We start from the raw sequence: 137903 nt of genomic DNA on the forward strand, positions 1-137903 counted from the left end.
AATATTTTTTTGTACATGGCCGGCGAGAGGGGAAGCCACACAAACGACCAATTAGGACATCTAAATCAAAAAGGCATAATTTTGATTTTTTAAAAAAAAATATTTATAAAAATGCATAACTTTTAAAATAAATATTACTCACTGTGTAATTTTCTCTTGCTTATACACGGATAAAAAAAATTACAAAATAATCATATTTATTAGTTAATATGACGTTCCTACCTGTTGATCAATTTTAAATAAAATTATAATCTATATTTCTGAAAAGTAAATATAATATTAATTTTAAATAAAATTATTTTGGTACCTCAATCTAATATTTGATTTCAATATAACAATTTTATACTAAATCATAATTTATTTAATTTGAAATATATTAAAATCAAAGTATTTTAATTATATTTAGTTATTCAATTAGTCTTTAAATATATTTTTATGACAATCTTTATTTATTCAATATATATGTTTTCTTAACGCTAGATAATTATGCTATTACAAGGAAGAAAAAAAAAGATAATTATTCTATTACAACTATAAAAAATATTACATATAATTTTATATGTCGTATAAGAATTCACGCCTGACTGCATCACCTAAGCCGCCCTATGGAATCTACGTTTGACGGTACTCTTTGTGCTATGTTGCAGATTTCTTGTAAGATTTTTTTTCCCTTATTCGCTTTCTCCGGAAATTGAAACTCAGACCTACTGGTGTAGAAACATTAATGAAATCTTAGTCAAACCACTAGACCAAAGGAGCTTCCACAATATATATGTATTTTTAGGAAGAAGAAATAAAAACTAAGTGCTAATTTAATTAGATTTGCATTAACCAATATAATCAGTGATATTCTAACAGTCATACACATATTTAAATATTTATAAATAACTAAATTATAATGTTTGACTAATGTTTTGCTTTCACTGATTTATAAAATTTAAAATGATTAGTAATTTATATCATTAAAAATTAAAATAGAACTTTTATTTATATTGTTAACTTATTTTGAAATAAATTTTAGCCTTCTAGGTATAAGAATTTAGAATTTTTTTGATTATTTTCTTTAAAATTAATTAATTGCAAAAAATCAACTACATTGAATTTACTGTTTTTTTTCTTCTAATTATGCTAAAATGTGAATAATTTTGTTAGCTTCATTTAGCTTGTTATACTTTTGTAGGTATTTTATATAATTTTATAGGATTTTTATATGTTATCCGAAATTAAGATTAGAAATAAAAATGAAAAAATAATTCTCCAAATTTAAAATTAAATTTTATTTTGAAAATAGTAAATGTGTTAAGTTCATAAACATTTTGTAAATAAAAATCTCAAATTACTAAAAATAATATACAAAATAAATAATATATTTTATGTATAGCTATTATATACATAGATATATATATAATCGAAAATATTTTAAAAAGTAATTAATTGTTAAACTAATTCTTATTAATCTAGTATATATATATTATTGACTTTTGAAAAATTAATTTAAGAATGGTTCACAAAAACTTTCCAAATAGCTTTAGAAAGATATATAGATATATTCCATTTGTGATATTTTTAGAAAAAAATAAAAAATATTTTTAAAAACTAAAATTTAAATTTGGTTATTGGAAATTATATAATAATTTTAGTTTATTAAAATTATCGTAATAATTGATCATCGTGAGAATTAACGTGATATATATATTACTAATTATTTTAAGTTTATAAATAAAAGGTAGGTCAAGTATGATAAATATTAAAGACTAACTTGTATTTCAGTATTTTTTTTTTTTTGTCAACTGGTATTTCAGTATCTATGATTGCTAGAATATTTAAAACGTTTCTCCATAAAGCCATTTAGCGATATTTCAAGTTATAAGGAACCGTTAAAGACCCATTTAGACTCATCAGGTGGTTCCCGGAAAATCAGTATGATGACTGGTCGAGTGAGGAATATTATTTATGCTGGGTCTCTTTAATATTTGAGTCAAGTTTTATATAATGGGCCAAGATTTACTATATGTGCCAAGCTTTACATATATTGCATACATTTTTGATGTCGACTAACAATTGTTTTTTTTTCTCTTTTCAAAATATATTAAAGTAGGAATTCAAATAATTTTATATTTAACATGCTCTCGTTTTTAAAGAATACTCAATCCGTTTCAAAATAGATGATGTTTAGTAAAATTTTTTATGTTTCAAAATAGATGATATTTTTATATTCAATATAATTTTTAATTTTATCAAAAACTGTATATTTAATCATATTTTGTAGCTTTTATAATTGGTTAAAATAGTTTTAATTTATATTTTAATCATATTTTTTAACTAAAAAGACAAGTTTCTTAATTGTTATGCAATATCCTAAAATTTCAAGTATTTTGAAACGAGAGAGTACAATATTTATGTGCAATTAATTAAATTAAATAACTCATTAGAAAAAGTTGCTAATACTAGTATTATTATTTTTGATATATTTTATTTCTAAATCCTCTACTAAATGTACTACATGTATAATTAAATTCCACCGTTCCAACTAGAAACGCCTAGAGAATGCCAAATCATCCAACGGACCAATTTTTGTTCCGAGGCTTCGAGCTAGCAAAATTAGAATTGAGTTCCTTTTTTCGATTTTTTTTCTAAAAAAAAAAAATTCTCTTGCAAATCATCAACTTTCTAAGAAACTTCCTTCAACTTTTATATTCTACGAAAACAACTTCTTATAGTTTTTTTTTTTTTTTTTTTTTTTTGCTAAAACAACTTCTTATAGTTAAAGAAGAATTGACTATGAATGGTTGGTGAAACACTGTACTAACGTAAGTACGTGGTCTATCTTTTTCATTGATTTACAAGTGTTAATTTGCTTTTAACGAAATGCATGAAATAGCTTTTTGAGTAAATATGTCTATTCAACCAAACTTAAACTGTATATATATCAAAAATAATTTTATGATTATAGTGATGTATGTTAGTAGCGTTATTAGTTAGGTTTAAACTCAAGAGATGTAGGTTTCGAATCTTGGAATAAGCGATTTATTTTTGCGTTTATGACTATTAATTAATGGTAAGAAAACCTTTAAAAAAATCATGGTACAGATAGAACAAAAAATCATATTATTTGACAAAAAGTTGTTACTTTTACAAAACTTGAACAGGAATAAAAACGTTACATATCCATCGGTAAGCAAATTTAATTAAAATTTAGTGTATAATTTACAAACAACCCATAGTTTCGTAGGTAATAGTAACATAATAACATGTGAAAGTAATAGATGTCAAGTTTATAGGATTCCGTTGGCTAGATAATAAAAGCAATCAGAAAGTTTCAACTCATCGAGTGCGGTCGGTTAAAGCGCTTTTTGATTGACCGTTATGAAACGCGCAAAACGAAATCACACCTTGTCACGTGTCCGTTATTTTCTTGGTGAGACGGACACGTTTTCTCCAACGTGTCTTTATTCTGTCGGAATGCACTGAATGATGACATGTCTTTTAATTAACGGTATCGTACATTTGGCGGCAGTTTTCAATAGTTGGAGAAATTAAGTGTTCCTTTTTATTTACTGCTTGATATTTTTTTTGTCAACATTTACTGCTTGATATAAATATAATATGATATTTCAAGCTTGACATTTTTTTGTTAAAAAGGTCTAATTTCAAGCTTGACTTGCAGGCTTGCATTGTATTTGCTATTGAAGCGTACATGGTTAGTTATATATCTATGTTTTTCTCTCCGCCAATCTAGGATTAGTTATATTAAGTATATGATTATATTCAATTAAAGAGATCTTTATCTTATTTTATTTTGTTTAATTAAGAACCTTAAAGTAAGTAGATATTCAATCACATGCATTGATTGTCCAAGACGGTCAGGAAAAAAAATAATTCAAAAGTTAAAATAAGAAGAAGGGATATGGAGGGAGTGGGACAGAAAAAGAAATTGGATTGGAAGAGAGCTATCAAAATGAAAGGAGTGCATGAATCAACGAAAGTGAGGTAGTGAACGTCTCCATCTCTTATTTTACGCACTTTCTTTAATCATAACTTATTTTGTCCTCTCTCTGTGAGAAAAATCGAAACAATGTGGAGGTTATGTTCGTTTGTATTTAATAATAATAAAAATGGCTATATATATTCAAGTAATTAATCAAGTATCCAATAGAAATTGGAGTTTTTAATCTTATGAAAATGTTTCTGAATTCAAAAAGATATGGTAATATGTATTCCACTAACATACAGGTTTCTGTATGTTTATAGATGATTCGTTTCTCTTGTTTAGTGTGGATAGCTTTTTTTAATATACGTGTATACATTTGATTAATTTCGTTGGAATTTGGATAACATATATTATATAATATTAGAGTTCAAATACAGTCTTATATATTACAGAATTATATAATTGCTAACATTAAATGATATTATCATACAACTTGTGTATTTCCTCCGGTTTTTTAAGTATAAGCAATGGACAAACATTGCTCCTGTTGTAGGCTAATACCACTGGTATGTGTAGGTTAGTAATGAATGTGTTTTTAGTTCCAATTCCGGTGGATGAATATTTTTCGTTTGTGTTACAGAAAAAATACTTTTAAGTTGTGTTAATTAGTATTAGCAAAGACGGTTTCCAGACCTAAAGAAGATTAGAGCTTCACTGCTTAAGACCATACGTTTGATTCGCCTTGGCTACCTAGCTCTGCCATTTAGATGAACTAGTTGTGTACTTAGATGCAAAGCCTCATAAAATTATTTTTTTGGCTTAGAAAACTTTAGGGATCTCCACGTATATAAGAAAAAGAGGTAGTTTATCTTGATAAGAACAACATAACTGCTATATAGCAACAAATTAAAACATGGAGCTCAGAACCATAGTCGAAAATTGTTAATGTCTACATCTTTTAAGGAACTTGGCCGTTAGCCCGTTAGGTTAAAAGTGTTTGGAGATATGTAATATAACAATTAAGCCAAAATATCTAACATTAAAAGTATTTGTCACTCAAATAGAAACAACACAAATGTCCTTTGATGCGAATAAAGTAATAAACAAAGGTCTAGATATTTATTCGCTTGTTTGAATACGTTTAAAGATGTGGAGGGGGGGAGGATATTGGAGAAAATAAACAATGCAAGTCAGTGCAATTAGGACCTAAGCTGAACCCACAAAAAAAGGAAGAAAAGAAAGAAAAAAAATAGAAGAAATATCCCAAAATATATTGTTTTGCTGCAAGAACAAACAGAATTTATGTTTAGTTACATATGGATATGGTGTTAATAACCAAATTTATCATTGTAAAATGTAAAAAGTAGATAAGTAACATATGGATTTTTTGTCGCGACGTTTATGTATCCAACTGAATACAAGTATTGATACATAACATACTGTGTTAAAAGCGGATTGACTTTTGAACTTTATCAACGCACAGTCTCCAATTATGTCTAAGATTATTTAGGGCATCTCCAACCCATGACACCATTTTAGTGTCAAAATTACATTATTTTAGTGTAGTTTTAGCACTAAATGTTTTTGTGTCTCCAACCACAACACCAAATGTTACACTAAAAAGGAATATTCTTCATTATTTTATTATTAATCAAATTCTTTTATTTTTAATAATTTTGATAAATATTAATAGTTTTATGACTAAAATATATTAACTAATATTAAAATTGTAACTAAAATAATAATTATATTTAAGTGTATTTACATTATATAATAACATTATTATTAATACATACTGTTATATTAATTAATTAAACACACAAGCAAAAGTTAAATTATAAAATACTAGATCTAAATATTATAATATTCCAACTACAAATGTTTGAATTAAACTTTGTTATGTATTTAAAATTTAATTTTATATTTGTTTTATACACCCTAATATTTATAACAATTAAAATATAACAAAACAATGGTGATATAACTTAAAAAAATTCATTCAATTATAAACTAATCATACAAATCAAATATAATTAAACAATACATAAATAAACAGTTTTAACAAAAAAAATCAAAAAAAAACTTTTGCCGTCTGCTACAGTGTTGCACCAAATATGGTGTGTCACTGTAGCAAAAAGGAAAATGACACTAAAATGCAGTTTGATATACCGTTGGGTTGGAGAGAGGAAACATCAAATCAATGCACTATTTTGCTGTTTTACCGTGTGGTTGGACTTGGCCTTATACGTAGTAGGCTAAGCTTTATCAGCAGAAATATTTTAATTAATTTTCGTAATTAAAATACAATTAAACGGTATCATATTAGAAGCAGTCTTTAATTATTCCAAAAAGTGTGATTAAGTACGCCCAACAACGATCAAAAAGGAAATAAGAAAAGTTTACAAAGATAAGGCTCCTCTGAATACCATATTAGGTCAAACAAAGGGAATGTCACATGCTAACTCCATAAGTCACTCTTTGTTAGGCACGAGTAAACTAGCGACACCTAAGTTCATCCAGAATAAAGATCTTATTTTGGTCACATCTCTTATAAGTTTGTACTCGTATTAACAGAAGCTGAATTATTAAAACCTAATTTTTATAAATTTTTAATAACGGACAATAGGTGAAGACCAACAAAAAGGTTAATTAGGTTCAAAATTAAACATGCAGTGATATATATGTGGTTTGCAGTTTTTGAAAAATGGATATATATCCCAAAAGAAATATCGAGTTTTTTTAAAATAATCCCTTTAAATTCTGTAAAGAAAAACAAGATTCAAACTAATCCTTTAGAACTCGTAGATGGTTATATATATATATATATATATATATATATATATATATATATATATATGTTCTTACATTTTACAGCGTTCATATATATAACCCTATAATATAACTCAAAAAGAGTTAGCAGTAGAACTATATATGTATCTTAATATTAATTAATGTAACTATTATTATAAATTATTGTTTTAGTGACATCTACTAGTAGTGCACAAAACCTTTGTGCCTGGGTCCAAAGCAATGCCCTCGTCGCCCAGCATTACCTGGAAGTATTCTTTTTAAAAACTAGTTAGGTATATAAGTGTTCGCTTGAGTAAAATAACAATCAGGAACTAATAACAAACCCCACTCCAGAAATTAACTAATTTTTATTCAATATTCTAAATATTTATATGATGTTTTGTGGCTCTTGGACGTGAACGCGGTTTCGGGTGCGATAGCTCACCACGCATATTATCTTTGAGCGATAACGATTCGACGGTGAGAATAATTTTTAATTACAGATGATTTAGTGATTTATTATAATGATCAAAACCGATATATGAAAAATATATTATTAAAATTAGCCAATCAGACTAATGATATTCGGTAGCATCTACCGATCGTTTGCCGACATTAGGATTTTGCTTCCAGAAACAAAGGAAAAAATTATGTGTTTTATGTTTCACGGAATCACGTGCTTGTGGTCGTTTAGTTCGTTGGCCGTATTTAATAATTGTCAGCAACGGTAAAAATTGTTAATTATATTTATATGTATTCCTAGTTTCATTCCTAATTTGTACAGTAACAAAAAATGTTTTATTACCTTTATTTTATTTTTTTAGAAAACAATGGTGGAGCAATCACCGGCATTGTTTTTCTACATAATACTGTATGTGCACTATTAATTTAAAAAATATAGATTTCATATTAGCAGAAATATATATATTTTGACAAAAATTAAATTGTATTCTAATTTAATGTTTAATTTAAATTAAAAGGTGAATAAAACTAAACTAAACTGAATTAGCCAAGATCTCCTATTAATCTTGGTCTAAATCTCTTATAGTAAAAATAGTATGGTCCTATCGGTTGATTTCATTTCGAGTATCCAACAAATTATGGAAAAACGAAAATATGTTTGATTATATAAACTTAAATTAATCTACTCAACCATGAAATAAATTTCATACTAATCTTGATCAAATAATAAATAAAATATATGAAAATATATTTTTATTTTATAATAAAACTTTTAAATTTCTTATATAATGAAATGGATGGAATATAATTTTAATGATATTTTTAGTGAAGAAATAAATATCTCTATGTTTTTGAAACAAAAATTTTACAAAAGAAAATGTTATAAAATATCTCATTAGCTACCCCATTTTGCTCCTCAAATAATATAGCTAAATAAAAGTAAAATAACAATGATATATAATATATCAAGATTTTAATATACATAACAAATATCTCATTAGCTAGCTTGGTAAAAATGTGGTGAATTTTTCTTCAAATTTTTTGATTAAGATATGTGTATCTTTATCATTTCAGCGGCACGCCAGCTTTAGTTTAATTTGCATTAATTCACCATATTTTCTTCAAAGGTGATGAATTTTTCTTCAAAAGTTGTTGACAATAAAAAGAAAAGATAACCGAAAAGTAAAAGGAAAAGTTGTTGAAGAGAATGGAAAAAAAAATCTCCAATAGTAGTTTCAGCATTCAAAAATTCCACCCTGTCTTCCAGAGAAAAACACATGCGCACGGTAAATAAGTGGAACCCAGATTGTGGCATTTTCTTTGCAACTCTTATTAGTAGTTACAGAAAGTTGATTTGACACCTGCCAAAGTTTTCCTTGAGTCTGTTCCCTTTGTCTTGTGCACTTCGCTTCAAGTAGGTTTTGGTCAAACTAGCAATGTCGTCATACCCATACATTTTGGCTCCAATTATTTACATTCACACATAAAACATATTGATATATATGAAATATTTTGAGAGCACAGAGAATAGTCTTTGATCCACTTGTTTACAAACTTGCAAACGACAACTATATGACTATATACTTGGTAATCGAGTTTTATTAGATCTTAAAGGGCTGTTTGGTTTTGTTGATAGCGTTCTTGTTCACATGCGTGTAGAAAATCGCTGTGAGATAACAAGATTGGTTGAATGTACACAACTAATATGGAGGCGGGCCAAACAAGATATATAGTTTGAATAATCATGAAAACTATCTATATATTCAAAATCATGTTTTTAATCTATTTAATCTAAATGTGTTTCAAAAAAAAAAATCTATTTAGTTACTAGCTTGCCAAAGAAAAAACAAGGTAACCAGTTTTATATAGACAATCAATTTAAATTCTTTAGTGACGAACTACAATTTAGATAGTTAAATTTGTTTAGCCTGAATTTCTAAAATTATTAGTGATATATTCCTTTGATAAATACACTTCTTAAATGTGGTAACATATTGAAAATAAGCATCTGCTTCATGTTATCAACGAAAAGAAATCCTTACAGAGTACGCAGGTTTCTAAATATAAATTTTTCTACATCATTTCTAAACCAACCTTTCGTTTTGTTTTTTTGGCAAGCACAGAACCATTCATCTAATTAAACATATGATAAACACACATGTAATCTCTATCTAGAAAGAGAGAAGCACATGTATGCGAATTGTATATCTGAAGGCTGATTGGCCGGTCGGCGCAAGGCTAACAAAAAGACAGGGACTCAGTGTCCTAGGGCACTTTGGTTGGGTCCCACACGCAGAAGACCGATGTAGGCCCGTAAATCCACGGTTAATTTTTCTGTGTTAAATTAGAATGGAGGGTCCAATTTCTATCAGGTGTCTTTTTATCTTCATATTGTCCAATAACATGGGAATATCCTCGCCAAAAAGTATATATACACTTAATACATATATAAACTCTTATCCATATAGAATATACCCAACTTTTAGACAACGGATATCCATAAATGTTTATGAATGCACTGTTAACAGTTTTGTATGTAACACATTGAAATAGAGTTTAATTTGTAATCATTAGCTAAAAATTAGATTACCCGAAACATAATCTTTTTTTTTTCTAAATAACTAATGCAAAACATGAAGGCCAGTTTTAACAAAAAAACAATGTAAAAAACATTAATAAATATTGAAAATTAAATATTTCATCAGTCACGGAATCATGAGCAGGTATCAGCTTCCACATACTTTCGCATTTATCTAGGACAATAATTTCTTTAGGACGATAGTACACCCTCTGTTTTTAATTGTATGTAGTTTTAACAAAAAAAAGTTTGTTTCACAATATAAATAGTTTACATATTTTAATGCACATTTTTTATTTATTGGATATTGCGTGACCATTGAAATAATGTTAATTTTTTTATAATTGGTTGAATTTATTGATTAAATGATATTTTTAAAAATAATAACTTTCTTAATATTAATGTTTTCAATTAAAACTACTTATATTTTAAAACAGAGAGAATATTATATATACTACACGTGTTAAAAATGACAGAAAAAAAAACAGCAAAATATTTTGGAGACTAAAATTTCCAACTGTGGTCGTAATTATGTCTGCTATGTGAATACAAACAAATGGTAATACATATATGCGTTGATTGCAATGACGTTAATGCTCGAAAACAAGTCCTTGTTGGATAGTTTGGTCTGTATTGGCCTCGTTATCCTACTAGTTGATTAGTTACAAGGTACATGTTGAAAACTAAAATGAAAAGAAAACTTAAATTGACACTGCGTTGCCTCAAGACATCTCAATGTTACATGGTCTGACATCTGCGTGCGCGACACATGGTGACGAAATCTTTTGTCGGATAGATGACACCCAATTAGAGGTGTACACGTGTCGATAAGAAAATTTCTGAGTGGCAATTGTATTGTTTTGTGAATCGGATTGACGAGCACCGTATCGCTTAAGACACGTTTGTTTTAACAACAATCTGACAACAATTCTATGCTTATTGTTATTTCTTGTTAAAGAACAACAATGCTATATAATATGAAAATATAAAACAGAAATATATCAAATTTATATATATTTTTCTAAGAAGAGTTGTATAAGGGCAGCTTCATCGGTAGTCTCTTAGTGAAGTTTTTATGATTAAATTAAAGTACAAAATTAAAACAGAAGGAAATAATGCGAAGAAAATTTTGGTGCAAAGAAGCTTGAAGATAAGAGTTCAAATACTTTCTCTTTATTCATCTATTCATCCAAATTTTTTATTAAATTTTAAATAATAAAATTAAAACATTTGTGTGAAATCCTCTTTCATGGGCACCTGCCGCTGCTAATGCTGTAAGTGCCACATAGCGTCGGTTAAAAAGTGTTACACAATAGCAATTATACTTGGTCAAAAAAAATACCTGAACTATACACACGATTGTTATATCGGATATAATTGGAGCACACAATTATTAATGTGACATGTGACGTGAACGAGTCGACCTTTGACCCACCAAAAAATAGAAACCATGGAACCACGTCTAATCGATTGGGGTTCTGACAATATTCCATTCGAAGTAGGATAAGATTTCTGTTTTTAATTTCTTTGAATAGTATTATATTACATGAATCAATATTACACCTTGTTTTTTTACACTTCTTGCTTTTAGTATTCAGTTTGTTATTGATCCAAAATCACGCTGCTTTCAATAGGGCCAAAACATAGAGCACATAATGTCCCTATTTTCTCAACCTATTGTACGTTGAAAAGATATCTCGACGTGAATTAAATTTATCCCTCGTTACTAGTATGTATTTTGGGGTTATAGAGGTACTTGGATTTAAATCAACACACAAAATTTGTGCAAGGTTCAAACATTAAGACATTTTTCATAGATTTAATATATAAAGTAAACTAGCCTTCCTTTTTTTGGTTGTACAAAATTATATATAAGCTGCTTAATAATCAATATTTGTAGCATAGGAAGGTTAGTTTGAACAAAAAAACATATGCATATGATAAATTAACAAAGAGAACAAAGAAACATGTATCAGCCCTATTAGATCATGATTAATCAAAAACATGTGTACCAACATAAGTAAAAACAGAAGGTTACAATAAACCCATTTAACAAAAATGTCGACTAGTTATTTCTTTACGAAAACTATTATATAGTATCAGATATTTTGGGATTATGAATAAATTTCTGAAAGAATAGTTTTGTATTTAATTCCCTATGAGACAATAGTTTGAGACTTAAATCCCTTCATTTTTAAAGTTTGAAATCTAAAAAAAACATAAACTATAATTATAACTGGTTTAGTATTCTTATATTAAACTATAAGTCATTTTACATCACTTTTAACTAAAATTAAGAACAAAATTAAATCTATAAAAGCGAGTAAAAATGACCCGAATTAGATTTCTAATTAGATAAAATTTGGGATTTAGTTTGGATAAGTGTCAATTTAAAATAATTTCTAGTTTAATTTTAAAATAATAAACTAACTAATCACTGTTTATGTGTTTTCAGATTTCGAACTTGACATGAAAAATGAAATATATAACTATTGTTTCGGGGACATATAAAACGGGATCACAGTTCAATAAACATTTGATGCTGTATAATAATTTTTGTGGGATAATATTTCATCGACCAAAAGTATATCAGAATAATTTAATATTGTAGTAATAAGAAAATCGTATATATATCATAATATACGATTGTTGATGGGGGTATCTCATGAGCCACGAGTTCGTCCGTTAAACACAAAATCTACGCTATCGTTCCTGAAATCATGGTATGCATAAATACAAATATAGTATACGCATCATGCACAATACATAAATATTTTAGAGAAAAAACCACTCGATTATAAATGAGGTGTCGATAAAACTGACGTGGCGATAACTTATGATATATTTTATGTATCTTTTTCTGTTGATTATAGAACTAAAAAGAACGGATGGTTAAGATCACGAGCATGATTGAAATGGTATATTGTATTAATAAAATCTCATAAGGATGATCGAACCAACCGTTAATCTTATATTATATTTCGTTGTTCCTGTTTTTTAAACTTCCCCTCCACTTTTCATGGGCCTTAATTCAGTCATTGATGACTCTAATCAAATGAGACAAAAAATCCCACTTAGACTCAATTTTTAGCGGGGGCTGTATAAGTAATTTTAAACTATTTTTTTTTCTAACGACATTATGTGGTAGGATTTGGTAATAAATCTTATATGTCGCTCGCAGTGTGAAAACGTTCTAATTATCAAATAATACGGGTACTAATCCGGAAACGTGCGTGTATAAATTATAGTCGATGAAAATTGAAATCTGTAGGTTAGAAAGTCTAGCAAAGTATTAGGATGCGTAGACAATTGTTCTTAGAGAACTTAAGATCGTGTTAAGTCCAAAAGGACTTATCTCATAACCGATTTGTCGAAGAAACGTGTAACATCCATTAGATCGATTTTTAGAATATATATGACTATATGAGTGGTTGCAAGAAAAAAGAATATATAAGTGACCATGAACTAAAATTTTGTACCTAACTTTGACGGTTTAAGATAATAACTAACTAATTAGAAAAATAGTGACATTTCTAAGATTTAAATATGACTAATTAGAAGAGAGAAAAACGACTCGTTACCTTCATCAAGTATTATGTTCATTGTAGCATATTGTTTTAGCCGTGTAAATCGATAAAGTATTAAAAAGGTGCAGCTGCTTTTGTTAAACAGTTAGTTAGGTATTACAGTGAAAAGTAATAAACAGAAAAAATCTTTTGAAAAAAAAGGAAAAAAAAAAAGAAATGAATGAAAAAGACGAAGAAGAAAAGAGAAAAATGCATAAATAAAGCAAGCGTGATGGAGCGAAAAAAAATGAAAAAGACAAGGTCACCACGTGTTATATGGGAGAACTCGGTAATGAGGCAAAGACGCGGGCTAACTCTAAAACGTGTCCTCTTCACTAACGGACGTACCAAACCAATTTGATTTCAGTTCTCTAACCAAAGAAAGAAAGTTAGACGACACAATGGTCCAATCGCAGATTAGTGACACAATATAGACCCAAATGTCCCTTTACTCATCCTTTTACGTGTATTTTCTTCTTATTTTTTATCTATTAACATTTTTTTTTAAATGTCCAAATACACCTGATCTTATAGTGCAAATATTTGTTGCTACTCGAGACCATATCATACAAAGCTGGTTTGGTGTGGAATGATTCCATTCGATTTTTATATGTTTCTCTATTAAACTACTAGGCGGAGTTTCTAGAAAATTTATACGTGAAGTATGTTTCTTCTTTAAATAATATGCGAGGCTTGATTCGTTGATTTATATATGCGTCCACATATATAATACCTAAAGTTCAAGACTCTTCTAACTCTAGTACTTGTTCGCACTTGGCAGAAAATGTTAACCGATTTTTTTTTTTAAAGATATCGTTCCTGTTAAATAGTATACCTCCTTTCTGTGTTCAAAATATATTGTTTATGTCACCATTTAATTGATATACGATATATACGTGGATGGTGCCTCTAAAAGTTTAATAAGCATAATATATTCATGTTTGTATTAGGACCTCGAGTATACGAAATTCTGAGTTACTTGTCTAACGGGAAACTCTATTATATATTTGAACATCAATGTGAGAGATGACAAAAGAACAAAACATAAATGTAAGACTCTCTTTCTGAGTGTTGACCCGATAGAAAAAACAGGAGTGGTCGAACATTTCTAGATCTCGTCAACTAAAATCTAAGTGAAAGAAAAAACAAATTAAAGTTAATATTAGAGAGCAAGTTCTATGATGTAGCATACCTACTTTAAATAAATTGCATGCGTTGACTGTTAGTGTTCAATTCACTATTCTGTTAATTTCTACAAGTTACGATTTATTTGGGTTACTCGTTTCAAGGATTATTCGTTGAAGGTACTAAGTAGTGGTTAGTGGATATATATTTTGTGTTATTCGGGTAAATATATAGAGAGAAAGACAGAAGACACAATGAGTTGTGATGTGTTTCTTTTGCTTTTATGAAGTAATATATTTCGTAAGTCTTACATATGTAGTTAATAAATTAATATAAAAGGATTGAGATAAATCTATTTTCTTAAATCTATTTATCTTCAGTTAGTTTAAAATTATTAAACGTGGTATCATAGCCATCCGATGTTGAGCCACTTATCGATGTTGTTCTCCTACTTTTCCACGTTGAGCGTGAATGAGATTTTAACGAACGAATTAAAGTTTCACGTTAGTACTTGGAGAATTTCATGGTAAATTTGAATTAAACGTTTTTGCTATATTAATTAATTTAGGTCTTCAGCAATTACAAACCGGTTAAGTTACATAATGATATCACAGTTAGAATTTAGATGAGATCATGAGGTTCAATTGCTTGTGTTAACACAATCGAAATTTTACATGATAGTCAAGCCCAAAAGTACTCCAATGCTTGCCTGTATAGTTTTTATTACTCGTCTTTCGATTTAAACACAACTGGACCGTATTATACATAGAAACATATAATGTAATAAAGACGAGAGGTATTTGCATGTGGAGATGAATAGGCCAAGTTGGAGTTCTCAAACAAGAAGCTCTAGAACCACGACATAAGCCAAGTTGGTGATTGTAGTTAAAAACATCATTTTATCAATAAATGCAAATGAAATTTCAGAACTTTAGCAGTTTTGAATTTTATGCACACTAAATGTGTTTATAAGGGAAATGTCGTGTTGTGGAGGATAAATCTCAATAGATTAGAGGTTGTTGCACGATATATGTTATGCTCAAGTTGCCTAAGACTTGTTAATAAACATAGAAACAGAAGAAGACAGAAACAAAGACAAAGGGAGTTAAAGATGGAAGTGGATGCATTTGTCCAAAGTGTGAAAGGTTTCAACTTTGAACCATATTACTCTGTTTATTAAGTTTGTTCCCAAAATACCTTTTCACTTAATACCCCCACTCACACCATTCCTCTCTCTGTCACTGATTCAACACGTGGCCACCCGGATGGGACCCACCATTCCCCTCCCGGTTTATATAAACGCTCAACACTTCATCGCTCTCAAACCAACTCTCTCTTCCCTTCTCCACTTCAACAGCAAAGTAAAAAAAAACAAGAGACTTTACAATTCTCAAAACAGAACGATCACTTTTTAAGCACTAATACTGATCACGCATACTTAAAAAATGGCTTCTTTCACGACGAATACGGCGGTTTCTCGGAGATGGCTCGGTGGTAATCATACTCACCCGTCATTATCATCTTCTCAAACCTCCGACTTGAGTTATTTTTCTTGCTCTTTGCCTATGACAAGTCGTGTCCAACGCAAGCTCAATGTTTCTTCTGCGCTTCACACTCCTCCTGCTCTTCTTTTCCCCAAGCAGTCCTCAACCTCTCCCGCCATTGTTGTTAACCCCAAAGCCAAAGACTCCGTCACTAAACAGATGAACTTGTTCCAAAGAGCAGCGGCGGCAGCCTTGGACGCGGCGGAGGGCTTCCTCGTGAGCCACGAGCGACAACATCCACTCCCTAAAACCGCCGATCCTAGTGTTCAGATCGCCGGAAACTTCGCTCCGGTGAATGAACAGCCCGTCCGGCGTAACCTCCCGGTGGTCGGGACAATACCGGATTCCATCAAAGGAGTGTACGTGCGCAACGGAGCTAACCCGCTTCACGAGCCGGTGACCGGTCACCACTTCTTCGACGGGGACGGGATGGTTCACGCCGTTAAATTCGAAGACGGTTCAGCTAGCTACGCTTGCCGGTTTACTCAAACAAACCGGTTCATCCAGGAGCGTCAGTTGGGTAAACCGGTTTTCCCAAAAGCCATCGGCGAGCTTCACGGCCACACCGGTATCGCTCGTCTCATGCTATTCTACGCCAGAGCTGCAGCCGGTTTAGTCGACCCGGGACATGGAACCGGAGTCGCTAACGCCGGTTTAGTCTATTTCAACAACCGGTTATTAGCCATGTCGGAAGACGATTTACCTTACCAAGTGAGGATCACTCCAAGCGGAGACTTGAAAACCGTTGGCCGTTACGATTTCGACGGGCAGTTAGAATCCACAATGATCGCCCACCCGAAAGTCGACCCGGAATCCGGCGAATTATTCGCTCTAAGCTACGACGTCGTTTCGAAGCCTTACTTAAAGTACTTCAGATTCTCACCGGACGGGACTAAATCGCCGGACGTCGAGATCAACCTCGAGCAGCCGACGATGATGCACGACTTCGCGATCACGGAGAACTTCGTCGTGATCCCGGACCAGCAAGTCGTGTTCAAACTCCCGGAGATGATCCGCGGCGGCTCTCCGGTGGTTTACGACGAGAACAAGGTCGCAAGATTCGGAGTTTTGGATAAATACGCCGGAGACTCGTCCGGGATCAAGTGGATCGAAGCGCCGGGATGCTTCTGCTTCCACCTCTGGAACGCGTGGGAGGAGCCGGAGACAGAGGAAGTCGTCGTGATCGGCTCCTGCATGACTCCGCCGGACTCAATTTTCAACGAGTCCGACGAGAATCTCAAGAGCGTCCTCTCGGAGATTCGCCTCAACCTCAGAACCGGAGAGTCCACTCGCCGTCCGATCATCTCCGACGGGGAGGAGCAAGTGAACCTCGAGGCGGGGATGGTGAACAGAAACATGCTCGGCCGTAGAACAAGATACGCTTACCTCGCTTTGGCCGAGCCGTGGCCTAAAGTCTCCGGCTTTGCTAAAGTCGATCTCTTTACCGGAGAAGTCGAGAAGCATTTATACGGCGATGACCGTTACGGTGGAGAGCCTCTGTTTCTCCCAGGAGAGGGGGGAGGTGAAGACGACGGTTACATCCTCTGTTTCGTTCACGACGAGATGACGTGGAAGTCAGAGTTACAGATAGTTAACGCCGTTAGCTTGGAGGTTGAAGCGACGGTTAAACTTCCGTCAAGGGTTCCGTATGGGTTTCACGGTACATTTATCGGAGCTAGTGACTTGGCGAAGCAGGTGTAAATATAAAACATGGATACATATTAAGTGAGAAGCTTCTAGAAGAAGAAGAGAGAGGGATTTTACCAGTGGGATGCTCTACATATACGTCCCCGGAATCACCTCCTCTTGTGTTTTTTATTTTCTGTTTCTTTTTATTTGGGGTGCGGTTTGTTAGTTCCCTTTTTTAGGGGGTCAATGTAGAAATATGAAAGATTTTGAGGGACCAGCTTGTAGCTTTTGGGCTGTAGGGTAGCCGTTCGAGCTCAGCTGGTTTCTGTTATTCTTTCACTTGTTGTTGTTCATAGTGAGAAGTATATATTATTAGATGTATTAAACAAATAAATTATGTTTATAAATGTATGTTTCTAAGCAAGCAAACAAGTAAACAACATTAGATTCGACTTCAAATACCTGCCCCTTTTTGTCTATGATTTTTATTTTATTTTATTTTAGTTACATCCTTTTACTTATGGAAACGTTTTATGGTTTCTGCCACCATCATCTTTCATCAAGTGATTTTATTTGTAAACATATTATATTATATGATTATATTTAAAATATTTAAAATGGACCAATGGGAGTGAGACAACACTCAGGTAAACTTTTGGACTTGAAAACAAAAGTTAGTAACCAATTCACACTCCGTATAAATCTATAGTTAGTCAATTTTTGGTGTATTTGCATGGAAGAGAATCACCAAAGTCAATTTCCGTCAATTTTCGAAATAGAAACCAACGAGTGAAGTTAACCCACGTCAAAAAAGTAAGTATGTAATTTGAATATGACTTTTTGTAATGAAGATTAAAGGGAGTTTAGTAAGCGGTCGTTGTCATAAACCTATATCAAAAAGCATATTGTTTTTTGGTAAGCAGAACCGTAAACAGCATTGGATATGTAATGTGAGTGGTGGATGGCAACACAGTGGAGAGACCAATCAAAACTAGTGGGATTGTGACGAAATTAACAGCATTATTCTTATACTATAAGTTTATAACGCATATTTAACTTTTTCTTAAATATATTTCAATTATTACTTTTAAAATGTAATACTTAAGTAATCTGATAAGGTGATTCCACGATTGTTTGGAGAAAATAAATGTATAAACAAATAAAGCAAAGTCAACTGTTCGAAAGAGTGTTTGGGTGTGTTGAGATTAAGACATTTCCAAAGTATTTGGTACGCAATATGAGTTACATTTGTTTTCATTTAACAACTTTTGCAAGGGAAGAGCAACATTAGGTTGCTTGCATAGATTTAAAATCTTATAAGATTTACGTACACGTTAGTTACTCATCGTATTGATCTACCTACATTAATTGTTAGTATTTTCTAAATTTGGCGGATGGCGAAAGTGTTAACGACTAAACTTATTTAAGCACAACACCATTATATTGCAACGGTTAAATTATTACTCTAGGTTCTTTTTTTTTTCCTTTTGTTAAAGAACTACAGGTTTATATCGAAAAATAAGGGTTGAAAATTGGAAAAAATCTGGTTAAATACAAAATAATATTTTGTCTACGTATTTGGACATATATATATATTTAAGTATGTGCGTGTGCGCGCATATAGGATGAGGGAAAATAGATAACTGAGAAATGGTGTGCCAAAGAAGCACAAACTGAACATTCCACTAATTAATGGCTTAATGCTATAGGGATCAAAAGCACATAAGTTCACTTTCACATTTACACGAAAATATCTCAAACACCAAAAGTGTCAAGACAGATCATACATGTTGTTGGGAAATGTCAAAAAGAAATATTAATATTTGGCCAACTCGGGGATATCTTAATATGGTGGATTTTTATTTTGATTGTTTGTTCACGTTCTCTTCTAATATATAGAAACCCACTATTAGTATTCCTGTTGGAATATAATCATAGTATATATATATATATATATATATATATATTGTTGTGACGGACCAGAAGTACTTCTTGGACGAGATGCTCTACTAGAGCCATACCAGATGCTCATCTAGATGTCTAGTCTGTGACCAGATATCCAACTCTTCGCTTAGTATGATATTGTCCGTTTTGTGCCTAAGCCTTCACGGATTTATTTTTGGGTCGTTACTCCTAAACGTCCTCATACTAATTGGGATTGGACCAGCTATATATATATTAGACTTTATCATGTCTAATATTCGATGTGGGACTTGAATTGCATTTTTATTTATTCTGACAATCTTTCCCTCAAACCAAGGACCACAGAACCTTGGCTCTGATACCAATCTGTTGTGACGGACCATAAGCACTCTTGGGCCAAATGCTCTACTAGAGCCAAACCGAATGCCCGCGCTGGAGGCCAGACGCTCAACTAGAGCCAAATGTCCGTCACCAGATGTCCAATCTTTCACTTAGTATGATATTGTCTGCTTTGGGCCTAAACTCTCACGGATTTGTTCTTTGGATCGTTACTCCAAAAGGCATCATACTAAATGGGATTGGACCAGCTATATATATTAGACTTTATTATGTCTAATATCCGACGTGGAACTTGGATTACCTTTTTATCTATTCTGACATATATATCCAGCATTTAATTTTCTCAGAGACTACTTTACGAAATAAACTTAATCCGTTTTTTCCAAGTAAGGAAAATTATTAAAAAGTATCATTACATGTGTGTGTCTGTTACTATCTTGGCAATGTAATAGGCTATATATAAAGATATAAATAGGAAATTAATTTTTGGTTTTTAGCGTTCTATTATAACTAAAAACATTATAAAGTAGGATAAAAAATAAAGATCGATTATACATACATACAAATTTCCCGACTAAAAGATTTGTAGCCAGCCTACTGTAAAATAACGACCGAGGATGTTCATGTCGATGCTTAAACATAATTCAGAGATTGGTGTAGGTTTTGAGATTTCTGATGGTAAAAAAATACAATTTATTTCAATTATATGTGATGTATTTTATATATTTTATGGGAATTCAAAGCATCCTTTGTGTTTTTTAACATTCAAACATAAGTTGAGAAAAAAAAATCAAACATAAAGAATGTGTCTTAGTATTTGCAAGTTGGTCTAATCTCTCTTCTCGGCTATCAGGTAAGTCAGGTTTAGTAAAACCAAGGCTTACTCGGGTATGAGTGAAACGACTAAATGCAAAATCGTTTTTAATTAGTTTTATTTTAGTAAACTCGAGGGATATAAATAGCTAAGAGATAGAGTGAGATGATTAAATATTCTTGTTGAAGGACCAAGAGAGAAAAAGAAGAGAGATTAGGGTTATAATCTTGAGTTCGGATTTAGAAATGTTCTAGTGAATTTCTAGAGTCTAGTTCCGGTGAGCATAGCTGTTTTTTGGATTGGAGGAGTGAGATGAACACCGGATAAAAAAAATCTAGAGGTTGATTTATGTTGATCTTTATTGCTTTGTGGTTTGCCCAAACAAGTTAGATCCCAATAGATTCAAGGGGTAAGTCACATAAACACAAGTGTACATATAATATTTATAGAAATGTTCTAGTGAATTTCTAGAGTCTAGTTCTGGTGAGCATAGCTGCTTTTTCGGATTGGAGGAGTGAGATGAACACCGGATAAAAAAATCTTGGGGTTGATTTATGCTTATGTTGATTGCTTTGTGGTTTGTTCAAACAAGTTAGATCCCAATACATTCAAGGCGTAAGTCGCATAAATACAAGTGTACATATGATATTTATAGAGACTCAAGTATCCTCCACGGTGTTTTTTTTTGGATCAAAATCTTTCATGGTGTTGTCAAAGAAAAAAAATCCTCTCTGGTGTTATATTTGAAAGTTTTAACTAGAACTATCTTTCAAAACTGAAATATTAAAAGAGAATAAATGAAGTTCACTGCTTGTCTTGGTCAAAAGTTGTTCACTGGATGCAAAAACTTAATCGGAAAACATCATTGGATGACGAAACGATTGGGGTGGTTCCATCTGAATTATAATACTTAGACAGCTCATTTTGGCCGTTCACGTGTCAGTATTTACGTTTACAATAACAAAAATATACTATGTGAGGGAATATAATGATCCAACTTTATGTTCACTACTTACCCAAAGTAGAAGGTGACTTTTCTCCCAACTAATTGAAGTCTAACCACTTTCCTTTAGTGGAAGGTTGGCACTTTTGTTTTCCATTTATAATGGCAGTTACTACTAACTCTTACCTTATTCAGACCGCGAATCAGGCATTGCGATTCGCGGAACTATATGTTAACATGTGATATTTTTTGCTTATTATAAATAAAATTATTTTATGAATTTATTTTGAAAGGTTCTTGACGAATATAGAAACCGTCATGCATGTGGTTGGTATTGTTAAGTTCCATATAAAATATGTGGCAATGTTTTTATATTATTCCCACAACGGTAGAGTTTGGTGACATGTATGTCGACACTCAGCAAAACTTTGTATCCATTCTAGTATGGCGAAGACTGGCCTTCCCGTAGTGATATGATGGTCCAATCTATTTATTTGAAGAAAAAACTATAGAAATCTTGTTGTTATTGTTATAATACAATAACGAGCGTTGTATATTGAGTAAGTACTGGACATATAATTGTATATCATTCCTTTGGGTAAGTGAACATATCATTTCCAATAACGAGTGTTCCTTTGTATGATTTATTTTTGTTGTTGTTATAAAGCTGAAATAATAGTGGAGTAATTTAACATGATTATGCGCTTGGATGATTGAAATCAAAAATGAAAAGTCAGAAAAACTCATATACCATTCAATCATTTGTACTGATTATCATTACATGTTCATAGTTTTTCATTATTGATAACCTAGCTAGCTAAAAACAATGCTCTAAATCTATATGGAGTAGAGTAAACATGATCTTTTATACATACAAGATACCAAGTTAGAATTCAAGAGAAAGTTTAAGAAATATATAACACTGCTGGGAATAGTTAAGATAAAAAGAGTATACACAGATGACCATAGCTTTTCATTGCTTAGATTATTTGTTCGGGTTTTAACAGATGATATGAACACTATCTCACAGGAAACTCTCACTTATCACTCCCAAAATACAACTTTTCATATTTGGCTGTCAATAACAGTACAACTTCGTATTTTGCTACACGATAAGGGGAGATGAAGCCTTGTAATCAGAGTGCCCTATGTGAATGCAATTAGTCAGGGCTTTTGATTCTTAAATAGAGAGAATATAGGAATAGTAAATAGAATCCTTACATATTGTCGATGAATAACATCTCTATATCAATCTGGAGAGGTTTCCATAAAAGGATGAGCTTGGAGATGATCTTCGCCCTTCCCAACCCAGGAGGTAACGATGGAGGGTTCTGTCGCTGTTGATTTTGAATAACATCTCTATATTCAACATGTAGCAACTGCAGGACTCGGTCACTACAATTGTTGAAAATCACACCTCTCAAGTTCACAACTCTACAGTAATCCTTAGGAAGAGCCGTAAGCAAACCTAAATACCAAACATATGAAGAGAAGAAAGACACATTGGTCCATCTTTTGATTAAATAATGAAGCGAGCAAGAATATGAAACCTATAAGCTTCACAAAAATTGAAAGAAATTCTTAACATCACTAAGATTGTTGGTACGGCCAAACTTGCAACTGAGGTAATCAACGTCACGAAGTCTCTTAGCGTATATATGAGAAAGCTCTTCGTTGCCAACCCAAAACTCTTAAATCAATCACTACAACAGAGGAATCAAAAACAAAGTCGAACATTGGTCAAAATCTGTAAGGAGATTCGGGGAACAACCTGCAAACATTTGTCATATTTAAAACTCGAATATATAAATAACGATACAATACCATCATCTCCATGGAAGAGGTTTCAAAGTATTCAGGTGAGGACGAAGTGGAAGAGCCGGGTGTTGCTTTGAAGTAATCCTCCACAAAGATATGGTATCAATTTATATATAAGGAGAAATAGAGAGAGGCAGAACGAAACAATAAAGAAGAAAGGAGCAAGCAGTAACAGAGTTACAGAGCAATCAGGTGAATACGAAGTGGAAGAGTCGGAAGATGAACTCTCTACGCTTCAGAAGAAATTAGGGATTAGGCTAGTCTGGGCTTGAATTAGGCCAGTTTCGAGCTTCACTTAGACATATGCAAATATGACCTGGCAATTTAAAGCTTCATGGTTGGCTAATTATTTTTGATGACGTGGCGTTCTCAGGATACAGAATATGTCCCTTTTAGTATTGTTAGATATCTCTCTCTCTTTTGTTTTCTGCGTTAATGTTCACTCTTGTGAATTAGCCATTGAGTAATTTGCGGCGCTTAATTTGGCTCTTCGTCGAATATGAGAGACAGAGACCCCAACAAATAATGTTTTTTTATGAACCACCAAATAATGTTTTTTATGAACCAACAAATAATGTTTAATTATGAGTTTTTTTTTTGTTCTTCTCTTACTTATAAAAACTGGAAAATTTGGAATAACGAATTATATAAATAGATGCAAACAAGTGTAAGACAAAAATTAATGTCAGCGAAAATGACGAAACACCAAAGATTTTTTGAGCAATCTTTTACAGAAAAAGGAAACACAGTATAGTTTAAGGTTTTTTTTATTTTTTTATTTTTGAAACACGGTATAAGGTTAACTAATGAACTTAGTAACGATAATGGACTTGAATTTATTCAAGTTTTGTTAGCAAATACTAATGTTGATTGATTTAACTTTGAAGTAAGAAATTTACAATTATGGTCAAATCATCCATAAAGCATCAAATGATTAAGCTCAACCCTCAACGAAATGTCCAAAGGATATTCTCATCGACAATATGTGTCGTATAGTTTGACGTAAATGTCGGTAAAAATAATATTCCATCATATTAAAAAACACATTAAAATTACTATAATAAATATATTATTTTTTGTAATTTTTAATAATTTTTAATCAATAATAATTCAATAAAGTTAATTAATTTTTTCGAAGTTTATAATTTTTTCATAGAAAACACAAAAATACATTTTTGTGAAACAATTTTTTTAAAGAAAATATATCTTAATGGAATAGATGGAATATTTACATTTTCTATGCGAAGAGAACCACGTGGCAGACGACAGCAAATTTTAATTATAATGAGCCATCGAATCAAAACTACTAAATACTAAAGTGAATTGATCTGTCCAATGATTCAAAATATAATACTCCATCTGTTTCAATATACATGATGTTTTAGGTGATTGTTTTTGTTTCACAATAGATGATGTTTTCACATATCTAGATAATTTTAACTTTATCAAAAACTGTGTAACCAATTGTGTTTTTATTATTTTTGTTTATAATTAAATAAATTAGTTTAAAATTATATTTTAATGATTTTATGTTTAGAAAAGATAATTTCTTAATATGTGTGCAAAGTACTAAAACTTCATCTAATATACTAAAGACTGGCAAGAAATGCTCCAGAGGACCCTGGTGCTTCAGCTATTCGAATTTTAATATCAAAGTGCATACAACATTTTAGCTAGCTATTGTTTATTGACTCTTACATTTGTTACTATGGACCTAAATGAAAGTTGTTCTTACAACTGTGAAATAAACGCGCTGCGTTGCGTTCGGTAAACATTCGAACCATGTATCGAAAAGTCAACACAATTAGATGTTCACTCAAAATTTTTACACAATTTTTACATATATGTGTGTGTTTACATTTATAAAGAATTTTAAAACCCGTGTAAATTAAACTAAAGTACATATAAATGCATACATGTATATAATTGGCTAGCTCCATATATATCATAATTAATTATCACCCTAGCTAAACATGCCGATTTTTTTGGAAACAAACATGATGTGCAGAAAATATGTAACCAAATTTTGCGTTGAAATTACACCAAATTTTGTGTTGAAATTAAACCAAATTTAGTGTTTTGGTGTCAAACTTTATTTTATATCTCCAACTATTACACAAATTTTACACCCAAACAATATTTTTATTATTTAATATTACAAACTTTTTCATTTTGATAATTTAATACATTAAGTATTTATGATTAATTATATTGATCACATATAAGTTTATACTTATTTATTAAAATTCAGTAATTTTATTTTTTTGTTTATTTATATATGTTATTTGTATTTTAGTTAGTTTGTATATTTTATTTGTTTTATTAAAATATAGTCTAAAAGAAAATTTTATACATTTAAAATGAAAAGCATTTTTATGTTTGTTACAATTTAATGTAACTGATAACTCATTTAATTATACTATTAATTAAAAAAAATAAATATTATATTATTTTAATGTTTTAGTAGTATGAAAATAAATAATAAAATAATAAATATGATATTCATTTAACCATAACTTAAAACTAATTAATAAAACTAATCTATCTATAATTAACTATAAAGTAATAAAATATATTATTTTAATATTTGGTGTGATTATACCAAATTTGGTGGGACGGTGTAACTTTTAGTGTTTTATTATAGATGATATCACACCAAATTTGGTGTTTTAGTGTCCCATTGGAGTTGGTCTTATGATCTCTATATAAACTACTGATTAATGTAAATATTCTTATCACTACTATCTCAAACAATTTATCAAGAGCATGACTTGTTTCTCTGCTACCACTCGCAAACACAGCTTTTGCGGTTGGTACCGGTTGTTGATATTTTGAAACAATCACAAAAAATACTACAAATCGCTTCAAATCGCTATGAAACTCTTAAAATCAAAAGCTGATTCCAGCTACGTTTGCGGTTGCGGAGAGTAAAATTTCTCCTTAAAAAAATAAAAATAAAAATAAAACTAAAATTATTCCATAAAAATTTAAATTTAAATAATATAAAATGTAAAATGTATAAATATTATATTTTAATTTATATTATAAAACTGTAAAACAAAAATATTTTCTATAATTTTAAAATTTAGTAGTATAATTTTTAATTTTATTATAATATTATGATTTTTAATATTTTTATAATTATATAAAATGTAAACACTATTAATTTATTATTTAACAGTTGTTGCATTTGGTAGTTTATAAATCATAAAAGTTTACGCATCAATTTCTAATTGATATACCAATCATACAAATTTCTAGAAAACGTTTAAAACCGCAACCATCCGTTTTTTGTAAACTTCCGTAACCGCATCTGCAACCACTGCGGTTACATAAGTCAACCCCTAAGACTTAGTCATTTTCTAAATTTGGACTCCTCAAATTCGAAAGTCGAACGAGCGTATGTCAACGTACAAAAACGGGTTATCTATTCATTACCGTTCCAATTCTCATCGACCATAGTAATAAATTTAATAATTTTAAGTAATAATTTAATTTTCATTACTGCTCCCTTTCTCATAGACCAAAGTAATAAATACTCCCTACAGTAAATTATGGCATATCAACAAAACAAAATAATTTAAGCAAAAAAAAAAACAGAGAGTTACTTGATCTTGCATGGGGCACGCGCGTGTTCTATATTTGGTTTTTCTACAGCAAAATATTTAAAGCTACAGCCATTACCAATCGGACCCATTGTGATTGTATGTAGGGCGTTTATCTTTTATGGAGTAGAAGATCTTTGCTGTGGAAAAAAGCGATAAATTAATTATTGCAGCAAACAGAAAATAAAAGAAATCCAAATTAATTGTTTTTTTCTTAATGTGAAAATTGGGTAGAGTGACGAACAAGATGATGTATACCCCTATATTCGTGATACCCCTATATTCGTGCCTCATATATTCTATAAAAGATAAACGCCAATAATGCACGCCACATTACTATACTTCCTAAACTTTAGCATATACTTTATAGTTTATATGCACACACTATCCTAACTAACTAGTAACTACCATATATTAGTGTCATATAAGATCCAATAATATAGATACGAATTTTACTTGGATATCATCAACCTTCTTTATAAATTAATTAAGCGAGTCATTTGAATACGTATTTGATGCTGAATATATACATTTATTTATGCGGAAATACAGTGTAAAGCTCCCTAGAAAGAAACCAACAGCATTAAACAGCTGAGGGATTTTGTGTTGTGTGGAGGTCGACCTTTCAGCGTTAGGATAGGCCAATCATGTTTTTTAATATATTTATGATGTTATTTAATAATATTAGTATATACTATAATACTCATTTTAAAAATTGTTTGATTATATTATATCAACATCTCACTCTTAACATCCATCATACTCTTTCAATGTTCACGTGAATATCACACATACGCTGATTAAGATGTTACCTATTATCCTTTCTTATCAGTTGTTGTTATAATATTCCGATCAATATCAGAATAAACCTTTTTTCTTCTTTTTATAACGTGAAAGTATCTAAATCAAATCCCAACTAAACCTTGACTATTAGTTCGGCTCTAGTTTTTCCTTCTTCTTGCCACAATAGATGTCTCAAGTGACAAGAATATCCAACTTTCTACATAATTCGCATATTAGTCAAGGTTTCGGCCCAAGATCTACACCAGCTACCAAGCTATATATAATAGTATATGAGTGTGATTTAAACTTGGAAAACAGAGGATATATATATATATATATATATATATATATATATATATATATATATATATATATATATATATATGTGCTATTTTTTTGGGTAAAAGTATATATGCTGTTTTTCAAAACGTTATCCACGACGTTTCATATAGGACGATGCTATTACAATTAGATATTATAACAAGTTTCCATATCTTGCGTTATCGCGACAAAAACATATGTCTGGAAGCAAGCCACCATGGACCGCTTAAAATGATATGAAAACTTAGCACATGATTGAAACTTGAAAGCCACAAAATGGATAAACCAGACCAATTCTCTTTCTATATACTTTTGGATTTAACGTACTTAAATCAAATAGCTTTCAATCATAATCGTCATATTCCCGAAAGAGATAAAATGTCACAATCAGCCACGCGCAAGAGCCTCTGGACGTATTAGGGTTTCGAGGGCCGAGAAGGACATAACCACGTGACCGTCAACGTTATAACCACAAACCCAGTCTCATAGGGCACTAACTTATTAAGAAGAAGAACAACATATCTTCTCTCTTCAACATTCTCTCCACATCTCCTTAATGACATGAAAACGACACTTGTCATGACTTACTTCCGAGTTTGAAACTGAAAAACCTGATAAGGTCAAGAGAACAAAGAGAGAAGAGAAAAATGCCGCCAAAATCAATCCGCCGCCACGATGGGACTAATCTACAACTTTTGATCAGTGATCAAAACAATTGTCTGCTACTACTCAATACAATAAGGCTGCCAAAACTCAATATGTACTGCCAAGTGATCATGACGACCGATTCTAGACGTAACCAAGTAAAATATTAGATATTAGTTTTGGTCTGTAAATTTTAATATGTACTATACATAAGTTTTGTATCCTCAAATTATATAAATCTCTTATGTCAAGATTTATAGTAGCAAAATGTTTAAAACTTCTTAAAATTCAAGATCGTTGCATGTGACAAGTAACGCAACCAACAGAGAACATACTACTACTATCTCTCATCCCTTCTTCCGAACAATTCAACATCTAAATACATATATAGTTGCAAACTTCATATATATCTTCTGACGATAAGAAAACACCACATCAAAAGGCTTTCAGATTTTGATATTTACTTTTAAATAAAGCGAGCCTCTGATACAGACCTGCAACAAATCATCGAAACACATTCCACACGCCTAAAACGAATACATCAAAATGTTGAAATCTCGATGAACACCTTGTTGTTTTTGTTTTCCACTCTATAAGAAGACATGCAGCCCTTTCTACACCTTGATGAAACACCTTGTTGCGTGTTAAAGTGATATTAATAACAGCCTCAATACGACGACGTTAGCGTTGTAAACAAACCTGCTGTTTTTGCTATAGCTTGGTGAACAACTTATCGTTTCTTTAGACCATCTATTATTGGGGGGCTCTTTAATAAAGTTGTAGAAGGCTTTTAGTGATACAAGGCCCATTAGAACTTCTCAGGCCCAGGAGCACCTTCTTCTTCTTTCTTCCTCGACGGTTAACAAACTCGGAGCGACGGTGTGGACCGTGATCAAACCCGACGGGAGAGGATGATCGGCCGGCGTGCTGGAACTAATCGGATCGGTATGAGGAGGGACGACTCCTATCTGACTCGGTTCGTTGACTCAGTGTTTTCTCTCTTCCGATTAGCTGAGTTTGAGATCCTGTTCGTGCTGTTCTTCATTATAGCCTACCTCATCTTCAAAGATCTGGTATACTCACTTAACGATCGTAGGTAAATTTTGACTCTGTATCGCGTTTTACTGATTTTGATTTGCGGTTTGTGCAGACGGCGAGGCCGGAGTACAATCGGATTCTGGTCGAGAAGCCCGGTGGATCTGACATCTGGCCGTTCTAAATTGAAAATAATCAAACTCGTGCATGTTTCTGTAGAACGTATGTGCGTGTACACAGCAATGGTGTACTCTTGTGAATGTCACTTTGTTCAATTCTTCAATGTAAGCAATTAGATGCCATTACTATATACACTTGAACATGTACATGTTCATTTAGATCTTTTTGGAATCACAAGAAACTGATATAGATTCATGAGTTTCAGTTGAATTCTAAGCCATTAGGATGTGATGATAGCTAGTTTAATGGTTTTAGTAGTGTATGTGTGTTTAGTTTCATATCTGTTGATTAGATACTTGTCTCTGTTGTTTTAAGAAAGAAGAATGGACTGTAGGTAGAAGAAGCCAAGTAGCATTTTACAGAATCTTTGTATAGGGAGAAACAAGTTTTGAGATAGATAGCAAAGTAGAAAGCCAAGTGACCAATCAGAAGAAATGGACTGTATGTCGAAGAAACCAGTGTTCTGTATTGTTGGTCTCTCTATAACCTGGCCGAAGGGCGTGGAGTGTCCCATTCGGTGGTGATGTGGTTACGGGTGATTTCCTTGAGAGACCTGCACCCACTTAGTGCCATGGTCAGCTCGAACTCATCACGTAGCATTTGAAGCACCTTTCTGACTCCAGCCTCTCCTTCAGCAGCAAGTGAGAACACCACTGGTCTTCCAATCTGATATTGAGAGTGCATACAAATGCTTTATTAACTGTTAATGGTTTCAAGTAGCTTTCTGGTAATTTGGAAATATGATGCTTACAAAGATCCCTGAGGCTCCAAGTGCAAGTGCCTTGAAGACGTCAGTGCCACGACGAACACCACCATCCAAGAAGACAGGGATTCGTCCTTGTGTCGCTTTGACAACCTGAACAGAGAAGAACAATGCTGAAACTGCTGACGGAAAACACTTGTAAGAGAACACCATTTGGTATTTATACCTCTTCAAGGGCTGAGATTGTTGCGGGAACATAGTCAAGCTGGCGAGCTCCATGGTTCGACACAATGATCCCTGCTGCACCAGCTTGAATCGCTATCCTTGCTGCAAGAGGATAAGTATAGTTGAACTGGTTAGGTTTTATTGTGAAACTGAAGTGATAAAAATTTGTTTGTCGGATGGTAACTAACCATCCTCTCCTGTAATAACACCCTTGACAAGAATCGGCATGCTAGTGATTGTCTGGAGCCACTGGACATCCTGTTTGTGTAAATGAAAAGTTAAAGTTGTCCTAGATCAAGTTTCTGTTTGGTGTCTGTATTTTAAACTATTGTACTCTCGCACCTTCCAGCTTAAGGTACGGTCAATTTGGCCAGCAACGTATGAGGCCAAACCAGAGTCATTGGCCTGCAGGTGGAAACAAAAGGAAACCTTTTGAGAATCATATTCAGACTATAATTCTAGATAATATCTGGTGGATGCTTACCTCGTCCATCTTTCCGAGGTCGAGACCTTCAAAGTTCTTCAATGTCAGGTTTGGAGGCAAAGTGAATCTGTAGCAGGAGAACGCACAGCAATTTATTTATACGTTCTGGCTATGTATTTGTATATTAATTTACAGTCAGCTCTTGTCACTTTTGAACTGATTTGGCTTTACCTGTTCTTGATATCAGACTCTCTTCGGCCTAGCCTTGGGGTGTCTACAGTGAGAGCAATGGCTTTGAACCCCGCCCTCTCGGCTCTTCTCACGAGCTGCTCAACCACTTTCCTGTTCTTGTACACCTACTCAGAACAATATCATAACGTGGTGAACCATCAAGTGCGACCAGCTTCACCTGGATTTATCGACAAGCGACTAAGATTACTTACATATAGCTGGAAGAACCTAATCCCTGGTCCTGTGGAAGCAACTTCTTCAACACTGGAAGTAGCCCATGACGACAGTGTCTGAAAGCATCATGGAACAAACCAAATCAGAGACATTGGTATTTATAGATTTTAAGATGAAAGAAGTTTTAAGTATGTAATAACATACCATGATGGTTCCAGCAGCAGATGCAGCTCTAGCCGTAGCATATTCCCCTGTATTAGTTTCCCATCACAGTCGTTAGAGCTAAGCCTTAGTCTTTGTCTATACTAAAACTAGTTTCTCACTCTCTACGTAACTTCTTTCTACAGAATGTTTCAAGAGAGCAGACATCTTTACCTTCCGGGTGAGCCATCTTTTGCATGGCAGTAGGAGCAACCATGATCGGCATGGAGATCTTGAAACCCAAGATGGTTGTTGTCATATCAATCTTGCTCACATCAATCAGAATCCGAGGCCGAAAGCTGTTAAACATTCCACAAGGTATGTATATCAGATTCACATCTGTTGTAAATGAAACTAATAACAAAAAAGTTGCGTCTTATGAAAAAGAAAAACTGACAGGATCCTAGCGAAAGCGTTTCTGTTCTCTTGAAGAGTCCACTGGTCCTCTGCACCAGAGGCATAGTAGTCGTATACCATCTTAGGCAACTTCTCCTTTGCAATCGCTTCATACTCGGTAACGTTTGTAATCTCCATTTTTCCAAACTGAGCCTCACGGGAGAGAGAGATGAAGGTGTTGTGAGTGGCAAAGAAACCTTATATAATTTTCTTTTTAATATATCTCAAAGTTTATATATCTGGTTTAGAGTTAAAGTATTTTGTGTGTTGTGACAGTTGAAAAATTGTTGGCAATGGATGAGGTTCTAAAGGTGAAGAATGGATAAGGAGATACAGACAAAGATGAGACGGGATAGTGTGTGTCTAATTCACAAGCAACTTGTGTGTTCCTTAGTTGTTCTTTCATATTATCGTTCTTAAATAAGTAAATAGTAATTCATCAGCCAATTGTTTTTTTTCTCTCTTTTTTGAAGGACATATAAAGCCAAGAGATGATGAAAGTGGAAGCAATAAGTCTAATGATAACGTTCAAGCCCAATCTTGTTTGGACATTTCTATGGTAGGTAGAGCCCATTAACCTCTCTGGCTCTCTTTAGTCTTTACTATTGTGTTTGACTTTTGATGATGGTTATACTGTGATTTGTGAACCGAATGCTAGTTGTGTCTATTGTATAAGGAAGAAGAATGGGAGTGAAGGTAGAAGTAGGCAAATAGCATTACAGGGAATCTCTAGTCATTGTTTTGTATTTTGGATACAAGGAGAGACAAGTCTTTTGAAATAAATAGCCAAAGTGATCAATCAATAGGTTTAATCCATTGCATAGCTCTGTGTTGTTGCTGTTCTCTGGTTTGTTCTTTTTTTTTTTGTGTTTGCCTCTCTATAACTTGGGCAAATGGCGTGGAGTTTCCCACTCGGTGATAATGTGGTTGCGAGTGATCTCACTGAGAGACCTGCACCCACTTAACGCCATGGTTAGCTCGAACTCGTCACGTAACATTTGAAGCACTTTTCTGACTCCAGCTTCTCCTTCAGCAGCTAGTGAGAACACCACTGGTCTACCAATCTGAGATTCAGAGGGCAATTAGACAAACTGTGGTATAACAGTCAATGGTTTCTAGCACTTTTTCTGGTGAATTGAAAGATAATATGATGCTTACGAATATCCCGGAAGCTCCAAGTGCAAGTGCCTTGAAGACATCAGTTCCACGACGAACACCACCGTCCAAGAAGACAGGAACTCGTCCTTGTGTCGCTTTGACAACCTGAACACAGGAGAAGAGAACTGAAATTGTTGGAAACCACACTTTCATGAGAATACAAAGTGATGTTTTTAGTCGACACTGATCTTACCTCTTCAAGGGCTGAGATAGTGGCTGGGACATAGTCAAGCTGGCGAGCTCCATGGTTTGAAACAATGATCCCTGCTGCTCCAGCTTGAATCGCTATCCTTGCTGCACAAGAATAACAAATAGTTGACCTGGTTAGGTTTTGTTGATGAAAACATTTGTTTGTCGTCAGATTGTAACTAACCATCCTCTCCTGTAAGAACACCCTTGACAAGAATCGGCATGCTGGTGATTGTCTGGAGCCACTGGACGTCCTGTTTGCATGCATGAAAGTTAGTGAAATGTGAATCAAGTTTCTGTTTCCAACTACTCGGTTTTGCTATGATAACTTATGGTTTGTTGTATTCTCTTACCTTCCAGCTCAAAGTACGGTCAATTTGACCAGCAACATATGAAGCCAAGCCAGAGTCATTGGCCTGCAGGTTATAACGTAAGAAGTTAAATAAAGTACTAGGAATAGTGGATCCATTTGCCTGTATTCAGACTATAATACCTCGTCCATCTTTCCGAGGTCAAGACCTTCAAAGTTCTTCAATGTCAAGTTTGGAGGCAGAGTGAATCTGTAGTACAAGAATGCACATTGTTACTCTACAGTTTCAAGCTATCTGTTTGCAAGTTCGAATCCAGTAAACTTATCACTAGGGAAATTTGATTCTTTGGTTTTGGCGGAAAATTTCGATTTTGCAGTTGTCACATTTCAGTTGGCGTGGCTTTACCTGTTCTTGATATCAGTCTCTCTGCGGCCTAGCCTTGGGGTGTCTACAGTGAGAGCAATGGCTTTAAATCCAGCCTTCTCTGCTCTTCTCACTAGCTGCTCAACCACTTTCCTGTTCTTGTATACCTAACTCAGAACAATCATAACGTGTGAATCATCACATATGACCAGGTTTTGTCAGGTTGTGTACAACAAGCTGCCTAGATAACTTACATAGAGCTGGAAGAATCGGATCCCTGGCCCTGTGGAAGCAACTTCTTCAACGCTGGAAGTAGCCCATGAAGAAAGTGTCTACAAAACCATGGAATAAAAGATTCAAAGTCTTGTTTTGGATGAAAAACATTTTGTGACAAATATAATAATATACCATGATGGTTCCAGCAGCAGACGCAGCTCTAGCCGTAGCATATTCCCCTGTATTAATTTTTTCCATTAGTACATCCTTATAGTCTTTGTCTCTACAACAACTCGGTTTCTACAAATGTTTCAGGACATATCAGATGTTTTTTTTTTACCTTCAGGATGAGCCATCTTCTGCATGGCAGTAGGCGCAACCATGATCGGCATGGAGATCTTGAACCCCAAGACGGTTGTTGTCATATCAATCTTGCTCACATCAATCAGAATCCTAGGCCGGAAGCTGTCAAAAACATTCCACAAGGTATCTTATATATCAGATCACACCTCTTGTGAAACCAGTAACAAAAAAAGCAAAATATTATCTTAAAGAAAAGAAAGCTTACAGGATCCTAGCGAAAGCGTTTCTGTTCTCTTGAAGAGTCCACTGATCCTCTGCACCAGACGCATAGTAGTCATATACCATCTTAGGCAACTTCTCCTTTGCGATTGCTTCATACTCGGTAACGTTTGTGATCTCCATTTTCTGTCAAAAAGAGTAAAAAAGACTTGAGTTAGTCACCTTTTGTAGAACTCACACATAGTCACAGCCACGATTATAATCTCAAAATTCAGACACAAGTGTCTCTGTTTGGTCTTAAACATAGAAGCTCACAAACCTTGATAGGAATGGAGAGTTCCCGGAAGAGATGAAGGGTGGCTGTAACGAAGGCTTAAATTATATATCCAATTGTTTTATATTTATTTAAATGTTATATATATTTGTCATGTATTAGTTTGTTACTTTTCTTTTAAATATGGATGAGAAGTTGGAGGTGAAGAATGGTTGAGGAGATACGGACAAAGATGAGATGGGTTGTGTTTGTAATCCACAATAGCAACTTGTGTGATCATCCTTAGCTTTTTCATTCGTAGTATTATCGTTCACGTTCTCGAGGAAAAAGTTATTATTTCCATAAACCAATCATTTTATTTCTTTTCTGAAAGAAGATAAATCCAAGAGTAGATGAATCATTGATGAAAAGTTGAAAACTGAGAGAAAACAAAATGTAAAAGTTATTGTTCAAAAAAAAAAAAATGTAAAAGCGTGCGAGGAAGAACATTCATGGGCCTTAATATGTTTTAAAAGAAGCTTAAAAGTCCAAACGTAATGGGCCTTTATGTGACTAAAAGCCCATAAGAACGCTTAGTCAAAGCGGGACCCACTTAATGAAGTTCCTGTGCTCGCCGTTTTTTCCCTTATACGTAGCCCGTTTGCGAAAATGGAAAATTGAAAAGCTTCAGTGAATGAATGAAGGAGAGAAGACGAAGCAAAGTCTTAATCAGCGATCATCACAGTCGATCGGATTCAATGGCGGCGGATCGGAGCAAAGGCGTTGTGAGAGACGAGTTCGTGACCTATGCTTACATTCTTCTCTACATCGCTCTCTCTAGCGGTCAAATCTTCTTCAATAAGGTTTTAACAGTTTTAACTTCAATCTCAAAACCTGGATCTGTGTTCTCATCATCGTATATAGTTCTTATGCTATTTAGAATCGTGATCTGATCCGCTAGATTAAGCTGCCTGTGTGGAAGCAATGTGTATTGCCATTGTGAAGTCTAGGAAGCTCAAACCAAAGAAAAATTATATATTAATCATATTTTGAGAAGGATTTGTTGATTTAGATATATAAGATTAGTGAATCCTCATACGGCACTCTAGAATATCTCTAATATTTCTCATAGTTGTAATATCATAATTGTCCGGCTTTAGAAAAAAAAAGAAGATTTATATAAGATTTAGATAAGTTTTATTTCTAGTTGAAATAGATCACTAACGGTTTTGAGTCTCTGTGACTGTGCAGTGGGTATTGTCATCTAAAGAAATAAACTTTCCTTATCCGCTTGGATTGACTTTACTCCATATGATCTTCTCCTCTGTCTTGTGCTTCCTTCTCACCAAAGTCCTCAAGGTACTTTCCAGTCTTGCAATCATCTTTCTTTATTTGTTTTACAATAAGTTAGATTGTAAAGATTCTAACTTTTGGTCTTTTTTTTTTTTAATGAAGATCTTCAAGGTTGAGGAAGGAATGACATTAGAAATGTAAGGAAGAATAAGACTTTGTAAGCGTTTTTGATTTTCGAGTAGTTGAAAATACCAATCACGCTACTCATCTTTGGTTTAGTAATAAACATTGTCGCTTTTTATGTACTCAGATATGTTACATCAGTTATTCCAATAGGGGCCATGTTTGCCATGACCCTCTGGTTGGGAAACACTGCCTATCTCTACATATCAGTTTCTTTTGCCCAGATGCTGAAGGCTATAAGTAATAAGATCTGACTCTTCCTGCTGTACTTACATCTTAGTGAGCTGGACTGTTGTGGATACCAATACATTCTTGAATCATATACTTGCAGTGCCTGTTGCTGTGTTTGTTCTTGGGGTAGCTGCTGGGCTTGAGATGATGAGCTGCAGGATGCTTTTGATTATGTCTATCATAAGTTTCGGTGTTTTGGTAGCCTCTTATGGGGAACTGAACATCAACTGGATCGGTGTAGTTTACCAAATGGGTGGAGTCGTTGGAGAAGCACTGCGGCTTATCTTCATGGAGATACTTGTCAAGAGGAAAGGCATTAAGTTAAACCCAATCTCTCTCATGTACTATGTCAGCCCCTGCAGGTAAGAAGAAACACATCTTCAGTTCTCTCTCATTGTGCAAAAGCCTAAGGGTGTTCTTTATCTCTATGTAGTGCTGTTTGCTTGTTTCTACCGTGGATCTTTCTAGAGAAGTCGAAGATGGAGGGAAACAGCACATGGGACTTCCATTTCGTAGTATTGACTCTTAACTCGCTTTGTACATTCGCTCTCAACTTGTCGGTGTTCTTGGTGATCTCTCACACGAGTGCTCTCACTATCCGAGTTGCTGGCGTTGTCAAGGACTGGGTGGTTGTGTTGGTCTCAGCTCTTCTCTTTGCAGACACAAAACTCACTGTCATCAATCTTTTTGGTTACGCCATTGGTAAGTCGTCAAGAAACTCCTCACCATACCAACGAGTTTTTGCTTCTCTTATAACTCTGCTTTGTGTGTTTCACATGCAGCTATTGCCGGTGTAGCGGCTTATAACAATCATAAGCTGAAGAAAGAAGCTTCTCCTCGAGTAACCACCGAAACTCCAGGAGATGATAGTGAATCTATAGCGCTGGTGTCACAGGCTAATACAGAGAGATGATGATGATGATGATGATGTTGTCTCTCATCAGTCTTGAAGGGTAACCTTTGATTGTTTTATGATATGTACCTTCCGAATTCTATAACTCATACGAACTACTCTGTACCTGAAAGGTAAGAAAGATTAATCGATTTTTCCAATTCTCATGACATTTAGTCACAATAATGCATTTTCCATGTAGTTGATATATATGAACGTTGACCCAATATATATCCTTCAACATAAAGCCCGAGAAAGAGTTACCATTTAATAAACGAAAAACTAAATGGAGGAATTGAATAAATAAATAATATGAAATTTTGGTTAATTTATTTTGTAAAAAAAAAATTTTAATGCGAAAAAGAGAAGAATAGTGGGAATTTTTTTTTTTTTTGACATCAAATAGTGGGAATCTATGTTAATAATTTGACAAAACATTAAACTTCATTTATTTAAAATTTTAACCGTTAAAAGTCTTAACACACTCCTAAGTATTCATACTTCATCACAACATATCCCCTTGGTTGTGTGATACAGAGAGAAGGGATAAATATTTTTCCCTGTGAGTGTTGAGTAAATTTTTGGTCTCCTTATTTTTTGTATTGCAAGAAAAAATTGACGTTCTACCTAATCAATGTACAGTCACATTGTAATGGGTCCTGCTAAAAATAGTTAATTAATAGTGTGTTAGGTACATAACTATATAATAATGGAGAAATTTAAAATTATGTAAGTAGCAATGATGTGATTTAGTTAATAAAATAGTGTAAGATTTTGGTATTACAAGATTACGTTTTTCAGGTGGACTGGTAAGAGAAGAAACTTTCAACCTAAAGAGCACTTCCAATGTGGGTTCTTCCCCTACATAGCCTTTCTATACATTGCCTTGAAGAGGCTAGGAAGCTTGAGATGGTTTTGGCGTCTTCTCTCCCACCAATCCCTGGATAAAGCAACAAAGCAGTCAAAGAAGACGAGATGACCAATAGTATAATGCATGCATGCGTATGTATATTTGAGAAAATGAAGGGTTTAATTAGTCAAATGTTCCGGAAACATCTGAAAATGAAACATCGCCATATCAGTTTCTACGTCTACATCCGTCTATTAATTAATTCCACGATCAACACATTTATTTTGGAGTTTCAGTAAGTCAAGGTTTTATTACAAGCTCAAGAGCCAACAAGACAAAGTTAAAATAATAACAAACCACCTCAAGAACAAAATAAACAAGCATATTAAGCTAGCTAGTGATCAAATGATACATATATACATTGCTTTATTTATTTGCAAGGAATCAATCTTATTTAGAGAGAGCAATAAGCCTTGAGAGCAGATAAATCCCTCGTATGGGTATCGGACCTATTGATGATGTTGAACTTGAAGTAAGCGTCAAAATTAAAAGGCTTATAGAGACGAGGATGTTCATCATCGACCATCTCCTCGAGTGCATTTATGAACAGTCCTTCTTTGGGAAGCACGAACAGTCCAGCCACGTGCCGATCTTTCTTTCCGGTTATTACCACACGGTGAAACGGAGGAAACACCCTACCATTCAGTAGTACCTACAAAACCAATATATGATGATGTTGATAGAATAATCAAAAATGATTTTACATTATTGAGACTCATGGAAGCTTAATTTTACATGAAGTGAAGCTCCGGCTATAACGAGGAAAGAAGAGTCTTGAGATGGCTTAGCTTTGATCCACTCTTCACCATCTTTGGCTTTGATCTCCACGCCATCTACTACGTCATTTTGACAAAGTATTGTAAGGAAATGGCTATCGGTATGAGGGTTGAGGCCTGGCTGCTCCTCTGCGTTTTCGTTAAGTCCTCTATATTTGATGAGACGAAAGTGCTTCCTCGCTGAGTTAAGGTGCTCCTCGACGTATTTCTCGAGACCGAAACTCTCCATGATCATCGTCCTCACCTTCACGTCTAATGCTATTAAATTTTCCGCGAATGACTGAACATTCTTGCTGCAAGAAAGAGATACAAAATTTACAGAAGTATTATTTATTTCACCTATTTTTGTATTAGAGTTTATTTATTTCATCTATGTTTTATATTTTTCTGTTGGGCATAAATTAAATTAGGAGTAATTCCACCGGGATATAGCAGGATGCCGATATCATGTTTCCAGGTTTCCAACTTCTGCCTTCTGGATCAGACGTTTCTCTTGTTTCCAAGTTAAAAAGAAAAAAAGAAAATATCCAGATAAACAGATTCTTTTTCACATCTCCAGATATAGTGAATATAACATAAGTCTCACCAAATGATATAAACATGGTTAAAACACTAAGAGAGAAAGCTATTGGATATATACAAAAAGTAGATATTTAAAACTAGGATTTATACTCTAAACATTGTATTCATGTTATTAAAATCAATAAAACACTATTTGATCTTTTTGATTGTTTTATTTCTTGTTTCCGTAGTATTAGAAAGAATCCAATATTATTTTAATTTGACATTTTCAATCCTGATAATTTATATATATATATACTTTCTAACGAGAAATGATATATAACATTGATTGATAATTAAAAACAAGGGCATATAATTAAGATAGAGAACCTGAAGGTGATGTTGCCTTGAGGCCAAAGCTTGTAGGTTAATTCGTCGACACTTTGAGGATTATTTGCACCGTCACAGCCAATAGCCTCGTATAAAGGTAGAGTCGGATGCTGACCAGCGTATCCTTTGTAGATTTTGTCAGACTTTGTTCTCAGTTTGGTTTCAACAGGTAAATCAAAAAATTCCTCCGAGGCCTCGAACAGCGCCTTCCGTAGCTCCACTGAAGCTCCGTTGAACAAGGCCTCGAAACATCCGTACTCTTCTAGGGCTGTTCGGACTTGGGCTCTCACCGACTCCCACTCTGGAGTTGCCGGTTTGAGGTTTGGAATCGAGAAGTCGATGACTGGAAGGGTTAGGTGACATTGGGTTTTCGAACTTATTGTCATTAGTTTTTTATTTTTTAAGAATTAAGAGTGTATTTTACCAAAAAATAAATAAATTAAGAGTGTAGTTTGTATTTGTGAATATTTTGAAGACTCGGTTGGTTATTATATAGCAAGATGAAGTTGATGTACTACCAAATCAATACAGTCACATTATAATTCACATGTCATGAATCACGGGTTGCGCTAAAAGTAGTTAATTAATACTCAATGTGTTAGGTAAATAACTATATAATAATGGAGAAAGTTGAAATTTGCGTAAGTCACTTACGCAATGATGTGATTTAGTTAACAAAACAGTGTAAGATCAAAAAACAGTGAACAACTGAGAAAGAATTGAGATGATTATGCAATATATTGGTCGCCCGTAACTGTCGCCACTGTTAATTAATCCACTTTAGTGGTTGCCGTAAAAAACAGCGGCTTCCATGACTGTCGCTGGCGGCCATTTTTCTGACGTGTCCTTTGATATTAGTCGATCGCTTTCAGCTGACGCTGCGGCTAAGAAACGAACAGGGCCTCATAATATTTTTATTGTCTAATTCTGCATCACTAACGGTCTTTGTGTGTCTCTGACTGTGCAGTGGGCATTGTCATCTACAAAAATAACGGTATTTTTATCCGCTTGGATTGACTTTACTCCATATGATCTTCTCCTCTGTCTTGTGCTTCCTTCTCACCAAAGTCCTTAAGGTGCTTTCCAATCTTGCAATGTATCTTCCTTTCTTTGTTTCATAAGTTAGATGAATGTTAAAGATTCTAACTTTTGGTCTCTCTTCTCCATGAAGATCTTCAAGGTTGAGGAGGGAATGACATTAAAAATGTAAGGACAACAAGGCTTTGTAAGCAATTTTGAATTCTATAACTCTGTACCTGAAAGGTAAGAAAGATTAATCGAGTTTTAGTCATGTACTTAATATATATATATATATAAATATAAATATATATGAACGTTGAGCGAATATATATCATTCAAATAAAGCCAGAATAAAAAGAATAATAGTCTATTTTATTTTATTTTTATTTTTCCTAAAATGTGGAGGTCTATCCATACTTTAGAAGAAAAAAACAAAAAGGCATTTACTAGCTTTAAAGTCCAATGCCTTAATCAGAGATTTACTTGCAAGGGACTTTTCGTTTCACCATATGTCATCTTCATCCAGTCGATCCATCTGTATGATCCATTCAGTTGATCCTTTTTTTTTTTGAATAACTAATAATTTCATTGCAAAGAAAAGGTTACTATAAAAAGTTCTACTTGCATCTCCTTTTCCATCCAGATAATCCATTCATATTTTGTGAGACTGTTTGTTTGTCTATCCATATGACTCAGCTCATCTAAGTCATCCGCATGAATTTGAGTTTGTTTCATTAATTTTATTTTCATCCACATGAGTTCAGTAAATAAATTATTAATATGCCCATGTTTTGATTTAATCATATTTTGATATTAATTTTTACTATATTAACTTTTATTATTTAGTCTAAAATATGTTTACATTGAAATTATTTTAAAATTTAGATTTTCCAGTTTTGGTGGAAAAATGAAAATTTTTGGTTTTGGAAGGAAAATGAGATTTTCGATTTTTGCAGAAAACACAATTTTTATGTTGGCGGGAAAATGAATTTTTAGGTTTTGGCGAAAAAAATAGGATTTTCCAGTTTTGGAGGAAAATAGGATTTTCTGGTTCTAGTGGAAAAATGAGATTTGTTGGTTCATGCGAGGAAACAAGATTTATAGGGTTTTCCAGAAAAACAAGATTTTTTTTTATTTAGTGGAAAACGTGATTTTTTTTTATTTTTTCGGGAAAACAAGAATTTTTTTTTTTGGTTTTTCTGGAATGGAATTTTCAAATTTTGACAGAAAAATGGATTTTTTTTTGGCTTCGACAGGAAAGCGAGAATTTTTGGTTTTAGCGGAAAATCCCAATTTTCGATTTTGGCGGAAAAATGGTTTTTTTTTTGTGGTTTTGCCGGCAAATGAGATTTTTGATTTTTGCGGGAAAACAACATTTTCTGGTTTTAGCGGAAAAACTGAATTTTCTTGTTTTGAAGGGAAAACATAAATTTCTAGTTTTGGAGGAAAAATACGATTTTTCGGTTTTGACAAAAAAACAAGATTTTTTTAGTTTTGGCAGGAAACAAGATTATTGTTTTTGCGGGAAAAAAGATTTTTTAGGTTTTTGCGGGAAAATGAGATGTTTTGGTATTGGCAAAAAAAAATGAGATTTTCAGTTTTGACAAGAAAAACGCTATTTTTTGTTTTGGCGAAAAAATACGTTTATGCGGTTTTGTCTTATTTTGGTGAGTGACAAAATGATTTTAGGTTTAGGTTTGTAATTTGTCAATTATATCAGGGGTATAATAGATATTATACCATTTTTGCAAAACATCCCCATCCAGATGGTTCAATTTGGATCAGCGAGTTGATTTTCGAAATTAAACCTAAATTTTTAAAACTCATCCAAATGAACCATCCAGATGAACCATCCAAATGACTTGTACTTTTAATGCCTAAACGAACAAAACTCTTATCTCCATCCGGAAGAGTCGTCTGGATGGAGAAACGAACAACCTCGAAATCAGAATGTTAATTATCCAAATAGAACATACGACTACAATACAAATTTAATTGAATGTGAGATAGTTTATGTAGAGTAACCGATAGATCAAGTCCAGAACTCACCAAGAGCTCGAGAACCGGTTAATCCAAGCCTAGAGGATGAGCACGAAAGAAAAAGGATCAACCCGAAGAAAAGAAATTCAATGGTGGATGATGATGAACATGATGAATATAGAGAATTAGTGTTTAGAAGATAATATTTGTGTTTGATTGATTCTCTCTTAAATGAGAAAGATTACATATAATGTTTACAACATTGATCTTTAGCCCATAACTTGTCTTGCTGGGAGCTGCTGTATCAAACCAAACCCAAAAGTTTTCTTACACATATCTCCGAGTTGTCTGATGAGTGCAAAATAGTCAAGAAGAAGTCTTGCCTTTGTTATGTTCAAGGATCATCTTTTATCTTCTGGTAATGGGTCCCACACATAAACAATACCAATCAAAATGTAAGGTATTTAAGAGAATTTTTGATGATTCAAAATAGAAGATATTTTTAATATCTAAGTAACTTTTTTATTTTATTATAAAGGTGCAACCAATTATATATTGTGGTGTTTTTTATAATTGGTCAACTTAATTTAAGTTTATATTTTTATTGATGCTTTTTATGGAAAAATGACATTCTTAATACTAGAGTTTTCATCCAAAACATCTTACATTTTTGAATGGAGGGAGTAGATTTTGTCAAACTTCCCATATAAGGATAAATAAACTCAAAACATGATCAAGAACACAAAAGCTACATAAGCAGAGCATATGATTGTTTGACTTTACTTCTCCGCAACTTCAATCCACTTCGATAGAGCTTCCATAGCCATCCTCAAAGACTGAAGCGCAGTCATAAATTCGTTAAAACCCCCCACACAGAGTTATTTAACAAGAGACATGAAGTTCTTCATTTTGTCTCTCTAGTCACTATGTCCATCAAACAACTTATTGGACCAATCCATTCCCATGTAACTTTGTGAAGAGAAAAAAACTCACCAGCTCATCGCCTCATCCTTTTTAGCAATATAAGCTGCATTTCTCTCAAGAACCCGTTTCTTCAATCTCTCACATTCCACTTTTTATTTATGAAGTTGCTTTCTTATCTGGCACACCTCCTCAGTTTTTTTCATCAATCAGAAATTTACTCATTTCTCATCAAAAATTGAAAATTTCCAAGGATTTTAAAATCAACACTTACTTATTACCCTGCTTATGGTTAGCGTACCACATTGCACCGGCTAGTAGTAGGAAAGCCTGGCTTGGTTTCTCCGCGACCTCTTCTACCAACACACGTTAAATGAATTGGCCAATCCTACCCTGCAAATATTAGTCGAACAAAATCAATACAAACCCAAATACGGGAGACGGAAGAATATCGTTTCAATTACATTAGCAACAGAGGATCCTACACTCCTCATCACCATCTTTTGGGTTTCCTTTCGTCCTGCCTAATCTTCATACTAAATCCAGTGATTCAAATAACGTGCCTCCATGAGAAATAGCAATGGTATAAGGCGGTTATCCCAAATTCTTATTTTCGAATTGCTTCTTGAAGACTGAAAATAAATTGACAGTAATATAACGTTCAAAAAAAAACATAACAGTAATACATCGCAGCATAATAAATTAGATTTGGTGAAGAGGACAGATATGTACCGTCTCTTAACTTACCTCAAAAGCCAGAATTTAAGGGTGGGTCTCTAGGTTTTGCTGTTTGGTTCCAAACGTTGGATTTCTTTCATATTCTGCAAAGTTTATGAATTTGCAAATTAAAATAAATTTAAAATGCATAGCTTTATCTATCACTTTATTTTATATATTTCTTTTTATCGTACTATTTAAAGTATTGAAGATTATATTTAGATTAGACCTGATATTTTTTTTTGATTCAGTTCATCTCAATTAGAAAAAACATTAAATATTTTAATTCTATTTGTCTCAAAAACTTCATTTCCATCTTTTTGTTCTGTTTGAATTAAGAAAATGCATCATAATTTGTTGGAAAAATTATTATTTTTAGGCCAAATAATGGAATTATGTCCCATTAGACTAATTTCATATATTTTATGTCCCATTAGGCTAATTATTTTCAAAATAGCAATAATTCCCTTAATTTCAGTTATAAATTAAAATTAACAAAACAATTGTTAAATATTAAAATATAATAAATAATTAAAGTAATTAGAATTAAAAACATTAAAATCATCAAATAAAAAAACTGATTATTTTCTTCCCATATTTTTTTTTTTGAAAAATCGATTTTTCATATATGGAAACTAAATATTTCCAAATAACTTCTTCATATATTTTTTGGAACTGATTATTCTTATTCATAGAATAGTAATGTGTAAATTTCAATTTCTACATGTTTTAGATTTATAGTAATCTGTGGATTTTGATTTCTACAAATTTTAGAACGATAGGTTAAGTGTCGAATGTGTATTCGAAATATTTATAGAGTATTATTATTTACGTAGATCACGTATTCTAAACATAGTAGTTTCAATGTAAAAAAGATTTTATTTTCTACTTCGTAGAATGCCAATTCTACTTTATGTAGAACATAATCTCAAATAATGATTTAGACATTTTTAGAACTGGAAAAATACCACTAAGTTCATATTTCATCAGTAATTACTATTTTTTCAATTTTTTTGGTTTGTAAAACTATTTATTTAATTTATTTTCAAAATTACTAGATGGCATTAGAAACAAATATGATACAAAATATAAATTAGTATAATGGGACATTGTTATCATTTTTGGCCTAAAATACAATTTTCCTAATTTGTTTTGGGCTTTGAAAAACGCTTTAAATTGCTGATCAATAAATTAGATTTAGTTTTGATTCAGTAACTCTGTTAATTTAGGTATGTTTGGATCACATATCAGTAGGAATGTTCAATATGGTAAAACTGAACCGTACCGAACCGAACCGAAATAGACAATATGGTTTGGTTTTGGTATATACCATATAAACCGAATGGATATAATTTTATAAAAACCGTAGGATTTGGATATGGTTTGGTATATAACCGATTAAACTAAATAAACCGAAAAAAACTGATTAAAAGTAGAAACATGTAAATATGTATCTATTTTATAACAATACATGAAAATATATTTGTTATATAAGTTAAATTTGTGTTAATAACTATTACCATAATTTTATAGTAATAAAGAACCTTAATTTGTAAAACACTTGAACTATAATTAAATAATAATACATCGCAATTCAAACATCTTATTTTCTAAGTCTTCTTTTGATTTTTTTGCTTTATTTTAGTATTCACTAAATTAATATGAAGATTATAAATTTGATGGACAATAATTAATAGAAAATTTTAATAACTTTTTTTCTTATCTGTAAACAAACTGAGTTTCGAGTTCAATTGAAAAAACATGACTTTAATTAACACTAATATTGAAGAGTGGAAAAACTTTTCTTTCATGTTTCTGTTTTGTTTCATATTTTTATTTTCAAAATTTTAAGCTTTCATTTTAGTTATAGATTTGATTATTTTATTTGATGGTAGAAGCATTTTTACTTTTATGTTCATTTATTTGAACATGTAATGTATTTTTAATAAATGATTGTGTTGATAATATGACTCTAAAATTCATATAATATGATTTCAAACTAAATAATTATGTTTTTTGGTATAAAATCGAATAAACCGAAAACCGACGGTATATAAACCGAACCGAACCGAAGTAAATATAGATTTAAAATGGTAGTTATATTTTACTAACCGAAATACCAAAAACCAAAAAAAACCAAACTTAAACCGAACCGATATCCGGATTGAACATTCCTACATATCAGTTCAAACGTCTTGTCCAATATAATTGTAGAATATAATCTACAATGCACTAATTCAAATCTCCACGTATATATAGAGTCTGGATGACAACATGCATGGACAACTGCAATGCAATATTAACAATAACAAAAATATATAGATATATAAGTATATGTAGAGATTTTTATTTTTATTAAATGTGGTGCGGTTTATAACATAGCCATAGAACAAAGCTTATATTTAGTTATATTTATGAATCAAATATTAATCTATACAGGTAGACAAGACTACGAAAAATTTGAGGAATTAGTGTTACTAAACACGAGGCTACAAAGTTACTAATTAGGAAAACAAAAAGTCGACCGCATATTCTAATGGCATGACGGAACATTTCAGGTAACATAGTTCGTAGTTGTTAGACGTCGTACCATATATAAAGCATTTTTTTTATATGTTAGCATAGAAGCCACAGATCGAAACAGATTAATGGACTACCTTCATTCTACGGCGGAGAAAAGTAGCTGATCCAATACGGCGTCGCATGGGAGCATTTTACCACTTCAAGCTTCCCGCCACCGTCTCATTGAGATATATATATATAAACAAAAAGTTTATTTTGGTATCTTCCTATATGAACTGAACCCTCTACTGGATTTAGATTGATGTAAGCTCTCTAAATCAGTGGCGAAGCCACAGCAAAGACAATGAGTGCATCCATAATTTTTTCTATTTGCATGACAAAATGAGAGAAAACAACTAGATAAAGTAGAAAATTGTTTTTATTGCACCCATCGATTCATTTGATACGCTTTGTACACCCCTAAGAAATTATATCTATATTCGCCCCTGCTCTACCATTTGCTGACGTTAGTTTACAAACTCTAGAACATGTAAATCTTCTTGTTGAAGAATGCTTTAAAGTATTTATTATACTTATACACGCATGTGATCATAAATATTCCACTTATCCACAAAATGAAATTCTTCTATTGGTTTCTGCGATCATCTACATATATTTCATTGTATTACCTAATAACATATTTCAATAACGTAGTGGAACGAATATAAACTATTCGAAATAAATCGGAAAGTGGATATTTTGAAATTTTGGTCAGCACATCTTGTAGATTATATTCTCTAATTCCAACTTTTAAACTTTATTCTTGATGAATTAGGGTTTTAGTCAAAATTCCCAACCATGCATATGGGAAATGGAATCGAAAATAAAATAATATACAAAATCTGTCGCATTTGTATGCCTATAAATACCAATGCATCTCAACTAGGCTTTACCACAACACATGAGTCAAAGAAAGAGAACACATTTGAAATAAGCAGCTCTAGATCGAGAGACAACGATGGGAGTCTCTGGCTGTATCAGAAGGTCTTGCATGAAGGAATAGAGAGTGGAATTGAGCCAAGGATGACTTGCCGGTTTATATACAATCGGTTCATGAACCATTGTTTTGGTCACATTCTCAGCCCTTTGGTTGTGTCTGGCAAGTTGACCTTGGCTCTGTTTCGTTCTCTATTTCTCCATGTTAGATTCCAGATATACGCATACTCATTTAGTCATATCTATTTTCTAGATTTGGTTATGGATGGGATTAACCGATCGTTTGAAACTGTCACGTCCTATGATACTCAAACCCTCCAAGTGATATACATTATATATTTAGATTTTGATGTTTGCTTCATGGTTAGCAACTCAAATATTAGTTTTCCATACTTCAAATATTCGTCTAGTTACAAACTTACAGTTAACTACTTCTAGGTCTTAAAAAGTTAAATAACTTTATTGATTAGATAAGACAAAACAAAAGGAATATTTCATGGTTAATGCGACGCGTGGTCGATGCTATAAATTTGATGCGATAATTAGTGCTACGAATTCATTACTATTCACATTTCAACTATATTCAGATTCTATTCGATCTGTCTTATAGGCTGGTCAAAATTCGTTTGGTCGCGCCAAGCAATAGATTGAATCATTTAGTGTTATAGTGTTTAGCATATATTTGTTTGATACAACTAGGTAAAGCTGTTAGTGTTTATGGATAGAACTCTCATGTTACGTAAGAATATCTTGCAAATCTGCCATTACTTTTGAAAAATACTCCGTGTGAATGAATTTTGTTAGTTAGAAAAAGAAAATTAACAGTCATATATGTTTGAAAACCGGAAATTTTATGAATGAAGACAACTCAATTTAGTAAACACCCTATATAGCATTTTTATTTATCACTTTAATCTAAACAAATATCAAAAGTCTAGTAATATCTGGTACGCAATTCCAAATTTAGATCAATGAAAGATTAGGGTAAACAAAACAATACAGTCACCTAAACTGAGACTGGGCATCATAATCATAGCTTGAAAATATTGAATGATTGAGCGGTTGTTTTGTCTGTACTATTATGAATTGTGTTAGAACGAACGCAAACCAACTCGAAAAAAAGAAACAAAAATTCGCAAAAGCGTATTGAGTCAAATACCCATTTAGAATTGTATATTATTATGTGAATCAATCAGCTTACAATTCCAGTTATAGTTATCTCGAAACACTATTTATTTTTCCCCTAAAAATACATATTTATCATAGAAAAAGTAATTTCACATTCCTTGTGTCTGTTTTACCCGTCTCTTTCAGTCATCTCTTCCTATAGACTAGCAGATTTGATACATGTAAGCAGTAAAAGAAAAGAACACATATACAGGAAGGCACACTTACAAAAACCTGTTTGATCAAAGGGAAAATGGAATAAAGAGTAACTGATACTAAGCTTTTTCTCGCTAATGTTAATTCCATAGTTTTTTGTTTAACAAATGTGATACAACTTCTAAATTAGAGATATTAGACCGAAGTGGTTAGGAATCAAATGTGAATAAAAGACACTATAATATTCATAACAATTATAACGCTGTTTGTTTCACTATCTGTCATCTCCATTCATTTATATGATTTTGTTAAATTCTTTGTTTGTCCATCCAGATGGTCTATATGAATCATCTAAATGGATTTATGTTTATTTTCATTTTTATTCATATAAATTTAGTAAACAAATTACAAAAATACCATTGTTTAGATTTAATCATATATTATTTTGTTTCACTATATTAATTATTATTAATCATCTAAAATATAATTATTCTAAAATATGGTTTTAGAGGAGAAAAATACATATTCACAATTTTGGTCAGAAATTTGATTTTGCAGTTATAACGAGGAAAAATAATTTTGTGAGTTTGTTAGGAAAAAGTATTTTAGTTTTAGTTTTAGTGTGAAAACATGTTTTTGAGGTTTTGGCGAAAAATATGTTTTGTGATTTTGGCGGAAAAGTGCAATTTTACGTTTTTAGCGGAGAAAATGCGTTTTTGCGGTTTTGCATGAAAAAACGCTTTTGCGGTTTTGGCAGGAAGATACGCTTTTGCGGTTTTGGCAGGAAAATACGCTTTTGCGGTTATGGCGAGAAAATGCGCTTTTGCAATTTTGGCGGAAAATGCGTTTTTGACAGGAAAATACATTTTTGCGTTTTTGATGAAAAAATGTGCTTTTACACTTTTTGCATGAAATACGTTTTTGCGTTTTACGTTTTTTTTTTGCAAAAAAATGTGTTTTCGCGTTTTTGTCAAGAAAATACTATTTTGCGGTTTTGGCGGGAAACTACGATTTTACATTTTTGGCGGCAAAATATGTTTTTGCATTTTGGCAAGAAAATGTGCTTTTGAGTTTTTGTCTGGAAAATGCGTTTTTGGGTTTTGGTGGCAAATGCTCTTTTCCGGTTTTAGGGGGAAAATATGTTTTTTTTTTGTGTTTTTAGGGAAAATGCATTTTTGCATTTTTGGCGAAAAAATGTGTTTTTGCATTTTTGGCGAGAAAATGCATTTTTGCATTTTTGGCGAGAAAATGCATTTTTGCATTTTTTGGCGAGAAAATGTGTTTTTGTGTTTTTGGTGAAAAATGCATTTTTACTTTTTTTGGCGGGAAAATGTGTTTTGCGCTTTGGCAAGATAATGTGATTTTACGTTTTTTCTTTGGAAAATGTGTTTTTGGGTTTTGGCGGAAAATGCCCTTTTGCGGTTTTAGCGGGTAAATGTGTTTCTGTGTTTTTGGCAAAAATGTGTGTTTTTAACATTTTTGGCGGGAAAATGTGTTTTTGCATTTTTGGCGAGAAAATGTGTTTTGGTGAAAAATGTATTTTTACTTTTTTGGCGGAAAAATGTATTTTGCGTTTTAGCCAGAAAAAATGCATTTTCGCATTTTATTGGGAAAATGTGTTTTTGTGGTTTTGTTCGGAAAATGATTTTTTGCGATTTTCTTGGAAAAATGTGTTTTTGCGTTTTTAGCGAAAAATGCGTTTTTGCGTTTTGGAGAGGAAAATGTGTTTTTTGTTTTTGGTGAAATATGTGTTGTGATTTTAGTGGGAAAATATATTTGTATGGTCTTGGTGAGAATATATGTTTTGTGGTTTTAGTAGAAAAATGTATTTTTTTGCGGGTTTATCATTTTTTATTAAGTGATAAAATGTTATTAGGTTTAGGTTTGTAATTTGTGAATTATATCAAAAGTATAATAGAAATTATACCATTTTGATAAAATAATCTCCATTTAAATGGTTCAATTTTGTTTAGATCAATGAACTTTAAAATCAAACTTGGATTTTTAAAATTCATCTAGATGATCTATTCAGATGAATCACAATTTTAATTCTAAACAAACAATACTTTCACATATGGTGAAACAAACATCCCTTTTATATATAGACCCCTTGAAAAAGAAGTTTGGAAGCGAGTTTCTAAATCAAACCACACATAAAGCCCATTTGAAAAAGAAGATTGGAAGCCAGTTTCCAAATCAAACCACACATAAAGCCGATTTACATTACTGAATTAGTCAACCACAAGCGTTGGTTATTTGACTTCTAGAGTGCAATTAGGTTATTGTCATATTGATAAGTACTAACCTTAAATAAGCACTAGATTATGACCCGTGCGTCATGTTTTTTATAACTTTATATTGTTCTTAATATGAATATGTTATTATACTATAGGAATGAAATTTATTTATATTGTTAGTGCGACTATGCATGTTAAGCCCAAACAAATGAAATATTTGACTTAATGAAACGTAAAGTGTAAGGAGATGAGACATGACACGCCTAGAGCTTTCGACTTTCTGACGTGTCCGCCTACGTGGCACGCATAGGAGAGATGAAACTCTATTATATATATAAAGATAACTGACTTAGGGCCTGACTGGTTCAAACGCAGCGGCAGCGGTTGCGAGAGTTTGTGAATGCGGATAGTTGCGGTTTCTATCGGTTTTAAGAGATTTATATGACTGGTTCTGCGGTTATAAATTGGTACAAGATACTTATGACTGGTTAATTACCAAACATATCACAGGTTAAATAATAAATTAACAATATTTAAATTTTATATAATTATGAAAATATCAAAAATCATAATATTATATTAAGCATAAAAATTATAATTAGAAAATTATAGTTTTTTTTTGTCATCAACTTATACAGACTCATACTGACTCTGTGAACCAAACTGGTAGATCTTGATCCATGTGAACGACGAAAGACGGTTGCTTCCTGACACTGCGTGCTAGGCTATCCGCCTTTGAACGACGAAAGACGGTTGCTTCCTAAAACCGGTACAGTTTTAAATTTTAAAAAATTATAGAAAATATTTTTATTTTAAAATTTTGATAATATTAGCTAAAATATAATAGATATAATTTAGTATTTTTATAATTCCAATTTAAAATTTTTGATTAATAGTTTTATTTTTTTGCATTTATATTGTTTTTAAAATAGAAAAATATCATCATTCCGCAACTACCCGCAACCGCAAACGCTAGTTGGAACCACATTTTGAATTTATGAAGTTTAGAGCGGTTTGAAATAGTTCAGAACGATTTGATTGATTGTCGCAAAACGCTAATAACCGCTAGCAACGTAGCGGAGAAACCAGTCATACCCTTAGTTCCAATTAAATTGGTATGTCAAATAATGTTGTAAAGAAATGGAAATTAATAAAAAGATTAACATGTTTCCAATAATTTAGTGATAGTATATATGAAAAGAATATTCTGGTTGATCATATAAGAATATCGACTGGATTTGAAAGATTGATACGCTTGGGTTAATGTGATAGCTTGAAAACAGGGGCTGTTTTGGAGTGATTCAGATTTTTGTGTTATTTGGTGGAGCTAATTTAGTTTTGTGTCTCAAAAACATTTTTTCAATATAATATTTCTATTATAAACGGCAAAAGATCTCCACTAAAGAAAGTTGTAATCAAGTCAAGCTAAATTCCTTAATATTACATATTCTAAGAAAAAAATTGTTTTAAAAAGATCTATTTTTTACATTTTCAAGACATGTTTTATTAACTAATTGCAAATTTCAAAAAACTTAATTATACTTACTGAATTATTATTGGTTTAAAATTATGAAACAAAGATAAACACAAAAATATGCAAATTTAATATATTTTATTAAAATGTGTGAAAAATCTAGAATATGTAACATTAAAAAACAGAGGGAGTAGTATTTTAAAAAAGATTGTGGAGCTAACTAATATTAAGGAAGTGGTTATACAAACCACGGATTGTATCCGGTTTGCTACAGACAATTTTAGTGTTGTAAGGCGGTTTGTTAATGGTGAATTTATTAAAAGGGGATAAATAGATAGGTAAAGCGTTAAACGATTTGTTTTAATCTAATGGCATGGATAAGTAATTGTTGAGGAAAACTCAAGGTTATTTTCTATTTGTACTCCTGTTTTAATAGTTTAGATACTTATAATTTATGGACGTTTCAGGATGTGCGTGTCCCGTCGTGTGTTGGTTATGTGTTGATTATTTTACTTCTAGAGTGCAATTAGGTTACTGTCTTAAACCAAAAAATTAGGTTATTGTCGTCGTGTGTACGTTATTTATATATTTATGTCTCTAGTTAGGTTTTTATTTAGTTATATAACTACTTCTAGCTAAATGTGGACGCAATTGTACACGGTACGTGACTCGGTGAGAAACCTCCTCCACCATAGAATTACTTTCCTCTATGGGGGTGAGATCTTCCAAGAGAGGTATGACGGCTGGTGGAAAGTGGTTCGTTCTCCGATCTCAGAGACGACACGTTGCAAGGTTCATAACACCAGAGTGGTCAGCTGGAGTTTACAGAAACTATTACTCTCTTACAAACAAGATCTACAGAAACTATTACTCTCTAAAACTCTCTTACAAACAAGATCTAAAGTAACTATTACTCTCTAACTAACAAGAGTTTACAGAACTAATACTCAAGATCAATAAAAGAACTATACACTCTTACAATTAAGAGTTTACGAATCCTGAAAACAACAATTAGATAATAATTTAGGTAAGGTTTACTGAGAGGATATATCTAACTTCGTAAATAAAAATAAATAAAAAACTTCGTAAATCAATTGCATTGCACCTTTGCCAATTGCCACTTTGAAAACATCAAAATAATATAAGTTGAATGTAGGGACGTTAAACAAAATGGTTAGTCCAAATAGGTCTAAGACCCATCGTATTAAAAACGAGAGTGCACGTTGTTAAAATTGGGCTTTACTGTTAAGACGATTATATCTCAATGCAATTGACTAGGATCTCAATTATATCCTTCAATTTGTTGGAATGTGGGAATATTGGTTTGGTTATACGAACAACATAATAAAGATTTCTGATTCTGGTTGGGCTTAGAATCTTTTAGACTCACACAAAAACATTTATTGAAGTCTTCATATCTTAACATGTATGATTGATGAGGATTTGAATGTGATGCAAATCTGTTGTGATCCGTAAATTGATACACGAAGTGACGAAGAAACGACTAGAAAAATGAGGAAGAGATCAAGATGGATGATTTTGTTCTACTAGCTGTAAAACGGCAGCAAAAGGTAGAGAAAGGTAAACAGTCACGATCTCGATTACAGATATTGTGTTTTGCATATTTTAGTTATGATAATTAATATGGTTAAAGATAATGTTTTTACCCGAGCTGAAATGTGGATGGACCGACCATAATGTAGAAAATATTATAGTTCATGTTTGTTTTGTTACCGGTTTAAAAATTAACTAGATTTTGATCCGCGTTTTCCAAGCGCGGGGTTGTTGGATTATATTATAATACAAAATTTTATTATATTGAAAAACATAATTTTTAATAACTATATAATCTACAAATTAGTTTATTTGAGATTTTATATGTACATTTTTACGTAAGTTTCTTTTCGACATGAGAATTATATCCGGATAAAAAAAAGAAACCGAACTGACCTAAAATTATAGGTTTAGTTCAGGTCCAGAGAAGATAACCTATTGGGTTTTTTTGACCCGCATGTCTTTGTTTGAGTCCGGGTCCTATCCTAGACCCGATCATAAATATGTGTTTATTAGGTATATATGGATATTTCGAATATGTTTCCGGTATTATGGATATTGTTTTTAAGTTTTTGGTTTACGATTAGAGTTTTGATTTCAGGTAAATTTTTCAAATTAAAAAAAAAAATTGGATATATGGATAAAATTTTGGGTATTTTTCAGTTCATCGTGTCAGATTTTGAATAAGATTTTAAATTTTTAGGTATTTGAATTTTTTTAGTATTTGTTTGGAGTTTCAAATACTTTTCGTGTTTCAGATATTTTTCAGATTTTTATATATTTCGAATTCTTTTAGGATTTTAAATACCCGAACAAATGTGGACCCATTACGTCCATATCAGGTCCAACAACCTTTTGATATATATTTTTAACGTTATTGTACAAAAAAATGGTTGATGAAATATTTTTCTGAGTAAAGGTATCATAAGAAATAATATTAAGATATGTTAAAAATATTTAAAATATTGTATGTTTAGAATGATTAATATATTATCAGAAAAATAATAAATAGTTATATATAACTCCAATAAATTTTTTATATTAGATTTTTTAAAACTATTTTCCTTTTAATAGTATTGATTCGTTTTAAGTGAAAAGTATATAAAAGTATAATATCTAAACAAATTATTCTTAAAATCTTGAATAATCAATACTGATATCGTGAAGTCGGGTTAGCTTTAATAGAACCAATGAATTTCTTCATTTTTGTGAAGGTAACATGAATATTCAGAAAAATTATTTTTAAATATGAAAATATTATCAAACTATAGACAGTTGAAAGTTTAGTATATGATATGAGATTTTAGTAGGAAAATTTATATATGATATGATTACTTTATTATAAACGAAAGAGGAAGTTAGAAGGTACACATATATGTCTTGTAATTTATCTTGTTTTAAATCATATATTATATGATAAAAGTGATAATATAAAACATTAGTTTCAATGCTTTTACGATTAAAAATCAAAATGATAAATATAGTAATAGTAATGATTAGGATTTATGAGTGAGTTTTAAATAAATAAAAGAATTGACTAAATTATTGTTAGAGAAATATATGGTAACATATTGTTAGTATAAATTTAAGGTAAGACCAAAAAATAATAAATTAAATGAAAAGGTCCAAACAACTTTTATAAGAAGATTTTTTCAGACTCCTTCCCTTTTAATAGTACTGATAAACACTTACCAAGTTAACAAACTAAATAAAACTCATTTATAAATATAATTTTGCTAGCTTTTATCTTAACTTAATCATGCTTAAGTTCTTTTCTTGTTTAACTTACTTATATTAACACCAAATTCCATACAATTAATGAAAAGAAGAAGTGTTCATATAAAGTCCATTGAATATACAAAAACTTAAATGGGAATAGATTATTACTCTTCCGGAATTTTCATCATTGAAATTAGGTTGGAATAAAATCGTAAACTCGTCGTATATTTAATTTCTGCCACAAACAAAATTGTTACTAATTGGTTAGACAAATATAAAAGAAGTATGTGTTAAATTTTATCTTTTTAAACTAGGACCAAATTAGTTGTCGGTATTGCTTTCATGGAAAATTGTTGGTTTTGCTCCATATACCCCAATTAACAAAAACAAAATAGGTTGGCACAATCCATAGCAAAACGAATGCAGTTATTGAGATTGAAAAAAAAATATTTTTATATAATTTTGTTTAACAAAATAATTTTTGATCCATTTTGATTCGATCATTTGATATGCTCTTGGAGATAAGTTGAGATTATAAAAAAAGAGAAGCGAACCAAACAAACCTGCTCAAGTGGAGAAGGCAAAATATAAGATTGCCGGTTGCATGTTCCCCGAAACTCAATCTCAATGTTTTGTCTCCTTTCAACAACTCTCCTTTTTTCATGCTCACCTTTCTCCCTTTTATACTCTTTCTTTTAGATTGTGTTGAAGCCTATTAAACAATAATGTCAAGTTACATTAAATAATTTCATTTAGGGGATAACAAATTATTAATCAACAGCTAGCTGTGCTTACTGCGTTTCTTACTGATATCTTGCATATTTGCATTGTTTTATCCATTCATCCATTAGCATTTTCATCATATAGATTAGGATTTAGCCATGTCTAGGTTGCATTTTGCATTCATTGTCCTCATTAGGTGTTGGAGTGCCACATGGAGTTCTTGGGGACATTTGGATGCATTTGGAGCTTAAAGGACGTGAAACAGGTGATCATTGGACGAGCAGAGCATGGGAGCGAGGTTCCGCAGCGACGTCATGAGGTCGCTCCAAAGCACCTCTCAGAGCGACCTAGCTAGAGCGACCCCGTGAAGTCGCTCGCCATATTCATCCCGTAGGAAGCCCAGAGCGACTTGCCCAGAGCGACGCACCGAGGTCGCTCGCATCTCACACCCTTCTCGAAGCGACCTCCCAAAGCGACACCCCGAGGTCGCTCGCGTCTCTATGGCGAGACGACACGAAGCGAAGCCTGGAGCGACCTCTCAGAGCGACCTACCAAGGTCGCTCCCGATCCAGAGCGACCCGTTGGAGCGACACACCAAAGTCGCTCGCGACCTCTCGCCCGGACACACCAAAAATCGGCCCTGGAGCGACTTCCCGGAGCGACACCTGCAAGTCGCTCCGCGTTATTTTGCTGCCGAAAATCATGATTTCTTAAGGACCTTTTTGCAATTTATTTTGGACGTTTTGCACTTGGAAAAACCTATGTTTTAAACATCTTTTGTAGCCACCAGGGCAGATTATCTTTTATCTTTTGATCTATTGAGAAAGACACAAGAACTCTCTTGAGAAGTTCATCTCTTGGATTTTGATTGTTATGTTCTTGTGTTCTTGTTGATTTCTTATCTATTTCTTTACATGATTAATCTGAAATCCAATATGGGTTTAAGAGGAATCATGGAGATTAGTGAGTAATCACCTTTTGAATTCATGGGTTAGGGAGATTAAGGGTGATTAGGTTAGAGCTAGGATGTTTTAGTGTAGATCATTCATATTTCCTTGCTAGTAGAGTAATCATAATGCATCTTCTGAGTTGGCCACTCAGTTGTTGATCCTTAGGCATTTCTCACCCGAAAGGTGTTCGATGAAATGCCCGAGACAACTCTCCTAGGCTTTTAGTATACTTTGCCAAAGACATTTGTTGTTAAAGGTACTAAGATAGCTAATAGACTTGTTAGTAATGATTGCTTTCATATTATTCAACCAAAGACATTTGATGTTTGAGATATGTTAGCAAATGAGCATTCATCTAGACATAGAGCTTGCTTAGAATTGTGTCTAGGCTTAAGGTTGATAGTTTGATTGATCATCTGCCATCCTTAGTTCGATACTTGATCACCCAAGGTCTAATCCCTATACCCATGAGTTCTCTTTTCCTTTAGTCAAGAAAGTATCATTCTGTTATTGCTTTCTAGTTTTAGTCATAGTTTAAAACCCTTCTAAATCATTGGTTGCACTTAGATTAAGTGAGTACTTGCATTCTCAGTGCTTTGATATCCCTCAGAACTGGTTCGACAATCTTCTATACTACAACATTTGTCTTAGGAGCCTTGAAAACTCCTAACATCAAATTGGCGCCGTTGCCAAATTCTGAGTAGATTTGAACATTGAGATTTAGTCACTTGCTTGAGACTAAGTCATTTTTATTTTCTTTTGTTACTGATTCTCTTTCTTCACCTCCCTTTAATCTACAGGTGTATGAACTTGAGGAGCAGGGGTCCATCAAACCTAGTTCCAATAGCTGCAGACATCAGAGCTTTAGAGAGAGAGTGTGCTAGAAATAGAAGAGAAGAAGAGCAACAGGCTCACTTGCAGAGATTGAGTACTGATATGGGAGACATACCTCAAAACCAACAGCGAGCAGCTCGACCCATTGGCACTTACGACCGCCCCAACATTCATGGTCATAGATTGGGAATCCGAGCACCCGCTGTGGCAGCCAACAACTTTGAGATCAAATCAGGACTCCTCAACGTGATCGAGAACAACAAGTATCATGGCTTGGCTCTAGAGGATCCATTTGATCACTTGGACAGGTTCGACAGCTACTGTGGGTTGTCAAAAACCAATGGTGTGTCCGAAGATGCCTTAAAGCTCAAGCTATTCCCTTTCTCTTTGGGGGATAAGGCACGTCAGTGGGAGAAGTCTCTACCCAGTGACTCCATCACTACTTGGGATGACTGCAAGAAAGCATTCTTGGAGAAGTTCTTCTCTACTTCAAGAACTGCTAAGCTGAGAAACGAGATTTCCAGCTTTCAACAGAAGAACTTGGAAGGCTTCAGTGAAGCCTGGGAGAGATTCAAGGGCTACCAAGCTCAATGCCCACACCATGGCTTTTCTAAGGAGAGCTTGCTGAGCACATTCTACCGTGGTGCTCTTCCTAAGTACAGAGCCAGACTGGATACAGCTAGCAATGGGTTCTTCTTGGGGAGAACTGAGGAGGATGCAGAAGAACTGGTTGACAACATGGTAAAGAGTGATGCAGTCTACAGTGGAGACCACGACAGAAGCAGTAGAACTGAGGATAAGCAAACGAGGAAGGAGTTGAAAGCTCTACAGGATAAGATAGACATCCTCCTTGCTGATAAAGCTACCCAAGAGCAGCTGCACTTTGTCGGCAACCCAAGCCAAGAGACACCAGCTATTGTCCATGAAGTTGAGGGTTTGGAAGGTCAGGAAGAGCTGTGTTTCATCAACAACAATGGTAGCTGGTACAAGAAAGAACCCAACTTTCAGTACAACAACTACCAACAGAAGTCCTATTCCAACAACCAGCAGAGTGGCTATCCGCCAAGAAACAACCAGCAAGGCAGCTATCAGCCTCAGCAAAACCCCTCGTCTGGTTCCTCTGCTCCTCAAGAGAGCAGCACTGATACCTTACTGAAGCAAATCTTGGAGTCTCAGACTAGAAGTGAGAAGCAAGTTGGTTATGAGTTGAAGAACCTTCATTCCAAGATTGATGGGAGCTACAATGAGCTCAACAACAAATTCTCACACCTTGCTTCTACAGTCAGGAATTTAGAGAATCAATTTGCTTCCATGAACACTCACCAGAATCGCCAGCAAGGATCTCTACCTGGAAAGTCTGACCAAAATCCCAAGGAGGCCAAAGCTATCACCCTTAGGAGTGGTAAGCAGTTACCTCCTAGAACCCTCACCAAGGATGCTGAGAAATTAGGTGAGGGGGTTGCCATCAACATAGATGATGAAGTGGTGATTGTTGATGAGAAGATCAATGACGAGATCTTGGAGAAGATAGTGGAAGCCAAAGGTAAAGGAAAGGTTGGAGAGGAGAAGAAGACAGTAAAGGATGGTGAAGTTGTTACTCCAGCAAGTGAAAGTTCTTTTGTTCCTCCTCCCTATGAACCCAAACTTCCATTCCCTGGTAGATTCAAGAAGCAGCTGCTAGAGAAATACAAAGCTCTGTTTGAGAAGCAAATGAGTGAAGCTCAGGTTGCAATGCCCATCATCGATGCTTTCATGTTGATTCCTCAATACAACAATTTCCTGAAAGATGTTGTAGCTGCAAAGAAGAAGGAGATGGAAAGCATGATGAATCTTACCCATGAGTGCAATGCCATCATCCAGAGGCTTGATGTTCCAGAGAAATTAGAGGATCCAGGAAGCTTCACACTACCTTGTGCTCTTGGACCTATGGTATTTGAGAAAAGTCTCTGCGATTTGGGAGCTAGTGTCAGCTTGATGCCTTTGTCTGTTGCAAAGAAGCTTGGATTCACTCAGTACAAGAAGTGTAGACTCTCTCTGGTGTTAGCTGATCGTTCAGTGAAGTACCCTGTGGGCATCTTAGAGGACCTCCCTGTGAAGATTGGAAGGTATGAGATACCTACAGATTTTGTGGTGCTTGAGATGGGTGAGGAGGCTCAAGATCCATTGATTCTAGGAAGGCCATTCTTAGCTACAGCAGGAGCTATTGTTAATGTGAAGGAAGGCACGATTGATCTCCATTTGGGTAAAGAGAACATCCTCCACTTTGACATCAAGAGGAAAATGAGGAAACCAACTGTGTTCGGGCAAGCCTTCTACATTGAAGAGATGGACACCCCTGCTGATGAGCACCTTGAAGAGTTACCACCTGAGGACGACGAGGAGGGAGCATCTCCCTCTACTCATTCCCTATAGAAGGTAACCCACCACACTCCCTTGTATATACCATTTCATTTTTGCATATTAGTCTTCTTTTCGGTATCTCTCTCTCTACTTGACGACACAGAGACTGTGTCACTCAAGTTTGGGGGAGGTACCAAGTATTTGATCATGTTTGCTTTGATGTTGTTTCATTGAGTCATGCATGGCATACCTATTTGCATAGATAAAAAAAAAAAAAAAAATCAATCATTTAGTTTGCATCATTTGCATTTTTAGGAGAGTCTAGAGCATATAGGTTGCATTCACTTGCATTGGGAGCAATGATTTGAATGCCTTGTAAAGAACACTACGTTGCACTTGACTAGCTTTTGCACCTCTCAAAAAGACTTGTATGTTTCGAGCCTTGAAAACTCTTCCTGAAACTTGTTGATTGCTGAAACTCAGTCTTTGAAGCCAACTACAACCTTATTAGAAATGAATGAACTTAATGCTTCTTGCTTAGGGTCCCTTGTGTACTGAGTCATGGCTATACACACTGGAGTTGTCACATCTTTTATGCCAATCTTTTTGACAAACTCTAGTGGTAGACCACTCCCAAAACCTTTCCTTCCTTTTAAGCTTTCATTGTTTGATGAGTGAGGCCTTCTTCGGAAAGTCTTACATGCGCATAATGTTGAGAGTATCGGGAACGACAATGCTTGATCTTCATTTTTGCTAGATTGGACACTCTTTTGTCTAGCTATAGGTGGGAGGGTGAGTGTTGTGATCATGATTTGGGAGAAATGAAAAATAAAAAGGATAGACTCTTTGTGCTTAAGTGAATCGATTTTCTGGGATAAGTAGAGAACCTCTAGCTCTAGTTTTGAAAAGTCTTGGCCCCCAACCTAAAAAAAAAAAAAAATATATATAAAAAAAAAAGAAATCGAAAAAAAAAAAAGAAAAAGAAAAGAAAAAGGGGGCTAGCAAAGTTGTTAGGAGCTAAGAAATGTTTTGAGGTTGTGAAAAATCCCTTGTAGATTTCAAAGAGAAGGAGTTAAAGTTCTTAGGATCTTTTGGTGAGAGATGTGAGTAGGGTTTGACATTGGGAAATGATTGTGTGATTTGTATGTTTGGGAAAAGGGTAGAACAATGGAGATTGAGCATTGTATGCATGAGTTGGTCCCTTTCTTAGATATATTATGTGCAATGTCAAGGCTACTTGTTTTGAGAGTAAACCACCTTAAAGATCATATGTTTTGAACCTCTTGAATCACTTGAATAAAAGCCTTCCCTTACCCAACCAAATGACTTGGACCAACTGACCATTTGCAAGAATTCACCTGATGTTTTGTGCTTAATGAATGTGAGAGTTGGTTGATTTGAATGTGTGGATGCTTGATGATGAGTGTAAGAACAAAAAGAGTTAAGATAGGCCTAGAGAAGCTAGAGTGTAATAAGAGAGTGTGCTAGTTGTGTTTCTTTTGGCTATGTGCTCCCACCTTCAACCTCTCTCCCTATGAGTTCTAGAAAGTTCACTTGTGGACAAGTAAAAGAACAAGTTTGGGGGAGTTGATATCTTGCATATTTGCATTGTTTTATCCATTCATCCATTAGCATTTTCATCATATAGATTAGGATTTAGCCATGTCTAGGTTGCATTTTGCATTCATTGTCCTCATTAGGTGTTGGAGTGCCACATGGAGTTCTTGGGGACATTTGGATGCATTTGGAGCTTAAAGGACGTGAAACAGGTGATCATTGGACGAGCAGAGCATGGGAGCGAGGTTCCGCAGCGACGTCATGAGGTCGCTCCAAAGCACCTCTCAGAGCGACCTAGCTAGAGCGACCCCGTGAAGTCGCTCGCCATATTCATCCCGTAGGAAGCCCAGAGCGACTTGCCCAGAGCGACGCACCGAGGTCGCTCGCATCTCACACCCTTCTCGGAGCGACCTCCCAAAGCGACACCCCGAGGTCGCTCGCGTCTCTATGGCGAGACGACACGAAGCGAAGCCTGGAGCGACCTCTCAGAGCGACCTACCAAGGTCGCTCCCGATCCAGAGCGACCCGTTGGAGCGACACACCAAAGTCGCTCGCGACCTCTCGCCCGGACACACCAAAAATCGGCCCTGGAGCGACTTCCCGGAGCGACACCTGCAAGTCGCTCCGCGTTATTTTGCTGCCGAAAATCATGATTTCTTAAGGACCTTTTTGCAATTTATTTTGGACGTTTTGCACTTGGAAAAACCTATGTTTTAAACATCTTTTGTAGCCACCAGGGGCAGATTATCTTTTATCTTTTGATCTATTGAGAAAGACACAAGAACTCTCTTGAGAAGTTCATCTCTTGGATTTTGATTGTTATGTTCTTGTGTTCTTGTTGATTTCTTATCTATTTCTTTACATGATTAATCTGAAATCCAATATGGGTTTAAGAGGAATCATGGAGATTAGTGAGTAATCACCTTTTGAATTCATGGGTTAGGGAGATTAAGGGTGATTAGGTTAGAGCTAGGATGTTTTAGTGTAGATCATTCATATTTCCTTGCTAGTAGAGTAATCATAATGCATCTTCTGAGTTGGCCACTCAGTTGTTGATCCTTAGGCATTTCTCACCCGAAAGGTGTTCGATGAAATGCCCGAGACAACTCTCCTAGGCTTTTAGTATACTTTGCCAAAGACATTTGTTGTTAAAGGTACTAAGATAGCTAATAGACTTGTTAGTAATGATTGCTTTCATATTATTCAACCAAAGACATTTGATGTTTGAGATATGTTAGCAAATGAGCATTCATCTAGACATAGAGCTTGCTTAGAATTGTGTCTAGGCTTAAGGTTGATAGTTTGATTGATCATCTGCCATCCTTAGTTCGATACTTGATCACCCAAGGTCTAATCCCTATACCCATGAGTTCTCTTTTCCTTTAGTCAAGAAAGTATCATTCTGTTATTGCTTTCTAGTTTTAGTCATAGTTTAAAACCCTTCTAAATCATTGGTTGCACTTAGATTAAGTGAGTACTTGCATTCTCAGTGCTTTGATATCCCTCAGAACTGGTTCGACAATCTTCTATACTACAACATTTGTCTTAGGAGCCTTGAAAACTCCTAACATCACTTACATATAAGTTATAACTAAACAATTTTTTAACGGAAGTTTCTACGATATATGTACAAAGTGAAAATGTAGTATTTTAAGAATTTCTTATTTTCCAACCGATAATATAATATACTAGAAATGACAGAATAACAATTTTTATGTTCAAAGTTATGATTTCATGAAAGTATACTCCCTTGGAGAATTCAAAGCGAACCATGCATATTTCAGTGCCAATTAACCAAAAAAAATAAGCCCATATTTTCATCTCCTCTTAATTAACTTTCCTTTTTTCTGCAATACCTTTTTATTTATTTATTTTTCTCTATATAAGGTCTTCAAATCCTTCTCTACTTCATCATAATTTTTTCATCTGCTCTCTCTCTCTCTTCCATCACCCGCAAAGGGTTTTTTTTTGGGCAACCAAAGTCTCAACCCTAAACTAAAAAAAAAAACAAAGTCTCGATCTTTGATCACACTAATATAAAAACCATAGTTATCAACTCATGGCAGAATTCAAGATAAAGTTCAATAAAGGTCATGCCTTTACAAGCAAATGTGTTTCCTTGGTGAAGGAACAACGAGCTCGTCTCTATATTCTCCGCCGTTGCGCCACCATGGTTTGCTGCTGGTACATCCATGGTGATGAATAGAGAGAGAGAGTCATTTGAGTTCTCCTTCAAATTAACATCTACATATAACTAAATATGTATATATATTTTCCTCCTCTCCCATCTCTTTTTCTTGAAGCTCCATTGATGTTGAAGCTCTCTGTATGTGCTGGTGGCTGCATGGCGTCATCCCTCTCCATAGAACTTTTTATTCTCTTTATTCTTTTGGTGCAAGACCCTGTAAAATCTTGTTTTTTAAAACCTAAAATATTTTGGGTTTTTTTGTTTAGTTTTCATGGGTTATTTTGCATCAATTAAAAGAGAGATAGACTTTATCCGCCGATTGTGCTGGCGGAGTTTTTTTTTATTTCTGGAACATATGGAGAAAGAGGCCAATGATGATGATGTTATGTGAGCAAATGAGTTCCTACTATGAAGTCTTGTGGAAGTTTTGGGTTTAGTTTCATTTTTACCAAAAAGTCTGTTTTGGTTTCATATATATCATAAGATCTTCTTCTTTGACTTTTGCCTCAGGTTGTTAAACAATGCGAGAATAAAAAAAAAGAATAAACACAACCTTTTTGATCTTTGTCTATTTAGATTGTTGTATTTGCTCAAGCTCAAAATTAAACAACACATAACTCATCTGATTTTATTTTACTAACAACATTTTGGCCGTGTTCCGGTTCAGCCAGAACTTATTCCATAAACCGAGTTCCGGTTCAGCCAGGACTTATTCCATAAACAGAGCACTCTAACACTCTTCAAATAAGGTACATCTGAATGTCATAATCCGGTCCATCATCTTTTTTTTTTGTCTATTCATCGATTTTTATATTTCTCGCAACTATTATTCCATTTAAAATGGCTAATGCAAGAGAAAAAGAAAAGGTTTAACGTGACAAATTCGGATAAACGAAGGCACGTGTTGGTGTTTAGAAAGTGGGCCTTCGACACAATAACTCAATAAAATTTCGTATGCGTGCGTGTGTAGGTGTTGAGAAAGTGGGCCTCTTGTCCTAAACGACCCAACAATCCTACACGTCTTTTAGTTCCCGCTCTTTCTTACCCATATTTTGCAAATGTTGCATTTCTTTCTCACACCTTACTTCAAAAGTGAAAACCAATGTTTCTAAGTTAAGTTTGTACATAAATATGATTAAAATCGGTTTCTAATAATCCACATAACTCTTGTTGGAGTAAATGTCGAATCTCATAAACCCCTATCATTTGGAAATCTGCGTTTATGTTGTAGTTATTATAGGAATAGGATTATATTGGTTTGGCATGGTAAATGTGAATATATGATAACGATCGTTGTAATATAAACAGGCATGAATTTAAATATACAAGGACTTCATCCTATGTAAGGAGTAAGGACCAGTCGGTTAAAAGCGGCTCTCGCAACTCTCAGTATAGATAGACTAAAAAACACGTTTTATATCATTTAATGCAAGGCTTGTAAGATGGTCTGGTACAAATAATTTTTTGCTCTCTTGACATGCACGCAACACGTCGGTTCTTTCTACTGTCAGTTCTGAATCCTATTTATTCCGAAAGAAAGTATACTCTCCAACACGCAAACCATTTTTTTTCTTGTAATGTGTTTCATTTTTCTCAGAAGAGTAAATAACTAATATGTATTTCTAAATTATAGGTCATCAAAACCAATGCTTTGTTTTTCAGTAAATACTATTTGTAATGTTTCTTTCTATGAGAAATTTCGGTGGACTCTTGTTAACAAGTGGCTTATTTCATATTCCAAGAAATTAGTGATGGAATAACTTAATTTCAATACTTTATTTATTTAAACCAAAAGAAATATATTATTCGGTCACTATATAGCACAAAAACCTATACAAATACAGAGTCATAGACTCCAAAGGAATAACATGATAAAGGGCATAAAATACGTATGAAAAATATATCGACCAAGTTTGTGAACGTTACGAACTTACGAATAATCTATAGAATTGAGAGTCTACATATAAAGGGTTTGTAGTTGGATTATCTATATATTAATTGCCATGTTACTTTAAATTTCATGATTGAAACAATATCTTTAATGTAAACCATTAAAGCATACACCATCCTTTATTCAAGGATATTGGTAAATAGATAAATAAGAAAGCATACACAAAATACACACTAACACGCACCAGGACCATGTTATATTGTTATGGAAGCAAATAGCTATTTTCCAGTGGACCTACCAAAATAACGGTCGTCTAGCTTTTGCAAGAAAATCAACACGTAGTTTGTCGGCAAACAAATAAACGGCACCACATTACGCGTAGTCTAGTCAATTATCGTATCACATGGTCTAGTAGTTCAACGGCTTGATTGATGATTTCTTAAATGCTTGGTTAGGAGCTAATAAATGTAAATTGTTTTGTGTATATATAGATTCGAACTTCTTATTTTTCTTTGTCTAACAACTTTGTATTTATTGAACATGTAGTCCGCGTCAAGTGTCAATAAAAAAATTAAAATATACCTAATACCAACTCCACGATACAATCTTACGAAATTTATAGCTAACGAACTCGAATAATTACCAATGAGACAAACGAAAACGAAACTGTAATAGCAATAAATATTAGCTCGATGAGATTGTTGTTGTCACCGGACGAATATTTGTACTTTTGTAGATAGACGTCAGGCTTCAAAGAAGCTTGTGTTTTGTTTTATCTAATGTTTTCTTAACATCTGTTTTCATTTGATGAATAATTTGATCAAGAAACCAAAATTGCCGGAGAGATACATCATATCTTTCGTTATATAACATATATACCGTCCGCGTCATCCATTCTTGCTGGCACACGCTTGGCTTCGAGCAATTGATCTATTCTACAAATACAATAATGGTAACTGTAAGCATGTTTTTTTTTTGAAACTAACTGAGTAACTGTAAGCATGTTTGTAAATTTAATATTTAGAAACCTTTATCCAATTTATGTAGGAGAGTAAGAAAAATTTATGTTCACGGGATTTCAAGTGTAGGAGTTTTAGCTATCTAAATACCTAATTTACTACTCTATTATTTAGAGTGATTTTTTTTTTTTAAATACATGTCACCATTAGGTTTGTATCAAAATATAGCTTTGCACTACTATTATAAACCAAAATGGTAAAATCCAAGCCCTTTATCATATACTAGGTAATAACCCGCGCCTTGCGCGGAATGTGATTATTAGTTTCGTTATTTTTAATAAAAAAGACAATAAATCTGTTTAATCTGGATATTGGTTAGGTTTTACGTTTTTTTGTTTTTAATCTTCTAAAATATAACTATTATTTTAAATTAATATTTATTTTAGTTTATTCGGTTAAAACATTTGATTTTTTGGTTTTTTCGGATAAAAACCTAAAATTAATATTATATGTTTATTTTCATATTATGAAGTTTAGATAGTTGTCATGTCGAACCAATAGTTTCATATTATAGTTTTTAAACAGATAATAGTTTAAGAAAAAGAAAAGAAAATTATTAAGACAAATCATTTTACTACAATTTGGTCGGTAGTAAAAGAAACATTAAGAAAAAATATTTCAACTTTCAAAAAAATTAGATACTTCAGCTGTGGTGAATACTTAGTTATAAGATGCTCACATCAAGGTGCACATGTATGTTTATGTAAAAAGTATATAAAAATAGTTAAAAAATATATAAAGATATTGTTAATTAATATTAAATGACATTTTTGTTCAGAATAATACATGAAAGATAAAATTAAAATTTATTTAAAATAAAAAAGACCTTGACATTAGTCATTTTTTCATCAAAAGAAAATAAAATTATATTCGTAAATAGGGGTGGACACATATCAAGTATCTGGATATTTGGAAGCATTCTTGTCAATTCGATCTTTAGCCACCTAAATATTCGGTGACTCCGATATCCGAAATGTTTTAGAATTTTAAAGAATATCCGATTTGATTCGTAAATAAAATAAAATTTTAAAAATAATTTAATAATAACATTTTATTACAAAAATAAAACATTATATAACCTTTTAATTTTAGTACCTAATATAATAAATTTATATTGTAAAACTGATATAAAGTATAATATATATAATTCTTTTCATATATGTATATATATGCATATAACATATCGAATTAGATATATGTTCCTAAAAATATTGGTATTAGTGATTTGCTTCTTTTTTGGATATTGTATTTTAGTATTTGATTTGTTTCGTAAAGTTTCAAATATCAAGATTTTTTGGTTCAAATCAAAACGGATAACAAATCGAATCAAAATTTATGAATATTTTGCTCAATTTTATCTGTAAACAATAAAAATAATATATATATATATAGTTTGGCTTTTGATTCGTTATCTATTTTTATTCGAACCGAAAAATCCAGAGTTTTATTGGAACTATGTATGTGAGTTTTATATTAAAAAAATCACAAAGTATATAGTGTGAACACATTTATGACTATAGTGTAAACGCGTTAGCATATTTATTATCAAATCATTGCGAAGCTGCCACGTGTCTATTATAATGTGAATGCATTTATTACAATGCTTCTTTTTTAATATATAAGGGATGTGTTATGTATATTTGTCTCGTGGTGTATTTAAAAACTAATACCACAAACACGTATATTGTTGGCCGGTCAAATATGTAATTTACAAAGAGCGAAGTAAAATCAAGAAAACGAACGTTATACGCGAAGAAGACTTCAACGAAGACATTACTAAGGGGGTGAGAGGTAAACCACGTAGAGTGACCGATTGACACGTTTTTATACCAGATTATTATTTCAGTTTTATTGGGATAATCTAAACTAAATTATTGATTATCCTCTGATGTTACTTTTTGTATGACAACAATTTTAAAATTTACTAAAAATGATTGGCATATATACAAATAATATGAATGACGTTTTTGGATGTTAATCTTAATCATTATAATTATATTTTAAAAAAGTTCATATATGCTACAAGAACCTCGTGAATTTGTTTAAGATGAGTTTATTTAACACAGTGTATACCTATAATTGCGGCATTAATGCATGATTTAACTCATATTCACCCACATGAATTACCTCTTTCACATTTTACTCAGTTTCGTTTTTTAAAATCCCCACTTAGATGTGATCATGTGAAGGGAAAGTAACTAATTCTTCAAAGCAATGATGGAAAGACCAATCATAACCAATCTTCAAAGTAAATCTATACATATATGAAAGCTTCGTTTTACTCGCAGGAAGAAATGTTACAAGCTAGAAAATAAATTAAAATACAAGAAAATACAAATTTTAAAAGCGCGTAGGCCTTATGAAAACTACTTCTAGTTATTATTTTTATTTTTATTTTCCTTTATTTGTGAGAATATGAGACAACTGCATAAAAACCCAAAAATGACAATGCGTCAGAACATAACCATGATCAAATGTTCTAATAAAAAATCTAAACTACTGATAAGTGTATTACTAGTAAAACTAGGTTAAGATCCGCACTTTGCGCGAAATGAATATTATATATATAATTTTTTATTCATTATATGTTTCTAACATATTATGAAAATAAAAATTATATATTGAATAATTAAAATAACGGTAACTATTACTTATATAATTAAATTGGTGAGAACATATAAATAAATTTGATTAATCCAAAAAATATTTTTTCTATTTGATATGGTATATAATTAAATTTAAATGATAGTAACATATATAATATATTTTAATATTTATTAAATGTTAATTTTTGCTCATATTTTTTTTTATCATTTGTATGTGTTATAGCAAAAAAAATTAAATTACTGATAACAAATATTCAGTGTGAGATTAATAGTTTAAGTGATTTATAATATTTTTAAAAATTAAGTTGTCAATATTTTTCAATTTTTTTTATCAAAAACAAATTATTCACAGTAAATTTCAAAATTAAAATATTTATATATTTTTATATGGTCATATAATTTAATTTAAAATGATATATATATATATATATATATATCTTTTACTTTTAATACTTATTAAATGAGAATTTCAACTTATATGATTTTTTTAATTATTTGTATCAATTCATAACAAAAATTGTAAACTATGGATCACAAAATTTGAATGTGAAATTTTTAACAATTTTAGTAATTATAATCGCTTTTAAAAATTCAAAATATAACATACAAAGAAATTTTTTAATTTTTATTATATGGTTACTATGGTTTTTTAATTTATTTTAATAGTTTAAAATTAAACAAATATAATATAAGACACCCTTATTTTTATCAAATCTTTATTATTCAAAATCATTAATTATCATATATACTTTAGCCACATTAGAAAATTTCGTAATTTTATTTAAGGAAATAATTAAGCACATTAATAATGTATTTATGGTTAGTTTAATAAAAAGTTTATTATATATTTAGATGGACCAACCTATTTCTTTAAGAATTCAAAAAATCATTCTAGTGATGACACATGACTACAAAAAAAATGTTGTAATACTTCTCAAATAATATATAGGGGATAAAAAACAAAAAGAAAAGAAAATGCTACGAAGGCTATTCCAATGGCTCTTGGATTCTTACTTGCCAGCTTTACTCGATAGCTTCGTCTTCTGGCTGAAACAACAGTATAAAATCTAAAGCTTAACAATAATAATAATCTATTAATAATAAACATCTCAGAACACAAAAGTCTGAAAACCTACAAATTCAAGTTTTTATTCTGTCTCATCTGGTTCTAGAGAGAGAGAGAGAGGAAGGAGGAGGAAGAAGAAGAAGATGAGTGAGAATCACCGGGTGGGTTTGGCTCTGTTTATGCTCTGCATTGTTGGGTTGAAGCCAAGTTTCATCCTTGCAGCCACTGATGCATCTGACAGTGAGTTTCCTTCTTCTCTGTCTTCTCCTTCAAAAGTCTCGATCTTTCAATGGGTTTTTTAATCCTTCGTTTGTGTAAATTGTATCTATGTTTCTGGGTTTTTTTTCCATTACCAATACTCAAATAAAGTTTATGTTCTTTTCTTCAAAACGGGTTCTTACCAAACCTCAAATCTCGAATCTTTTTCTCCTTTATCCACCCAACTTTCTATTTTGTTTCCTTTCTTGTCATAAAGCATTTCTTCAATTAGACCTGAAACTTTAAGTCTCTAATATTGGATCTAACTTCACGGAACCGACAAAAGAAACAAGATGATTTGAATAGTTCCCTCATGGTTTCTCTATATGTGCAGCTTCGGCGTTAAACTACATGTTCAGCGCCATGAACTCTCCAGGACAGCTGTCACAGTGGACATCATCATCAGGAGGTGATCCTTGTGGACAAAACTGGAAAGGCGTAACATGCTCTGACTCAAGAGTTACTCAAATGTAATCATTATTTAATAGTATATCACTGTGTTAATCTATGCTGAATACATTTGTTTCTTTTTTTTATCTACTTGCAGAAAGTTATCAGGTCTTGGCCTCTCTGGATCACTAGGCTCCGCGCTTGATAAATTAACTTCCGTTACTGAGTTGTAAGACTTCATCTTCTTTTATTACAAAGCTCCAAAGTTTGTATTAATGGCATAGCTTATGGACTGTGTTTGGTGAAACCTGCAGTGACTTAAGCAACAATAACCTTGGAGGGGACTTGCCGTATCAGCTTCCTCCAAATCTGGAGAGATTGTATGTTTAAATGATTCTCTCTGTGTGTTTGACAAGTTTCTTTGTGCGTGTTTTAAGCTGATAAAGTTTCTTAATGTGTGTTAGGAATCTTGCTAGTAACCAGTTCACTGGATCTGCTCCGTATTCTGTTTCTCAAATGACACCTCTCAAGTACCTGTAAGTTCAATTATTTAATCTTCAGACATTATCTTGGAGAAGTTTGGTTGTTTAAAGCTCCAACATTGGTTTTCCTCAGCAATCTTGCTCACAACCAGCTTAAGCAGCTGTCTATTGACTTCACCAAACTCACCTCTCTCTCTATCTTGTAAGATCCTCTTCTTTGACTGAGTTAAACTAGTTAAGTGATTTGATTAGTTAATGAACGAATCCATGTGTGTTTCCAGGGACCTTTCTTCTAATACTCTCACAGGCTCTCTTCCAAACTCAATGAGCTCTCTTACAAGTGCAAAGTCAATGTAAGTAGTCTCCATGTGTTGTAAGAACTTACTTAAAGTGAACCACTTAGTACTAATTGAATGAACTTCCACAGTTATCTTCAGAACAATCAGTTCTCAGGCACCATTGATGTCTTAGCCACCCTTCCTCTCGAAAATTTGTGAGTAACTTAATCTCTAATCCGTTTTTTTAGAAACCCATCATTTTGAATGTTGTTGCTCCCCTCAGGAACATTGCAAACAATCAGTTCACAGGCTGGATCCCTGATTCTTTGAAAGGCATTAACTTGCAGTAAGTTCTTGACTAGTTTCTTCCATTTTCTTGAAACTTTTTTTTCTTTATCTCACTAATTTTGGAAACAGAAAAGATGGCAATCCACTCAGTTCCGGGCCTGCACCTCCACCACCTCCTGGCACACCTCCCATCCATAGATCACCAACTCCTAAATCCGGTAAAGGTGGATCCAGCAGTAACAATGGTGATTCCAGCAGTAGTAGCAGTAATGATTCCAACAAATCAGGGATTGGAGCTGGTGGAATAGCAGGAATAGTCATCTCATTGTTAGTTGTAACAGCAGTGGTAGCTTTCTTCTTGATCAAGAAAACAAGATCAAAGAAGACATCCTCCACAGACATTGAAAGGACTGATAACATTAACCAACCTCCACCCTTCACACTCGCTTCAAACGACCTTCATCAAGGTAATAATAATGTACATATATATATATATATATATTAAGTGTTCTTATGAGTTTCCTTACTATGTATTCATGTGGTTTGCAGAGAGTAAAGCTATACAGAATCCACCATTAGTTGAGACGAAGAAACTAGACACTTCATTGTCGATGAATCTACGCCCTCCACCAGCTGAGAGACACAAGTCTTTTGATGAAGATGATTCAACGCCTAGAAAGCCAATCGTTGTTGCAAAGAAACCTGCTGTTGTCCTTCCTTCAAATGTGAAGGCCTATACGGTTGCAGATCTTCAAATAGCTACCAATAGTTTCAGCGTTGATAACCTTCTCGGTGAAGGGACTTTTGGAAGAGTGTACAGAGCTCAGTTTGATGATGGAAAGGTTATTAAAAAAACTCTTATTACTAATCCTTTTACAATTTTTGTAATGATACTGAGATATTGTTTGTTTTTGATCATCTAATAATAGGTACTTGCTGTGAAGAAGATAGACTCGTCTGCGCTTCCCACTGACACGGCGGCTGATGATTTTACGGAGATAGTATCGAAAATTGCGTGTTTGGATCATGAGAATGTGACAAGGCTTGATGGTTACTGTTCTGAACATGGACAGCACTTGGTGATCTACGAGTTTTATAGAAACGGGTCGTTGCATGACTTCTTGCATCTTTCGGAAGAGGAGAGTAAGCCGTTGATATGGAACCCTCGTGTGAAGATTGCTCTTGGCACTGCACGTGCATTGGAGTAAGTCTTTAAACAGATTAAATCACATTGTTTTGCGCATTACATGGCAAGAGAGTCTGATGGAAAGTGTTGTTGTTGCGGCAGGTACTTGCATGAAGTTTGTTCACCGTCTATAGTACACAAGAACATCAAATCAGCGAATATTTTACTTGACTCAGAGCTGAATCCTCACCTCTCAGACGCTGGTCTCGCTAGCTTCCTCCCTACTGCGAATGAGGTATATACAGAAGTCTCCAGCTAGCATATTATCCGTAACCCAAAAATCCAAACTAAAACTGGACTGAAATTTACAAAAACTTGAACAGTTACTATTTTTCTAAACACCAAAAATTGAAATCAAACCGGAACTGAATTGAGAACCAAACAGATGTCCGAATATTCGAAATATAATAAAAAATACTAATTCTAGTTCTTTTATCTATAATTTATAAATAAAAAAATCTAAAAACCTGAATTATACCCAAATATTTTTTGGGTTTTCTAGGTTTAACTCGGGTTTTGGTGTTTTTCGGTTTTTTGGCTTTAAACCAAACCAAACCCGAACCATTTCTAATGCGGTTCCACTTCGGCTTTTATAAAAAAATAGAAACCCAACCCGAACCGAAACCTGAATGCCTAACACTATCTCCTGTTTCTCCATTACTTATTATTCTGATACATTGTGCAGCTACTGAACCAAAACGATGAAGGATACGGCGCACCAGAAGTTTCAATGTCAGGCCAATACTCTCTGAAGAGCGATGTGTACAGTTTTGGAGTAGTGATGCTTGAGCTTTTAACCGGAAGAAAACCATTCGACAGGTACTGATATATATATCCTTTTGTACTAATTCATTTTCCTAAGAGTGAAATGTGTTAATAAGTCTCTTTGGTTACAGCACAAGGTCAAGATCTGAACAGTCATTGGTGAGATGGGCAACACCTCAGCTTCATGACATTGATGCATTGGGGAAAATGGTTGATCCAGCTCTCAAAGGGCTTTACCCTGTCAAATCTCTATCACGGTTTGCAGATGTTATCGCACTTTGCGTTCAGGTAATGCATATGGTTATCATTGTGTGCTGCACATATAAAGAATGACATCTCAATGGTGTTTTGTGATTTTGTAACAGCCGGAGCCAGAGTTTAGACCACCTATGTCTGAAGTGGTGCAGGCGTTGGTTGTGTTGGTGCAGAGAGCTAACATGAGCAAGAGGACAGTCGGAGTCGGGTCTGGTAGCTCTGGGGCTAATGATTACATGTAAATTATTTACCTGAGAAACCAAAAACAAACAAAAAGCTTGGCTCTTTTTTCCCTCTGGTCTGCTCTGATTCTGTGAGGGAGGAGAACAAAGTGACAGAGGCAGAGAAAATTAACTAAACAAAAGTTTTTTTTTTGTGTGTTCTTCATAAAACTGAGAGAATAACAACATCAACAACCTTTACGCATTGTATAATCCCATGGTCCCTTGTAATATGTAGCCTTTTTTAGATTCCATCAACATGAACAAAACCATTCCTTTTGTGAGTTCCAAGCGAACGCTATCCTTTTTTTTTGTTTCTGAATAATCTTCATGTTAATAAGTCGAATTTTACTTATGTTGCAACCCTAGAAACGGTCGTAACAGAACAGAGATTGTTGTGTAACATCAGCAAATAGCACTACTACATTCACAGTTGCAGAAAAGAGGTACAACACATGAGGCAGCACGTGACACGCAGTCGACAATAGTAATGCACACATATATAATATAATAATAACACGCTTCATCCGAGAAAGCCCAAATATTAATGGCCCATTAAGCCCACAAAACGAACTTGCCATACTGTGTAGGCTTATCCATCAGCTTCTTCCTCTCCACCGTGTCTACTCGACGGACACACACACAGGAAAGAAACTTGTCCGCTGCTACTGTAACTGTTCCGTATAGATATTGTATTCGTAACCTGGTTCGAGTCTCTCCTTCTTCTCACTCCTGTCCTGAATGAATCTCCAATGCCTCCTCTAGGCACGTTCTTGAAAAATCACGACACAAACTGTCTCTCTTCCAAAGCTGCCGATGTTGCCACTCTACAAGGTTATCTTTCCCCGCTAAGGTCTCAGAGTCTCATCCATTTCTTACGAACTCCATTCAGACAACACTCAACTTACACTGTCCTCTCTAAATCCGCCAACCTCGACGAAGCCATCGTCACTCTATCCTCACTCTCCAGCCCCGAGCCTTACACAGACGCTCTCCACGCGTGCATCTCCGCTAAATCCCTCCACCACGGCCAAAAGATCCACTCTTTAATCCTCAACAACCCTAAACTCCGCCGCGACCCCAAGCTAGTAACCAAACTCATCACCCTCTTCTCCGTCTGCCGCCGGCTAGACCTCGCTCGCAAACTCTTCCACGAGGCCAAAGACTCGACCTTTCTCACCGAGGAAGTCTGGGCGGCGATGGCGATCGCCTTTTCAAGAAACGGGTCGCCGAGGGAAGCTCTCGCCGCGTACGTGGACATGCTGTGTAGCTTCGTGACGCCGCCCGGGGATTTCTCGATCTCCGCGGCGTTGAAAGCGTGTGTCGAGGTTAAAGATCTTCGCTTTGGGAGAGGGGTGCATGCCCAGATCGTGAAACGGAGGAGGAAGGTTGATCAGGTGGTGGAGAATGCGCTGTTGAGGCTTTACATGGAGAGGGGATGTTTGGAAGATGCGCGCAAGGTGTTCGATGGAATGTCTGAGAGGAATATTGTTACTTGGAACTCGCTTGTTTCGGTGCTTAGTAAGAAGGTTCGGGTTCATGAGATGTTTAGTCTGTTTAGGAAGATGCAGGAAGAGAGGATTGGGTTTAGTTGGGCGACGCTGACGACGGTGTTGCCAGCTTGTTCGCGTGTGGCTGCTCTTCTTACAGGGAAGGAGATTCATGCGCAGGTTGTGAAGTCTAGTGAGAGACCTGATGTTCCTTTGCTTAACTCGTTGATGGATATGTATGGGAAGTGTGGTGAGGTTGTGTACGCTAGGAGGATCTTTGATGGGATGTTAAATAAGGATCTGACTTCATGGAACATTATGTTAAACTCTTACGCGATCAATGGGAGTATTCAAGAAGAGATTAAACTCTTTGATACGATGATAGAGTCAGGTGTTGCGCCAGATGGGATTACCTTTGTTGCTTTGTTATCTGGGTGTAGTGATACAGGGTTGACAGAGTATGGTCTAAGTTTGTTTGAGCGTATGAAAGGAGAGTTCAGAGTTTCACCAGCCTTGGAGCATTACGCTTGTTTGGTAGACATCTTGGGACGAGCGGGTAGGATCCAAGAAGCAGTCAAGGTGATAGAAAGAATGCCCTTTAAGCCAAGTGGGTCCGTTTGGGGATCGCTTCTCAACTCTTGCAGGCTCCATGGGAATGTTAGGGTAGGAGAGATTGCAGCAAAGGAGCTGTTTGTTCTTGAGCCTCACAATCCAGGGAACTACGTTATGGTTTCAAACCTATACGCCGATGCAAAGATGTGGGACGATGTGGATAAGATCCGAGAGGTGATGAAACAGAGAGGGATCAAAAAGGAAGCTGGTTGCAGTTGGGTTCAGGTTAAAGACAAGATACAAATCTTTGTTGCGGGTGGTGGACACGAGTTTCGTAGCTCGGATGAGTATAAGAAACTATGGTTAGAATTACAAGAAGCTATGGAAAGATTAGGTTATGCTCCTGATACAAGCGTGGAGCTTCGTGATGTTGATGAAGCTACCAAGGTGAATTGGGTTTGTGGACATAGTGAGAGACTTGCTACAAGTTATTCTCTTATTCATACTGGTGAAGGGGTTCCGATTAGGGTTACTAAGAATCTGAGAGTATGTGGAGATTGCCATAAATGGATGAAGATTGTGTCACAAGTAACGGGGAGAGTTATTGTTCTTAGAGATACAAAACGGTTCCACCATTTCGCTGACGGTGTCTGCTCATGTAAAGACTACTGGTGATCATGAAAAAAAGTGCTTGAGCTTGGTGCCCTAAGAGTCATTTGCTGAAGCATCATTGTTTGAGAGGTAGATTGATCATAGCCGAAGCGATGTAACTAATTTAGTACATATGTTAATGGAAACACAAGCATTCTTGTTCGGTATGGACATTGTCGACGCTGGTATGAATAATATTTTTGGGTCAAAGAAAAAGAAAACATATAATGAAGAGAAACAAGTGAGGCAATCAAAGACTGGAGAAAGTTGTTGAGTGTTCACCAAGAAAGGTAACGAAGGAAGATGGTCACATGAGGTGAAGCCAAGTCATGCTTGAGTTTTTTGTAAGCGCGCTTTGCAATTTCAAATTAGGAAATTTCTTGCTTTTTACTATAATTTTGGTTATTCCAGTTAAATATATTTTTTTTTGACTTTTTTTTAAATCGTGATTATTGTGGATATATAAAAAAAATTATTTATATCTAAAGAAAATAACAGAAAATTTGTATGGTGGATCATAATGCATCAATGATTTGGTAGAAGTTAGTTTTTTTCATTACTTGACTTCTCTTTATTATATTAATGATTTTGTAGAATATTTTGAAATCCTATCTTATTGCATCAAACATGTGCTAAAATTATTCAAATTTTAGATTATTGGATTAGTTGTTCATAAAAATATTTAAAATCTAGAGAATTTTTTTGTCATCATCTAGAGATTTTTTTAAATATGTACAAAAAATTGAATAATTTCGATGATTATGGTACCATTTCAAATGACGGTATTTGATAAAAAAAAAAATGGAAGGCAAAAACTAATAAATCACTTTGGATCTTTAATTTACAAATATTACTAAGACTTTTATGTATCCAAATAAATCCAAATCACTAATCCAATAGGACCAATACCCTTAGTAAAATTATTTTAATATAAACCTTTGTATAACTCCGTTTAAGTATGTTCCAAGTGAGAAGACGTGAACTTTGAAGAGATAAAAGAAGATTTTCTTTAGTGTTTTTGAGAGATTAGTCATCATCTTATAAAATATTTTTGAAAAGAACGAAGATCAAGAATGTCTCCTCTTCATGGTTCTTGTGGTTGTGCTTCCGTATTATGTGTGTTATCAGCGCGACAATCCGACTCATCCCCGTCGTAATTTTCATTTGTTAAACAATTTTTTACTTACTACATCGGATTTGAGGGCTGATGTGGTAGACATCTCGATGAAACAAATTGAGAGTTATCTGCTAGATTCACCAAGTAAGAAAAAAACAAGATGTCAAAGGGTTTTTCTAATGCTTTGGATTGGTTTCCCTGTCTTTTGTTTTTTTTTCTTGTTTGTAATTAATTATATCTAAAATAAATTTGAATCTATCACACATGGTTGGGATTCGATTCCAGCCAAGGTTCAGATTTTAGTGAAAAATATAATCTTAGTTTTGAAATAAATATGGGATCAGTTTTTTTTTCTTTTCAAATCCAAAATATTTAAATGATAAGTTGTTTGGTTCCTTTTGATTGGATCAATTAATTAGGATTGAACAAATGTACGATTCTACAATATTGGATATCGAAAATCCAGGCCAGTTTTTGCTAGTAGCAGCTCATCACTTGTCACTTGTCAGGATGCTTCCCATGAATAAAGCTAAAGCTACCGTGAATCCTTGATATTACCAAAAAAGAACCGAAGGCATAAGTGTATAAGTGTTATTTATATCTTGCAAAAATTATTGAATATTGACTATAGTTTGTTATTAGTCAATAGTCAATCGTTTCCAAGTCCAAATGTGAAACTGCATATGCTATCAATGTCGCTATGAATGATTTTATGTACTGAACTATGAAGAGTTTACATCTCCCAACGCTCCTTACTGACAACAATTTAACATGACAAACTGTTTGTACGCCCAGGAACACATGCAAAACGTGTACGCAGACAAAATCTACCAACCAATGTGACCTTACAAAAGAATAATTTACTGACTCGATATGGTTGGCTGTATAATAGTTGCACATGCAATATACATACTCCCTCCATTTAAAAAAAAACGTAGCACTTTTGACATTTTTCGCACAGATAAAAAGTGATTGAAATGTATTTAAATTAATATTAATTACATATATTTAATCAATAATATTAAAAATAAATAAATTATTTATAAAATCAATATTTGCAATTATTTTTTAACTGAAAGTAAGTATAATTTGTATTGAAATTCTAAAGTGATATTTTTGTGTAACAAAAAAATTGTTAGAATAAAACTTATTATGAAATAGAGGGAATATTAATTATGATAATTACGTATGTTATTCTTGTTTGATAATTAATCCAGATAGTATTATATTTTCTTATACAAAGCAATCGAAAATACAACTTGGGCTGTCGCTTTAAAAAAAAAAGGAAACTTAGACACATTTATCATAAAAGTTTGACCTACATCGGATGCCCTGTAAATGGTTGCCGGAAAAGGAGTACGCAAGTTGATTGTTTCTTTTTATCATAACCCACACTATTAGTTATTCTTCTTTCTTTTTCTATTATAATGATTATAAATTGTTGAACGAAGGAAAAAGATAGTGAAATGTTTAATAGTAAATAAGAATTTACATTATTTTAACATAACATTCTTTTACTTAAAAAGAGAATGAAAAGTTACCGAGAGAAAGAAAAACAAAGAAAGACTGTACGTGATTATTGTAATTTACAAAGATACCTGCTTTTCCTTAACGAGTCAACAAACTTTAAAACTAATAAGAGTAGCATTTTATACTATTATGGCCGAGGTAGCTTTCGTAGTTGAATACTCTTTCCCCTACAAAAGTTCTTACCTTACGTTCTGCGGTCTATTAAGTATTATCCCTTACCAAAAGCATATTAAATTAATCATTTACCGATGAAATATGGTCATGTAACTAGATTACAGTGCACATAACTAATATTCTCACCTACGAAATATTTTTTTTGCTATATTGGAGAGAAGATCCTACATCGAAAATATAAAAGGGACTTGAGTAATATATAAAAGACTTGAGCCAATCCACTAATTGCCAATTGGTTTTAAGTTGAAAGCCCATGAATAAACCCGAATCTAACATGGTATCAGAGCGGACCCAATACACTGATCCATTAATCCGATCCGGACAATGGCCCGATCATCCCATTAGCTGATGGCCCATAGAAGGCTCAGTTCCACCGAGATCGCTAAAAAATAAAGCATGATTTCGGAGGGGGTATGATGGATTCTGCGAGATTAATGGTTATACGCACCATTATCTCGAAGGAGGGTATTGGAGAGAAGATTCCACATCGAAAATATAAAAGAGACTTGAGTAATATATAAGAGATTTGACCAATCCACTAATTGCCAATTGGTTTTAAGTTGGAAGCCCATGAAACTTATCATGCTACAACTGTGAATATATCATAAAGGAACGAATGTTGATGTTTTACAAAAGTAGACCTACATAATTGTCACCTTGGCAAAGAGAAGAACATAAATAAGGAAAGAAGATGCTTAGGAAGGGGGATTTCCTTCAGACGAGCCAGAGGCATGTGGTCATTGAACTTGCGTCTGAGTCTTTTAAGACCGTTGCAGGGAAATTAAAAAGTCTGCGAGTTGTGATTATATGAACTGGAAACAATATGATACATTTTAAAAAAATAATATGATACATGAAATACGTGTAAATAAGTGATATAAGTGGCATCGTTGAAACTGTTACATATTTTATTAGTTGTTCTATTCCGGTTTGGTTATCCAGACTAACTCAAGCTTAAGTAATATAATGACCTTTTGACGTCAAAAAAAAAAACCGTTAAAAAGTATATGAATACAAACGGATCATTGTACGTTTGAAACTAGCTAATTATACGATTAGTGAAGTTATATAAATACTTGGCAGATGTGTCATTTATAATATCCTTTTTCTGTCAAGGTTATAATAACCTTTCGAAGCACAAACCACTAGTACATTTCAACCATTCATACATTTTTTTTCTTATAAATTGTTCTTGGAGATGCTTTTAGAACATGCAAGCTCGATCGAGGAATATTGTGAAAAAAAATAGTAGCCAATAACTCAACCGACACTAATGCATATCTAATTTTATAAAACAAAGGTTTCTTCTTATGTATTATAGAAACAAAAAGTTATCGCCAGGAAGCTAGGATTTGCTTTGTACGTATGCCGACAAAACTTGTATTTCAGAATTTACTTTTAAGTCTAATTAGTGGAGTATTTTGTTTTCCAGTTGGTATATGCTATACGGACCCATGACAGGCTTGCACCAGCCTATTACAGTTCTACAGCCATCCGCCTAAATACTTTATATTTATTATTTCATCGCTATGTAGCACTTTTGCTTTCCCTTATTTCCACAAGTCAATAATCCGTACTGTGCGCAGAGTGAAATAATAAATTAAAATTATTTATTTATGTTAGAATAAAAAATTTATCGTATATCTTTTTCAAAGATGATATTTAGATATTCGTTCGGATAAAGATAATTTATTCAGATTTCAAATTTTAGAGTTAGAAATTTAAATATGATTCAGATATTTACAAATTTTGATTTGAATTTGTTTTGGATTTGGTTCGAATCATTGCAAATTTGGTTCAGTTTCGAGTTTGGATACACATTTTAATTATGTAACATTTTAGCAAAAATCCAAATATGCTTAATCCTCAAAATACAAAAATAAAAATAATATAACAAATAAAATTCTGAATAATGTAAAACTAAATACTTAATTTTACATAAAAACTAGTTCAATTTAAATATTTAGATGGAGAAAATAATATATTTTTAGTATTTTGAACATATTTGGTTAATTTATATATTTTCATATTAAAGAATATCTAATAGATATAAAATTTAAAATAACTAATATATTTAAGTATATAATTATGTTTTAGATATTTTTAATATTCCAAATATTTCAGTTCTTGATCGGATTCGGGTCCGGTTATCCAGATATTAAACTTTTAGATCCATTTGAGTACTTAATCAATTTTGGTTTGTTTTTAGTATTACTTTCAAATCAAGTTCGATTCTTCGGATCTAAATATTTTACCCAGACATACTTTTTTCTACTAATATAAATAAAAATAAATAAATAAATGTAAAACTAATATGTTGGGCTTCTTTTTCATACATAATTATTGGACCATACTTTAAAAATACCAATAAAAATGGTTGGGCGTCATGTCATTGGGCATGTTACAAAATTAACGTAGTCTATAACCAATAACGTGTATTTTATTATATAAAATTCTTGGTAAATATAATAAAAATATGTTCCTATTAAGTGAAATAGGTTAGAGTTGCGTCGAAAATAATGTAATCTCTGGTACATACATCATTTAATGTGATCTCAGGTACATACATTGGTAATTCAACATAATTCTCAATATGGTAAATGAATATTATTATTTCAGAAATAAATATTACTACGAAACAGATATTTTTAAATAAAAATATGGAAATATCTAATGCATCAGTTTCCAGAAAAAAAAAGTTATTTCGGTCAATTAGTTAAAGACCTTAAGGTGTATATATAGATTAAACGTTGACAAGAGTGGTGAGTTCATCACTAGTAACTGGTAAGCTTCTTTGTATTTTACTGTAGTTTGCACTAGTGTTGTTAATTTTGAGAATTCAAACTTATGTCTGATTTGTACTAGTATTGCAAATTTGTAAACAACTTGTTCACGGCATCCGAAAGATCGAAATTGTAACTTGGGGGACTACTTCTGAAACCACATTTATTTCCAAAGACATCCGTATATACTCAGTTTATAAACTGTACGATAGTTTATAAACCACATTTATAGTAGTGTAGTCATGCATACGTGTATGTGTGATGTGTCTTACTGACGTCATAATTATTATACTTAGAATATGCAACCTAGGTGAATTCTGTTACTTAGACTATTTTTCTGTATTAAAAACGTCATAATTTTCTTTTAAATAATAGTATCATTTTCACGATTAACAGAAACATATACAAATATCGAAGTTTCAAGGCTATTCACTAAAGAAATATTTCCAATTGAAAAGAAAACTGGTAAGCAAAGCGTAGACTTCTCTTCAGCAAATATCAAACCAAATACAAGGATACAAATTTGGGAACACGACAATAGTACTGTGGAACGGAACTCGAACAATTGGAATAATATTCTCTTTACAAAAAAATCTTATCTTCTATTAACGAGGCGGCTTATAACATGTGGATTTTTCACTAAATGTACACTCAAATAATAGAGTCAAGAAAATTTAGAAGAAAGCGAGAAGATAAGATATTATAAAAATCTTATCTTCTATTAACGGCTTAATAACATGTGTTTTATTTCTACTGAATGTATTTATTTACACTCAAATAATAGAGTCAAGTAAGAAGAAAGAGAAAAGAGCCTATAAAAATAAATATCGTTTCTAATTTTAATTTCATCAATATAAACACCCCACTCTTGAAGAGAACATTCACCACTCTCACTCATTAGTGTCAAACAATGGCATCATCTATCAAAGAAATCTTCTCCAAAGATAATTTCAAAAAAAACAAGAAAACTGTTTTACTATCTGCCGCCGTAGCTTTGCTCCTCGTGGCTGCCGTCATCGGAATCGCCGCCGGAGCTTCAAAAGCCAACGGAAACAGAAAAAAACCTCTATCACCGTCCTCTCATGCCGTGCTAAGATCCGCTTGCAGTTCCACGCTGTACCCTGAGCTCTGCATCTCCGCCGTGGCCACGTCCGGCGGCGTCAAACTGACGTCGCAGAAAGACGTCATTGAGGCATCGCTTAATCTAACAACAATCGCCGTGGAACACAATTACTTCACCGTGAAGAAACTGATCAAGAACAGGAAAGGACTGACTCCACGTGAGAAGACGGCGCTTCATGACTGTTTGGAGACTATTGATGAGACGCTTGATGAGCTTCATGAGACATTAGAAGATCTCCAAATGTACCCTAACAAGAAAACTCTAAGGGAACACGCCGGTGATCTCAAAACCCTAATAAGCTCTGCCATTACCAACCAGGAGACTTGTCTCGATGGATTCTCTCATGATGATGCTGACAAGAAAGTCCGTAAGGTCTTGTTGAAGGGTCAGGTATGTGTAAACATCAGTTCTTTAGCCATTACGGCTCTCATATATAGAATTGGAGAACAACTGAAAAAAAATATAAAATGTGAAATGTATAACATAAGAGTATGGAAAAATGAATTAATTTAAAATTTGCAAATGTCGACTTATAAAATGCATTTTTTTGGTTCACTAAATTTGTGGAATCTGAATTGACTCAACATAACATCACTATTTTGTTATTTCATCGTGGGGTTACGAATTGATGTTTTTGTTTTGTTGGAATGCATGCGATGAAAAAAAATTATAGATAGGGTTACAAGAAAACTAAATAAATCTTACATCACATCACATTACTTTGACAATTCTCTGTTTTTTGGAATTTATTTTCTTATAATGAAATGTTGTTAGCTAGTGTTGGTAGAAATAGTTGCTATCAGTTGTTATTGGAGTGTATTTAATTCTGTAAATTTGTGATAACATGATTGTTCTTAAATACAGTTTAAAACGAGATAAGTAATGTGTAGGTACACGTCGAGCACATGTGCAGCAACGCACTAGCAATGATCAAGAACATGACTGATACCGACATAGCCAATTTCGAGCTAAAAGCTAAATCCTTCTCAAACAACCGTAAACTCAAGGAGGAGGAAACAACGGTGTCCGTAGATATTGCCGGCGCCGGAGAAGTAGATGCAGAGGGGTGGCCTACTTGGTTATCCGCGGGAGATAGGAGGCTTCTTCAAGGGTCTTCAGTGAGAGCTGATGCTACTGTGGCTGCTAACGGTAGCGGTAAATTCAAGACTATTGCGGCTGCGGTTGCAGCTGCCCCGGATAATGGTAAGAGGAGGTATGTGATACATATAAAAGCTGGTGTTTATAGAGAGAATGTGGAAGTGTCGAAGAAGAAAAAGAATATAATGTTTATGGGAGATGGTCGGACAAGAACTATTATTACTGGAAATAGAAACGTCGTGGACGGTAGCACCACCTTTCATTCTGCCACCGTTGGTAAGCAACTTTATTTATTTCTTTTTATTTTTGAAATAATATTTAAAGTAATTTTGCACGATGTGGCCCTTCTTTGTGGTGGAAAACCTTTACTCTTTTCAAGTACATTAATTATTCACATGTAGATTCTTAGTCGCAGTAGCCACTACAACATTTGATTCGCACATGTAGCCTAGTAACGAGATAAAATTAAATTTGAACTTGAATTGCCATAAATGAACAAAACGCTTTGTAAGGTATGAGTCATGTACGAGTCTCGATCCATCATTTTCTTGGCTTTATTCTTATGCTTTTCTAGGTCACTTGTCCTGGATTGGGTTAATGGCTCATCCACTCGTGAGAAGAGCCTTTAACCTTTTGTTTTTTTTGCTTGTTTCATTGTTGTTGACTTTTCTATATCCGATCTTGTCCCTTGTTTACATTTGTTACATAATTTCATTAGATTACACCTTAGTTATCCTCACTTTTTTTACTATACTTTTTCAATTGTTATCATCACATTTCAAGCTGCATTTAACTTCTTTTCCGCTTTTTAAAATATTTTATAAGGAGATAAAATACAAATCCTTTAAACTAAAGTGAATTCCAGCTAAACAAGTCTTATGTTATTGTTATTAGTCCTTTTAGCTAATGATTCCGCTAAACTGATTGATATTTTTTTGTGGGGTCTAGCTGCTGTCGGCGAAAGGTTTCTAGCGCGTGACATCACTTTCCAGAACACAGCAGGTCCGTCGAAGCACCAAGCGGTGGCTCTCCGTGTCGGTTCTGACTTCTCTGCTTTTTACCAATGCGATATGTTAGCTTACCAAGACACTCTCTACGTCCACTCTAACCGTCAGTACTTCGTCAAGTGCCTCATCGCCGGAACGGTCGACTTCATCTTTGGAAACGCCGCCGTCGTTCTCCAAGACTGCGACATCCACGCTCGTCGACCAAACTCCGGCCAGAAAAACATGGTCACGGCCCAAGGAAGGACTGATCCTAACCAAAACACAGGGATCGTTATCCAAAGATGTAGGATCGGTGCCACGTCGGATTTGCAGCCCGTAAAAGGTAGTTTCCCGACGTATCTTGGTCGTCCGTGGAAAGAGTATTCACAAACAGTGATCATGCAGTCGGATATCTCGGACGTGATCCGACCCGAAGGGTGGTCCGAGTGGACTGGGACTTTTGCGTTGAACACTTTGACTTATAGAGAGTATGCGAATAAAGGAGCAGGGGCTGGAACTGCAAGGAGAGTGAAGTGGAGGGGCTTTAAGGTAATCACTGCTGCTTCTGAAGCTCAGAGATATACTGCTGGTCAGTTTATTGGTGGTGGAGGCTGGTTAGGTTCGACCGGTTTTCCTTTCTCTCTCGGTCTTTGAGATATTATTGTTGTGAAGTGTTGTAACCTACATATTGTTTTTTTTTTTTGAAAATTGTAACCTACATATTGTTGGTCGAATAATTATAAATTTTATCAATAAATAAAATGTGTATGTGCTGTGTATTTTCATATCTTTTCTAGATCCTAGTATTGGAGATTAGTTGAGATTGATCACCAATTGATTCTTATACGAATTATTGAGTTTAAAAATTATTTTAGCTTTCTGAATTTTTCGAACCCGTCCATTATCTGAATTTCCCACTGTATTTTTTTTGTCAAGAACATGTTTATTTTAGGTCAAGAACATAATTTTGAATCAAGAACATGTTGGGTATCTTGATTATCAATTCATGTTTCTTTCATGTGGTTATGTGGTTATAGTTTTAATTCACGAAACATATATCCCTAATATATTTTAAGTTTATTAAAAAAAAATTAAAACGAACGTTTAAACGTTGTAAAATGAAATCACAAATCTACTAATAATAGCAATCCCAATTAATTTTAAAGGTTGTGTGCTTTTATAAAAAATTCAATTTTTGTTAATAGTTGTGTTTGTTCACTTAGGTGTCTTTTGATTAAAGGTTGTATCTCTTCAATATGAAACTACTGTAAAACTTTATGAATAAATGTGAGAGTTATTACTGCACAAAAGGAGACAAACACCACACCAATGTTGGTCGAATAAATGAGTTCCCAAGTACGTTAGGATACGCTTTATGTATTAAGAGTCGTAATCTGTTATTAAGTTAATTATTCATTTAGAGTCATGAGAAAGAAGAGACACAATACTTTACGGAAGAGACACAACTCTTAAGGAAGAGACACAACTCTTTGTCTAGTATATTACAATGATAAACTAAATATTTATATATCATTGAATTGATTTTTTATTCACAATTTGTTTCCTTACATCATCACTATTTGCAGTCAGCTTAAAATGAGTTCTTATAATACTACAACTTAGTTCGCAAATACATACAGTACTCAAGCATGTAACGCCAACCGGATCATATGATTTTCTTTTTCTCAACTTCGAATTTCATTCAACGACAACGAGAGTTTTTTTATCTCATAAGAAATTCAACCACAAAACAAAAAAGAAATCTAGTATCACTGAGGATCATGTACGCTACCCATCAATCTTCACTGTCCTCTTACAACCACTAAGTGAACGATTCACTCTATGACACAGAATGAACCGTTTCTTAAACCATCCAATTCAACTACAAAATAATCATTAATCCGAGAGAAAACAAAGCTAAATCAGGATTACCAATTTCTATCCGATATTATTGGTGGCAGTTTGATTGGAGTGGTATTCATGTACCAACAACTTGCACACCAAAGGCACATATTCAGAGTCGACTACTAACCACTGGAAAGCAATGTCTCGATTCTTGGCCCGCAAAGCAAAACCGAAAGTCCATAACGAAAAAAATGGGCTTTGACGATAGCAACATACCGGTTCAGCAAATCTTTCAAGCTTCCAGAGGTGTCATCACGCCGGACAAACCAATTTGATACAATATGATTTGCATCTCGTCTCGAAACTATTCAGTTTTAGTTTTGAATATTTTCCAAGTAAGATATTTTAGTTAATTTAGTGGTGAATATAAATATTCATGGAAGACTACATGCATATAAGAGCTTCTTTATTGGTAGTATATAGACTGATATCTAATCGATAAAGAAAATAAAATTAAATAAAAAATAAGAGAATGAAACACCAAAAGTTATGAGCAAGAGCTAATTTTTTTCTGTAGACAGAGAAGTAGAGAGACAAAGTAGATCTAGTTGGTCCCGGCGTAAGGCAGGCGCGTGCGCGAGCGTGTCGTCGTCGGAACCGGAGTCCGTCCTTTTAAAAGCTTCCTAGTGTCTCTTCTCCGTATCCTCTCCACTTTTGCCTTGTCTGAACTGTGACTCCGGCCTATTCCATGATGCATGGCGGTTTGTTGTTTGGAGTGAAGACGCGATCGTGGAGAAGGTCTTATGCGGTGGAGAGGTACCTCGTTTAGATAAAGGTTAGACTACGGGAGGGGGAGGCTTTTACAGCTCTGTCATCGCCGGTATTCTCCGGGAGGTGGAGACTCATTTTGCTCCGCCGCTGCCGGTTCAGTGTTTCGAGAGGGGGAGGCTTACCTAACTCTGCCGTCGTCGTATAGTCTCCGGAGAGTGGAGGCTAACACAGCTCTACGCTGCCGGCTTGAAACCCGTAGGAATTTTGGGTGTTAGCGGTTTAAGTTTGGTTTGGTTTTTGTTCTTGTCGGCCGAGTTGATTTTATACAGATCGGAAGAGATCTCTGAAGAAGATTGAGCTTTTCGTGGATGTTATCACCGACAAGAAAAGATAGTTCAGGTCGTGGGTGGTCCTAATGAGAGCGCAGTGAGTCCGATGACGCTTTTGATGGAGGACCACCGGAGATGAAGACAGTTGTTGCGAGGGGTAAGGGCCGGCGAAAGGAAGGTCCGATGAGGGGTTCTGGTGGCGTTTCAAGGCGGAGATGATCAGGTTGAGGCGATGTGCGACGCGTGTCGATCCGAGGGCGTAGATGCTACCACGTGGCATGCAGCCAGCCTCCTTGATGCGAGTATCCCAGCCGATGTCGGTCGGGTTTATGTGATTTGGGCTGTGGGCCCGTTTAAAGTTTTTAGAGAGTAGCCGGTAAGTTTTTGGGCTTCTGGACCTTTTGATGTTGCAATTGGAACTTCAGTTATGTATTATGGGCTTAGCCCGGATTATTATTAATTAAAAAAAAATCACTTGGCGGAAAAAAAGAAAAACACCAAAAGTTCTAAGAACCTCTACCGAAACTGTGAGACCACCTGTCTCTTTTCCAATGGTAAATGTTTAGGTAAAATAAATAAATTAATTTACATAACTAACATGCATTTAAATAATGATTTTTGAGTGGTAAAAACTCCAAATGAGCATCCCCGGCGTTGGTTATGCTCTAACTGTTATTCATTACCCTACTTTAATATGTCACATCAGTTTTTTTGCCGCATCATCTTTTTTTTTCATATCTCTTTTTATCTTTTTTTTTTTCCCGTCAAGTTTATTATAATAAAAACTGAAAAGGGTTTAAGCCCAAATTACATAGTCCGAGGCCCAACCAAAAGCCAACAAAACCCAAAACAAATGGGGGAAACACACACTCAAACGGCCCTACGGCCCAACAACCAACCCGAACGACTTCAACCGGCCCACGGGTCAGGGACGCTCGGCACGTGTAAGGATAACGCCCCTCAGTGCGGCACGCGTCACGTCAGCATCAACCTGACCTTCACCATCTCGAGAAGTCGCCGGAGATACACCACCGGAGGCCAGGAGCTCGGACAAACCGCAAAGCCTCCATCAAGACCACCTCTTCTCTTTCACGCTTTGTTCTCGCTTCGGAGAGCATCATCGATCCGATCGAGAGCTCCTCCGACAGCACAAAACCATTACCCACTTGGAATCACGAACCAAAAGACCCCCACACACACCCAACACACACCCAACGAAATCAAAGACCGAACCAAAAGACTGGAGCAACAAACCGGCGACGCAAGGTTGAAGAAACCTTCACCCCCCGGAGAACAGAACCGACGAAGGCGGAGCTGCAAAAGCCTCCCCTCCCGGAGACAAGAACCGGCGGCGACGGAGCTGAAGGAGCCTCCATCTCCCGGAGAAGAAACATCCACTGGCTAAAAACCCTTAGCTTCTCCCCACCGTACCTTCACCCGACCGCGTCTTGACTCCAAAGACAGAACCTCCGCAGAGGAGGCCTGAACCAGAGCTCAGACAAGGCGGAAGACGGAGGTGACGAAGGAGAGACGCACGACCAACATCTTTAAAGCTACTCTAGGGGCTCCGGCGACGGCACGCACGCTCACGCGCCGGCCGCTCGCCGGACCAACTTCAAGATCTACTTTCTCTCTCTACTTTCTCTCTCAGTCTGCCTCTCTAAATTGATTTTCATATCTCTTTTTATCACATAATAATTAATTCAATAAATACTTAAATTTAAATCAACTAGAACTTTTGTTTTAAAAATATCATTATATCCATCTATTTTAATTCATCAAAAACTTTTATTAAAATAAACAATTATCAAATCTAAGTCATTTTAAAATAATCGATAATTTGAACTTTAATATTCAAAAATAAATAAGAATTAAGAATGTAGAATTTATTTTTAAAATCCCATTTTTAGAGATAGAATAATTTCTTAAAAAATTAATTAGAAATTAACAAATCATATGTACGAATAAATATAACAAACCTCTATTTATAAAATAAAATAAAAATGATGAATTTTTATATAAAATAGTTTAATGAATAAATTATTTTGTTACAAAATAATTGAGATTAAATAGTTAGGGTGTATAAAAAATGAATTCAATTTTAATAATAAATAACATGATGATACGTTACTTTTGTGGACCCTACTTTATGGTATTCAACTAGTTGAAAAAATTCAACTCTAATTATTCCACCTAAGTTTTTTTGGTTTTTCAATATTTTCATTACAAGCTTTCAACAGTTGAATAATTTATTCAACTAAATCATTGTAAATGGTCTAAAATTTCAAATTAGATCAAGAGCCAGCTCTGACATAGATTAGAGGAAGCTTGTGCTGTAGATGACAAATAAGGATAAAATATTGCAAGGACATCCAATTAACCAACATGCAACTTGGTGTGACGTAAAATCAACATGTTTTCCACTTTTAGTAAGGTTCTAGCTTGACCCATCTATTCTATTAATTTAAAGTTATTTTTTTTATCTAATTATAAATGTTGTCATTTAAATTTGGACCTATTCATATCTCACTAAGAATAGATATCAATCCCACTATATAAAAGAAGCTATTTTTAAGATTCCTAAAGCTATCCACATGGTCAAAATAATCAGGACCAATCAAAGTGCCATGTCATTGTGGACTAGGCTTGGATACAAAAATTAAGTTAACCTTTGCAGCCCATTTAAACCATTTCGCAGCCCAACCTAAAATCTAATTCTCAAAAATCTAAAAATCACTCATCCTCCCCCTAACCTAAACGCCGTCTCATAATGGTTTCCAGAAGCTGATAAGATCAAAGATTCAACTAGACAAAGCAAGCAGCTTGAGGAACCAAAAGTTATGGATTGGCGTTGTTTTATCGGCTTTTTCAGTTCAAGTTTATTTTGTGAAGAAGAGTATTTGTTGCTTGGGTCATCTTCTTGCATTTTCATGCGATTGAGTTTGTAAGTCTCAGAAGCATCTTTACGGTTTGTTTTCTGATGGAATGTACTGTTTCATAATTGCAATGCGTACTTCTTTTCATTATATATGGATGAGATGAGATGTGACCGAATAAATTTCGAAACATGATTCAATTATCTCCATATTTATTATGTGTGATTCATGCCAGATTGGTTAAAGACATTGACTGTGAAGCTCTCCTGAATTTTAAGTAAGCAATTAAATGACTATAAACAATTTGTGGTCTGATTTATTATATGCTAAATTTTATACATATGAACTTAGTAAATAGTTCTTTTTTTTGCCACTGAGGGGACATAGACAACATGGGAGCAGAAATAAATGTTATCCTCATCTCAGAGGCTAGGGGTTCCTCAACGATTCTTTGGTGTGGTAAGATACTTTTCTTTAAAAGTTACCTGGAGTCACTGTAGTTGGAATCACATTATTATTTCCTAAAGTTAGATGCTTATGTCGTCATTACATATGTTTCTTTTAAATTGATAACCTCTTACTTTTCATCCCTAAAGCTTAGAATCTGGGCCTTTAGAGGATATTCAGAATCGGATACATGATGCGCTGGAGGAATTTGCAATAACGGGTAATTGCCACATTAGCACTTATTTTTAAGCATCTGACACTATTTTGGTGGCGTATATAAGTTAAAAGATAGTGAATTATTTTCCAACATTTGTAGCCAATAATGACTTAGATCTCATACAAGAAAGGAAATGCCAACTTGGACTTTTCAGGTGGCTCTTATATCTATGTCTCTCGAAAGACATGTCTCTTAGCTGGAACAGAGGATGTGCACTTAGGTTATAAATTATAGGACTGGGCCGAGGGATAGGCCGCAACGTTGGGTTTGGAGGATTGCAAGGAGAATGTTGACAGAGATGGTGGCGATGACATAAGTTAAAATGGCGGTAAAGAGAAGAAACATGTGGTGTTGGACTCCAACAAAAGTTAACTATTTTAGGATGTTTTTTAACCAGTATTCAACTTCTGAGCAGCCACTGATCGATATGTGTAAAAGCGAAATCGTAGACCTGTGTATGTGAAAGAGAAAAAAATAAGCAGTTGAAGAATCAGGTGGAAAAATAAGGGATACTTTTATGCAACGATTGTTATTTTCAGATCAGCTTTCTCTATTTGTAGCAGAGAATATAAAGACAAATAAGTTTTGAAATAGTGGCCATTTTTAGTGTAGAGAAACAAACATTCGTTGTCATCATCGTATGAGTTTTTATTTTTGATTAGAAAAAGAGAGAAAATAACATTTGAGGTCATCATTGTGAAATCCAATTAGGATTTCTCCTCTGTTTTTGGGGATTGTTATGAAACTAGGGTATGCTTCTGATTTTCATAGCTCTCTTTAAATCTTTAAAAAATTATTCTAAGCTTCAAAACAAGAAACACTGCAGTTTTAGTGTGCATAATTGTTTGCTTGGTGACATATTCTTTGATTGTTTTGGGCTGAAATATAAACCCAACATATTGTGTTGTTCCATTTAGTTAGGTAATTATATATATGTTTTACGATGTTATCGTTGCAACTATGTTGAAACTAAGAATGAGATATTTGATTAGATAGGAATTATATACTTTCATTCAATACAGCCAACATTAAAAAGACTAAAGGATTTAGTTATTTCTTTAAGAAATTTTTTTTTTTCAGAAAACATTTATACGCAGTCTGGTTCATCTTAATTTTCAGATTATTAATGGTTATACTACATTTAATTTTTTTTTTATGTTTGGTTCACTCAAAGTAAATTATTTAATAAGATAGGGTATAAAACTCAAGTAAAATTATGTTAGAACTATAATAATTTGTTAATTTATAACACTATTAATCTATAAAATATTTTCAAATAGTATGAGCAAAATTTTCAACAAATTGTTTTTATAAAAAAGTTCAACAAATGCTTAAAATAATTTACAAAAATAATTAGTAAAACACTAAAAATTAAAGAAAATTTTATTATAAATTAAAAATCTAATATAAAATAAAAAAAATATATATTATAAAACATCATTTGTTGTTACATAATACATACTAAGACAATATTGAAAATATTTGTATATTACTTTAAATTATAAATTTTAATAATTTTATCACATTACATTTGATTTTCAATTGATTTAGTTTGGAGGTGGGTGTAGTAATTTATTATCGTGAGAAATTAGTTATTATAATAATATTAAAATCTGATACTCTTAAAAATATGAAAAATATTAATTATTCTTACTTTAATTTTTTTCAAATATATCAAATTGAAACAGAAATCAAATAGAAATATAAATCATTACATTTTCTTTAGTTTTCTGATTTAATAATTTTGTATTCTTTAACAAAACAATTTTAGAGGTTTTTCACTTCAAACCAACAAAATTTAGCGAAGTTTAAAATATAATTTTAGAATAAAAACATATAATACTTATTATTTTCAATATAAAGTAAAATTTCAAATATTTTGTAAAATTAAAATACAATACACTCAAACATAAAATAATTTTAGTGCAAATTCACCCGCCCGTAGGGCGGGCCAAACCCCTAGTACATTTAAAATTAGATATTTTTAAGTTCCCTTAATTTACTTTCAATATATTAAAAATGTGTCACTCCTATTTTTATGGTTAACAACATTAATTTCATCCTAATTACTATACATCCGTAAAACATTCACTATTTATTTTCATTTAAAACTATGGACATTTCATTGCACTTAATTGTTTCTTATTTACTCATTTTAAAATTTCGAAAGCCTAATAGAGTTGTTTTAGTTGTGGTGCGTCAGAAATATACAACAACATTGCTTGGAATTTGACTATTAATATGAATTTATGATTGATAAATTATAGTTATACAACTATATGATTTTTATAATATAATTAACCTTAATATTTTCATAGCTATAGTGATATATAAATATATAGTTGCTATATTATATGATTTTAATTAAACATATTTTACTCAGATGTGGACTAACATATTATATCATCATTTCTAAAATGGTTAGTTATACTATAAAACTATATACTAAATATATTGTAAACTAAATTAATTTAAAAAATGTATTGTATACAAAAATAATATTTAATAAAAAAGTAAAATATATAAATTAGATCAATATATATTTAAGAAATCTAAACAATAAAGTTACACAATATATAAAACTAAAATGTAAATTTAATATCAAAATTATACATTTATAAAAGAAAAAAAATATCCGCGCAGACGTGCGGGTTCAAACTCTAGTTATAGTTTTATAATAGTGGTCTGAATATGGAGTCTAAGATTATGAAGAGTGGAAATATATAATTTTGATACACTGAAATTCTCATAGAGAACAAAAAACATGAATAGTATACTCTTTACATCAAGAAGATGCAAAATAAATATGAATTATTTTGATAAAATTCTATAACTGTTCTCATAAGTGGAATATGTAAGTTTTGTTGCATCCTCCACCACAACAATGATAATGATGCAATCGTCAACCAAAAACCTTCAAATAACCATGCATCTCAAACCAAAAATGTGAATCATGAATATAAAGCACATATTAAAAAGGAAAACATTCCGCATTTACAGCAGAAAAGGTGTGATGTCAACACCATTGCAAAATTACAGAAACACTTTTGTCTAAACATCTTAGGACTCTTATGCAATGTTTACAAATAAAAAAGCATATCTCACATTATGCAATTGATTTATATGTAAATTTTATTATATAATTGACATCATATCAATAATTTGTATGAAATAAGTAAATTTGATCAACACGACTAAAGTCCATACTTGTACTTTGCACTTTATTTGATATTTTTTTCCTTTTCTTTTGCTTGGTTTATGCACAGTATTTTTTTTCTTCCATTATTTCTATTTTTTTTTACTGATTGTTTGATGTAGCTTTCATCTAAAAGAATTTTATTTACAAAAACTGTAAGTGCTTATAAGCTATATATACACATTTATCAAAACTGTTATTTATTTTTGGTTCCAAATGCCTTCGACTTTGCTTTTCTGTACGTCAATTTAAATTTTTGTTTACTTTAGTCTTGGTTCTTTAGATCAACTAATTCCTTCTTACTCATATAATTGTAATTTTCGTTCGGTTTGGTTTTGTTTTTATTCAATTTAATTTCTGGTTTACTTTAGTGTTGGTTCATTAGATTCCTTCTTACTCAAATCATTTTTTCATTCGGTTTGGTTCTAATCGAGTTATTTTGTTAATTTTGAGAATTCAAACTTATGTCTAATAGAGCATTACAAATTTGTAACACAACTTGTTCACGGTATCCAAATAATTGACATCACATTATGCAATTGATTTATATGTAAATTTTATTATATAATTGACATCATATCGATAATTTGTATGAAATAAATAAATTTGATCCACACGACTAAAGTCCATACTTGTACTTTGCACTTTATTTGATAATTTTTTCCTTTTCTTTTGCTTGGTTTATGCACAGTATTTTGTTTCTTCCATTATTTCTATTTTTTTTACTGATTGTTTGATGTAGCTTTCATCTAAAAGAATTTTATTTACCAAAACTGTAAGTGCTTATAAGTTATATATACACATTTATCAAAACTGTTATTTATTTTTGGTTCCAAATGCCTTTGACTTTGCTTTTCTGTACGTCAATTTAAATTTTTGTTTACTTTAGTCTTGGTTCTTTAGATCAACTAATTCCTTCTTAGAGCATCTCCAAAAAGGAACTCTATTTTGAAGTTTCCAAAACTCTATATTTGAAGTTTCAATGTGTTCTTCTCCAAAAGTAAAACTTTAAACCTAACTTCAAAACTATTTATATTTTATACTATGGTCCTTATATTTGTCATAGTTAATGTAAATTCTTAAAACTTCTATAAATAACTAGTATATATATATATATAAATATTACAGAAATATTAATTAAAAAATCTTACACTAATAAACATTTTAATAAGTTTTTATTATGGTTTTTTGTAATATTTTTGTTGTTTAATCCTAGTTTTAAAATATTGTAAATCTTGTTTTAAATTTTTTATTTAATTTCATGTGTAAAACTTAAATTTATAAAACAAATTTGAAATATATATGAGATATAAAAGTTATAAAGATTAAAACAATAAACAAAAATATATTTAAGAATTATAAATATGATGTATAATTGTAAGGACCAAAATGTAAATAAAAAGATGAAACTTTAAATTTGAAGTTTTGAAAAGTGAAACTCTATATTTGGAGTTTCACTCTTCAAAACTTCAAATTTGAAGTTTTGAAGTTTCTTTTTGGAGAGCAAAAAACTCTATATTTAGAGTTATAGAGTTTCTTTTGGAGATGCTCTTACTCATATAATTGTAATTGTCGTTCGGTTTGGTTTTGCTTTTATTCAATTTAATTTCTGGTTTACTTTAGTGTTGGTTCATTAGATTCCTTCTTACTCAAATCATTTCTTCATTTGGTTTGGTTCTAATCAAGTTACTTTGTTAATTTTGAGAATTCAAACTTATGTCTAATAGAGTATTACAAATTTGTAAACAACTTGTTCAGGGTATCCAAATAATCGAAATTGTAACTTGGGAGACTACTTCTAAAATCACATATATTTCCAAAGACATCGATATATACTCAGTTCCAGTTTATAAGCTGTACGTTAGTTTTTTCTCCGGTTATAGTAGTGTAGTCATGCATACCATGCATACCTGCATGTGTGATATGTCTTACTGACGTCAGAATTCTTTAACTTAGAACATGCAACCTAGGTGAATTCTTTTACTTCGTATTCTTTTACTTAGACTATATTATTATTTTCTGTATTAAAAAGTCATATTTTTCTTTTAGATATTAATATTAATTTCACGAATAACAGCAACTTATACAAAATATAGAAGTTTCAAGGCAAAGGCAACGCATGTTCTGGTTAGACTTGTCTTCGGAAAATATCAAAACCTAATACAAGAATACAAATTTGGGAACAAGACAATAGTACTTCTGTGGTACTCAAATAACTAGAATAATATTCTCTTTAAGAAAAAATCTTATCTTCTGTTAACGTGGCGGCTTATAACATGTGTTTTTTCACCAAATTTACACTCAAATAATAAAATAAAAAGAAGTAAGAAGAAAAATAAAATAAAAGCCGTTAAAATAAATATCGTTTCTGATTTTAATTTCATCAATATAATTAACACCCCACTCTTCACAGGAACATTCACCACTCTCACTCATCAGTGTCAAACAATGGCATCATCTATCAACGAAATATTCTCCAAAGATAATTTCAAGAAAAACAAGAAACTTGTTTTACTATCAGCTGCCGTAGCATTGCTCCTCGTGGCTGCCGTCACCGGAATCGCCGCCGGAGCTTCAAAAGCCAACGGAAACAGAAAAGAACCTCTATCACCGTCCTCTCACGCCGTGCTAAGATCCGCTTGCAGCTCCACGCTGTACCCTGAGCTCTGCATCTCCGCCGTGGCCACGTCTGGCGGCGTCAAACTGACGTCGCAGAAAGACGTCATTGAGGCCTCGCTTAACCTAACAACAACCGCCGTGGAACACAATTATTTCACCGTGAAGAAACTGATCAAGAACATGAAAGGACTGACTCCACGTGAGAAGACGGCGCTTCATGACTGTTTGGAGACTATTGATGAGACCCTTGATGAGCTTCATGAGACATTAGAAGATCTCCAAATGTATCCTAACAAGAAAACTCTGAGGGAACACGCCGGTGATCTCAAAACCCTAATAAGCTCTGCCATTACCAACCAGGAGACTTGTCTCGATGGATTCTCTCATGATGATGCTGACAAGAAAGTTCGTAAGTTCTTGTTGAAGGGTCAGGTATGTAAAAACATCCATTCTTTACCCATTACGGCTATCATGTGGAATTGCATAATAACTAAATATAAATACGTGAAATGTATAAGATAAGATCAGTATGAAAAAAATTGATTTAATTTAAAATTTTCAAATGTGGACAGATAAAATGCATTTGTTTTGGTTCAATAAATTTAGTATGGAATCTGAAATGGCTCAACATAACGTCACTATTCTGTTATTTCATCGCGGGGTTACGAATGAATGCGATGAAACAAAAATTATAGATAACAAGAAAACTAAATAAATCACACATCGCATCACATTACTTTGACAATTCTCTATGTTTTTTTGTCACAATACAATTCTCTATATTTTTATTGGTATTTACTTTCTGATAATGAAATGTTGTTAGCTAGTGCCTAGTGTTGGTAGAAATAGTTGCTATCAGTTGCTATTGGAGTGTATTTCATTCTAAAAATTTGTGATAACATGATTATTTTTAATAGGCATGTGCATTTTACCGGGACCCAAAAATCTGATCCAGAACCGACCGAAAATACCCAATCTGAAAACGAACAAAAAGTTTACAAATACCTATTAGATCTAAAATTTCTCTACCGGAAGAACCATAACCGAAAAAACCGACCGAATAGACCCGGATCCGAAAAGAACTGATCTAAATAGACCCGTCCCGATAAGAACCGATTCATACCCGATTTAAAACATGAATACTCAAACTATGATTTTTTGTATTCTATTTTCCATATTTTATTTTTATGAGTTAGTTGAAAATACTTTTTTTGTTTTTTTTTTGAAAAAAAAATAATTTTTTTTGTTAACAATCTTTGTTATTTTTTGTAGCATTTTTCAAGTAATACGATGTTTTAAATGTAGAATTTAAAGTTTAAAAATGTTTTATTTTAATTATTAGTTAAATTATTTTTGTAAAATTTTAGATATATGACATATTTTAACTAAATTTGATGGGGTTAGGGTATTGTATGTTTTTTTTAGATCATAAATATCCGAACCTAATCTAGACTCAAAAATTACAGGTATTTTATAGACACCAAACTGACCCAAACCCGTAAAAAACCAATCCAAACCAAAAATTTACAAATACCTATTGGATGAAATTTCTAGGACCCAAAAGAAATTGGTCCAAACCGGACCAGAAAGCCCAAGCCTAGTTTTTAAATAAAGTTTTATAACGAGATAAGTTATGTGTAGGTACACGTCGAGCATATGTGCAGCAACGCCCTAGCAATGATCAAGAACATGACTGATACCGACATAGCCAACTTCGAACTAAAAGCTAAATTGTCCTCAAACAACCGTAAACTCAAGGAGGAGAAGACTCCGGAGGCCGTAGATATTGCCGGCTCCGGAGAATTAGACGCCAAGGGGTGGCCTACTTGGTTATCCGCGGGAGATAGGAGGCTTCTTCAAGGGTCTTCAGTGAGAGCCGATGCTACTGTGGCTGCTAATGGTAGCGGTAAATTCAAGACTATTGCGGCTGCCGTTGCGGCTGCCCCGGATAATAGTAAAAGGAGGTATGTGATACATATAAAAGCAGGTGTTTATAGAGAGAATGTGGAAGTGTCGAAGAAAAAAAAGAACATAATGTTTATGGGAGATGGTCGGACAAGAACTATTATTACTGGAAATAGAAACGTCGTGGACGGTAGCACCACCTTTCACTCTGCCACCGTTGGTAAGCAACTTTATTTATTTATTTTTCTTTTTGAAAAATGATTTGAATTGGCCCTTGTTTCTGGTCGAAAATCTTTATTCTTTTCAAGTACATTAAATATTCACATGTAGATTCTAAGTCTTAGTAGCCACTACAACATATGATTGATGATTCGCACGTTTAGCCTAGTGACGAGATAAAGTAAATTTGAACTTGAATTGCCATAACTGAACAAAACGCTTTGTAAGACCTGGGTCATGTGCTGAGTGTTGATCCATCATTTTCTTGGCTTTTATTCTTATGCTTTTCTAGTTCACTTGTCGTGGATTGGGTTAATGGCTCATCCACTCGTGCAGAGAGCCTTTAACCCTTTTTTTTTTCTTGTTTAATTGTTGTTGACTTCTATCCGATCGTGTCCTTATTTACATTTGTTAAATCATTTCATTAAAGTACACATTAGTTATCATCACATCTCAAGCTGCATTTAATTTCTTTTCCACTTTTAAAAATATTTTATATGAAGATAAAAACTATAAATCCGTTTAACTAAAGTGATATTCCAGCAAAACAAGTTTTGTGTTTATCGTCCTTTTAACTAATGATGCCGTTAAACTAATTCATATTCTATTCCTGTGGGGTCCAGCTGCTGTCGGCGAGAGATTTCTAGCGCGTGACATCACTTTCCAAAACACGGCGGGTCCGTCGAAGCATCAAGCAGTGGCTCTCCGTGTCGGTTCTGACTTCTCCGCTTTTTACCAATGCGATATGTTAGCTTACCAAGATACTCTTTACGTCCACTCTAACCGTCAGTTTTTCGTCAAGTGCCTCATCGCCGGAACGGTCGACTTCATCTTCGGAAACGCCGCTGTCGTTCTCCAAAACTGCGACATCCACGCTCGCCGACCAAACTCCGGCCAGAAAAACATTGTCACGGCACAAGGAAGGACCGATCCTAACCAGAACACTGGGATAATTATCCAAAAATGTAGGATCGGTGCCACGTCGGATTTACAGCGCGTGAGAAGTCATTTTCCGACATATCTTGGTCGGCCGTGGAAAGAGTATTCACAAACAGTGATAATGCAGTCGGATATCTCGGACGTGATCCGACCGGAAGGGTGGTTCGAGTGGACCGGGACGTTTGCGTTGAACACTTTGACTTATAGAGAGTATGCGAATAAAGGAGCAGGGGCTGGAACTGCAAGGAGAGTGAAGTGGAGGGGCTTTAAGGTAATCACAGCTGCTTCTGAAGCTCAAAGATATACTGCTGGTCAGTTTATCGGCGGTGGAGGCTGGTTACGCTCGACCGGGTTCCCTTTCTCGCTTGGTCTTTAATTGAGATGTTATTGTTGTGAAGTGTACTGTGTATGTAACCTATATATTGTTGGTCGAATAATTGTTGATTTTATCAATAATTTAAACTGTGTTTGCGTTGTGTGTTTTCATTTCTTTTCTAGATCGTAGTATTGGAGATTAGTTGAGACTGATCACCATTTGATTCTTATACAAATTATTGTGAGTTTATAAATGATTTTGGCTATCTGAATTTCTCGAACCCGTCCATTATCTGATTTTTCACTGTATTTTTATCTAGAACATGTTGGGTAATGTTTTTTAATATCTGGATTACCATTTTATGTTTCTTTCATGTTGTTTTAGTTTTGATTCACGAAACGTACATTTAACCGAGTCTAAAATATTTTGAGCTTATCTATAATATTAAAAGAGAATGAGTTTTGAAAAATCTAATTATGTAAAATTACTGCACCCACTCATTTAACTAATAATATTATTAGGTATTATGGTCTACCTTATATTTGGCCGACCAATATCTTACCTTACTTTACTCCTAACAATAATTTATTATCCTTGTATTCATTACATGTCGCATATCCTATATATATTAATTGAGAAACATTACAATTTTTTTTTGTAACCATATGTCATCACTAAGATGATTCTTAAAATCATTAGATAAATATGTTGGACCATCTATTTATATAATAAGTTTTTACTAAACTAACCATAAATTCATTATTAATGTTTTTTAATATTTCCTTAAATAAAAGTTACAGAATTGCCTAATGTGGCTAAAGCCTATATGGTAATTAATGATTTTTAATAATTAAGATTTGATAAAAATTAGTATATCTTCTATCATATTTTTTAATTTTAAATTATTAAAATAAATTAAACAACCACATTAACCATATAATAAAAAAATTAAATTTTTCTGTATATGTTATATTTTGTATTTTTAAAAACAACTATAAATTACTAAAACTGTTAAAAATATCACATTCAAATTTTGTGATCCATGTTTTAATATTTTTTTATGACAAAATACAAATGATTACAAAATCATATAAGTAAAATGGCAATTCTCTCAAATAGTTTTTTTTTTAAGTTTTTTTGTCACAAAATAGTACTCAAGAAATAAATTGACCAAATTAACCTCTTTTTATTTTAAAAATTTTAATTTTAATTTATAATTTTTTAAAATTTGAAACTCTATCTCTAAAACTGCACCACTTAGTGCTAAACTCTAAGTCTAGATTAGCAAACTCTAGGGTAAAAACACATATTTACCTTTTAATAAAACTTATTTTGGTCATTTTTTTCATTGATGACTATTTTTGTGACAAAAACTTAAAAATGACTATCCTAAGAATTTCTCTAAGTTAAAAAGTCCAATTTAATTAATTATTAAGATTGGAAGATATATATATATATATATATATCGTTTTAGATTAAACTATATACCATATAAAATACATAAATAATTAAATTTCAAAATTTACTTTGAACAATTTTTTAATAAAAGCTTTGAACAAATATTGACAACTTAATTTTTAAAAGAATGTAAATTAGTAGAACTATTAATCAATGAAAATTTTGTTATCAATAATTTAAAAATTTTTGGTATAAAAGATACAAATGATCATAAAGTCATATGAGTATAAAATATCATTTAATAGATATTAATATTAAAAATATACTATAAATGTGCATATCATTTTAATTTAATTATATATCCTATCAAATAAAAAAATGTTGTTTGGATTAATAAAATTGATTTATATGTTCGTACCAATTTAATTATACATATAATAGTTACTGACTTTTAATCATTTAATATTTATTTCTTATTTTATAATATGTTAAAACATATAATACATTATATATATAATGTTCATTCCGCGCAAGGCGCATCTTAATCTAGTGTTTTAATATTATCATATGAAATCGTATGTGGTTTAATGTAGGACCTATACTTTAATAGTTAAACAATCGCATGTGGTTTCAGTGACCTATCTTACATAGAGATTATTGTTTTTCATCTCCAAAAAAAAATGAATCTCAGTTTCATGTTTTTTTATATAAATAAAACTTTGATCAAACATTCAATTTTCCATTCAGAAGCTTAGAACACATAATATTTTGTCCAACTTAAAATTATAATACTGATCAAAATTATCTGAAATCCTAAATAATATAATCTGGTTAAAATAATAAAATTAAATCATATCAATAAATTTATAAAAATGTTTAAAACTATAAAAAATATAAATACAAAACAGGTTAAAAGTATATAATATTAAAAATAAAATCAGGGTAAAATAAGTTAAACAAACGGGTTAAATAAATAAAATCATGCATGTCAGAATTATATGAAATATTCAAAAATTTAGTCTTATTTATAATTACAAAAAACTATCCTAATTACTTTGACGTTTGATAAGAAGCTATCCTAATCACTTTAAAGCTCAAAACGACACCGTCCTCGTCCAAGCGAGTCATTTAACCAAATACGGTACAATCACCTTTATGATTAGAGGGAAGTGGAGGGATTTTAACCTATTGATATGTGAAACTGGATTCCCTTAGCAGTAAGCTTTATCAGATATTCAGATCTGTCGGTGACCAAAACCAATCCACCGGAAGAATCCCTATAGTCGCAATCACCGATATAATAGCGTCTGAAAGACGGTGAGATAAGTGAAGCTGGAGCCTTTGAAAGATCTCATGTTTTGCGTCCATGGAAAACACGAAGACAGTTTCAGAAAGTGAGAAGAATCTCAGGCTTCACCGCTGTCAAACAAAGGGGAGAGACGGTCTCCATCTCCTCGATTCTTTAGAATAGGGCTGCCCATGATTCCATGAACTCGGGCCGCGAAAACACCCAATTCTAGAGTCCAAACATGTGATACACAAGAACAGATCAAAGCCCATCAATGAATTTCAAATGAAACGGTGTGTTTGGATGTCTTGGACACATGTCACGCTCTCAAGGCATGATTTTCTGACGTGTCATCCTATGTGGCGCCTTAAAAAAAGAGTAAAACATTGTTTTATAATAATATATATAGATATAGATGTATATAACTAGAAAAATATTATTTATAAAACCCTATCTTTTTTTTCATCATTTCACACGAAAAATAGCGTAGACTATTTGTGAATTTATTGCTTTTTGATTTTAATGATAAGAGCTAATTAATTACAGTAATTTAGAAGTTAAAACCATATTGAAAGCCATATGAGGTTGGATGAACACCTAAATAATCAAATATAACTGCAAAAAAATATTCGGGACAATGATGGTGTAGTATTTTGGAAGGATTTGATAGTTTGATGGGAGCAAAAAATAGTAGAGTGTGTCAATTACCCCTTCATTCGGAAATAGAGGCGCTCATTTGGGCAATTGAATATATGAAGAATTTAAGACAGTATACTGTTACTTTTGCAACTGATTGTTTTCAGTTGGTGAAGATGGTTTATGAACCTGAAGAATAGCCCGCATTTGCAAGTTATCTGTAAGATATCAAGATCCTGCAAAGAAGTTTCCACAGCTCAGAGCTCATCCATACCATATACCAAGGACGCTTAATTCAAGGATGGATAGTCTAGCACGTCGTGCAAGAAAGCAACTCTTGTTTGTAGTCCATATGGATGCGGAGCTACCAATTTGGTTTACAGAGTCTATATGAGTTTGTTCTGTTGTTACAAAAAAAACTGCAAAAAAGTATGTTATAAACGTCTTTCTGAAACTCATTTTCTCGTCTACTGAAGAATACACAATTGGTTCGCAATTTTTAAGATCAATTTATAGGACTATTGGTCATGGAATTAAACATATAAATCCAAAATAATCTCAATATATTCTGCATTTTCATTTGATTTTCTTACCATAACAAAATTTTCATATTTGCTAAAAATGTCATATTTGGGTAAGATGTCTTTGAAAATGATTACTAATTTTTAATTGGACATTTTTCATATCATATCATATATGTTTATTTATAGATGATTTGAAATGTAAGTATTAATTTTTTGAATATATATTCTATTAAATTTTATGGAATGTAGGATATGTAGTCGAATGGTTTTGGTCCCATCTCGTTGTCAAATTTCTTATACTAACATTACATTATGTATTTGATTATTTATTTATTTTTATTTTTTGGTTTTATTATTTTAAAAAAAAAATAACAACAAACTTTGACCAAAAAAGAAAAGAAAATATCAACAATCATACCATAAGAAATTTGACTATGAGATCACGAGACCAAAATGATTTGAATACATATCCTACATTCCATAAAATTGCACCAAATCATATATAAACATAATATAATTTAATGAGATATATAAAATCATGATTTTGATCCACGTCTTGTAAGTATTAAAAGTGGTAACTTGGAAATTTTTTGAACATCTCTTTATAAATAAATTGGTATAAAAATGCAATCCGATATATGTGATTTGTATATAATTATTCTAAGAGTCTAACTGGTGACCAAAGAATGAAACGGAATAATGCATTTCTTGTTATTCCTAATTTTTTTTATCATTTATAAGAAAATTTTTTCCCTTTTCATTCGTTCTCATTTCTTTTATTCTAGAGAAATATAGAACAAATTTGTTCCTCACTAAAATTTATAAAGCATAATTTTCCTTTTCATTCCTCTAATTTTATTCATCTGTATTTTTTTCCTATTCATTCCTAGTGTTCCTATAATGGTCACCAGTTAGATCCTAAATTTATCAATTGAAAGGCAAAAAATATTTTTTTTCTTATTACTAATTTAATGTTCTCTAGTTTTATGACATTTTGACTCTAGTTTAATTATAAGACTAGGATAAGACCTGCGCCTTGCGCAGGATGAGTTTATATAAAATTTATATATTTAATCAAAATAATATTTTTGACCATATACAATATTTTTTTACCTTTTTGTTGATTATATAATTTGTTTCTAATGGACTACCTCATTTTTGTAAAGCGTTTTGGATCTTTGATGAAATTTTGGTTCAGTTTCATTTTAGTTATTTGGGTTTTTGGTTTAGTTTAGTATCCGTTCAGGCATTTAGAAAGTCTGGTTTGGTTATTTGGTGTTTTGGTTCGGTTTGAGTAACAAATTTGAGACCAGCTTATTTTTGAAGTAATTTTGGAATCCTTTTCGGTTCGGTCCGAGTAACAAAGTTGGGATTTTTTTTTGTTTTCGAATTAATTTAGATAATTTAAATATTTTAGATAAAAAGTACTCTAGTAATTTATTTTTTAGGTATTTCGACTTATAAATAACATTTTAAAATTATTTGATTATCTTAAAACTACATAGAGTTAATATTTATAAAAATATAAAGTATATTATAGAAATTCGGATACCCATTTTTTTGGTTCGGTTTCGATTCGATTTTTCGTTTCTAAAGATATATAATCACTCTTTTTATAATTGATAGGATCCAACGCAAACCAAACCTCGTTTTCTTATTCAATTTTTGGTTCTAGATAAATGTGCTCATGCTTAAGAATGCTAATCACGTTAGGTATTTATATAGACAGATGAACTTGTACATAGGGAGCCATGTACGCTGTCGTTGGTTAGTTTCCATTAGTTAGAATACAAATTAATGCAGTATGACAGAGAGAGATGGCTTTCTCACACACCCTTTTTATATAGGATTCAGACAGTATATAATGTCATTTTTTTTCTTAAGATTCAACTATTTATTAAAGAAAGTATATTTACCGTAGAACATGCACATATGCAATATTTAGTGAATAAGATATACGACCAAGACAAAATTACATTTATGTCAACACTACGTGGGATAAATGTGCATTCTGAATTTAAAAAAAAAAGTTCCATTATATAAATTTACTTTCTCACGTTTAGAAACTCCCACATAGCAAGAATTAACATTAAATGTTGTAACTTTATATGAAAAATCACATATTTTAGATCCTTTTTAACATCACACACTTTTAGATTTAAAATTTTAATTATGTCCACTAACTGGTGCAGATATTTTAATTATGTCCATTAACCGGTGCAGATAGGATCAGATTCGTCGATATTTTCTTCACCGATGTGATCATATTCAAAGCTCACCTAGTTATTCTGTGTAAGTAATGGACTTCACTGGTTAATCTGAGGACATAATTAGTTGCCTCTTCAAAAATATCTTGGAGACTGAATGGTTCATCCTACTATATAAAAGGGACTAAATTCAAGGCTTTTGAGACTATCCACCTCAGCCAAAATATTCTCATCTAAAAAGAATTAAAAATAAATATCATTTAGAAAATAATTAACTAACATACAACTTTTGATATTTCTAGAAATTTCAAATTTGTAACTGCTAATTTATTAATAGAATCATATATCTATATTGAATTATGTTATATTTTAATAATTAGACTTTAAGGGTAAATAAATTATTAATTTATAATATATATAATTTATAACATTATATTGTAGTTATAAATAAAGAGAAAATAACCGGGAAGGATGAAGAAGCTCATGTAAAATTATGTAATTAAAATACTATATAAAAGGGACTAAATTCAAGGCTTTTGAGACTATCCACCTCAGCCAAAATATTCTCATCTAAAAAGAATTAAAAATAAATATCATTTAGAAAATAATTAACTAACATACAACTTTTGATATTTCTAGAAATTTCAAATTTGTAACTGCTAATTTATTAATAGAATCATATATCTATATTGAATTATGTTATATTTTAATAATTAGACTTTAAGGGTAAATAAATTATTAATTTATAATATATATAATTTATAACATTATATTGTAGTTATAAATAAAGAGAAAATAACCGGGAAGGATGAAGAAGCTCATGTAAAATTATGTAATTAAAATGGTAAAATGGTGAGTATGATGAGGTGAATCTAAGAAAATTTGTTGTACAAATTTAAAATAAAATATATATTCACATAAATAAGTCAATATTTGTTGTTTTTTTTTTGGTAAGATGTTAAGATTATTATTTTCTAAAAGGTTACACTGTTGTTTTTAAACAACTTATTACAGTAAGGAAACAAAAACAACCAACAACAACTCAAGGTAAAAAAAGCCTTAAGGAAGTCTTATACAAGAAATATAAAAAGAAGTAGAGAAGATGAGAAAGAAGAACTTACCGGGTAAGAGAGGAGACGGTCACGCATCATACGGTCGAAAGAGGCAAGGATGACTGATGAAGGTGAGGAGACATGACTGAAAGTAGAGCTTGATGACTGGAGTAGCATGTGCATCTACGTTGACGCGAGGTTGATTGATCTAGGCTGCAACAGAGTGTAGATCAGCCGGAGGAGAAATCCAAACTTCAGCAGCAAAAGGCTCCCATATCAAGCGAGAGAAAGAGCACTCAAAGAAGAGATGATGGTGAGTCTCTATTTCCAGATTACAAAGAGCGCACGTTCCTGAGACATTTAATCCCCAACGCCTCAAGCGATCCTTGGTTGGCAGTCTTCTCCGCAAAGCCAGCCATGATATAAACGCATTACGTGGAATATGTTCCTTGAACCAAATATTCTTGTGCCAATATGTATTGTTGATAGTGTTTATATTCTTTTCTGACATTAGTATCCATATTTTTTGATAAACTGATCCAAAGAGATTAGTTTGTGGAGCTAACCAAACGAGGATTATAGTGTTTACTTTGGAAAAAGTAATAGGTTGAATGATAGATGGCGTGCGTGCCTTTTCACATGGAAATCTGCACATATATTAAAATTATAAGTTTTGAATCATAGAGAAAATATAGTGTATATGACTGAAGTTGGTACATTCCGAAACTAAAGATGGCTGAAATTCTTCTTTGTCAAAATGCATAGATGTGAATCTTATATGAATAGAGTTCTACATTGCTTATAGCAGTGTAATAAACTCCGTGTGTAAAGGAGAAAAAATGTTATATAAGTGAAAACAAAAATTATGATTTTTTTCTTGTGCCTATAGGCTCTTCGCAATTTGAAGAAGAAAGAACATATTGTGTGAAAATCTTTGGCTCGGTCAAATTTTATCCAGTTGTTTACAAAACTGTTGTTATATGATTCATGTCATTTTTCAGTGTTGATTTAAAAGCCCAAAAAACCTATCTATACTGACTTTTTTATATTTTTTCTGTGATTTGAATTTAAAAAGAGATAAAACTTTCGATAAGTTATGTAAACTCAGAACAAGTATTTAGCTTTAGAAAGCATTTACATGTTTCAAACTTATAATATATACATATATAATGTTTAAAATTATGCATATAAAACCTGTGTAAAATGTGTCTGAATATGTTTCTCTTCTTTAATGTGTTAATCGTACTATATATAATATTATTTTAAAATTTCAAAAAGTTTATGTCACTATCACATACAAAAAACCATCAATAAAAAATATAATTCTCCATCTACAACAAAAAAATGAAAAATTATTAACATATAAATTTAAATTAAGAAAAACTAACATTGGAAAAACAAGAAGTTAATATAAAAGAAAAAAATTAACAAATAATATTATAAATAAAATAAATTTATAAGACATAATCCGCGCGAAGCGCGGAAAAAATCTCTAGTTTTTCCAAAAGCAATAGATCCAAAACATCGCTAATGAGTGTAGTCACAAGACAAAGATACACCTCCTGAGTTACTGCTGCTTCTAAGTGCTGAAGTATTATGAGCTTGATAGAATTAGTTTTCAAAGTTCATAGTTACTGCTGCTACCAAGTCCATATTTTTTTTATAGAGAATGTGACTCTTTTACCTACAAACACAAAAAAATGCATCTGTGTCTAATGGATTCAAAGCTTATGCCTTTGAAAAAACACATACCAACGTTCATACACATAGATGAGGACAGTTCAGCACAATCCCGTCTTTTTTACACAAATATGGTGCATTCTACAAACAATCAAAATACAGATAAATATTTATAAGCAAGTTAATACTTTTCCCAAATCGTTTCAACAGTTTGAACATATATCGAAAAACATGGAAGATCTTGATTCTTAGCTCGAAAAAAATATATTTACCAAGTAATTAGCAATCCCACAAACAAAGATCAAACTTGCAACGTCGAGCATCAATTATATAAACGCTCCTTCCCTGTCCCCAACTCCTTCTCCAACCATCTCTCCCTTTACACGCACCTCTCCCACTCCTCGCACCTCCATTAGACCCACAGGCCACAACATGTCAAAGCCCTCGAATCTCTCAACATCCCCACCGTCCCCTGCGACCACCGTCCCTCCTCCAAACCCCTACCACCGTCATAACCTGTGACGCCAGCTCCCAGTTCCGCCTCGTAACCTCCATCTCCTTCACAACATTCAGAACTCTCTCCACATCTCTCGTCTCCCTCTCTTTCCTCAACTGTCTTTCTCTCTGCTGACCACATCGCCTCCTTAATTCACTCCACTCATTCTTTGCCGCCGCAACTCCCTCTTAGAAACCTAATGCGTCTCTTTGTTAATATTCTTTTAAAACTTCGTTTATAAGGTGTTAATCGTATAACAAAGTCTTCCTAGTTAATATGACGTTCCCTAGCAAATTGAAATTGGACTAACTAATTTTTCAATCGATTCTAATCATGACACATCAGCAAAATTAGGTTCTACTTAAACGCCACCTCAGCAAGTCTAAAATGTAATTAGTACAAAATTAAGGTTACATCTTTTTAAATGATCCTCAATTAATATATAGGGGATATTGTCTCATTTCGTTCACTATCTTCTTTACTATTGTCGACCTTCCTCCTTCGGATTGATCAGCATTTGATTCCTATACAAATGATTGAGAGTTAAAAAATATTTTTTTTTGAAAAAGTTTAAAAATGATTTAAGCTATCTGAATTTTCCGAACCACTCCGCTATCTAAATTTTCCACTGTTTTTTATCGAGAACATGTTGAATAATGTTTCTTTCGGTCATGTGATTTTGTTTTAATTCACGAAATTAACATGCTTGATATTTTTCAAAAACTGAACATTTTGAAATAATTTTGACATATAAATATTGAAACGTTCTAAAATAAAATTACAAATATATGTGAATGATAGACTAACTATTTATTATAATAACATTTCTTGATGGCAAAGTGCATTTCTTAAGTTTTTATTTTGGGTTATTAACTTAAGGATATTGAATCCCTGCTGGTGTATTCTTTTTCCATATTTGTTTACTAATTCTCATTGTTTAGAACTCTTTATATAGAAGGCTTAATAGTACAATCCAGCGTTAAAAAAAATGATTTTGAATCCATCACTGAAGTAATTCCAATTACAATATGTTTCCTTGCATCATCACTATTTGCATCCATAGCAAAAAAAATTGTTCTTAAAAAAGACAACTTGATTCGCAATGTTGACTGATTCAAAGATGTGGATGCCAATATAAATTTAATGGGGGTTGTGTGTTTGTGTTTAAAATGAAAAGAGCATACTTATAAATAGATTTATTTTTTGGGATTTTGCTATAGTAAAATCACATACTTCTCATAGCATAGGTAAAATAAGGAATTTAGTAGATCAATGTTTTACATAATACCAACAACAATGCACATGTTCGTGGAAACAGTTTTGTGGATATGTATATGAAATTCTTCAACACAGCCGGACTGAAAAAAAACAAGCGGTGGCCTTTCACTCCAAGTGTAGTCACTCCGTCATGTACCGCTGCACGTACCAAGGATTCCAGGACACGTGTTGCAACACACGCCGGCAACCAACTCTACCGTGAATGTTATATTATCGGAATTGTTGATTTCATCTTTGGCTATGCAGCAGCTATCTTTCAGAGCTGTAATATCCTGACACGAAAGTCTCTTCCAAATAAAATCAACAACGTACAGCGCATGCTGCCTCGGAACAGTGTGTCAAGTCTGGCTTCGTGATTTTCAACAGCACAATCATGCCATAACAAGGTCCAACACTTTTAGATGCCTTACAAACTTTTAACAACATATATTTACAATTTTTTTCTAATATATATATGTAAAATATAAGATATCACAAAAAAAAATTAAACTAATTCAACTTTTTTTTTGTCACTGAACTAATTCAACTTCATTAATCTACTAATAATAGCAATCCCAATTAATTCCAAAAGTTGTGAATCCACTTATGTTGAAAGGTTGTGTCTTTTGTAAAAAATGTTTAAAAGGATGTGTCTTTTACAAAAATGTTGGAAGGTTGTGTCTTTTCTAAAAATTGATTGAAAAGTTGTGTCTTTTACAAAAATGTTGGAAGGTTGTGTTTTTTCTAAAAATTGTCTAAAGTTTGTGACTATTCGTATATATGTATCTTTTAAAAAATGAAAAATTGTGACTATTCTTATAAGTATCTTTGCAAAATAACTACATTTAAATTGGAAAAATACGACTATTCAAATTGAAGAGTTGTAACTATTCAAATTGAAGAGTTGTAACTATTCAAATACATTTTAAAAATCTATAAATAGTCTCTACCATGTATTTCTCAAAACTAATAATAGCAATCCCAATTAATTCCAAAAGTTATGAATCCACTTATGTTGAAAGGTTGTGTCTTTTGTAAAAAATGTTTAAAATGATGTGTCTTTTACAAAAATGTTGGAAGGTTGTGTCTTTTCTAAAAATTGATTGAAAAGTTGTGTCTTTTACAAAAATGTTGGAAGGTTGTGTTTTTTCTAAAAATTGTCTAAAGGTTGTGACTATTCGTATATATGTATCTTTTAAAAAATGAAAAATTGTGACTATTCTTATAAGTATCTTTGCAAAATAACTACATTTAACTTGGAAGAATACGACTATTCAAATTGAAGAGTTGTAACTATTCAAATACATTTTAAAAATCTATAAATAGTCTCTACCATGCATTTCTCAAAATATAATTTTCATTAATCAACTAATAATAAAATGGTGGCAAAAAAAAGTTCTAAACAGTTACATAGATACAAACTTTTAGAAGACATTCAAATGAAGAGTTAAAAACAAAACAAAAATTTAGGAAAATTTTTACGTGTTTGGATAGCTAAAAATCCAAAACGAAATAATGAAATCATTAGTCTTAATTTTTTTATATTAGATGAAAAGGTTTGCCTATCACACATACAAATTTGTTTATATATGTTCATGTTATTGCCGTGTTCTTCTTCATACGTACTGTTGCTATTGTAAAACAAACCAACAAACCCGTAAATAATAAGATCACATTTTAGTTTATATATGAATGTTTATGTAAACTATTTTATTATTTTATTTGATTTTGGTTGCAGAATGCAACAATTGTTCGTTCTATTAATAGTTAATTTGGAAAACAACAGAAAATTATAAAATTTCAGACCATCGGTTCCAGTTACGTATTAATGATCAGTCAACAATTGAGTTTATTAATGATGCAGAAGTTTCAATTGAAAGGTCTCTTTGAGTTCTGCTATCGTGCATGGGCTAAATACATATGACGTAAGAAGGAAACCTTAGTAATATATTTATATATCTATTTGAAGGAATATTGATGCGCGTGTTGTGTTGATGTTTGCAGCATTGATGAAGAGAAGGTTCCTTCAATTAGCTTTGAGATGCAAGAAGGAGCTCCGTACAATGTTTTCAGCTGCATACTTGTCTTCGCACCTCCGATCTACGTATACACATCTCTCATCTCATCAATTTATGATAATAATTAGATTAAAAATATATGACTCTCCACTGAATTATGAATCGCTAAGTCTATTGCTTGGCCGTCTTGAAGGAAGTTACTGCCGGTTTAAACATCATGGGACGTAGGTTAACGTCCTTTTCTTCTAATTTTTTTTTCTTTGCAATCAACATTATTTTCTTAAACATTTATACCTATCTCAAACCACATAAATTTTGTTCTTCTCTTAGAAAACTTCATGACCAATTACTCAGTCTTCCGAGAAATTACACAGCCAGCACAAATCGATTACGATCATGACGGTAAGTGCAGCGGGGACTTATTTCACAATTTCATTCTATTGATAAAGCCGAAGAAAAGCCGAAGAATCACAACGAAAAGGTGTATAGGAGCAGCGATGTTTCAGAAGGTTGCAGTCTTCTCAGTCGTCGGATTCTACATATGTTAAGCACTAACCAAAGTGAACGATAGGAAGCTAACCGAGATCAACTGAATACAGCGATCATGGCAAATAAAGATTTCGAGGACGTCAAAAAAGACAGCAACGTGAACAGTTTAAGGTTTTTGGGTTTGTTCTTCTGACTTTTTCATACATCCAAAGCCATATACAAAAAATTCCAAAATAGTGAAAGAGACAAAGATAAACCGAGATTGCATGGGTAATCTGTTTAAGGGTTCAACTTCACCTCAAATGTTCCAATCGAACTGTCGATTAAGCCTGAGAAGAAGAACAGAAAAGACAGAAAAAAATTCAGAGATATACCGAAATTTCCAAACCAAATAAACTTTGAAAGAGAGAAATATAAACAAATAGAGACAGAGAAACAAAACAGCAAAATAAGACTCAATCGGAAAGACGCAAATACCATGACTAAAGAGTAATTGTTCTCAATTAATCAAACACAATAATGGTTCTCAATAAAGCAACATTCACACGGGAAGCTATTAACTTTAAACTTAAAAAAATAGATTGAAAGTTTCAGAAGATTTGCCCTCATAAACGATGTTTCAACGATCGTGAATGTTGATGGCAACTGCAATGATCATGAATCGTAGATGATGGGGAAATAAAATTTGGTTAAAATTTGATTTAACAAAAAATCACATCAGGGATAAAAAAAAAATGAAAAAGGAACGGTAGAAAAATGGTAACCCAATATAAACAGAGGAAGAGATGCCAACAATGGGTCACAACTCTCCATTAATGGACACAATGCTTCACTGCTGACACAAAGGTTCGGTAGCGTCGTCTTTATCCAAACAAAAGGTAAGTCTCAACCCTTGGATTAATAGGGTATGCTAATCTCAACAATTGGTTAAATTCTATTTGTAAAAAGATGACATCACCTAGAAAAAATAGAGCCTTTGGATTAAATTACAAAATCCATCTAAGCCGTCAAATCTTAAACATTTTTTCCCTATAAAAAAGGATGACATCATCGGATCTTAAAATTTAGCTTCCTAATTAATATTAAAAGTTGTGTCTTTTCACAAAAACTAAAATATATTAGTTTTAAAAATGGTGTGTTTTTACATATTATAATATACGCTCACCATTTCTAAATAAATGTCGATTTGACATTTTTCATACAGATTAGGAAAATGGCGGAACCATATATAAGTTGTTATTAGTTAAATCTCTTTGACTAATAGTATTTGAGATAAATAAAATTATTTATAAAATCAATACAGTTTTCAATTAATTTTTAGATGAAAGTAAGTATAATTTGCATTGTAAAATGACATTTTTTTATAACAAGAAAAAAGATTAAAATGACACTTATTATGAAACAGATGAAGTATTATAAAGGTATGTCTTTTCATAAAAATAAATGAACTCTATTAGTTCCAGAAATTGTGTTTCTTCATTATAAAAAAGTTAAAAAAGTTATGTTTTTCACCAAAAAATTGAACTCTATTAGTTTCAAAAGTTGTGTTTCTTCGTTGTAAAAAAAGTTATATCTTTTCACTAAAAAACTAAACTCTATTAGTTTTAAGAGTTGTGTCTTTTTATGTAAAATAAACTCTATTAGTTTTATGTTGTAACTTTTCATCATAAAAATAAATTAGTTTAAACGTAGTTAAAATATCTCAATAGGTGTTTGTCTACAATTAATAGTTTTAAGAGTTGTGTTTTACCGAAATGTATTAGTTTTAAGAGTTGTGTTTTACATTACCAAAAAGTATCTTTTCATGAAAAACTGTACTCTATTAGATTTAAGAATTGTGTTTCTTCAGTATAAATAATTGTGTCTTTTCATACAAAAAAAACTGGGCTCTATTAATATTAAGAGTGATATCTTTTCATTATAAAATAAATTAATTTAAAAATAATTATAATATTTCAATAAGTATATTTTTATAATTATTGAGTTTTAAAGAGTTGTGTCTTATCATTATAAATGATAACTTATTTTTGTAACACATTTATTTCTTTAAAAGACATTGTAAACGGGTTTTTATAAAAGATTATCTTATAAAATATGGAATATCTATTTTTATAAATGAGTTCTCGTGCGACATCGCACGGGTTCCTTACCTAGTAATTATTAAAGATAATTTTATAAAGTTAATTGTATAGTAAGATTTGTTAATATTATCACCAACATTTAAACTATAATCAGTCATAATTACTAAAATCAGTTGTTAATACAACATCTCACATTTAAAAGACAATAATTTTTCTTATATTTTATATATTTTTTACTTATATTTTATATAAATTTTACTTATATTTTTAATAATTTTTACTTATATTTTTAATATGTTTACTTACATTTTATATAATTTTATTAAGTTTATAAACTTAAATTGTATTTATTTGATAGTAATAATAATAATAATAATCATAAAAATATTAGTATTATTTATATAACTTTTATTAATAAATATATTATGTTTTCTTGTATTGTATGCACTAAACGATGGTTTGTGTGGTTTGTCCTCTGAGCCGGCTCTGTAACTTGGATGGCCTTGGAAGCCGTTTGCAATGGTTCTTGTTATGAAGATGTTTTTAGGAGACATGGTTGAGCCGAGGAGTTGGATCACATGGAACCCTAGGACGTTGAGGTATGGAGAGTACAAGAACACTGGAACTGGCTCGTTGAGGAAAGGGAGGCAACTAATGAGAAAACGCTTACGTCTCTTATCCAAAGGCTTACCCAAACTAGATGAAAGGAGTTTCCCGTACTGGTTTGGTCCTGACGACCAGAAGTCTCTTCTAACATGTCAGTGGATTCCCAATGTCACGGTGGCGAGTGATGGAACAGGGGATTTTCTAACCATTAGCGAGGCCGTGGTGAAAGTTCCCGAAAGCGGAAATTCCAAATTCGTGATCCACGTCAAGGGAGGGCTCTACCGTGAAAACGTGATCTTGCCGCCAAAGAAGAGCAATGTGGTTATGTTTGGAGATGGGAATACGAAGACCATTGTCTCCGCTGGCTTGAATAGGCTGGACAATCCTCTGTTCACAACGTTTCAGACAGCAACTATCTGTAAGTCTACAGCTAATTTCTGTGTTAGTTCATTTGATCCGTTAACTCCTGTCTTTCGGTTTGGTTCCAAAAGCCTTAAATTTGTGTTTACGTTAGTGTTGGTTCATTGTATACTCAAGTAATTGTCGTTCGGTTAGGTTTTGTTTTTAGTAATTTTGTAAGTCCCAATTTACTTTAGTGTTGGTTCACTAGGTTCCTTTTTACTCAAGTAATTGTTCGTTATGTTAGGTTTTGATTTTGGTCATTTTAAATTCTGATACGTTAGTGTTGGTTTGTTAGATTCCTTTTTACTCAAGTAATTGTTCGTTATGTTAGGTTTTGATTTTAGTCATTTTAAATTCTGATACGTTAGTGTTGGTTCGTTAGATTCCTTCTTACTCAAGTAATTGTCGTTCGGTTAGGTTTTGTTTTTGTAATCTTTAAGTCCTGATTTACTTTTAATGTTGGTTTACTAGATTCCTTCTTACTCAAGTAATTGTCGTTCGGTTTTGTCATTTTAAACTCTGATACGTTAGTGTTGGTTCGTTAGATTCCTTCTTACTCAAGTAATTGTCGTTCGGTTAGGTTTTGTTTTTGTAATCTTTAAGTCCTGGTTTACTTTTATTGTTGGTTTACTAGATTCCTTCTTACTCAAGTAATTGTCGTTCGGTTTTGTCATTTTAAACTCTGATACGTTAGTGTTGGTTCGTTAGATTCCTTCCTACTCAAATCCTTTCTTGTTGTTTGGTTGTTACTTTTACAGCGGTTCGTGGAAGAGGTTTTGTGGCAATGGATATGAAGTTCGTCAACACCGCCTGACCGGAAAAGAACCAAGCGGTGGCTTTTCATTCCATGTCTACCTTCTTCGTCATGTACCGGTGCACCTTCGAAGGCTTCCACGACACGTTGTACGCACACGCCGGCGACCAATTCTATCGAGAATGTGATATCGTCGGAACCGTGGACTTCATCTTCGGCTATGCAGCTGCCATCTTCCAGAGTTGTAACATCCTCTCAAGCAAGCCTCTTCGGAATCAAATCAATACTATTACAGCGCAGGCTGCCTCGGATCAGTTTGCCAAGTCCGGGTTTGTGATTGTTAACAGCACCGTTGGTCCATACCTAGAGGAACATTTCACAACATATCTTGGAAGGCCGTGGAAGCCGTTTGCGACTGTTCTGGTTATGGAGACGTATCTCGGGGACATGGTTGAGCCTAGAGGCTGGATCGCCTGGAACAAGGAAGCACCCCCTACGACGCTGAGGTATGGAGAGTTCAAGAACTCTGGACCGGGTTCGGGTCTGGGAAGCCGTGTAAACTGGACCGGGTATGAACCCAGTATGACGGAGGAAGAGGCGCAGAAGTACTCGGTTGATACCTTCATCAACCAAGATGGTTGGTTGAACCAAACTTGCATCCCTTATGACCGTTATGTATGATCGGTGTTCTAGCTCTGTTATGACTTTTATGTAATGGTTTGAAGTAATAACTAATAATGTATTGTGTGATCTTGAACTTTCAGTGAGAATCATTCTCGGAATCCACTTTAACGTGAGGTTACATTGTGATCTTGAGGGATTACACTTAGGACTTAGTTTCTTGGATTGGATCTCTCGGCAAACACTCTTACTTGTGTTCATCGATCTCTCTCTTTCTCGTGATACCCTTTAACCTAAAACATAAAGCCTATTTTATATCCAAACAACAAGAGGTACTTTGGGTTAATCTTGGTGAGAAAGCACACTGCCTTACTCCTTCAGATCACATTTTTGAATCTTTGACATCATTACTTCTCCCATACTCTGCATCTTCGCATGGGTTTATCGCCAACTTGTATTTCCTTTTTAGTCACTCTTTTGATCTTAGAGTCTCATCAATGCAAGAGTAGTTTCTTAATGAACTGAAACATCAAACCTTCTCTCTAGTTCAGAAACTTCGAACCACTTGATAAACCTCTTTGATCCACCCACAGCCACAACCCAATTGCCTTTGCGTTGCCTTGCCAGAATGTTCCTGATGGATCTGTGTAGTACCTGTAGAAAATTGACTTGTTTAACATTGTTGTATCCCAAATTTTTTAACTTACATCTTACAATCTGGTAGAAAATGATATAAGCTAGACGAGTAACAACTTTCAGGCTGGGTCCATTTTCATCATGCCCATCAAAGAGTAGGGATGGATGTATGTTTATGGAAGCTATCATATTAATATCATACTCAATCTGAAACAGACGACCTTTCGGGGAGAAAAGGTATCGACTTCTCTGTCATACTCAGTCCTTTTGGAAACAAAAACCCAAAATTCTCATATGATCATCAGCTTCATACTCTTGAGTAACAAACAAGTTAGGTTTAGATGAACAGTTGGGCCTTGAAATGGGCTTACACATCTTAAGTCAGATTGTCTATTCTTTAGGAGAGATGCAACTTTTCAGATGCATAAGTTTGCAGAGAATCTTCCCAATGATAAGTCAATATTTGCAAAAAAATAACAACTAGAGAGTTGAAATATTAGACGTGAGAGTTGGCATGTACGGATTGAAGAAAATTGATTGGTTTTTAAGATATGTACTTAGTAATAACTGTCACATCTCTTATAATTCGTGAAACGTTTCTTGATTAGTATTGTATGCAGTGCCGGTCCGGATTCCTCAGGCGCCTAAAGCGGACTAAACATATGTTGCCCCTTAACTATAAATAAATTTTACTCTATTTTAAACATATATATAATCAAAAAAATATCATATTTCATATACTATTAAAATTTAAGCTTTTTAAAAAAGTACAAAACATCAAAACACTATTTGCAGCTCATTTTATATGTTTTTTACCTTCATATTTGAAGTTCTTGTGGTTGATTGATTTCTAATACTACTATAATAGTATTTTCTATGAATACAAAGAAGCAAAAGAACAAAATATATAATCTATTGATAGAGCAAAACATATAATAAAATACGCTAATATCAACTTCACAAATTATTATTTTTCATAGATTTTCAAAATATTAAAACCCTATGATAGTTTTTAATTTGTTGAATTTCATAAGTTTTTAACAAAACTACAAAAAAAAAAATTAAAAAGAAAGTAAGAAATTTGAGAAAAATGTACCTGAAACTTCCATGGAGCTATTTTGGCAAAGACAATCAATTACGATACAGTGGAACATGAGCAACCGGTAGTTTTAATTAATTGTTATAATATTTGTTATTTAAACAATAATTGTAGCAAAATAGAAATAAATGAAAAGAGAGATGGGGGAAGATAAATCATTCTTTAATAAGTAGTTGTTATAATAGGCATAATAAAAGGAAAGTTGGAATAGGTAACATATTCTTCCGTAATGTCTTAAGTAGTTGTTATTCACTTATTCTCATAAAAATAAATCAGGATAAGAAAAAGTGGTACTGTGGTTTCGAACCTCTAACCATTATAACAGAATCACAAGAAGTGCAACCACTAGACTAAACTCAATTTTTATAAATCTTGGTGCCCCTAAAATACATATTATTTGTGGCGCCCAAAGCCCAAGTTTTATGGGCTTTAGCCCAGCCCTGATTGTATGGCATATGTTTATTGGTATATATGAATGCACAAGAACGTCCCTGCATGCAACGTTATAGTGCCTTGAATATAAGCTCAGTGAAAACAAGAAAAGAAAGAAGCACAAATGGCCGTTGTTTCATTTTGGTTGTTCCCAAGGCCGTCTTGTCTAAAAATTCCTTTCACATGATAGGGATATAAATTCAGAAGCAAAAATGATGTACGTTAATTTGAAAATCTAACACTACTAAAAGCCGAATACGCAGAGCATACAGCGTGCCACGTCAGATTTTTTATTCAGGCCAATCAGATTCTTTTGCTTTGCCACGTCAGACTCACGGTTTTTCTCCGTCTAAAGTCGACTAATATTTCGCGGGCTTCGTTATTACGCTTTGGGCTTTATGTGATTTCACTTTGGGCTGCGGGGTGTTTTGTGTTTGCGACAAAAATCAGATCCGATCTCGAAGGATGACGATTCTCCTCACCCTCATCACTTCGTTTTCTCGGATTGAAGAGCAACGAGTCGTAGAATCAATCGATTCAATCCTCCGCAATCAATACTTTCGTTTCAAATCCCTGCAATTCATGCGTGCATTCAGCTTCACACCGTCGTGGTCGTTATTTTGCTCCGTCACCTGAACCTCCACGATTCTTCTTCTCTGTCACCGGAGTCCGTAGTTCGAGTCGTCGTGGTCTCAGTCTCGCTCCCGAGCTTCTCCTCCATCGCCATGGCTTAGGTTCAGTCTGCTACTTTCCACCATGAGAGCGCCGGTTCAAGCTTCACCATCGTGCTCAGCCTTCGCCGTCGTCGGGATCAGTGACCCTGTTGCGGATCGGAATGAGGAAGAACGACAATGGTGATTTCAGCACTATTTGCAAGTCTGGTCCTTCACATTTCCATTGCTTTCACTTCTGCCCCCGGACTTTTGATATTACATAAATAACCCCAAATCAACCTCCGTACTTTTGATTGTGCATGTCTATGTTTACAGGTGCAGAAAAAGCTCTAAGGTAATAAATCATTTGCTTGTGATCTTATCATTTTTATAAGCAATTGTTAGTCCTCTGTAATTTGTATAGCCCTTTATAGATCCTATGTATATTTTTATAGCCCTTTCTCTGAATCACGTCAGTTATTTTTGTGTATAATGAGTTTTTAATATATCACCTCTTTTGTTACTTGAAACTTAAAGGTGGTCTTCTTCCGCTTGAAGTTCAGACACTAAGCCAACAGAGTAAAGAAACTGAAGCAAGGTACCAGAAGAGCAAGGATTGCAACAAAAAAAGTCAACGCCTTGCTTCAGTTAAGAGTTTCATACAAATAATAGTTTAGGATCTTTTCTGATTCCATTTTATTCTCTAAAAAACCAATGCACATGTACATGTAGAAAAGGTAACTCCACAATGGTTACTCTAGCTAATCAAACATTGTAATCCATTTGCAGGCTTTCCTCCCAACAATTGGCTGTCGTATACAAGCTGTAATCTCACATTATTATTTTTTCTTCGTCAAGCAATCTAGCATTGTTTATGACAAAAAAATTGTGAAGATTTTTTGGCATCACTGTTCAAGACAAGGAGGGCATAAAGAAATCGTATGGCATAACTCATGGGGTCTCAATACCAGATTGGTAATTGTTTAATCTTAATGTGATATATTTAGTTGAATATATGTAAGTAAAGCCATATATATGCACAATGCCGTTGAAGATGGATGAGGGATGGAATGTTGCGAGTTCAGGTTCATGCTAACTGCCGTCTCAGAAGGATTTATTTTGCTGAACGTCTCTACTCAGATGAAGAGCTTCCTCCGGAGTTCAAACTCTATCTCCCAGTGCAGGTTTGTGTCTCATAGTTTAGTCACTACTTTACTATCTTCTCTCTTTCTTGCATGATTCGTTTTACTTACAAGACTTTGTTCAACTGCAGAAAGCATGAGTGTGTTTCTGCCGTTGTCTTGGAAACTACTTTAGATAGACCTAAAGCATCTTAGGTGGGAGGTTCAGGATGGCTTGTAGCATCCATGGTATTAGGAATTTGCCATCAAAGCCGAGAACACAATTATAGAAATGTACCTTAGATTACATACAGAAAGGATATTTTACTGCCAATGACCCGCTTGGCGCCGTCTAAGGTGTTTCTGAGCAGCGTTGCCACTGTCATTAGGCCTACACCACCAGGGATACCATTAGAAGCTTCTGAAAAATCAACATCACCAACCAACCGATATCCTGATTTCATATAAAATTTTGATTATAGAATTTCTATAATATTCTCAATCAAAAATATAAGAATAATAATAAATTTTGAGTTCTAATTCTCTTAAATTTGATTGACAGAAATAGTTTAAATTTTTAATATTTATCTGAAGATTTTTATTTTTATAATCAGTACCATCATATATGTATACACTCAAATAAAAATAAAAAATCCCTATGCTTTGTTATCATTATTTTTCTCCTTTCTTACGTTTAATTTCACATTTGAGCTGATGGATTTGGCAATTCACCTTTTAGAGAATACTGAGTCGTCCCCATAGTGTGTAATTTGTCAAGGTCTCTACCATACATAAAACGGAGGATCTAGACTACATACTCATCCTTTCTACAACCTGAACTAAGAAAACAATTTCTTTTTGTCTGACATATTAATAGTCTACTAGGTGATTTTTGCACTAGGTGTAGAAATAGAAGTTTCAATATTTAAAAATAGAATTTTATTAATTTTAAGGTTTATTATTTAATTACAATTTAATTTTAAATCTTCATTTAACTATATGCAAAAGTTAAGGTAAGATAAATACTTTTTATTCAAATTTATATGTAATAATACATATGTTTTTGTTCAAATAATAATATATATGAATATATTTTAAATTATAATCTTGAAAAGGTATTTATTTATTTCTTTTGGTTAAAATATATTAAATCAAATTCTATAATATTAAAAGAATTTTTTTGTTAGATATATAATTGTTCAAATAAAAAACTAAATAATATTTTAAAATTTGTAGATATTAAAAAGAAACTAATGATATTGAGATTATAAAATTACAATTTAAAAAAAACTGCATAAAATGTTGAATAATTTGTAGTAAAAATTACATAGTATATTAAAAAAATTAAAATAATAAAAATATTTTTGTTCCTTTTTTTGAACAGCATTTTTGTTCCTACTATTGTATTATTTATTGTTATATTAATGATGATTTATATGTTATTAACATATTTTAAAAAACTTACCAAAAATATAAATCAACATTAAATATAAATATATATGCCACAACTAAATTTAAAGCATGCCATCATAGTTAAAATAATGTGTCAGCATTTTCTTTTCCAAAATCAATATAGTAATGACACATAGCAAATTACTTCTCAAATAATGTTTTGGAGATTTAATCTGTAAATTGTGCTATTTAAAGGTTACCGGTTTTCTCAGTAAATCATCCCAAGACTCTCTTCATTTCATCAGGATATTGAGAAGTAACATACCAAATACTGAAATCGATGTTGCAAAATACTAATATTATTTAGGATATTTTGTTCTAAATTTCTTTCTCGCATGGCAAGAAAATAATGACATGATTCTTACAACACATCTCATGACCATTGTATCTTCAATCACTGTATTTCAATTGTTCCTAATTTCACCACCACTTTCTGAAGAAAGATAAAAAAAAATCGATATATATACTAATTATATAATGAAAATCCAAGGATCAATGCAAAAGAGAACCTAATTTTCAATAGCGTAAGTAAAAATTTATCGTTAGTAGAAAAATGAAAACTCAATTATTCTAAAGTTTAAATTAGTTGCCAATTTAATAGTTGTTTTCATATGAACCTCAATCAAAAATATAAGAATAATAATAAATTTTGAGTTCTAATTCTCTTAAATTTGATTGACAGAAATAGTTTAAATTTTTAATATTTATCTGAGGATTTTTATTTTTACAATCAGTACCATTATATATGTATACACTCAAATAAAATGGTAAAAACATAAATTAAATTAAAAATTGTAAAACAATCCGGGCGTAGCCCGGAAAAAGCCCTAGTATAATTAATAATCCTTTTTTTCTGAACAACCATCTTTCGTAAATTTAAAAACTGGATCTAGATCTAAGAAGAGATCATATTAATTACAAAGAGTAGCTTTTGCCAAAAGATCCGCAGGCCCATTAAACTTTTTTGGGATAAAAGAAAAAACGCAGAAAATAAACAAAGTTGATAAAGCAACGATATCCGATATCCGAGAGAATTCCGGTTTGTTTATCGAAGTGATGGTTCTGATGAGCATGAGATAGTCTGATCGAAACCAGATTTGTGATAATAACATAATTAACTTTCCAAATGAAAATATATATTCACAAAAGATTAAATACAAAACTATTGCTTCAAGAGCCCATTCATGGAGTTTTCACTCGTAGTCGTAGTTCAGTAGTTGGTTTCTACTTTCTGTAGTACTTCACCATAATAATATAATTAAATTAAGTGATTAAGAAGATAATATTAATAAGTATTGTATCAAATTTTATAATCACATACTTGCATATATAAAATTTGGAGATCGTACGATATTGATAAGTTAGGCCACCACTACACGATGATCTAACTGGACGAGGGATTAGAAAAATGATATATAAGAAACTCTAGTTACGTATATCACCTCCTAACCTCCTGAATCATAGACCACAAGTATTAGTTATATAATATTTAATATAAAGTTTATATACTAAGTACAGAATAATCCATTAGCATTTATATACTCCCTCCATTTTTTAATATAAGTCGTTGTAGAGAAATTTTTTTGTTCTAAATTATATGTCGTTTTCGGTTTTCTATGTAAAATTTATTAGTAATTAATATTGTATACTAATGGTAATATATTTTTTATTTTTCTATTGGTTGAATCGTGGTTAGGTAAATAATTAATAATGTTTTTGTTTAGAAAATATAAGAAATTAATAGTTTTCTTAATCTACGTGTATAGCTGTAAAACGACTTATATAAAAAAACGGAGGGAGTATTATCTAGTATCTAACAATACTATATTATTGGTTTTGGTTTGAGCGACAAATTAAATGATTGTGGAAGTTTATTTTTCTTCTTTTGTTAAAAGCCATTCTGGAAGTTTTCTCCAACGTTTTGTGACCTACCTTGATATATATGACTCACTCCATCATTTAGAGTTTTAATATATACATTTTTTGGTTCTGAATGTCCAAAGTTGTTGATGACTCGGAAACTAGTGAACATTTGTGGTTTTCTTTTAAGAAAACAAATAAAGATTCGTATAAGTTTATTTAATTTGATAGAGGAATATTCGTTTTGATGTATAATTAGGTATTAGGTTATTAATTAATTAAACCAGCGAGATAATACTATTCTAGAACATACCTTACTGACGTTGGAAAGAGACGACCTTTTCCGAGCAACTGTACGACGATGTCTTCATGTTTAGCCAACAAGTAATCTCTCGTCTAATCACATAATTAATTCGACACCAATTATTGACATTTTGAAATAAAACAAAAACTTACATGTCATTAAGACGGACACGTGCCAAAGTTTAATTAACTAAGAAATAATTCGTCATTGACATTGGGCGGCAGATAATAAACCACTAATTTTTATTTATAATGTACTGCATTTAATCTACATTTGTACTATATTTTCATTCAAAACCATAAACTAAGAAATTTTTAATTAAACTAGTTTTTTGTCAACAACTACTGAATTTTTTTTAATACTGATGAAATGAAAAAGAGAAAATTTAATAAGCAGGTGGTCATCTCATGATGAGATTTGTGAAAGCATTTTATGTACTGCACATATCAACCTACGTACGCGAGATTTGTGAAAGCATTTTATGTACTGCCCATATCAAACTACGTATATCACAAGTTATATTATTTTCTTTTAAACAACACCAATCAAGCTCATACCTCTCTGAGTAGACACTTATAAATTATGCGCATAAATTCAACGATTACAGGAAAAATCGACTGGCCAACCTTTCATTAGATGAAAAGTAAGAAGAAAAACGAACCATTATTAAAAGAAAGAATAACTTTACAATTTACTCATACTACGAGAGTCATGACCCCACGATATAGACATTATGAACATGTTAATAAGATGACCACTCTTATCGGCCATTATAATATATCCATCTTGTGACTATTTACATTATAAAAGTCTTATAAAATATTAAACTAAGATTCAACCAATCATCGGAACATATAAGTTTTGTTTTGACATTATCTTTAATTAAGTTCTTGGGACCTATAAACCAAACATTTTGTCCCCAAAAAGAAGAGAAGAGATCAAATTTTCATCTGAAAAAAACACAGAGAGAGAGAGAGAGAGAGAGAGAGAGAGAGAGAGAGAGAGAAGAGAGAGAGAGAGAGAGAGAGAGAGAGAGAGGCATATGGCATTTTCAACTAAACTTTGTCTTCCTCTTCAAACACAATGTTTTGTTCCAAAGACAGTAAGATCAAAGACTTTGATGCTTCAACAGAGTCACGTTCAAGTTAAAGTCAAGCAAGTCACAGTTCCTCAACCAATAAGATACTCCACCAAGAACACTGTAAGATCCTTTCTTCTTCTTTTTTTGTCTAGAAACAGGTTTTGATTTTCTTGAGAATCTAATTAGTTTTGTGTTTTGTAAACAGGTATATGAAGATCCAGTACAAGGGATCTTATGTTATACCGATGATAACGGAGAGGTTATATGTGAAGGGTATGATGAAGGTCCTCGTTGTCCCCCAGAGAGTCCAGTAGTAACTTCTTACTCAAGGTATGATAATTTCATAAATCATGATCATCAGATTGATCCTGTTTCAATGTTTTTAGTTACCGAGATTGGTTTATAAAAAACAGAGAGGTGGAGATTCTTGATCTTCTGCAAAGAAGTTATCAGGAACTGAGAGTTGCAGAGAAAGGTGATGGTCAAAGACAGGAAGCTGCTTCACAACAAGAGTTAAATATGATCAAATGGAGCAGCTTTGACTTCCTCTAAACTCTCTCTCAAAAATCAAAATCTGTTCTCTCTTCAAAAAGGCCTCTTGAATAAGAATGTATAGATAAGGCTGTGAAAGAAGCAGCCATTTGCTTCTTTCTCGTTTCTCTTTTGTAAGAACACACAAACATGAATATATGTCCAGATTTTGGTTTCATTGTCTTCTCAAATATTAGAAAAGAATCTCATATACACAAGAAAAAATGTTGTTTTTGTACAGATAGGATACTAACTGAAATCATCTCACATCTTTCTAATGAATCATTCAGACAATCATCTAAAACTCTATCTGAACAACACATAATCTAAAAGATGCAAACAAAATCCATATCCAAGAGAAGAATCATAACCAAAGAATAGTGTTCTCATATGCACAAAACCAATTTCTATACCACAAAAAAAAAACTGGACATCTTGAGGATTCATAAATATATCACTCTGCTTGCGTACCGGTTTGAGAGGTTTCTTCTGGTTGATCTGCCCTGGAGTTATTAGCAATGACATCAGGGGGAGACCACTGGTCAGGAACCATGAGGAAGTAAGTAGTCATAGCCTTTCTGAATCTTCTCTTGTATTGCTTTGGCGAGATTACTGTTGGTGCTTCATTCTTGGGGCCTCCTAAGATTCCTGTAAACTTCACCCAAGACTCTAAATGTTTGTCCCATGTGTACTGCCTTAAGAAATCGATGATCCCGAGAACTAGCTCGTTCTTTTCTTCATCCACGCCTACTAGCAACGAGTAATCCATAACATCACCCAACTGCAAACACAAACAAGATGCATAGGTTTATGAATTTTACGAAGAGTAGTGAAGCGACAAGGATTTGAAGAAGAGTAAAACTCACTGCAAGAAAGGCGGTATCGTTCCAGACAGCTCTTTCCAACAACCGTTTTGCTTTGTTACCGACAAAAATGGGAGAAGTGGGCATTGCTTCAATCAAGTTCTGATCCAGCAAGACTTTATTGCTCCCACTAGAGTCAGGATTGTATCGCGCCCGGGAAGATCCTTTGAGGTCATAAAGCCGCTTCACAGTTCTTCCAAAGAGAAGATTCTCCATTATCAGAACATCCATCTTTGTTTCTTTACCACTCTTAAGTTGCTTGGTCGCGACCTATTAACACAAATACATACTCTCATCACAAGTGAGTCAAACATGAGCAGCAAAAATCTCTCAACTTAGCAGTTAAAATACCTGATAGATTCCCAAGATTTTTGCAAGGCAAGTTGGGCTTTTCGTGCTGATAGACTCAGATAAGTATTTGAAGTAAGCAGGTGCAAATTTGATGAACGATTCCAGTTCTGTCTTGGTGACTTGCTTGATGATGAAACGATCGTCCAGGGTTTTAGCAAAGAAGACATTGCTCTTTCCACCTTGAGCTCCCCATTTTTTACACCGGCTAAGAGACCTTATGAACTCAAGTTCCGAAGGGAGACATATACCTCGCAACGCCTCAAACCGTTTAGCATAGTAACAAGTAACCGTGTACTTCACTTTCCCAAGAGTGCCGTCTTCTCCATATGAGACTCGAGCATTGAAAGCTTTTGTGTATGAAAGTGGGTCAAGACGCAGAGACGAGGACATTGAAAGTATACTCTCATCCACTGAACTATTGCTTCTGCTAGGGTCAAAGATGGTGTCATCAACTGGGCGAGGGATATTCAGTTCAGAAGGAAATGAAACTAGAGATTCCCCTTCAACAGAAATTTGGCGTTGATATTCGGGTGTCATCAAGGCATATGCGATCATACTTGTGGGCTCATCATCATACACCGGAACAACAACATCATTTATACCCACAGGCAGAAGTAGCCTTGGTCCACCTTGAAGCTCTGCCTCTCTAAAAGATGAAATATAGACAGGGCTGTGCTCGCCAAATGTATCGAGCTTCTGAGAGCTAAGCAGAAAATTCTTGTTGATGGAGCGGTAGAAACTGAGGAATGGCATACCTAACCAGCTTACAGAATCTTCTGAGTTCTCATAATTTTTACTTGGCAAAGCAGGTGAAACTGGATAGGCTACCTTGGATTCCTTTTGATGTTCTGGGAGATCTATTGGCTTTAACCCCTCTGAGATTGACATGGAGGAAGGAGGAAGCAAGATCTTATTATTTGCTGGAATATCCTCTGATGTTTGACGTTCGCCTATCCATGCTGCATCAAGAGTGGCTGAAAGATTTTTCATCACTAAATGGCCATCAGACTGTGTCCTGCGAACATCGAGTTTATTTTCCACAGGATCAGAAGTATCAGGTAAGGTATTGCTGGGAGAAACTTCTCCCTCATCTTCCTTTTCCTGAATCAAATCTAAATTTCCGTCAGCTTCCTTCTGAACCTTATTTAACGAGCCAGTGTCACCAGTAGAACCACTATCAGGATTCGGATTATCCTCTGAGCCAGCAAGAAGAGTGTTTGTCCCAGCATTCATCTCAGGGAGCGTCTGGCTCTTAGCCAAGGGTGGTTTCTCATTTTCTTCTCGCTTTGTGTCATCACTACTCTCAAGCTTCTGTAAATTTGAGGCATTAATCAAGCGGTGATCCCACATATAAGACTGAAATATCAGCTGTCTGCGAAGCCGGTATAGTTCAAGAATGTCCACAAGAGGCTGGCCTTCCTTCACCTCCCCCTGCAACATCCTTTGCATATTTTCCTGGAAGAAACGTAAGAACAGTTTATCTTGCACCGCTGAGTTCTAGAAACTCTTCAATATAGAACATAAATTTTTTACCTCAAATTCTGCTTTCTCTCTTTGCAGCAGTTCTTCGAGTTGACCAATTCGACGCCTAGAACCTTTCACTGCAATTTGACTAATAGCATTTAGTACTTCAGAAAACAGAAGCTCTGCTCTCTCTGCCACCTGCTTGATAAAAAAAAAAAGAGAATCAATCAAAAATGTGAGATTTCAAAACTGTATCCAAGAAAATCACAGATATTTTTAACCTTATCTATCTCTCTCTGTATCCAGTCCTGATTATCATAGTTGAAACTTAGAACTGATGGTGGAAGGTAGACCGAATGAACATCTATAGTAGCGTATCGGAAGCAAGCTACCATGTTCCCAAATCTGCATGAGCACAACTTGTTAGACCAAAGGAAAAAACCACAGATTTTTTTATCAGAAGGAAATGAAAGAAAAAAGTACCCATAGAAGCGAAGGCAGTCTCTATGGAGAGAATGGCCACAACATGCTACTCTACTGGCAGCTGCGTGGTTTGAGAAACTGAGCTCCAGAAATTTCCCAAACGACAATCCCCAGGCTGCATCAGACATCACCACTCGTAGAGTCGCTGGAGGAAAGCCATTAGGTCGGGGACATCTCAGACATCTATGCCACATCCAGATCTTCCCCTCCTTTTCACCAGGTAAGAGATAATCTTGGAGCTTCTTCACAGATATAGTAAGGCTGCCTTGTCGATGAGTGTAACAGTGAACGTGAGCTTCTGATGGCATCTCACATGAACGACACCTGTAACCCTGCGATTTTGAGCATTTATTTGGGTTACCAAATTATTCTGTAAGCTGTAATAGATAAGTCACGTACATTACTTACCTGATCGAACAAATGATCTCTCAAGAACCGTCCCAATGGTTTATCGAAACTACCATAGTATTTTATCCGGAAGAGATGAGACCTCTCACACACGGTTCCTTTCCACACTGATCGGGACGATAAAGAAACCAAAATGCTCTGATGATCAGAGGGTGATGGAGGAAATTCCTCTTTTTGAGATTGTGGTTCCTTTGAATCCTCACTGTTTTGTTGTTGGATGGTTGTAAGGTCTGAACCATTGTCCTGGGGCTCTACTATAACGCTCGTACTACTTTGATAAGTCTTTCGCACAAAGCCTTCAGACAATATGTCTGCTGCCTCAATAGATGGGTTGCTTTTGTCTGCTGGTGTGTCTGCCAGTGCATCTCTTTCAGACAAATTTGAGTTTCTTCCCTCAGTCACACGGTCAGGCAAAGTCAATGAAACATTACAGCGTGAAAATACGAAACCCGGATTTGTTTCTTTAGCCTGCCAGCCTGAACCATTGGGTATCATAGGATTTATATCCTTCTGGAAGGACAGATTGGCAGTGGTCGAAAGCAACTCTGATGCTGGGACACTGTTTGCTCGTTGTGGTTCGAAACCAGATATCATTGTTGGAGATTTATCATGTATGGAAGAGACCGTGAAACCTGGCACAGTAGATATGGATCTTTCAATGCTTGTAGATTTATCCGGAAGAGCTACCGTAATCGGGGAGTTCAAGGGGAGTTCTGGTGAGGCTCCTTCGTCAGCAAGAAACGATGTCTCGAGTGCCAAATGATAAGCTGCAAAAACTCCATATCGGACCACATGCTTCACTTTTTTCAACTCTTCCTCATTAGCACCCCTAAGCAAAATCTGAAGAAGAAAGGACACAAAAAGCAATAAGTAATGTTATGAAGCAATCAGATCTGCATTTTATAATTCTAATGGCTAAGAGTGCTTACTGTAAAGCCTAATGGCCTTGGACAACCCTCAAAATACATCAACGTCTTTACTGCTTTCTTTCCAACTTGACCATGTTCTTCAAGAAACCTATCCACCCGAAAATTTTCACAGTAACCCAGCTTTTGAGAGGAGAGGTGATCTACTGAAGGAATTATCTGAGCACCGGTGCAGCGAGCAATGCGGTCTAAAAGTGGCCTCTTAATGTTTAGAACAAGAGATATGTCTTTGGCTAGAAGATACTCTTGCGCAAATCGAGAAACTGATTTTTCCACTAGTAGAATATTTGGACGTTCAGCGTGAATCTTTGCAACAGCCATCTTTAGATGCTCCTTTTCCTGAAAACAAAAATGTAAGTGCAAGAAGTAAAAGAGTTTAGGCATAAATAAGCAAATTCCATATCTAACGAAACATGGAGACACTATAATTTCACCTGTTGCAGCAAAGTATCAAAACTTGAGAACTGGTTTGAGACCCTTTGATACTCAAGGGCACCGCCTATAATCAATAGTCTAGCTTTCTCAATCTTCGCTTTCATTCTCCTATGAGCTACATTTTTCTTGCAAACAACTCCCTTAACCACCATGCTGTAATGTAATACACGGATTACTAAAAAAATGAAACTTCACAAGAATACAGATTACATAAATAGAAAATACACAGCGCATAAAATTGGGATAAAGTTTTGTTTCTTCTATTACCTATCATGTCGAAACCCAGAAGCTAAGCACTTTACTTTGACATAGCCACCAGGATCCATCCCTCCACTTTTGCTCATATCAGGCTTCAGTAAGTTAGCCGCCTCCCAAGAAAGAGAGGTGATAATCTCTAACCAGCCCTCTTTGCCATCTTCATCGCTCACAGGGAGGTTATCCACTTGCAACAGCTGTGCAAGCAAAGCTCTAAAATGCCCATCAACCACATTCTTCATAGTCTTCTTGTGCTCTTCACTCGTTCGATCCTCGCTACGGAACTCTCCACTTCCAAAGCTAGTGGAAGGCCGTAAATATCCCCACGCACCTGAGGCATCTCCCTCATTATCTTCTTCCTCGTCAAACAAAGAGCTTTCTCTCTCATCTTCTTCGTTTTCTGGATCAGGTGGAACCCACAAAAGTCCATTGTTCTCGAAATCCACCGGCTCTGCCACTTGATCATCCGAAATATCTGGCGGAGAAGGTGCTTCACTTTCGTCACGACCATCACTCTCATCTTTTTTCTGGAACTGCTCTGATCCTTCCCCAATTACAGATTCAAGACTCTGATGAATGAGTGGAGAGCCGCTTACGCTTTTCTGGTCAGCGGTGGTTTCGAAACTCAGATGCTTACAGTGGCTCATCTCCTCATATTCCATTGGGCCATAGTATTTATTAGCTTGAGGAGAATGACTCGTCTCAGTATCAGTCTGGTATGCACAATACTCATCGTACTCATCATCACTCCTGATGCATAAAGTAAAAAAGATATTAAGTTACCCAAACACGATTGCCACATGGCTTACCCTAGAGGTTGTCTGCAGAGTCTAATAAGCTTCACACGTACCTATGAGACTAAAGAGAACTCAGAGAAAGAGAGTACCTGTTTAAACCAAAGCGAGATGGATCTTCCACATCTGTGGCTATGAAACTATTACTCCTTGAAGTCTCTTTGCCTTGCTCTTTAGAAGCCACTCCGTGCAAACTGACATCAGAACCACGTTTAACCCTCTGATAAGGACCAACCAATCCTGGCATCGAGCCAAGAGTACTACTATTAGCAGTTGTAATAGTCTTTGAGCTAAGAAGACTTGTCTCAGAAGACGAACTACTAATCCCCGGAATATTCGAAAGATGCGTTCCACCATCACCTAGCTCCCATTGGCTGAAACAATAATTACAAACACGGATCCTCTCCCACTCCTCACGGGGAGCTCTCAAGTCGCTGGTAGCCAAAGGTATTGAGTTCGCAGTACATTTCCCACAGAAGACTCTCCCACAAAGACGGCAATGATGCCTACGGTTGATAAGGGTGAACTGACAATCACACTCATAACACACACGACAGCTCTGATCAGGCATCCAGAAATCCCTGGAGACAGTAGCTGGCTCGGACCGCCAAGGGAGCCATGATTTTAGCAGACCCACAATCTCACAGAGTGTCCTACTACAATCCCCTTTATTACAATCCCCTTTATTACAATCCCCTTTATCCATCTAAAAACCTCCCAACCTTCATGCTATGACTCTCATGGAAGTCTAGAATCCAAAACTCATCACCTAAGAGATGCAAACTCTAATCTCCAAGTCCTTGAGTCACTCTCCAATACGTTATAAAAAATCAGATGAGTCGCATAAGCTTGTTATCAGGTGGCTTGTAAAGATTCATCTTCAAAGGCTGGTTAGAGAAGGAAAGTTTCAACCTTTAGCTTACCCTCTCACTGAACAAAACATAAAAAATTCAAAATCAAACGTTAAAACGCTAGAGAGGGTTGTTTCATCATGAATGTGAATAAAGAGTGTATCCCACAACACGAAATCAATCAGAAACAAAAAAAAAAATCAAAACTTTGGGGGCAATCAGAGAATCCTTTTTTGGGTATTTCACGAACCTAATAATATGAAATAAAAATCTACCAAAACCTAATAATTAAGTTTCAAATTTTCGAAAATATGCAAATCGAAAATCGAAATCCTTGGAACTAATCGAGATATCGTTGAAGGGTTGTAACCTAAAACCCTGATTTGAATTTGATCGCGTCGAGATACCTTTTCGAATCGCCAGAAGATTCTTCGTCTTCTACTCGAGAGGGATTTTCCCTCCTTGAATTCAGGTTTTTTGAATTTTTATTATTTTTTTTTTAATCCGAATTTTGGAGCTTATTGACTGATATATTCTTTTTTTTTTTTCTGTGGTAGGGGAAGCGATCAATGATGATCCGCGTTTCACAGTTTCACCATACACCTTCACGTAGCCGATCTATATTAAACAAGGATCTGACCAATAATGTACTAGCAAAACAAATTGGGAAACCTTAATCTTTATAAAACAAAATCTGTAACAAGAAGAATTTTTTTTAATAAGATATAATATTTAAAAATACTTTGAGAAAAATCCATTAACATGTAAATTCCAACAATAAAGATTAGTAATTTGCTCATATTTAAGCACTTTCTTGTAAATCTAGTTAATTAGATTATGATGAAACATCCTTTCTACATTTTCTGAACCTTAATCCAAATTTTAATAGTTTGGTACAC

At 33.4% G+C, this 137903-nt stretch overlaps 14 protein-coding genes, 3 long non-coding RNA genes, 1 other non-coding gene and 1 pseudogene across 24 annotated transcripts; 13 read left to right on the plus strand and 6 right to left on the minus strand.

Moving 5' to 3' along the window:
- The first annotated feature begins 15780 nt into the window (after positions 1 to 15780).
- LOC125575647 (9-cis-epoxycarotenoid dioxygenase NCED3, chloroplastic-like) lies at positions 15781 to 18032 on the plus strand. Its single transcript, XM_048739444.1, has one exon. It carries the CDS (start codon positions 15898 to 15900, stop codon positions 17695 to 17697), a length of 1800 nt encoding a protein of 599 aa, XP_048595401.1. The 5' UTR covers positions 15781 to 15897; the 3' UTR covers positions 17698 to 18032.
- Positions 18033 to 29621: 11589 nt separating this feature from the next.
- On the plus strand, positions 29622 to 30241 carry LOC106348923. The gene is made up of 2 exons (XM_013788767.3): positions 29622 to 29889; positions 29967 to 30241. Exons 1-2 carry the CDS (start codon positions 29728 to 29730, stop codon positions 30033 to 30035), a joined length of 231 nt encoding a protein of 76 aa, XP_013644221.2. The 5' UTR covers positions 29622 to 29727; the 3' UTR covers positions 30036 to 30241.
- A 98-nt stretch (positions 30242 to 30339) lies between these two features.
- On the minus strand, positions 30340 to 35694 carry LOC106348910 (glycolate oxidase 1). Of its 5 annotated transcripts, none has more exons than XM_022688228.2 (12): positions 35464 to 35692; positions 35191 to 35330; positions 32164 to 32288; positions 31993 to 32039; positions 31827 to 31904; positions 31615 to 31739; positions 31444 to 31510; positions 31302 to 31364; positions 31148 to 31217; positions 30961 to 31061; positions 30783 to 30887; positions 30340 to 30697 (listed from the first exon to the last, which is right to left on the minus strand). In XM_022688228.2, the coding sequence occupies exons 2-12, from the start codon at positions 35325 to 35327 to the stop codon at positions 30512 to 30514; spliced, it is 1104 nt and encodes a 367-aa protein (XP_022543949.2). In that variant the 5' UTR covers positions 35328 to 35330; positions 35464 to 35692; the 3' UTR covers positions 30340 to 30511. The 5 variants fall into 5 exon arrangements, with proteins under 5 accessions (XP_022543949.2, XP_013644163.2, XP_013644171.2 ...); XM_013788748.3 differs by lacking the exons at positions 30340 to 30697; positions 30783 to 30887; positions 30961 to 31061; ... (5 more) ...; positions 31993 to 32039; positions 32164 to 32288 and adding exons at positions 33077 to 33449; positions 33544 to 33648; positions 33737 to 33837; ... (5 more) ...; positions 34815 to 34861; positions 34963 to 35087 and having other exon boundaries at positions 35464 to 35694; XM_013788709.3 differs by lacking the exons at positions 35191 to 35330; positions 35464 to 35692 and adding an exon at positions 32387 to 32675.
- On the plus strand, positions 32643 to 33236 carry LOC111198898. The gene is made up of 2 exons (XR_002653018.2): positions 32643 to 32766; positions 32859 to 33236. It is a non-coding gene; the product is annotated as an uncharacterized LOC111198898 (long non-coding RNA).
- A 329-nt stretch (positions 35695 to 36023) lies between the features above and the next one.
- LOC106348848 lies at positions 36024 to 38168 on the plus strand (annotated as a pseudogene).
- Positions 38169 to 39108: 940 nt separating this feature from the next.
- LOC106380574 (probable 2-oxoglutarate-dependent dioxygenase AOP1) lies at positions 39109 to 41046 on the minus strand. The gene is made up of 3 exons (XM_013820364.3): positions 40574 to 41046; positions 39642 to 39975; positions 39109 to 39558 (listed from the first exon to the last, which is right to left on the minus strand). The coding sequence occupies exons 1-3, from the start codon at positions 40957 to 40959 to the stop codon at positions 39301 to 39303; spliced, it is 978 nt and encodes a 325-aa protein (XP_013675818.1). The 5' UTR covers positions 40960 to 41046; the 3' UTR covers positions 39109 to 39300.
- An 18978-nt stretch (positions 41047 to 60024) lies between these two features.
- Positions 60025 to 60131, minus strand: LOC125579461. The gene has a single exon (XR_007317519.1). It is a non-coding gene; the product is annotated as a small nucleolar RNA R71 (small nucleolar RNA).
- Positions 60132 to 65020: 4889 nt separating this feature from the next.
- On the plus strand, positions 65021 to 68675 carry LOC106380567 (small polypeptide DEVIL 22-like). Its single transcript, XM_048739475.1, has one exon. It carries the CDS (start codon positions 65480 to 65482, stop codon positions 65624 to 65626), a length of 147 nt encoding a protein of 48 aa, XP_048595432.1. The 5' UTR covers positions 65021 to 65479; the 3' UTR covers positions 65627 to 68675.
- Positions 68676 to 72149: 3474 nt separating this feature from the next.
- On the plus strand, positions 72150 to 76597 carry LOC106348837 (protein STRUBBELIG-RECEPTOR FAMILY 7). The gene is made up of 16 exons (XM_013788656.3): positions 72150 to 72430; positions 72783 to 72918; positions 72996 to 73067; positions 73153 to 73218; positions 73303 to 73374; positions 73454 to 73522; positions 73602 to 73673; positions 73748 to 73813; positions 73882 to 73944; positions 74016 to 74353; positions 74436 to 74728; positions 74816 to 75090; positions 75175 to 75307; positions 75758 to 75891; positions 75969 to 76125; positions 76203 to 76597. Exons 1-16 carry the CDS (start codon positions 72334 to 72336, stop codon positions 76332 to 76334), a joined length of 2175 nt encoding a protein of 724 aa, XP_013644110.1. The 5' UTR covers positions 72150 to 72333; the 3' UTR covers positions 76335 to 76597.
- Positions 76598 to 76709: 112 nt separating this feature from the next.
- LOC106348831 (pentatricopeptide repeat-containing protein At3g14330-like) lies at positions 76710 to 79440 on the plus strand. Its single transcript, XM_013788649.3, has one exon. The coding sequence runs from the start codon at positions 77066 to 77068 to the stop codon at positions 79028 to 79030; it is 1965 nt and encodes a 654-aa protein (XP_013644103.2). The 5' UTR covers positions 76710 to 77065; the 3' UTR covers positions 79031 to 79440.
- Positions 79441 to 85407: 5967 nt separating this feature from the next.
- On the plus strand, positions 85408 to 88596 carry LOC106348821 (pectinesterase/pectinesterase inhibitor 3-like). Its single transcript, XM_048739486.1, has 3 exons — positions 85408 to 86123; positions 86624 to 87107; positions 87780 to 88596. Exons 1-3 carry the CDS (start codon positions 85521 to 85523, stop codon positions 88469 to 88471), a joined length of 1779 nt encoding a protein of 592 aa, XP_048595443.1. The 5' UTR covers positions 85408 to 85520; the 3' UTR covers positions 88472 to 88596.
- LOC125577752 lies at positions 88193 to 98506 on the minus strand. The gene is made up of 2 exons (XR_007316136.1): positions 88533 to 98506; positions 88193 to 88498 (listed from the first exon to the last, which is right to left on the minus strand). It is a non-coding gene; the product is annotated as an uncharacterized LOC125577752 (long non-coding RNA).
- A 1373-nt stretch (positions 98507 to 99879) lies between these two features.
- Positions 99880 to 103666, plus strand: LOC106367762 (pectinesterase/pectinesterase inhibitor 3-like). The gene is made up of 3 exons (XM_048739488.1): positions 99880 to 100549; positions 101759 to 102242; positions 102865 to 103666. The coding sequence occupies exons 1-3, from the start codon at positions 99947 to 99949 to the stop codon at positions 103554 to 103556; spliced, it is 1779 nt and encodes a 592-aa protein (XP_048595445.1). The 5' UTR covers positions 99880 to 99946; the 3' UTR covers positions 103557 to 103666.
- Positions 103667 to 112381: 8715 nt separating this feature from the next.
- LOC125577753 lies at positions 112382 to 114489 on the minus strand. Its single transcript, XR_007316137.1, has 2 exons — positions 112554 to 114489; positions 112382 to 112422 (listed from the first exon to the last, which is right to left on the minus strand). It is a non-coding gene; the product is annotated as an uncharacterized LOC125577753 (long non-coding RNA).
- Positions 114490 to 119174: 4685 nt separating this feature from the next.
- LOC106367753 (pectinesterase-like) lies at positions 119175 to 120444 on the plus strand. The gene is made up of 2 exons (XM_013807594.2): positions 119175 to 119646; positions 120389 to 120444. The coding sequence occupies exons 1-2, from the start codon at positions 119175 to 119177 to the stop codon at positions 120442 to 120444; spliced, it is 528 nt and encodes a 175-aa protein (XP_013663048.2).
- A 33-nt stretch (positions 120445 to 120477) lies between these two features.
- On the plus strand, positions 120478 to 121065 carry LOC125578583 (pectinesterase 3-like). Its single transcript, XM_048741752.1, has one exon. It carries the CDS (start codon positions 120478 to 120480, stop codon positions 121063 to 121065), a length of 588 nt encoding a protein of 195 aa, XP_048597709.1.
- A 2942-nt stretch (positions 121066 to 124007) lies between these two features.
- Positions 124008 to 125618, plus strand: LOC125578595. Its single transcript, XM_048741790.1, has 6 exons — positions 124008 to 124053; positions 124162 to 124180; positions 124404 to 124473; positions 124615 to 124800; positions 124911 to 125009; positions 125099 to 125618. The coding sequence occupies exons 1-6, from the start codon at positions 124008 to 124010 to the stop codon at positions 125105 to 125107; spliced, it is 429 nt and encodes a 142-aa protein (XP_048597747.1). The 3' UTR covers positions 125108 to 125618.
- Positions 125619 to 129420: 3802 nt separating this feature from the next.
- On the plus strand, positions 129421 to 130352 carry LOC106432654. Of its 2 annotated transcripts, XM_048739495.1 has the most exons (4): positions 129421 to 129525; positions 129583 to 129763; positions 129849 to 129973; positions 130057 to 130352. In XM_048739495.1, the coding sequence occupies exons 2-4, from the start codon at positions 129605 to 129607 to the stop codon at positions 130193 to 130195; spliced, it is 423 nt and encodes a 140-aa protein (XP_048595452.1). In that variant the 5' UTR covers positions 129421 to 129525; positions 129583 to 129604; the 3' UTR covers positions 130196 to 130352. The 2 variants fall into 2 exon arrangements, with proteins under 2 accessions (XP_048595452.1, XP_013728952.1); XM_013873498.3 differs by lacking the exon at positions 129421 to 129525 and having other exon boundaries at positions 129540 to 129763.
- A 13-nt stretch (positions 130353 to 130365) lies between these two features.
- LOC106348802 (1-phosphatidylinositol-3-phosphate 5-kinase FAB1B-like) lies at positions 130366 to 137605 on the minus strand. Of its 2 annotated transcripts, none has more exons than XM_022688247.2 (12): positions 137412 to 137605; positions 136246 to 137040; positions 135372 to 136109; positions 135104 to 135257; positions 134673 to 135008; positions 133744 to 134583; positions 133336 to 133667; positions 133134 to 133257; positions 132922 to 133050; positions 131389 to 132843; positions 131041 to 131307; positions 130366 to 130955 (listed from the first exon to the last, which is right to left on the minus strand). In XM_022688247.2, exons 2-12 carry the CDS (start codon positions 136857 to 136859, stop codon positions 130629 to 130631), a joined length of 5316 nt encoding a protein of 1771 aa, XP_022543968.2. In that variant the 5' UTR covers positions 136860 to 137040; positions 137412 to 137605; the 3' UTR covers positions 130366 to 130628. The 2 variants fall into 2 exon arrangements, with proteins under 2 accessions (XP_022543968.2, XP_013644073.2); XM_013788619.3 differs by having other exon boundaries at positions 136246 to 137083.
- Positions 137606 to 137903: the final 298 nt, after the last annotated feature.

The sequence above is a fragment of the Brassica napus genome, chromosome A1, assembly GCF_020379485.1.
Source record: "Brassica napus cultivar Da-Ae chromosome A1, Da-Ae, whole genome shotgun sequence".
In the NCBI taxonomy this organism is placed as follows: domain Eukaryota; kingdom Viridiplantae; phylum Streptophyta; class Magnoliopsida; order Brassicales; family Brassicaceae; genus Brassica; species Brassica napus.

Excerpts from the sequence above, each read along its gene's own strand:
- LOC106348831 (XM_013788649.3), top strand. The coding sequence starts at position 77,066 with ATGCCTCCTCTAGGCACGTTCTTGAAAAATCACGACACAAACTGTCTC.
- LOC106432654 (XM_048739495.1), top strand. The coding sequence starts at position 129,605 with ATGGCATTTTCAACTAAACTTTGTCTTCCTCTTCAAACACAATGTTTT. Across the intron at positions 129,764-129,848 it reads GATACTCCACCAAGAACACT|GTATATGAAGATCCAGTACA; the intron begins GTAAGATCCTTT and ends TTTTGTAAACAG. Across the intron at positions 129,974-130,056 it reads GTAGTAACTTCTTACTCAAG|AGAGGTGGAGATTCTTGATC; the intron begins GTATGATAATTT and ends TATAAAAAACAG.
- LOC106348802 (XM_022688247.2), bottom strand. The coding sequence starts at position 136,859 with ATGGATAAAGGGGATTGTAATAAAGGGGATTGTAATAAAGGGGATTGT. Across the intron at positions 133,668-133,743 it reads GAGATCATTTGTTCGATCAG|GGTTACAGGTGTCGTTCATG; the intron begins GTAAGTAATGTA and ends TCAAAATCGCAG. Across the intron at positions 130,956-131,040 it reads ACGATACCGCCTTTCTTGCA|TTGGGTGATGTTATGGATTA; the intron begins GTGAGTTTTACT and ends TTGTGTTTGCAG.
- LOC106348821 (XM_048739486.1), top strand. The coding sequence starts at position 85,521 with ATGGCATCATCTATCAAAGAAATCTTCTCCAAAGATAATTTCAAAAAA. Across the intron at positions 86,124-86,623 it reads AGGTCTTGTTGAAGGGTCAG|GTACACGTCGAGCACATGTG; the intron begins GTATGTGTAAAC and ends AGTAATGTGTAG. Across the intron at positions 87,108-87,779 it reads CTTTCATTCTGCCACCGTTG|CTGCTGTCGGCGAAAGGTTT; the intron begins GTAAGCAACTTT and ends TGTGGGGTCTAG.
- LOC106367762 (XM_048739488.1), top strand. The coding sequence starts at position 99,947 with ATGGCATCATCTATCAACGAAATATTCTCCAAAGATAATTTCAAGAAA. Across the intron at positions 100,550-101,758 it reads AGTTCTTGTTGAAGGGTCAG|GTACACGTCGAGCATATGTG; the intron begins GTATGTAAAAAC and ends AGTTATGTGTAG. Across the intron at positions 102,243-102,864 it reads CTTTCACTCTGCCACCGTTG|CTGCTGTCGGCGAGAGATTT; the intron begins GTAAGCAACTTT and ends TGTGGGGTCCAG.
- LOC125578583 (XM_048741752.1), top strand. The coding sequence starts at position 120,478 with ATGTCTACCTTCTTCGTCATGTACCGGTGCACCTTCGAAGGCTTCCAC.
- LOC106367753 (XM_013807594.2), top strand. The coding sequence starts at position 119,175 with ATGGTTGAGCCGAGGAGTTGGATCACATGGAACCCTAGGACGTTGAGG. Across the intron at positions 119,647-120,388 it reads GTTTCAGACAGCAACTATCT|CGGTTCGTGGAAGAGGTTTT; the intron begins GTAAGTCTACAG and ends TTACTTTTACAG.
- LOC125578595 (XM_048741790.1), top strand. The coding sequence starts at position 124,008 with ATGAGGAAGAACGACAATGGTGATTTCAGCACTATTTGCAAGTCTG. Across the intron at positions 124,474-124,614 it reads AAGTCAACGCCTTGCTTCAG|GCTTTCCTCCCAACAATTGG; the intron begins TTAAGAGTTTCA and ends ATCCATTTGCAG. Across the intron at positions 124,801-124,910 it reads GGGGTCTCAATACCAGATTG|GTTCATGCTAACTGCCGTCT; the intron begins GTAATTGTTTAA and ends TTGCGAGTTCAG.
- LOC106380574 (XM_013820364.3), bottom strand. The coding sequence starts at position 40,959 with ATGACAATAAGTTCGAAAACCCAATGTCACCTAACCCTTCCAGTCATC. Across the intron at positions 39,976-40,573 it reads CAAGGCAACATCACCTTCAG|CAAGAATGTTCAGTCATTCG; the intron begins GTTCTCTATCTT and ends TCTTTCTTGCAG. Across the intron at positions 39,559-39,641 it reads TAGCCGGAGCTTCACTTCAT|GTACTACTGAATGGTAGGGT; the intron begins GTAAAATTAAGC and ends TTGGTTTTGTAG.
- LOC106348910 (XM_022688228.2), bottom strand. The coding sequence starts at position 35,327 with ATGGAGATCACAAACGTTACCGAGTATGAAGCAATCGCAAAGGAGAAG. Across the intron at positions 31,740-31,826 it reads TTAGGTTCTTCCAGCTATAT|GTGTACAAGAACAGGAAAGT; the intron begins GTAAGTAATCTT and ends TGTTCTGAGTAG. Across the intron at positions 31,218-31,301 it reads ACCGTACCTTAAGCTGGAAG|GATGTCCAGTGGCTCCAGAC; the intron begins GTGCGAGAGTAC and ends TTACACAAACAG.
- LOC125575647 (XM_048739444.1), top strand. The coding sequence starts at position 15,898 with ATGGCTTCTTTCACGACGAATACGGCGGTTTCTCGGAGATGGCTCGGT.
- LOC106380567 (XM_048739475.1), top strand. The coding sequence starts at position 65,480 with ATGGCAGAATTCAAGATAAAGTTCAATAAAGGTCATGCCTTTACAAGC.
- LOC106348923 (XM_013788767.3), top strand. The coding sequence starts at position 29,728 with ATGATCGGCCGGCGTGCTGGAACTAATCGGATCGGTATGAGGAGGGAC. Across the intron at positions 29,890-29,966 it reads ACCTCATCTTCAAAGATCTG|ACGGCGAGGCCGGAGTACAA; the intron begins GTATACTCACTT and ends CGGTTTGTGCAG.
- LOC106348837 (XM_013788656.3), top strand. The coding sequence starts at position 72,334 with ATGAGTGAGAATCACCGGGTGGGTTTGGCTCTGTTTATGCTCTGCATT. Across the intron at positions 73,219-73,302 it reads CCTCCAAATCTGGAGAGATT|GAATCTTGCTAGTAACCAGT; the intron begins GTATGTTTAAAT and ends AATGTGTGTTAG. Across the intron at positions 73,814-73,881 it reads ACCCTTCCTCTCGAAAATTT|GAACATTGCAAACAATCAGT; the intron begins GTGAGTAACTTA and ends TGCTCCCCTCAG.